The sequence below is a fragment of the Chiloscyllium plagiosum genome, unplaced genomic scaffold (genome assembly GCF_037043375.1).
Source record: "Chiloscyllium plagiosum isolate Xiang-an unplaced genomic scaffold, Cpla_swu_hap1 HiC_scaffold_36, whole genome shotgun sequence".
In the NCBI taxonomy this organism is placed as follows: Eukaryota; Metazoa; Chordata; class Chondrichthyes; order Orectolobiformes; family Hemiscylliidae; genus Chiloscyllium; species Chiloscyllium plagiosum.
The window spans coordinates 41716228-41860406 of record NW_028270174.1 but is presented as its reverse complement, the minus strand read 5'-3'; the positions used below and the strand labels follow the sequence as shown (position 1 = coordinate 41860406).

General features: G+C 42.5%; 2 protein-coding genes across 2 annotated transcripts; one reads left to right on the top strand and one right to left on the bottom strand.

Annotated features, from left to right (window-relative positions):
- The first annotated feature begins 33541 nt into the window (after positions 1-33541).
- exosc9 (exosome component 9) lies at positions 33542-99329 on the top strand. The gene is made up of 12 exons (XM_043674027.2): positions 33542-33663; positions 41376-41470; positions 48154-48273; positions 54600-54702; positions 57996-58133; positions 74687-74769; positions 78159-78291; positions 85902-85990; positions 87984-88130; positions 92370-92545; positions 92627-92705; positions 98632-99329. Exons 1-12 carry the CDS (start codon positions 33598-33600, stop codon positions 98729-98731), a joined length of 1329 nt encoding a protein of 442 aa, XP_043529962.1. The 5' UTR covers positions 33542-33597; the 3' UTR covers positions 98732-99329.
- A 12203-nt stretch (positions 99330-111532) lies between these two features.
- Positions 111533-143110, bottom strand: ccna2 (cyclin A2). Its single transcript, XM_043674028.2, has 8 exons — positions 142645-143110; positions 139225-139459; positions 128097-128209; positions 124498-124721; positions 121710-121914; positions 120878-120991; positions 115605-115738; positions 111533-112052 (listed from the first exon to the last, which is right to left on the bottom strand). Exons 1-8 carry the CDS (start codon positions 142840-142842, stop codon positions 111989-111991), a joined length of 1287 nt encoding a protein of 428 aa, XP_043529963.2. The 5' UTR covers positions 142843-143110; the 3' UTR covers positions 111533-111988.
- Positions 143111-144179: the final 1069 nt, after the last annotated feature.

Sequence of the window (144179 nt, the reverse complement as noted above, 5' to 3'; positions counted from 1 at the left end):
AGGAACGGTACTGGGTCCTCTACTTATTGTTATTTACATAAATGATTTGGATGCGAACATAAGAGGAACAGTTAGTAAGTTTGCAGATGACACCAAAATTGGAGGTGTAGTGGACAGCGAAGAGGGTTACCTCAGATTACAACAGGATCTTGATCAGATGGGCCAATGGGCTGAGAAGTGGTAGATGGAGTTTAATTCAGATAAATGCGAGGTGCTGCATTTTGGGAAAGCAAATCTTAGCAGGACTTACACACTTAATGGTAAGGTCCTAGGGAGTGTTGCTGAACAAAGAGACCTTGGAGTGCAGGTTTATAGCTCCTTGAAAGTGGAGTCACAGGTAGATAGGATAGTGAAGCAGGCGTTTGGTATGCTTTCTTTTATTGGTCAGAGTATTGAGTACAGTAGTTGGGAGGTCATGTTGTGGCTGTACAGGACATTGGTTAGGCCACTGTTGGAATCCTCAAATCCTCCAACCCTGGCAACCCATTCCACAAACGTACCATCATCTGTGTGAAAAAGTTGCCCCTTAGGTCTCTTTTATATCTTTCCCCTCTCACCCTAAACCCATGCCCTCTAATTCTGGACTCCTCCACCCAGGGAAAAGACCTTGTCTATTTACCCTATCCATGCCCATCATGATTTTATAAACCACTATAAGGTCACCCCACAGCCTATAAGACTCCAGAGAAAACAGCCCTGGGCTATTCAGCCTCTCCTTATAGCTCAAATACTCCAACCCTGGCAATATCCTTGGAAATCTTTCTGAACACTTCCAAGTTTCACAACATCCTTCCGATGGGAAGGAGACCAGAATTGCACGCAATATTCCAAATGTGGCCTAACCAATGTCCTGGACAGCCACAACATGACCTCCCAACCACTGTACTCAATACTCTGACCAATTAAGGAAAGCATACCAAACGCCTTCCTCGCTATCCTATCTACCTGCGACTCTACTTTCAAGGAACTATGAACCTGCACTCCAAAGTCTCTTTGTTCAGCAACACTCCCTGGGACCCTACCATTAAGTGCATTAGTCCTGCTCTGATTTGCTTTTCCAAAATGCAGCACCTCGCATTTATCTGAATTAAACTTCATCTGCCACCCCTCAGCCCATTGACCCATCTGATCAAGATCCCATTGTACTCTGAGGTAACCTTCTTTGCTGTCCACTACACCTCCAATTTTGGTGTCATCTGCAAACTTATTAACTATACCTCTTCAGCTCACATCCAAATCATTTGTATCCTGGAACATTAAGCTGCCAGTCCTGTCTAGCCCTGAGCCACGTCTCTGTAATTACTGTGATAGCCCAGTCCCATGTTCCTAACCATGCCCTGAGTTCATCTGCTTTCCCTGTTAGGCCCCTTGCATTGAAATAAATGCAGTTTAATTTATCATTCCTACCTTGTTCTCTGCTTTGTCCCTGCCTGCCCTGAGTGTTTGACTCGCTTCTCTTCTCAACTGTACCAGTCTCAGATTGATCTCTTTCCTCGCTATCTCCCTGGGTCCCACCCCCCACCTTACTAGTTTAAATCCTCCCGAGCAGCTCTAGCAAATTTCCCTGTCAGTATATGGTCCCCTTCCAATTCAGGTGCAATCCGTCCTTCTTGTACAGGTCACTTCCACCCCAAAAGAGATTCTAATGATCCAAAAATTGTGAATCCTTCTCCCACACACCAGCTCCTCAGCCATGCATTCATAGAACATAGAAGAATACAGCGCAGTACAGGCCCTTTGGCCCTCGATGTTGCGCCGATCCAAGCCCACCTAACCTATACTAACCCACTATCCTCCATATACCTATCCAATGCCCGCTTAAATGCCCATAAAGAGGGAGAGTCCACCACTGCTGCTGGCAGAGCATTCCATGAACTTACGACTCGCTGAGTGAAGAACCTACCCCTAACTTCAGTCCTATATCTACCCCCCCTTAATTTAAAGCTATATCTGCTCTATCCTCCTATTCCTACCCTTACTCGCCCATAGCACCAGGAATAATCCAGATATTACTACCCTTGAGGACCTCCTTTTTAAATTCCTGCCTAACTCTCTGTAATCTCCCTTCAGAATCTCAACCTTTTCCTTTCCTATGTCATTGGTTCCAATGCGTACGATGACCTCCTGCTGGCCCCTCTCCCCCGTGAGAACATTCTGCACCCTCTCTGAGGCATCCTTGATCCTGCCACCAGGAAGGCAACACACTTTTCTGATTTTCCACTGCTGTCCACAGAAATGTCTGTCTGTACCTCGGACTAGAGAACACCCTAACAGAATCGATCTCTTGGAACCTGAGATACCCCTCATTGCTTTACAGCCAGTCTCAATACCAGAAACTTGGCTGTTCGTGCTACATTCTCCTGAGAATCCATCACTCCCTACATTTTCCAAAACAAGCATACTTGTTTGAAATGGGGATAGCCACAGAAGACTCCTGCATTACCTGCCTACCTCTCTTACCTTTCCTCGAGTTTACCCATTATTGTGACTTTTCTCCCTTCCTAGAACTGCCATCCATTTCACCCACTTGCTCTTGTAAATTCCTCATTGCTTCTAACTGTCTCTCCAACCGATCCATCCGATCTGATAGGATTCCTAACTAACGGCACTTATTGCAGATATAATCCTTCGTAACACATAAACTCTCTCTTAACTCCCACATCCGACAAGAGGAGCATATCACTCTACTAAAGGTCATTTTTGCTTCTTCCAATCTGCAGACCCAGAAAATGGCCCTGTCTTAACAAAACACTGCTCCAGGCTAACGTAATCCTTATGGTTTATATTTTTAAGTTTAATCAAGAGATATATGTCAATAAAACATATAATCAAGAAAGAACCCACTCTATTCACTACTATAGACTTACAGCTAGGCCCCAAGGCCACACTTAAAACTATTCGCTTATCTGTGTCTGTGCTGTGACCTTTCCCAAACAGGTTCCCCCAAGATTAGTTGTGAATTTCACTGTTTGTTAATTTTCCTAGATACACTCCAATGTCCAGCGATACATGAACTCAAACAGCAAAGGCAGTAACTGTGTAGGTTCACTGCTGTGTCAGGGAGCAGTGTGGGTTGTTTTTGTTTTTTTCTCTCTCTCTCTCTCCAGCACTGACCTCACCATGTGATGCCTTTGTCTGTTCCTCTCCCTTTTAAAAATGCTGTTGTTTTGGCTTTTTTTCCTCCAAAACAATGCAACAGCATATCAAACAGTAAGTGCTGATCCTGGAATTCTAGGAAATCACCTCCAACACCTAAACTACCTCAAAAAAGGAGCAGCCTGTTACAGCCAGAAATTTCTCCCGTCATCCATCTTGGATTACCCAGAATCCTTTAAAGAAATAAAATTTGGAAGCATAAAACTAGTCCTACTTGCATCCTTGGCAATTATTGAAAAAGTACTGGAATCAATTATTAAGGAAGTAATAGCAGAACATTCGGAAAATTATCTCATCGAGCAGAGTCAGCATCGGAAAGGGAACTATGTCTGACTAATTTATTCAAATCTTTCCAGGAAGTCTCAACCAATAGACAATATGTGCAGGAGTAGGCCATTCTGCCCTTTGAGCCAGAAGCACCATTCATTATGATCATGGCTGATCATCCACAATCAATATCCTGTTCCTACCTTTTTCTCATAACCCTTGATTCCACTATCTTTAAGAGCTCTATCCATCTCTTTCTTGAAAGTATCCAGAGACTTGGCCTCTATTTCCCTCTGGGATAGAGCATTCCATATATCCACCACTCTCTGGGTGAAGAAGTTTCTCCTCAACTCTGATCTAAATGGCCTACTCCTTATTTTTAAACTGTGTCCTTTGGTTCTGGACTCATGCATCAGCGAAAACATGCTTCCTGCCTCCAGAGTGTCCAATCCTTTAATAATTTTATACGTCTCAATCAGATCCCCGCTCATCCTTCTAAACTCAAGTGTATACAAACCCAGTCGCTCCAAGCTTTCAACATATGATAGTCCTGCCATTTCAGGAATTGATCTCATGAATCTACACTGCACTCCCTCAATAGCCAGAATGTCCTCCTTCAAATTTGGAGACCAAATCTGCACACAATACTATAGGTGCAGTCTCACCATGGCCCTGTACAGCTGCAGAAGGACCTCTTTGCTCCTATACTCAATTCCCCTTGTTATGAAGGCCAGCATGCCATTAGCTTTCTTCACTGCCTGCTGTACCTGCAGTCTTGCTTTCATTGACTGGTGTACAAGAACACCCAGATCTCTCTGTACTGCCCCTTTACCTAACTTGATTCCATTTAGATAGTATTCTGCCTTCCTGTTCTTACCACCAAAGTGGATAACCATACATTTACCCACATTAAGCTGCATCTGTCATGCACCCATCCACTCACCTAGCCTGTCCAAGTCACCCTGTATTCTCATAACATCCTCCTCACATTTCACCCTGCTACCCAGTTTTGTGTCATCAGCAAATTTGCTAATATTACTTCTAATGCCTTCATCTATATCATTAATGTATATTGTAAACAGCTGCGGTCCCAGCACTGATCCCTGTGGTACCCCACTGGTCACCGTCTGCCATCCCAAAAGGGACCCGTTTATCACTACTCTTTGCCTCCTGTCAGCCAATTTTCAATCCACATCAGTATTTTGCCCCTGATGAGGAAGCCTCAATCAGAGTGATAGAAGGGAATTGGTAAATGTGTTGCTTTCACACTTCCAGAAGGTATTAGCTGCAGTACCTCAGAAAAGGTTAAGTCATAAGATAAGAGCCAATGGTGTTGGAGGTAGCATATTGACAATGATAGAGAATTGGGGCCAATGAAGGGCTTTTGCCCGAAACATCAATGTTCCTGCTCCTCGGTTGCTGCCTGACCTGCTGTGCTTTTCCAGCACCACTCTAATCTAGACTCTGGTTTCCAGCATCTGCAGTCCTTGTTTTTACCTAATGATAGAGAATTAGCTACTGCAGGAAACAACGAGTGGGTAAGGGGTTTGCTTTCTGATTGGCAGTCTGTGACCAGTGGGATTCCATAGTGATCAGTGCTGGGACCACAACTGTTTACAATATATATGAATGACTTGGAGGAAGGAAGTGAATATACTGTATCCAAATTTGCAAACAACACAAAAATGATCCTACTAAGTGGTGGAGCAGACTCAAAGTAATCAACTGCCAATTTCTAATGGTCTTATGACTTTGTGAAAACTCATCTCAATCACCTTTAAGGAGGGAATTTACCTGGCTTGGCCAACATTTGATTCCAAACCTACAGCAGTGTGGTTCACTCTTAACAGCCCTCTGAAATGGGTCACTCTGTCAAGGGCAAATAAAGATGGGTAATAAATACTGGCCATTCCAGAATGCAAGAATCAAGAAAGAGAATGGCATCCTTGCTCAACAGATAATTGCCTTTGCTTCAAACCTTGGTCTTGATTTTATTTTTCTTTTGGCTTCCTAGAAATGTACCATGAAGTTAATGTCTATCTTTGAGCCATATCGACAGCAAAAAGACTTTCTTTAATTTGAGAGTGTAATCTGCAAGACTATTGAGTATTCATTCCTACCAATGTATAGAGAGAGCAATGTGTATCATTTATAAGATGCACCGCAGCAATTCATTCTTATGTCTCATGATAAGTAGATCAGCACTACTGCCACACAGCACCAGGGACAGAGGTTCGATTTCGGCCTCAGGCAACTGTCTGTGTGGAGTTTGCACATTCTCCCTGTGTCTATGTGGGTTTCCTCCGGGTGCTCCGGTTTCCTCCCACAGTCCAAAGGTGTGCAGATCAGATGAATTGGCCATGCAAAATTGCCCATAGTGTAGGTTATTAGTCTGGGGTAAATACAGGTGAATGGGTCTGGGTGGGTTACTCTTTGGAGGGTCAGTGTAGACATGTTGGGCCAAAGGGCCTGTTTCCACACTGTCGGGATTCTAATTCTAATTCTAAATTCTAAAGAGACACAATATATCAGTGTGCCTTTAAGGGTCATGCTCATGATGTCATTGCATTATATCATGTGACCTTAGAGTATAGATTAGATTACTTAGTGTGGAAACAGGCCCTTCGGCACAACAAGTCCACACCGACCCGCCATCCACCCATACATTTACCCCTTCACCTAACACTACGGGCAATTTAGCATGGCCAATTCACCTGACTTGCACATCTTTGGACTGTGGGAGAAAACCGGAGCACCCAGAGGTAACCTACGCAGACACAGGGAGAATGTGCAAACTCCACACAGACAGTCGCCTGAGGCGGGAATTGAACCCAGGTCTCTGGCGCTGTGAGGCAGCAGTGCTAATCACTGAGACACTGTGCCACCCTTATCTGTTTCTGTGCTATGACCTCTCCCAATTGGGTTCCTCCAAGATCAGTTGTAAATTTCACTTTGTTAATTTTTCCCAGAGGTCCAGCGATACAGCAAAGGCAGTAACTGTGCAGGTTCACTGCTGTGTCAGTTAGCTGTGTGGGTTTCTTTCTCTTTCTCGCTGTCTCTCTCCCTTGCACTGACTGTCCATGTGCTGCCTTTGTCTGCTCCTCTCCCTTTTAAAAGTGCTGTTGTTTTGACTTTTTTTTCTCTCAAGTTCCAAAACAATGCAACAGCGTATAAAACAGTATTTGCTGTTCCTCGAATTCGAGCAAATCACCTCCAACACCTAAAATACCTAAAAAATAATGGAACAGCCCTCTTACAGCCAGAAATTCTTCCCATCCTCCATCTTGGATTACCCAGAATCCAAGAACTTTAAAGATCATATACACCATCTTGCCTCAGATCACTGAAGCATCACAATATAAAGATCACATTTTCCATCTTACCTCAGATCACTTGAATCCTCATATAATATTGAAAGTATGCTGCTCTCTTTTCAATGTTGTCATCATTGTCATTGGTGTATTGTGAGGGACATCTTTTAATATGGGAATGCTTTTGCACATCAGCGGACACACAACCCTCGACAGAAAGTAGGTCCAGTTCCAGCAGCAAAGAAACCTCGATGATTGGGGATCTCTCTATTGCTGTGCAGCTGCTGATATCAGATGGATATCCTTCACCTGAATCACTGTTAAGGACATGCTTTGGATTTCTCTTTGTCTGGTCCCTCCCCTCTGACCGTACCATCATAGGTGGCCATGCCAGGAGCTGATCATTTCCGATGGCATTGCTCTCAGACTCAATGGAACACTCAAGCCTTTCCCCCACAGCAAGGTGGCAATCCATGGAATGGTAACCTGTTGTAACCTATTAACTTAATATTAGCCCAGACTCTGATGTGATTGTAATGTCAGGTTTGTACATAATGGTAGCTGTAGCAAATTTTTCAATACCCTGAGATCCACACCTGTTTTTTTTAATGTTACAAAGAATAAAATAAGTATTGCCACATCAGGAAGCAAATCCACATCACTTACCAAGGATTCTGCAACAGCACCTTCCAAATCCAAGGTCTCTATCATCTGAAAGGACAAGGGAATCATTTGAACATCTGCAAGGTTCTCTCCAAGTCACACATATCCTGTTTTGGAACTATAACACCATTCCTTTGCTTTTGCTCAATCAAAATCCTGGAACTTCCTTCTTAACAACACTAAGTGTATCAACCCAAGGACTGCAGTGTTTCAAGGCATTGCTCATTCCTCACCTTAATGAGGGCTGTTAGGAATGGGAAGCAAACGCTGGTTTGACCAGTGACACCCAAAACTGAAAAATAAATAAAATCTCACTTCGGAATTGCTTCCTTTCCCAGCATGCAGTTCTCAGTATAATCTCATTTATAGTCATGCCATAATATTACAGAATCACAGAAGTGTTGCAGCATAGAAGGAGACCATTTAGCTCACGGTAGCTCAATTCCTGCTTCTTTCCCATACCCTTGCACATTATTTTTATCCATATAATCATCCAAGGCCATGTTGAATACCTCAGTTAAACCTGCCTCCACCATTCTTCTAAGCAGAGCATTCCAAACCCCAATTACTTGGAGTCATAGAGATGTACAGCATGGGAACAGACTCATCGGTCCAACTCGTCCATGCTGACCAGATATCTGAAATTAATCTAGTCCCATTTGCCAGCACTTGGTCCATATCCCTCTAAACCCTTCCTATTATATCCCTATCCAGATATCTTTTAAAACTTGTAATTGTACTAGCCTCCACCACTTCCTCTGGTAGTTTATTCTGTACATACACCATCCTCTGCGTGAAAAGATTGCCCCACAGGCCCCTTTTAAATCTTTCCCTGGTCAGTCTAAACCTATGCCCTTTAATTCTAGACTCCCCCACCCCAGGGAAAAGATCTTGCCTATTTTATAAACCAGTGAAAAATGATTTACATCACTTTACCCTTGCTTCTTTTGCCAATCATTTTAAATCTATGCCCTCTCAATCTTGTTCCTTTTACGATACTTTTATGTGTACTGAATATCATTAACTTCAGAATAGGCTATAATACTTAGTTCTATTTAGGGCAACATCATTTAGACACTAATTCGGCTTCCACTGTCGTGAGAAAAACATTTACTTCATTCCAAGCTCCCATTTTAATCTCTTTCAGAAACATTTGTTCCGAATTTAACTAGTCTTTTGTTAGGGTCAAGTTCCCCCTTTTGTTCCCAAGTACATTTTTGGTGCCATTTTCTAGTTACACACCAGGTTAAGTAATTTTGCTCCTGAATATGATATGAACACATAGAGCAATCTTTCAAATTGTTCAAGCTTCCTCAAAATCAAATGTACAATTTCCTTAATGTCACAAATGGTATTAAGAAGAATTCTAGCCTATCCATGTTGTCATCTTTTTGTTGTGTATTGCACTAAGACATAACATGTCTAACTGTGACAGCCATTATTGAACTAATTTTATATATAGCTCCCCAACACAGTGCAACTGAACGGCCAATATAATAAAATACTCAGATCTTGCAATATTCCATGAATAGAAAGACAGATCCATAAATACTGAATGGTCTGCTACTATTCATACATCCGTGTAATTTAATTGTTCATTAAAGTTTAGGTTGGTTCCCACAGATGGGAAGAGAGTCATTTGGTCCCATTATATCGGAGAAAAATAAATAAGCTAATGAGAATTAATTTCTTTATTAGGGAAACTTTTGGAAAATATTTTAACATGTGCTCACTTTGAGAGTTTGGTCGTTACTTTTGGGCAACTTAACATGGCTTTAGAATACAACCTAACCTAACTGAATTTTTGATAAATTGATAAATACAACTGCATCCTGCTTTAAAGAAACAACCAGACTGATAAAGATTGCCTCCTTGATGTTGTGTGCTTTGAATTTGAAAAGTGCCTAATAATGCGCTGTACAATTGGCTATTAAAAAATGTTTCTTAAAGAATTCAAAGAATTTAGAATGGGGTAGTTAGCTGATTGGGATCATTATGCAGCATTGTTGAGGAATAAATCATATGGACCTAACCACAAGCAAAGATCCAGAGGGCTTCCAGCTGCTGTTCATCATTCCTTTTCATGATATGGAGGAGTGTTTAAATAGAACCATTGTTAAATTTGTATCTGATAGAAAATGTGCACAGTGGTTAGTAATTCAGACCAAATCAGTCAGACAGATAAATTGCAGGTTGAACAGATAAAATTAGGTGCATGTGCCAGTTATTACTTATTGTGAGCAAGTGCCATGCCATGAACCTGGGTCCATAGGCATACTGCGCAAGAATACATGTTCGAGATAATATGTGAGGAAAGTGGTCTGCAGGTGATCATGCCTTAAGGATGCAGCAATGTTAGACAGTTACAGGAAAGGATTTAGAGTTTTTGGATTTATGTCCAGGCTTTGACACACACTAACTGTATTATGTTCTATTTTAGAATTGGTAAAAGTGATTGGTGCTTTGGACAGGGCATAATGGCAGGTGACTCAATTGATTTTTGTTTTAATAATTCATGGGCTGAATGTCTAGGTCAGCATTTATTGCCCACGGTAGAGGTGGGTACTGCAGATGCTGGAGATTAGAGTCAAGATTGGAGTGGTGTTAGAAAAGCACAGCAGATCAGGCAGCATCGGAGGAGCAGGAAAATCGACATTTCGGGCAAAAACCCTTCATCATTTATTTCCCATCCCTAATTGCCCAGAAGGCAGTTAAGAATCAACCACATCACTGTGGAGCTGGACCAGGTAAGGACATCAGTTTTCTTCCCTAAGGACCATTAGTGAACCAGACGGGGTTATCCGAAAATCGACAATCATCGTCACTGAACTCTTAATTCCAGATTTTTATTGAATTCAAATTCCACCTCTGCCATGGCATGATTTGACATTGGGTCCCCAGAACATTACCTAGGATCTGGATAATATCACTGGGCTGTCACCTTCACAGATCATGCTCTTGGTTTTGAGGATCTGCCTCATGCACTAAAGTTCTTACCTTTAAAAAAGATAGGCTTACAGTAGATATGTCAGAAGTTTATAAAATGATAAATGGATTACATACAGTCCCATAAGAGAGGTTGTTTGAAATAGCTTTTAAAAGGAAAGCTAGAGATCATGATCCTGATTTTTAAAAATTATTTATTCATTTTTGTGGGATGTGGGTGTCACTGGCTGGCCAGCATTTATCGCCCATCCTTAGCTGTCTTTGACAGGGTGGTGTGAGTTGCCTTCTTGAACTGTTGCAGACCACCTGCTGTGGGATGACCGACAATGCCCTTAGGTAGCGCTGCTGAAGTCATACCACCTGATGAATGAGCAGCGCTCCAAAAGCTAGTGCTTCCAATTAAACCTGTTGGACTATAACCTGGTGTGTGATTTTTAACTCAGATGCCAATGTGATTGTTCCTGCCTGAGATAAAAGCCTAGATTAAATAAGCTGGATACGGGTAAAATTATCACTCCTTAAAATAGGTATTGCCGGACTCTGATAGGAATGATTCCAAGTGCAACGTGGCCGGTGGGAAAACATGCAGCAGTCGTGGGCGCTGGGTAAATGCGATCGACCGACCGAGGATCTGTGAGTATAAATCTATCAGTGTTATGGCAGGATAGGGAGATCTGCGGGGACCCTGGGGTCTCTCATTAATCAGTATATGATAGACAAACATTCACTCATTAGACAGATGAGAAAGAGTGGGTCGGATCTGTGCAGACCTTAGATCAACAGCGAAATTAGCTCATGGGCGAAAAGAAAGATAAAGACCAAGAAAATAGGTGTCCTTTTGGTCCATCAATTGACTGGCCTCATAGGTCAGACTTTGGAATTCACAAAGAAATGGAGCGACTTCAATCCCAACTGAGGGAACTGGAAAAGAAAAATCAGTTCCTAGAGGATAGTCAATGGGGATCATGGTGATCTTATAATGCCCGGGAAGGCCCAGTTGCACGCCTTGGACCATTGGACGACACTCCCGAGGGAATTCACCCGGCCCCAATAACTCGCAGTGGGGAAGGGGCTAACGCAAATGTAAAATATAAGCTGTTTACACCAGGTGAATTGCAGCCAATTGTAGCTTTCCTGGGTCGCTTCCAGCCCTGCAGTAATAATGCAAAGGTTTGGGCTGAATTAGATACCATCTGGGTGGGCGACCAACTACATTTAAGGGATATCCACCAACTGGTCCAGGTTGCATGCTCCCAGGACAAGTGGTGTCTACTATCTGATGGGTCTTACATAGCCGATGCCGCACAGAATGAGGTGAAGATTATAGGAGAGGCAGATGGACCCAGGGCACCCCTATTAAAGGAGATATCGAGGTTTAGCAAGAGCCCTTCAACAGATTTAAGGCCGAAATCCAGTGTGTTATGGGGAAACCGCCCACCAATTGGGCAAAAATAACAAATACCAAACAACAGAAGGGGGAGGGCGCCTCCAAATATGGAGAATGACTTTTTAGGATCTATTCAGAATGCTCAGGGATTCCCCAGACAGTCCACTCTGACCAGGCGTTCATTCAGGCTCTCAAGGACAGGCTGTCTCCCGCACACCAGGCAGTCCTAAAAATGGGGGCCGTCGTTCTCTAAGACTATGACGTCTGGGTAGAATGGGCAACAGGCGTTAAGGAGGACACAAGAGGAAAACCCCTACCGTGCTCATAAAGCAGGAAAACCTAGGTGCTGTCACAAAGACAAAGTCCAGACCCACGTGTCATAATTGCGGCAAGATGGGCCACTTTGTCTGGGATTGCAGGGGGAGGAAACAGAGCAACAGGAAGCCCACTTGTGTCTGTCAGTACTGTGGCAAAAGGGGCCACTCTGAAGGCACTTGTTGGGAAAAGCACGGCAAACACCGAGAGTACATCGGATTGACGTCCGGCAGCCCTCATGGGCACAGGTGACAAGGAGGGAAGGATTTACGTGACTGCACTGGCAGGGGCCAGACAGTGTGAGATGCTAGTGGACACAGGGGCCTCCATATCTACTACTGACCTACCCCTGCCCACAACTAACAAAATGAATTATGTGAAGGGGATTAATGGACAACGAACCCTTGCATACTTGAGTGAGACCACTGTAGCAGAAATCAATAACCTGTATATACCGATGCAATTTTATGTATATAAAAATAATGAAGGAACTATTATGGGAAATGATTTAATGAAGGAGTACAAAGTCCTTATAGACTGTAGGAAAGGTGAATTAATCTGGCCCCGTCCCGATGGGAGAAAGGACAAAATGGGGACTTATGCGAGCTGCTTGAGCACTATCCAAGTCGCCTCCTCTACGGGACGAGATTGGCAGCTCGAGGACAATGGCTTTGTGGCCATTTGTGCCTCCATCCCAGGGGCATGCGCGGAGATTAAATCAGATACAGGTTTGATTAAAATCAACCCCATAATCATGGAGGGACCGGAACACAAGCCACATCGCCAATACCCCATAAAACTAAAGGCCAGAAGGGCCGTTGTGGAAATTGTGGAAGGATTAGTGGCGAGGGGAATTCTCCGAGACACTATGAGCACTACTAATTCCCCACATGGCTGGTCAGTAAACCTGATGGAAGTTATCATCTCATTATCCATTATACAGCCTTAAACAGGGTCACTCCTAAACTACAGTCCATAGTCGTCAGTTCATCCACAATCTTAAATGGGCTCTCCCCTTCCCACAAAATCTTTACCATACTGGATATTGCGAATGGATTCTGGTCCATCCCCCTCCATCGTGACTCGCAAGATAAGTTTGCATTTACTGTCGGGGATAAACAGTACATCTGGACCAGACTTCTCTAGGGATTCCATAATAGTCCAGCCATCTTTCACCATGTAATGTGTGAGGCACTCAGGGAGATCGACCTGCCCCATGGCAGTATGATACTCCAATACGTTGGTGACATCCTCCTGGCTTCTGAATCCAAACTAAAACATCAGGAAGTGCTGTACTTAGTCTTGAAACACTTGCAGGAAGGAGGGTTAAAAGCCAGCCCAAAGAAAGCTCAAATTGGGAAAACTAGCGTTCTTTACTTCGAACATCTAATTTCCCAAGGCACGAAAGAAATGCCTGTAGACAGGAAGACAGCTATACAACAGGTGCCAAGGTCCGTGACAGTCCGTGGTGTGAGAAAGGTCTTGGGTTTATTCAATTACTGCAGGAACTTTATCCCTGAGTTTGCCAAAGTTGTCAAGCCCATACAACGATTGGTAAAAGGGGGTAAACCTGTAACAAACCCCATTGACTGGGGATTGGAGCAAGATGACAAAACTGAAAACCGAGTTAATGTCAGCACCAGGACTGGGATTACCAGATGCTCGTAAAAACTTCCACATTTACTGCAACGAAAAGGGAGGTTTTTACTCGGCAGTAGTCACGAAGCTCCATGGCAATAAACAGTGACCTATAGGGTACTACTCTAGTACTGATGGTCCCGTAGTGAACGGCTTGCCCAGATGTATAGCTGCTTTAGACTGTGCCTCATGGGCTGTCAGGGTCAGTCAGCCTATTGTGATGACAGGGAATATTGCTTTACATACCAAACACACCCTTGTAGAAATGTTAAATATGGGAAAATTACGCTTGGTTTCTAACATGAGAGGGGCAAAATGGGAGGCTGTTCTTTTGCCACCAACCAAATCCATTACCATAGTACGAGATACCCAGGAAAACTCAGCAGAAGGGATATTAGGTGATGGTGAACCACACGTCAACGATGAAGTGGAGGAAAGTGGGATAAAGGATGTACCCATGGAGGCACCAGATGAGACCCTGTTTGTGGATGGCTCATGGAAATATGTAGATGGTTTGGCACGAACGGGATGGGCAGTAGTGAACATGGAACTATGAGTTGTCCAAGTGGGCAGAATAGAGGGAGGCCTCTCAGCCTAGGTTAGTGGCCCTCACCAGGCCTTCACTGAGGCGACAGGGAAGAGGGTTAACATTTACACTGATAGTAGATACGCATTCGGGATTGTCCATGATTACATGACCGTTTGGGGAAGACGGGGATTTGTCACCACAGGGGGCACCCCTGTTAAGCATAGGCAGATAATAGAGGGAGGCCTCTCAGCCTAGGTTAGTGGCCCTCACCAGGCCTTCACTGAGGCAACAGGGAAGAGGGTTAACATTTACACTGATAGTAGATACGCATTCGGGATTGTCCATGATTACATGACCGTTTGGGGAAGACGGGGATTTGTCACCACAGGAGGCACCGCTGTTAAGCATAGGCAGATAATAAAGACCTTACTGGAGGCCAGCGAGTTCCCATCAGAGGCTGCATTGTTAAAGGTCAAGGCCCACCAGAGGAAACCAGGTAAACAGAATCCCAAGTGGCACATTTTTAGGGGAAACCAGGCAGCTGACAAAGCTGCTCAATCAGCCCTAGAGACAGAAGACATCCATCCTTTGTTTGCCATCTTTGCTGAGGATGACCCCACCATAATCATTTCCCAACTGCACGCTGATACCCCTGAGTGTGAATGTGCCAGGTGGAAAGTGCAGGGGGCTATGCCAGACGAGAAAGGTGTCTGGAGATTGAATGACAAAGTCCTGGCCCCTACGTGCATCCAACATACTCTAATGTAATGACACCGACTTCAATCCAAACAGTCCATCACTGAGACTGAGCGATTCTTTATGATCACCTCCTCTGCCTATGGGACTGCTAAGGTTGCTAGGGAACTGATCAATGTGGCCTCAACCTTGGAAAGGCTGGCTAAAGAGACTGCCGATGGCTTTGCAGCTGTTAGTACAGCCATCTCCGAGGTGTCAGCTGAGGTTATTGCCACCCTTACTGTTGTGTTGCAGAACCGTTTGGCCCTTGACTATTTGCTAGCGGCACAATGTGACACCTGTGCTGTTATTGGTCCCGAGTGCTACACATACATTCTGGATGCCTCGGGCAATATATCTAACCTAGAGGATCACACCTGGAGCCTGGAGGCTGATAAGGTCTGGCAGGAAGGAAAACAGTTTCATGATTATAATCCCCCAGGGTGGCTAGGATGGCTGCAAGGTGGATCTCGGGGCTTGTACCTTTTACATGTCTTCATCAAGTTCATTGTTATTGCCATCGCTTGTTGCGTTGTTATAGCTGTCCTTAACTCATGTTGTAAAGTTTTGACAGTGAGAATTATGCCGGGTGCTAGCCTCCACATTGAGTCACCCCATTTCTGACCCCACTGATGATTATTGGATGTAGGTGGTCTGTTCATCATGTCTCCTGCATGTCTCGGACCACAAGGGGGGACTGAAAACAGAAACTAACTAAAAAAGAAATACTTACAGAACTCAACGGCGTGGTATGTCACTCCCAGAATCAGCGATTTCTGTGCACATGCGCAGAACACGAGAAACTATCTTTCGCGGGCTTTTGTTGTACACATCATCCAGACCATAAAAACTGAAGTACCTGTTGTTCAGGGAGAGATGGCGTGGTCAAGTCCATGGTTAGGGTCAGAATTGCGCTGCCCCTCCCAAAAGCTTTTGATTTAATAAATTTGATTGACTTGCTTCTAAAGTTGAGTTTTATAAATATTACTACAGCAGGAAGTCATGGAGCCATAGTACGTTGTGGGCTGATTGCCATCTCACAATGCCTGAGCAATTGACCACACAGTATGGACCTCACTATATGTTGTGACTGCTCAGAAAGAAGTCCAGGGAAGGAAAATGTTGGGCAAATGGCATAGCAAGGCAACATGCAGCAGGTTTGGAAGGTAAATCTCAAAGTACATAAGGACTCTAGACATCAATGGACTGTATTCAGATTTTTTTTTTATATTCCAGATTTTTAGCCATATAATTATTGTGGACACAAAAGCAGGTCAGAGGCTAGGAATCCTGGAGCATGTAACTCACTTCCTGACTTCTCAAAGGCTGTCCATCAACTACGAAGCACAAGTCAGGAGTGTGATGGAATACTCTCTATTTGCCTGGCTGAGTGCAGCTCCAACAACACAAGTTTGACACCAGATAAGCCCATATGATTGGCACCACATCCACTCCCTCCACACTAATGCACAGTAGCAGCATTGTGTACAATCTACAAGATGCACTGCAGAAATTCAGCATCTTCCAAACGCACAACCACTACTACCTAGAAAGGAAGAGCTGCTGACACATCAGAAAAGCACCATATTCAAGTTTCCTCCAAACCACTTACCATCCTGACTTTGAAACAATGAAGTGGCAGCTCTGCGAGTGGCAATTTTAGTGCTAAAGAATAGCTTCTACTTACTGGTGAAGGAGTAACCATCTGAGGCAGCCTTTTGGCAGAGTCAGAAGTTCAGTTAATTGCTACAGGTTTCCTTGCATTTGAAGTGCTCTTGCAACCACAGTATTTATATCATTAATTGGAACAGGCAATCCAATTTGCCATAGGGCTCAAAATCAGTCAGTACTACAAGGAAACATACAGGTATCTTCTCTCATGTTTGGTTTGGAAGGCACCAAGGTGATGTCATCATCCTTATCAAGGACATTGCCGCTTACCCTTGTGGAACACAAGATATCACTCATGCTTTTCCTAACCTGCATCCAGATTCTTGTGTGGGGCTGATGGGCCGAATGTGCAATGCTATGTGCAACCTCAATCAAAGAATGGTTGAGATGGTGGTGGCCTTTCTTTGCTGTGCCAAGGGGAAAAGATCTCCCTTCTTTTCTGGACAAACAGACTAGACCGAATAAAATATGGGCCTTACTGTGAGACATCTCTGGGATTCTGAGAAGGCCAGCACTGGCTCCAACAATGCTCCTGGCTTAGAATGAGTGTAGTGTTGTCTAAATACCCCTCAAATATGATGTCCCAGGTCTTCAATCCAAGGAGGTACTAACGGGGGTGAGAGTTTACTGCCTGCCACTGGCCTATATGATTTGCCATTTAATTCACTCAAATAGCTGAATAATAGAGTTGAAAACTGCAACATTGTGTATGAAAACCTGAAACCATACCCACAACCAAGTGAAGTTACACACACTTTCAGGCCCTCCTTATAGATTTAGAATCTATAATAGAATAGACCCAAGGAAACATATATGTTCACAGAAAGTTGCTGTCTGGAATGTACTAGCAATCATTTGGTGAGTACTGAGTTAACCTAGTCCAATCTTAACTCTCTATAAGTGAATATCTTTTGTGTGAGATAAAATAAGGCCCAAGAATCTGTCAGAAGGGAAACTTCGTAAATTCCTCAGATGACAGAATTGAGTAGCTTGCCAGTCAGCTTGATAATTATGAGCCTTGGGGAAACCATGATGTTCTGGAAATTTCTCAATTGTTTTAGGTAGAGAAAGAGGACTTTTCCTGAATTTGATTACAGATTTTATTTCCTGCTGTTTCCAAAAGGGTTTGTTCTCAGGATGTGCCCAGCAGTCTCAGGTCTGTCCAAGCTGCTATCAGATTATAATCGTGGGCACTTTTTTTGAACTACTACGGTTCTTTGGTATTTATAGTTCCCATGAGAACAATAGTTTGGTGGCTATGTTTCTGGACTATTAATTCAGAAGCCTGGAGAAAGTTTAAATGTCAGTACACAGTTGGAGAATTTAAGTTTAGTTCATAAACCTGAAATAAAAAGTAGTGGTGATTATGAAACTACCAGATTGTTACAAAATAAACATCCGATTCACAAATATCCGTTAGGGAAGGACTAGCCTGTATCTGAAAAATAGTGGACACTTAACTGCTCTCTTGAAATGGCCCAACAATAGTTATATAAAAATTGCTACTACAATTCATAATGCCTCTGATTTTCCAATATCTTCAGAGGCAAAAGATTGGAGTGTATCAGAAGTCCCATTGCATGCACATGCAGAGTACATCATTGGGAATTTAATGGTCTAATTATCAGTTTTACACTGCCCAGACCTGCTGTGTAATTCTCTACAACAGTAGGAGGTTGTGTGATAGATCTGTTTATAATCTCAAACGTCCCAGATAATTGCTTGTTTCTGGGTAAAGGACTTAATTGCAGGCATAGGACCAGGTCAACAGATGGTGATAGTGAAACAGAACTGGAAGTAGCTGGATCACAGAATTCATGAAGGTCTGCTGAAAGAATTTTCATGTTTAAATAGATTTTCAAATGGTCTCTAACTCTCCAGGATGGTTTAAAAGTTAGAATTTGTTTGAACTATCTACTTGTGACTCCACTTTCAAGGAGCTATGAACCTGCACTCCAAGGTCTCTTTGTTCAGCAACACTCCCTAGTGTATAAGTCCTGCTAAGATTTGCTTTCCCAAAATGCAGCACCTCACATTTATCTGAATCAAATTCCATTTGCCACTTCTCAGCCCATTGGCCCATCTAGTCAAGATCCTGTTGTAATCTGAGGTAACCCTCTTCGCTGTCCACTACACCTCCAATTTTGGTGTCATCTGCAAACTTACTAACTCTACCTCTTGTGTTCACATACAAAACATTTATGTAAATGACAAAAAGTAGAGGGCCCAGCACTGATCCTTGTGGCACTCCACTGGTCACAGGCCTCCAGTCTGAAAAACAACCCTCCACCACCACCCTCTGTCTTCTACCTTTGAGCCAGTTCTCCCTGTATTCCATGAGATCTAACCTTGCTAATCAGTCTCCCATGGGAACCTTGTTGAACGCCTTACTGAAGTCCATATAGATCACATCCACTGCTCTGCCCTCATCAATCCTCTTTGTTACTTCCTTAATAAACTCAATCAAGTTTGTGAGACATGATTTCCCACGCACAAAGCCGTGTTGACTATTCCTAATCAGTCCTTGCCTTTCCAAATAAATGTACATCCTGTCCCTCAGGATTCCCTCCAACAACTTGCCCACCACCGACGTCAGGCTCACTGGCTGTTCAGAGCTGCTGGTCAGTTGTTAGCAGAGAATCCAAAAGAAACACTAAATGGAAGAAAATGTTACAGGAGAGAGAGATGTCAGAGAGATTCAGATGGAACACCTTCTTCCATGTGGCTGTTTTTGATTGTACCTTTTTTTGCCAAGGGGTGTTTATGGGGATTATTGTAGGAATTTGAAACAGCATCATTAAGCTGGTGTAATCTGTTGGGTTTTCGGACAGGTTAAGTTTTATTTTCTCTATTGTTTGTGTTTCATTTGAAAATCTTGCAAATAAATTGTTTTAGAACATAGAAAAATACAGCGCAGTACAGGCCCTTTGGCCCTCGATGTTGTGCCGATCCAAGCCCACCTAATCTACACTAGCCCACTATCCTCCATATACCTACCCAATGCCCGTTTAAATGCCCATAAAGAGGGAGAGTCCACCACTGCTACTGGCAGGGCATTCCATGAATCTACCCCTAACATCTGTCCTATACCTACCACCCCTTAATTTAAAGCTATGCCCCCTCGTAATAGCTGACTCCATACGTGGAAAAAGGTTCTCATGGTCAACCCTATCAAAACCCCTAATCATCTTGTACACCTCTATCAAGTCACCCCTAGACTTCTTTTCTCCAATGAAAACAGCCCCAAGTGCCTCAGCCTTTCCTCATACGATCTTCCTACCATACCAGGCAACATCCTGGTAAACCTCCTCTGCACCCGTTCCAGTGCCTCCACATCCTTCCTATAGTATGGCGACCAAAACTGCACACAATACTCCAGATGCGGCCGCACCAGAGTCTTATACAACTGCAACATGACCTCAGGGCTCCGGAACTCAATTCCTCTACCAATAAAAACCAGTACGCCATATGCCTTCTTCACCGCACTATTTACCTGGGTAGCAACTTTCAAAGATCTGTGTACATGGAGACCAAGATCCCTCTGCTCATCCACACTACCAAGTATCCGACCATTAGCCCAGTACCCCTTCTTTTTGTTACTCTTAAAACTAAGTGGTTGGGCTAGCCGCATTGCTCCTAGAATATCCATTTTACACTTGCTTAAAACAACTAGCAAAGTTAGGGTCTGGGCTACTTTCATGAAATATTTTGAGGGGGTCTAACCTGGTCCTTAACGTCTCTCGCAGCAAGTTGGAAATGGCGAGATGCCTGACACTGTCCATGCACCATATTATCAGATAATCAGTTGAGGAAGACCTAACCAAGTTGATCCACACTATCCAGTTTATCCTTGTTATCGAAACGCACCTGATGTTCCTTTACTTGCTGGTGTTGAGCAGAGTTTTTGGTCAGAAGTCACAGGTTCCTCAATGCCCGATATTTCAGAGTATTGTGTGCAGTTTTGGTCTCCCTACCGAAGAAAGAATATGGTTGCCTGCAATGGATTGCAGCAAACGTCCATTCAGCTGCTACCTGGGATGGCAGGACTGTCATATGAGTTGAAGTTGATTCGACAGAACCTGTAGTCACTAAAATTTAGAAGAATGAGAGGGAAGCTGATTAAAATGTACAATATTCTGACAGGGTAGACTGACTAAATTGAAGGAGAATGTTTATCCGGGTTGGAGAATCTGGAACCAGGGTCAATCTCAGGATAATGGGCAGGTCCTGTAGGACTGAAATGAGGAAACATTTCTTCAACGAGAGGGTGGTCAACCCATGGGATTTGCTACCACAGAAAGCTGTAAAGGCCAAGTCACTGAATATATTCAATGAAGAGATGGATAATTTTTTTTAGATATTAAAGGAGTATGGAGAAAAAGCAGGAATTTAGGATTAAGATAGAAGATCAGCCATGAATGGCAGAGCAGGCTGAAAGGACGAATGGTCTACTCTTACTCCTAGTTTCCATATTGCTATCATCAACTTTTATAGGCCTTCCCAGTTGTACGTACATCAGAGGGCATGTAGACCTGCATGATTAGCTTCATTGTCGGCTCACTGATAAGGTTGGGACAGGAAATCTAGTCTTTGGGGATGAGGGCGGGATGGAGTCAGTAATGTGTTGCACAGTTACAATAGCTCACCACTGACTGGCAGATCTGGATCAATGAGACTTTTATTCCTGATGAAGAGCTTTTGCCCGAAACGTCGATTTCGCTGCTCGTTGGATGCTGCCTGAATTGCTGTGCTCTTCCAGCACCACTGATCCAGAATCTGGTTTCCAGCATCTGCAGTTATTGTTTTTACCTCAATGAGAATAAAGCTAAATGAACTACCAGACATAGCAATGGATTCAAACATGACATTGACAAACCCTGCCCGGTCAATCTGACAAGCACAGCTCCCTAAATCATGAACTCTTGCCAAAATTGGGAAAGCTGTCCCACAGATTAATCAAGCATGACACAGTCATTCTCATAGTCAAAGTGTGGTCTCACCAACGCCCCATAGTAAGTTTTAATGAACCTGTTTGGATATGTTATGACATACTTCCTGGACAGGTCGTTCTTGATCCTGGATTTCACCGAGAGACACTGACATTGTGCCACAAGAGCCCTCACCAAGGCTTGATATTATTGCAGCAAGACGTTTTTACTCCTATACTCAAATCCTTTTCTGATAAAAGCAAAATTACTATTTGCCTTCTCAATTGCTCGTTATAACAGCATATTGACTCTCAATGAATCATGCACAAAGACACCCAAGTCCTTTTGAACAAAGAACAAAAAACATTTACAGCCCAGGAACAGGTCCTTCGGCCCTCCAAGTTTGAGACGATCCAAATCTACTGTCTAAATCTGTTGCCCAATTCCAAAGCATCTGCTCCCTACCTATTCATGTATTTGTCCAGACACATCTTAAATGAATCTACCGTGCCTGCCTCTACCACCTCTGCTGGCAACGCGTTCCAAACGCCCACCACCCTCAGTGTGAAGTATATGCCGCGTGTATCTCCCTTAAACTGTGCACCCCTCACATTGAACACGTGACCTCTCGTTATTGAATCCTTCACCCTGGGAAAAAGCTTATCTCTATCCATCCTGGCTATACACTTCATGATTTTGTAAACCTCAATCAGGTCCCCCCTCAATCTCCTGTTTTCTAATGAAAACAAACCTAACCTACTCAACCTCTCTTCATAGCTAGCACCTTCCATACCAGGCAATATCCTCGTAAGACTTCTCCGCAACTTCTCCAAAGCGTCTACATCCTTTTGGTAATGTGGCGACCAGAACTGTGCACAGTATTCTAAATGAGGCTGAACCAATGTCTTGTACAATTTTAACATGACTTGCCATCTCTTATATTCAATATGCCGTCCACTGCTCCATTCCCAACCCACTACCGCACATTGCTCCATCCCCATCCCACTCCCTCTCACTGCTCCATCTCCATCCCACTCCCTCTCACTGCTCCATTCCCATTTCACTCCCTCTCACTGCTCCATCCACATCCCACTCCCTCTCACTGCTCCATTCCCATTCCACTCCCTCTCAATGCTCCATTCCCATCCCACTCCCTCTCACTGCTCCATTCCCATCCCATTCCCCCTCACTGCTCCATTCCCATCCCACTCCCTCTCACTGCTCCATTCCCATCCCATTCCCTCTCACTGCTCCATTCCCAACCCACTCCCTATCACTGCTCCATTCCCAACCCACTCCCTCACTGTCCCATTCCCATCCCATTCCCTCTCACTGCTCCATTCCCATCCCACTCCCTATCACTGCTCCATTCCCATCCAAGTCCCACTCACTGCTCCATTCCCATCCCAGTCCCACTCACTGCCCCATTCCCATCCCACTCCCTCTCACTGCTCCATCCCCATCCCACTCCCTCTCACTGCTCCATTCCCATCCCACTCCCTCTCACTGCTCCATCCCCATCCCACTCCCTCTCACTGCTCCATTCCCATACCACTCCCTCTCACTGCTCCATTCCCATCCCGCTCACTGCTTCATCCCCATCCCACTCCCTCTCGCTGCTCCATTCCCATCCCATCCTTATCACTGGTCCATTCCCAACCCACTCCCTCTCAATGCTCCATTCCCATCCCACTCCCTCTCACTGCACCATCCCCATCCCATCCCTATCACTGCTCCATTCCTATCCCATCCCTATCACTGGTCCATTCCCAACCCACTCCCTCTCACTGGTCCATTCCTAACCCACTCCCTCTCACTGTTCCATTCCCATCACACTCCCTCGCACTGCTCCATTCCCATCCCATCCCTATCACTGCTCCATTCCCATCCCATCCCTATCACTGCTCCATTCCCATCCCACTCCCTCTCACTGCAACATTCCCATCCCACTCCCTCACGCTGCACCATTCCCATCCCACTCCCTCTCACTGCTCCATCCACATCCCAGTCCCTCTCAATGCTCCATTCACATCCCATCCCTCTCACTGTTCCATTCCCATCCCACTCCCTCTAACTGCTCCATTCCCATCCCACCCTCTCGCTGCACCATGTGCATCCCACTCCCTCTCACTGTTCCATTCCCATCCCATCCCTCTCACTGTTCCATTCCCATCGCATCCCTCTCACTGTTCCATTCCTATCCCATACCTCTCACTGTTCCATTCCCATCCCACTCCCTCTCACTGTTCCATTTCCATCCATTCCACTCCCTCTCACTGCTCCATCCCCATCCCACTCCCTCTCACTGTTCCATTCCCATCCCACTCCCTCTCACTGCTCCATTCCCATCCCACTCCTTATCACTGGTCCATTCCCATCCCACTCCCTCCCACTGCACCATTCCCATCCCACTCCCTCGCACTGCTCCATTCCCATCCCACTCCCTCTCACAGCAACATTCCCATCCCACTCCCTCACTGCTCCATTCCCATCCCACTCCCTCTCACTGTTCCATTCCCAACCCATTCCCTCTCGCTGCTCCATTCCCATTCCACTCCCTCTCACTGCTCCATCCCCATCCCACTCCCTCTCACTGTTCCATTCCCATCCCACTCCCTCTCACTGCTCCATTCCCATCCCACTCCTTATCACTGGTCCATTCCCATCCCACTCCCTCCCACTGCACCATTCCCATCCCACTCCCTCGCACTGCTCCATTCCCATCCCACTCCCTCTCACAGCAACATTCCCATCCCACTCCCTCACTGCTCCATTCCCATCCCACTCCCTCTCACTGTTCCATTCCCAACCCATTCCCTCTCGCTGCTCCATTCCCATCCCACTCCCTCTCACTGTTCCATTCCCATCCTACTCCCTCTCACTGCTCCATTCCCATTCCATTCCCTCTCGCTGCTCCATTCCCATCCCACTCCTTATCACTGCTCCATTCCCATCCCATTCCCTCTCGCTGCACCATTCCTATCCCACTCCCTCTCACTGTTCCATTCCCATCCCACTCCCTCTCACTGCTCCATCCACATCCCAGTCCCTCTCAATTCTCCATTTCCATCCCACTCCCTCACACTGCAACATTCCTATCCCATCCCTATCGCTGGTCCATTCCCATCCCACTCCCTCTCACTGTACCATTCCCATCCCACCCCCTCTCACTGCACCATTCCCAGCCTACTCCCTCTCACTGCACCATTCCCATCCCACTCCCTCTCACTGTTTCGATCCCATCCCACTCCCTCTCATTGCTCCATTCCCATCCCATCCCTATCACTGGTCCATTCCCATCCCAGTCCCTCTCACTGTTCCATTCCCATCCCACTCCCTCTCACTGCAATATTCCCATCCCTATCACTGCTCAATTCCCATCCCATCCCTCTCACTGCTCCATTCCCATCCCACTCCCTCTCACTGTTCCATTCCCATCCCACTCCCTCTCACTGCTCCATTCCCATCCCAGTCCCTCTCACTGCTCCATTCCCATCCCACTCCCTCTCACTGCTCCATCCCCATCCCACTCCCTCTCACTGCTCCATTCCCATCCCACTCCCTTCACAGCACCATTCCCATCCTACTCCCTCTCACTGCACCATCCCCTTCCCACTCCCTCTCGCTGCTGCTCCCCATCCCACTCCCTCTCACTGCTCCATTCCCATCCCACTCCCTCTCACTGCTCCATTCCCATCCCACTCCCTCTCACTGTCCCATTCCCATCCCACTCCCTCTCACTGTTCCATTCCCATCCCATTCCCTCTCACTGCACCATTCCCATCCCACACCCTCTCACTGCTCCATTCCCATCCCACTCCCCCTCAATGTCCCATTCCCATCCCACTCCCTCTCACTGTCCCATTCCCATCCCACTCCCTCTCACTGTTCCATTCCCATCCTACTCCCCCTCACTGCTCCATTTCCATTCCATTCCCTCTCGCTGCTCCATTCCCATCCCACTCCCTATCACTGCTCCATTCCCATCCCATTGCCTCTCGCTGCACCATTCCCATCCCACTCCCTCTCACTGTTCCATTCCCATCCCACTCCCTCTCAATGCTCCATCCACATCCCAGTCCCTCTCAATTCTCCATTCCCATCCCACTCCCTCACACTGCAACATTCCTATCCCATCCCGATCGCTGGTCCATTCCCATCCCACTCCCTCTCACTGCACCATTCCCATCCCACTCCCTCTCACTGTTCCATTCCCATCCCACTCCCTCTCACTGCACCATTCCCATCCCACACCCTCTCACTGCTCCATTCCCATCCCATTCCCCCTCAATGTCCCATTCCCATCCCACTCCCTCTCACTGCTCCATTCCCATCCCACTCCCTCTCACTGTTCCATTCCCATCCCACTCCCTCTCACTGCCATATTCCCATCCCCATCACTGCTCAATTCCCATCCCATCACTCTCACTGCTCCATTCCCATCCCACCCCCTCTCACTGTTTCATTCCCATCCCACTCCCTCTCTCTGCTCCATTCCCATCCCACTCCCTCTCACTGCTCCATTCCCATCCCACTCCATCTCACTGCACCATCCCCATCCCACTCCCTCTCACTGCTCCATTCGCATCCCACTGCTCCATTCCCATCCCACTCCCTTCACTGCACCATTCCCATCCTACTCCCTCTCACTGCACCATCCCCATCCCACTCCCTCTCGCTGCTGCTCCCCATCCCACTCCCTCTCACTGCTCCATTCCCATCCCACTCCCTCTCACTGCTCCATTCCCATCCCACTCCCTCTCACTGTCCCATTCCCATCCCACTCCCTCTCACTGTTCCATTCCCATCCCACTCCCTCTCACTGCACCATTCCCATCCCACACCCTCTCACTGCTCCATTCCCATCCCACTCCCCCCCAATGTCCCATTCCCATCCCACTCCCTCTCACTGCTCCATTCCCATCCCACTCCCTCTCACTGCTCCATTCCCATCCCACTCCCTCTCACTGTCCCATTCCCATCCCACTCACTGTTCCATTCCCATCCCACTCCCTCTCACTGCTCCATCCCCATCCCACTTCCTCTCACTGCACCATTCCCATCCCACTCCCTCTCACTGCTCCATTCCCATCCCACTCACTCTCACTGCTCCATCCCCATCCCACTCCCTCTCACTGCACCATTCCCATCCAACTCCCTCTCACTGCTCCATTCCCATCCCAGTCCCTCTCACTGCTCCATCCCCATCCCACTCCCTCTCCCTGCTCCATCCCCATCCCACTTCCTCTCACTGTTCCATTCCCATCCCACTCCCTCTCACTGCTCCATTCCCATCCCACACCCTCTCACTGCTCCATCCCCATCCCACTCCCTCTCACTGCTCCATTCAAATCCCACTCCATTTCACTGCTCCATTCCCATCCCACTCCTTTCACTGCACCATTCCCATCCTACTCCCTCTCACTGCACCATCCCCTTCCCACTCCCTCTCGCTGCTGCTCCCCATCCCACTCCCTCTCACTGCTCCATTCCCATCCCACTCCCTCTCACTGCTCCATTCCCATCCCACTCCCTCTCACTGTCCCATTCCCATCACACTCCCTCTCACTGTTCCATTCCCATCCCACTCCCTCTCACTGCACCATTCCCATCCCACACCCTCTCACTGCTCCATTCCCATCCCACTCCCCCTCAATGTCCCATTCCCATCCCACTCCCTCTCACTGCTCCATTCCCATCCCAGTCCCTCTACCTGCTCCATTCCCATCCCAATCTCTCTCACTGCTATATTCCCATCCCACTCTCTCTCACTGCTCCATCCCCATCCCACTCCCTCTCATTGCCCCATTCCCATCCCACTCCCTCTCACTGCACCATTCCCATCCCACTCCCTCTCACTGGTCCATCCCCATCCCACTCCGTCGCACTGCACCATCTCCATCCCACTCCCTCTCACTGCACTATCCCCATCCCACTCCCTCTCACTGCTCCATCCCCATCCCACGCCCACTCACTGCACCATCCCCAACCCACTCCCTCTCACTGCTCCATCCCCATCCTACTCCCTCTCACTGCACCATCTCCATCCCACTCCCTCTCACTGCACCATCCCACTCCCACTTCCTGTCACTGCACCATCGCCATCCCACTCACTGCTCCATCCCCATCCCTCTCACTGCTCCATGCCCATCCCATTCCCTCTCACTGCACCATCCCCATCCCACTCACTACTCCATTCCCATCCCACTCCTTCTCACTGCACCATCCCCCTCCCTCTCACTGCACCTTCCCTATCCCACTCCCTCTCACTGATCCATTCCCATCCCACTCCCTATCACTGCTCCATTCCCATCCCACTCCCTATCACTGCTCCATTCCCATCCCACTCCCTCTCACTGCTCCATTCCCATCCCACTCCCACTCACTGCACCATCCCCACCCCACTCCCTCTCACTGCTCCAACCCCATCCAACTTCCTCTCACTGCTCCATTCCCATCCCACTCCCTCTCACTGCCCCATTCCCATCCCACTCCCTCTCACTGCTCCATTCCCATCCCATTCCCCCTCACTGCTCCATCCCCATCCCACTCCCTCTCACTGCACCATTCCCATCCCATTCCCTCTCGCTGTCCCATTCCCATCCCACTCCCTCTCACTGCTCCATCCCCATCCCACTCCCTCACTGCTCCATTCCCATCTCACTCCCTCTCACTGTCCCATTCCCATCCCACCCCCTCTCACTGCTCCATTCCCATCCCACTCCCTCTCACTGTTCCATTCCCATCCCACTCCCTCTCACTGCTCAATTCCCATCCCAGTCCCTCTCACTGCTCCATTCCCATCCCACTCCCTCTCACTGCTCCATCCCCATCCCACTCCCTCTCACTGCTCCATTCCCATCCCACTCCCTTCACAGCACCATTCCCATCCTACTCCCTCTCACTACACCATCCCCTTCCCACTCCCTCTCGCTGCTGCTCCCCATCCCACTCCCACTCACTGCTCCATTCCCATCCCACTCCCTCTCACTGCTCCATTCCCATCCCACTCCCTCTCACTGTCCCATTCCCATCCCACTCCCTCTCACTGTTCCATTCCCATCCCACTCCCTCTCACTGCACCATTCCCATCCCACACCCTCTCACTGCTCCATTCCCATCCCACTCCCCCTCAATGTCCCATTCCCATCCCACTCCCTCTCACTGCTCCATTCCCATCCCACTCCCTCTCACTGTCCCATTCCCATCCCACTCCCTCTCACTGTTCCATTCCCATCCTACTCCCCCTCACTGCTCCATTCCCATTCCATTCCCTCTCGCTGCTCCATTCCCATCCCACTCCCTATCACTGCTCCATTCCCATCCCATTGCCTCTCGCTGCACCATTCCCATCCCACTCCCTCTCACTGCACCATTCCCATCCCACTCCCTCTCACTGCTCCATCCACATCCCAGTCCCTCTCAATTCTCCATTCCCATCCCACTCCCTCACACTGCAACATTCCTATCCCATCCCGATCGCTGGTCCATTCCCATCCCACTCCCTCTCACTGCACCATTCCCATCCCACTCCCTCTCACTGTTCCATTCCCATCCCACTCCCTCTCACTGCACCATTCCCATCCCACACCCTCTCACTGCTCCATTCCCATCCCACTCCCCCTCAATGTCCCATTCCCATCCCACTACCTCTCACTGCTCCATTCCCATCCCACTCCCTCTCACTGTTCCATTCCCATCCCACTCCCTCTCACTGCCATATTCCCATCCCCATCACTGCTCAATTCCCATCCCATCACTCTCACTGCTCCATTCCCATCCCACCCCCTCTCACTGTTTCATTCCCATTCCACTCCCTCTCTCTGCTCCATTTCCATCCCACTCCCTCTCACTGCTCCATTCCCATCCCACTCCATCTCACTGCACCATCCCCATCCCACTCCCTCTCACTGCTCCATTCGCATCCCACTGCTCCATTCCCATCCCACTCCCTTCACTGCACCATTCCCATCCTACTCCCTCTCACTGCACCATCCCCATCCCACTCCCTCTCGCTGCTGCTCCCCATCACACTCCCTCTCACTGCTCCATTCCCATCCCACTCCCTCTCACTGCTCCATTCCCATCCCACTCCCTCTCACTGTCCCATTCCCATCCCACTCCCTCTCACTGTTCCATTCCCATCCCACTCCCTCTCACTGCACCATTCCCATCCCACACCCTCTCACTGCTCCATTCCCATCCCACTCCCCCCCAATGTCCCATTCCCATCCCACTCCCTCTCACTGCTCCATTCCCATCCCACTCCCTCTCACTGCTCCATTCCCATCCCACTCCCTCTCACTGTCCCATTCCCATCCCACTCCCACTCACTGTTCCATTCCCATACCACTCCCTCTCACTGCTCCATCCCCATCCCACTTCCTCTCACTGCACCATTCCCATCCCACTCCCTCTCACTGCTCCATTCCCATCCCACTCCCTCTCACTGCTCCATTCCCATCCCACTCCCTCTCACTGTCCCATTCCCATCCCACTCCCTCTCACTGTCCCATTCCCATCCCACTCCCACTCACTGTTCCATTCCCATACCACTCCCTCTCACTGCTCCATCCCCATCCCACTTCCTCTCACTGCACCATTCCCATCCCACTCCCTCTCACTGCTCCATTCCCATCCCACACCCTCTCACTGCTCCATTCCCATCCCACTCCCCCCCAATGTCCCATTCCCATCCCACTCCCTCTCACTGCTCCATTCCCATCCCACTCCCTCTCACTGCTCCATTCCCATCCCACTCCCTCTCACTGTCCCATTCCCATCCCACTCCCTCTCACTGCTCCATTCCCATCCCACTCCCTCTCACTGTCCCATTCCCATCCCACTCCCACTCACTGTTCCATTCCCATACCACTCCCTCTCACTGCTCCATCCCCATCCCACTTCCTCTCACTGCACCATTCCCATCCCACTCACTCTCACTGCTCCATCCCCATCCCACTCCCTCTCACTGCACCATTCCCATCCAACTCCCTCTCACTGCTCCATTCCCATCCCAGTCCCTCTCACTGCTCCATCCCCATCCCACTCCCTCTCACTGCTCCATTCCCATCCCACTCCCTCTCACTGTCCCATTCCCATCCCACTCCCTCTCACTGCTCCATTCCCATCCCACTCCCTCTAACTGCTCCATTCCCATCCCACTCCCTCTCACTGCACCATTCAAATCCCACTCCCTCTCACTGCTCCATTCCCATCCCACTCCTTTCACTGCACCATTCCCATCCTACTCCCTCTCACTGCACCATCCCCTTCCCACTCCCTCTCGCTGCTGCTCCCCATCCCACTCCCTCTCACTGCTCCATTCCCATCCCACTCCCTCTCACTGCTCCATTCCCATCCCACTCCCTCTCACTGTCCCATTCCCATCCCACTCCCTCTCACTGTTCCATTCCCATCCCACTCCCTCTCACTGCACCATTCCCATCCCACACCCTCTCACTGCTCCATTCCCATCCCACTCCCCCTCAATGTCCCATTCCCATCCCACTCCCTCTCACTGCTCCATTCCCATCCCAGTCCCTCTACCTGCTCCATTCCCATCCCAATCTCTCTCACTGCTATATTCCCATCCCACTCTCTCTCACTGCTCCATCCCCATCCCACTCCCTCTCACTGCACCATTCCCATCCCACTCCCTCTCACTGCACCATTCCCATCCCACTCCCTCTCACTGGTCCATCCCCATCCCACTCCGTCGCACTGCACCATCTCCATCCCACTCCCTCTCACTGCACTATCCCCATCCCACTCCCTCTCACTGCTCCATCCCCATCCCACGCCCACTCACTGCACCATCCCCAACCCACTCCCTCTCACTGCTCCATTCCCATCCTACTCCCTCTCACTGCACCATCTCCATCCCACTCCCTCTCACTGCACCATCCCACTCCCACTTCCTGTCACTGCACCATCGCCATCCCACTCACTGCTCCATCCCCATCCCTCTCACTGCTCCATCCCCATCCCATTCCCTCTCACTGCACCATCCCCATCCCACTCACTACTCCATTCCCATCCCACTCCTTCTCACTGCACCATCCCCCTCCCTCTCACTGCACCTTCCCTATCCCACTCCCTCTCACTGATCCATTCCCATCCCACTCCCTATCACTGCTCCATTCCCATCCCACTCCCTCTCACTGATCCATTCCCATCCCACTCCCTATCACTGCTCCATTCCCATCCCACTCCCTCTCACTGCTCCATCCCCATCCAACTTCCTCTCACTGCTCCATTCCCATCCCACTCCCTCTCACTGCCCCATTCCCATCCCACTCCCTCTCACTGCTCCATTCCCATCCCATTCCCCCTCACTGCTCCATCCCCATCCCACTCCCTCTCACTGCACCATTCCCATCCCATTCCCTCTCACTGTCCCATTCCCATCCCACTCCCTCTCACTGCTCCATCCCCATCCCACTCCCTCACTGCTCCATTCCCATCTCACTCCCTCTCACTGTCCCATTCCCATCCTACTCCCTCTCACTGTTCCATCCCCATCCCACTCCCTCACTGCTCCATTCCCATCCCACTCCCTCTCACTGCTCCATTTCCATTCCACTCCCTCTCACTGATTCATCCCCTATCCCACTCCCTGTCACTGCGCCATCTCCATCCCACTCCCTCTCACTGCTCCATTCCCATCCCCCTCGCTCTTACTGCTCCATCCCCATCCCACTCCCTCTCACTGCTCCATTCCCATCCCACTCCCTCTCACTGCTCCATCCCCATCCCACTCCCTCTCACTGCACCATCCCCATCCCACTCCCTTTCACTGCTCCATCCCCAACCCACTCCCTCTCACTGCTCCATTCCCTCTGTCCCAGACTGAACTCCTGATCTCTGTCCAGGACTCAGCTGCTTCTCTATTCCTGTCCATCTCCCGGACACTCCGTGTGTGTGTGTGTGTGTCAGTTGGGGTGGGGTTGGGTGTGTGTGTTGGGGCGGGGGGGAGAGTGGGATGTCTGTGTGTGTGTGGGGAGGGTGTGTGTGTGTGGAGGGCTGTGTGTGGGGGTTGGGTGTGTGTGTCTGTGTGGGTGTGTCTGTGGGGGGTGTGTGTGTGGGGGGGGTGCAGTGTGTGTGTGTGTGGGGGTGTGGCGTGTGTGTGTGTGTGCGGGGGGCTGTGTGTGTGGGGGGGTGGGGTGTGTGTGGGGGGATGGGCTGTGTGTGTGGGGGGGTGTGGGGGTGTGTGTGTGTGCGGGGGGTTGTGTGTGGGGGGGGTGGCATGTGTGTGGGGGGGGTGGTGGGGTGTGTGTGTGTGTGGGGGTGGTGGGGTGTGTGTGGGGGGGTGTGTGTGGGGGTGGGGGTGGTGGGGTGTGTGTGGGGGGGTGTGTGTGGGGGGGTGGGGTGTGTGTGTGTGGGGGTGTGCGTGTGGGGGTGGTGGGGTGTGTGTGGGGGGGTAGGGTGTGTGGGGGGATGGGGGATGAGTTTGTGGGGTGGGGGTGTGTGTGGGGGGGGTGGGGGATGAGTTTGGGGGGTGGGTGTGTGTGTGTGGGGGGGTGGGGGATGAGTTTGGGGGGTGGGTGTGTGTGTGGGGGGGGGTGGGGGATGAGTTTGGGGGGTGGGTGTGTGTGTGTGGGGGGGTGGGGGATGAGTTTGGGGGGTGGGTGTGTGTGTGGGGGGGGTGGGGGATGAGTTTGGGGGGTGGGTGTGTGGGGGGGTGGGGAATGAGTTTGGGGGGTGGGGGAGGAGTTTGGGGGGTGGGTGTGTGTGGGGGGGTGGGGAATGAGTTTGGGGGGTGGGGGTGTGTGTGGGGGGGTGGGGGAGGAGTTTGGGGGGTGGGTGTGTGTGGGGGGGTGGGGAATGAGTTTGGGGGGTGGGGGTGTGTGTGTGGGGGGGGTGGGGGATGAGTTTGGGGGGTGGGGGGGTGTGTGGGGGGGGTGGGGGAGGAGTTTGGGGGGTTGGGGATGAGTTTGGGGGGTGGGTGTGATGGAGGAAGTGACGCGCCCCGGTGTCTGTCGCGTGTTGATGACGCGCAGCGCCGCCCTCCCTGCTGCTGGTCAGTGTTGAGGCCGTTGCCGCTTCACCATGAGGGAGACTCCGCTCTCAAACTGTGAGCGGCAGTTTATTCTTCAGGCTATCGCCGAGAAACAGGTACCACCCGAGTCAGCATCCTGTGTTCAATCTCAGCCCAGTGTGGTGTCCGTTAGTTTTTGTTGACGCTGGCCTTTGATTCTGCCCGAGGTGGGAGGTGAGCGTGGAGGTTGGGGTCGGGGTGAGGGTGTGGACTGCCCTGCCCTACCCTACCCTGCCCTGCCCTACCCTACCCTACCCTACCCTGCCCTACCCTACCCTACCCTGCCCTACCCTACCCTACCCTGCCCTACCCTACCCTGCCCTGTGCCCTACCCTGCCCTGTGCCCTACCCTGCCCTGCCCTGCCCTGCCCTGCCCTACCCTGCCCTACCCTGCCCTACCCTGCCCTACCCTGTGCCCTACCCTGCCCTACCCTGCCCTGCCCTGCCCTGCCCTGCCCTACCCTGCCCTACCCTGCCCTGCCCTACCCTACCCTATCCTGCCCTGCCCTACCCTACCCTACCCTATCCTGCCCTGCCCTGCCCTGCCCTACCCTACCCTACCCGACCCGACCCTGTGCCCCAAGCCCCGGTTGGTGGAGCTGGTCTGCGCTGTCGTGTGCCAATACATAATGAAGGCGTGGAGATGAAATGGGATGCTTTGTTGACATGGTCAGTGGTCTGTGTGTGAGGAGAAGGTGTGCTTTGAATACTGAACAAGTGCTTATTATGTGGCAAGAACTGGTGACCTTTGGTTTGTGTACTGAAAGCTCTGTGTTAGTGTCCAGAGTTAGGGTATGTGTCTTCATGTGAATAAAGGGCTTGGTGTTATTGCAGAGTGTATAGTGGGTGGAGTGCAGAGTGTTCAGTGAGAGTGGGGAAGGACAGGGATATTCCGTGTCAGTGTAGGGGTCCTCTGTTGTGAAAGAGATTTTTGAGGGTAAGAGGTGGCTAATGTTCTTAGTGCTTCAGGACCTTAACCACGAAACTGATGAGAGAGAGCAGGATTGGTTCAAATGCAGCAAGAATTGTGTGGCTTCAGCCCTCCATTTTCCCTGTCAATGTTAAATCCTCCAGTGAGTATCTGTGAATGAGGGATCCCGGTAGACTGCTCACAATCTTGCCAGGGTTTGATGTGTGGGTGACTCATGTGAATTCTCAATCGCCATTAAATTTTGTGAGTAAGTGGCTTGTTAATGAATCTAATTGCCATCCCACTACAAGAGTAGAGTAAGGTCCTCATTTTGACTCCCTCCAATGCATGCAACTAATTTGGGAGCATTTTCCCTGATGTCAGGATATGGGTGCTTCCGTTCTGTTCTCTGGGCTTGTTTAGATCTTGGTCTGTGCTGTGAAGATTTTCATTGTTGATGTGAATTATCCTCAAAAAGTCCAGGAAGTTTCAGAGGTGACATCTTTTCTCAAGTTATTTTTTAAAAATAAACAAAGCATTCGTATCTTTATAATAAACCCTTGGAAGCCCCAAAATGGTTCATATTAATTTTGCAGTGTCGTCACTTGAAGTTTTATAAGTGAATATGGCTGCTAATTTGTTTGTCTGTTCCACGAGACTTCCCTTCCAATCAACTCTGGCCAGCTCCTCCCTCATGTCTTTGTAGATATCTTTACTCAATTGTAATACTGTTACATTTGATTCCAGCTTCTCCCTCTCAAACTACAGGTGAATTCCATCATATTATGGTCATTTCTCACTGCAGCTTCTTTGCCCTTGCTCTTGCTAATCAGTCTGGCTCATTACGCATCACCAAATCTGGAATTGCCTGTTCTCTAATGGGCTATACCAGTACTCGTCTCCAAAACTGTCTTGAAGACATTCCAGAAATTTCATTTCTTGAGATCCAAAATTATTTTTCCAGTCCATCTGCATATTGAAGTCTCACATGATCATTAGAACAATGCCTTTCTTGCCTTTTCTATCTCCTGATTTATTTTTTCTTTCCCATATCCTGACTACTGTGCACAACAACCATCAGGGTCTTTTTCCTTCACAAATCCTCAACTCTACCCACACAGAGTCATTTCTTCCAACTCTGTTACTACCTGGTATGCCACATCCTTGTGAATTTCCTTTGCACCTCCTCCAGTGTAATCACATCCTTCCTGTTGAATGTTGATCAGCACTGCACAAAGTACTCCAGCTTGGCCTAACTAAAGTTCTGTACAGCTTCAACATGACCTCTCTTTGATAATATTTATGCATGACTGACAAAAGCAAGTGTCCTGTATTAACCTGTCCTTCAGGGATCTATGGACAAATCTCTCTATTCCTGTGAGCTCGTCAAGGGGAGGTCATGCCTGATAACTTTGTTAGAATTCTTTGAGGAGGTGACAAGCAAGTTAATCAAAGGAGAACCAGTGGACGTTATCAGTTTGGATTTCCAGAAGGCCTTTGACAAGGTGCTGCACAGGAGGCCGTTAATAAAGGATCGGCTGACTAGCAGAAGGCAGAGAGTAGGAATGAAGTAATCTTTTTCAGTAGCTGGTGGCTAGTGGAGTTCCACAGTAGTCTGTATTGGGGCCCCAACTATTCACATTCTACGTTAATGATCTGGACAAAGGAACAAAGGGCATTGTTGGTAATTTTGCAGATGACACAAAGATAGGTGGAGGGATAGGTAGTGGTGAGGAAACGAGGCTGCAGAAAGACTTGGACAGGATAGGAGAGTGGGCAAAAAAATGGAAATAGAATACAATGTGGAAAGTGAAATTGTGCACTTTGGTAGGAAGAGTAGAGGTGTAGGCACATTTCTAAAAGGGAAAATCGGAAACCTGAAGCACAGTGATTTGGGAGTCCTAGTTCAGGAGTCTCTTAAAGTTAACATGCTAAAAGAACTTAGCTAAAAGAATTACAGATGCTGGAAAACGGATATTACTGGAAAAGTTGGCATCATCTATGGAGATTGCATTTGCCTTCCTAACTGCAATGTTAGCACGTTTCAAAAGGGCTAGAATACAAAAGCAGGCATGTCCTGGTAAGGCTGAGTCAAAAAGTATGGCACTGGAAAAGCAAAGCCAGTCAGGCAGCATCCAAGAAGCAGGAGAATCGACATTTCGAGCTTAAGCTCTTCATCAGGAATGTGGAGGCTTTGGATTTGCTGTAGGTAGTGGTTGTCCTGGTCAGGTCCAAATTGTGGTGGTCTGAATGTGGTCTGGAGTCCATGCAGGATCACTCAGTTGCGTAGGCAGACGCTGAGGAAGGAAATGTGGCTGTGGTAGTATCTGCTTCAGGATGTGGCTGAAGAGCTTCAGGGCAGAGATGATGACCTTGGGGGGGGGGGGGGGGGAGGGAGTGCAGTGAGAGAGAGACTCACTGAGATCCTTGTAGAGGGAGGAGGAGATCTTCTTCAAGGTGGGCATCCTTGGAAGAGGTTTCACAGTAAGGTTATAATCACCTAGGAGAAAGTGAGGACTGCAGATCAGAGTCAAAAACAGCATCGGAGGAGCAGGAGAGTTAATGTTTCGAACATTAGTTCTTTATCAGGAATGAAGAGCCAATGCTTGAAGCATCCACTCTCCTCCTTGGATGCTGCCCGACTGGCTGTGCTTTGCCAGCTCAACACTTTTTGACTCTGACCTACAGCATCTGCAGTCCTCACTTTCTCCCTGTACTGTTGAGACTGTATGGTCAGACCGCATTTAGAATATTGAGAGCAGGTTTGTGCCCTGTATCTAAGGAAAGATGTGTTGACCTTGGATGGAGTCCAGAGGAGGTTTACAAGAATTACCCTGGGGAATGAAGAGCTTGTCATATGAAGACTTTGGGCACATGCACTCAGTGGAGTTTAAAAGTATAAGGGGTGTCTCATTGAAACTTCGAGAATATTGGGAAGCTTAGAGTGGGTATATGAAGTTGTTTTCAGTGGTCAGAGAGTGTAGGACCTGAGTGCACAGCCTCAGTGACCGCATGACTCTTTAGAACAGAGTTGAGGAATTTCTTCAGCTAGAGGGTGATGACTCTGTGGAATGCATTGCCATAGAAGGCTGTGGAGACCAAGTCATTGAGTATTTAAGACAGATCGGTTTTTCATTGGTAAGAGAATCTGGATTATGGGGCGAAGGCAGAAGAATGGGGTTGAGAAACATCTCAGCCGTGACTGAGTTTGCTCCGCCATTCAATGGGCCAAATGGCCTAATCTTGCTCCTTTTTATCTTAGATCTTTTAGGATGGAGCATTTCAGCTATGAAGAAAGGCTTGTTAAGCTTGGGTTGTTTGTTTTGGGTAACAGAAGCTCAAGGGGGAGTCTGATAGAGATGTATAAGATTGAGGGGCATGGAGAAGGTAAATCGAGAACAACTGTTACACTTGGTTGAAAGGTCAATAACATTAGGACAAAATTTTAAAGTGAAAGGCAAAAGGTTCAGAAGTGATTTTAAGGAAAAATGGATGTCTGGAAATGCAGTGTCTGGGAGGTAAGTTGAGGCAGGAAACCTCACAACCCTTTTAAAAGTACTTGGATGACCACTTGAAGTGCCATAGCATGCAAGGCTATTGGTCTAGTGTGGGAAAGTGGGTCTAGTGTAAGTAGTATATGTTTGGCACTACAGACTTGATGGGCTGACTAGCCTCTTCTGTATTCTATAGTTATTGGATTATAATGTGAACTTGTCTGTTTTTGAAAGCAAGAATATGGATTTAGAGTATACTGCATAGAAACAGACCTTTCAATCCAACTCATCCATGCTGACCAGGCTTCCCAAACTAAATTAGTCCCATTTGCCTGTCCTTAGCCCATATCTTTCTAAACCTTTCCTGTTCGTGTACCTGTTGTGACAATACTATGGCTTTTAAGAGGTGTATTTTTTCCTGGCTTTTTTTTAATGAAGAAAGGTTGAGATAGAGGTACAGAGCATTCTGCTCAAAGCCAATAGAGTAAACAGCTTAGGAAAGCCTTGGGTTTGGGGGGGGAAATAAATTAGAACAATTAAAGCAACCTGAATGGGTGGGGGTTACATTCCCACAAAACCAGGATTTTTAGTTTTAGTTTTCTGCGGTTGCTGAGGTTTTGAAGTTAGATGTGGAAGCTCTTATTCCTGTCTTTGTTACAGCTAAAAGCTGGGGGTTCTCTTCCTGCTGCTAGAGTTGCATGTGAGACAATCTGTTTTACTGAATTTTCCATTGCCGAGGGTGTGTTTATGGGATGTTAAGTTAATATGTAGTATTTTGATAACCATTTTGATCCAGTTACAGTTAAGCCAATTATTTTTGTTTTATGGTTGTCTGTGTTTTAACTGTACTGTAAAAATAATGTTTTGCTTAATGTTGAGTAGTTTGAATTGTATCTGGAATGGAATACTTTACACTAACCTTCTCAAAATATGAAAAAAAAGGGCCTGTACTAAATATATTTTGAAAAGGTTTGGTCTGGTCCTTAACACTGTCCAAATGTCTTTTAAATGTTATAACTGTACCTGCATTTTCCACTTCTGCTAGCTTATTTCCATATGTGCACCATTCCCTGTGTGAAAAAGATTGCCCCTCGGGTCCGTTTTTAAAATCCCTTTTTAAAAACTACCTTTGCTATTTATTTTGTGTGTTCCTCATAATTTTAAAAACCTCAACCTCCCTCACTCCAGGGGAAAAATGTATCCGCCTATTCAACCCCTCCTTCGAACACAGTCCCTGAATGTGGAGGAGCGGGTATTGGACAGGAGTGTACAAAGTTAAAAATCTCACAACACCAGGTTATAGTTCAACAAGTTTATTTGGAAACATTAGCTTTCGGAGCGCTGCTCCTTCATCAGGTGGCTCCAAATAAACCTGTTGGACTAAAGCCTGGTGTTGTGATTTTTTTTACTCAATCCCTCAAGTCATATTAACATTCATGTAAGTCTTTTCAGCACCTTTTCCAATTTAGTAATATTCTGCCATAGCAGGGCGACCAGAACAGTATGCAGTTTTCCAAAATTGACTTCACCAATGTCCTGTATAACAAGACTTCCCAACTCCCTGCACTCAATGGTCTGACCAATGAAGGCAAGCATGCCAAATATCTTCTACCTGTGACGCCACTTTCAAGGAATTAGGGTGTCTCTATTTGACCACATTCCCTAGGGCCCAGCCATTAACTGTGTAAGTCCTACGTGGGTTTGTCTTCACCTCACAATTATCTAAATCAAACTCCATTTGCCTCTCCTTGGCTCATTGGTCCACCTCATGAAGCTCCCATTGTAATCTTAGATAACAATCTTAACTCTCCACTATACCACCAATTTTGGTGTCATCTACAAACTTACCAACCCATGCTTTCAATATTCTCATCCAGATTGTTTGTTTATATAAATGATGAACAGCAGTGGACCTGGCACTGATCCCTATGAAACACCACTTGTCACAGGATTCCAGTTTGAACAGCAGCCTACTGCCATCATACACTGTCTCCTACCGTCAAGATAATTTTGTATCCAATTGATTAGCTTTTCCTGAATCCCATGTAATCTAACTTTACTAAACCATCTACCATGCGAAATCTTGTTGAAAGCCTTGCTAAAGTCTATGCCTTATCTATCTTCTTGGTAGCCATGATGTGGAAGCCCCCCCCCACTGCTGACACACGCATGCTCTCGCGCTCTCCTCTCACATGCACGCACATACACCTATAAGTCTATGGGGTGACTTTGCATTGCAGAATTGTAATTGCCAATACGTTCAGTTTTGTTCAAAAGCATACAATATGCAGGCAGTCGATCCATCTAACCTTTTATAACTTTCTATTTTGGAAATAGAACCAGTCTAGCTCCAGATTGGGGCACAGACAGAGTCTAACCTCACACCATTGTCTGAGCCATGATGTCACCTTTCGTTATAAAACCTAAAGTAATCTCTAATGTTACTGGAAAGAAGTTTTGGGATTTACATATTAGTGAACTGAAACCTGCAACCCATTCTGAAAGACTTAATAGCAGTCTAGGTTTGTTCAATATATTGTTTCAGTTGCATGACACTCAGATCTTTGGCTATAAATTCTATGTCTTATGATCCTGCTCCACACCCATCTGATGAAGGAGCAGCGCTCCAAAAGCTGGTACTTCCAAATACACTTGTTGGACTATAACCTGGTGTTGTGTGATTTTTAACTTAGCTTCTTCAAAGAATTCAAACTTGAGATATGATTTGATTCTATGGTAGGATTTGAACTCATGTCTTCAAATTATTACTCCAAGACCAATATCCCACCTTCCTCTTCTAAATAAGGTGCACGTTCTACATGCCGTGGGATCTTATAAGACCTTTTAAAAAATAGGAACAGAAAAAGCCATTTGGCACCTTGTGTCTGCTCTGCCATTCATTAGGATTGTGGCTGATCCAACATTCATCATGTCCACTTTCCTGCCCTTACCTTGTAATCCTTGATTCCCTCACTGGTCAAGAATATATCTGTCAGTTTTAAACATACAGTGGGAGACTGTGTGCCTCCACAGCGGACTGAGGCAAGGAGTTCCAAATACACTCTAACCTCAGGAGAAATTCCTCCTTATCTCCGTTTTAATTAATTCTGAGACTATGCTCTAATGTTGAGAAATACCGTTCTTTTCTATTTTAATCAGCAGCTATCGTAAATTGAGCTTTTTGCCTCAATGGTTTTTTGATTTGTTAAAAAGTTGTAATGGGATGGGGTTGAATTTTGTTTTACCATTAAAGAAGATATAAATGTGTCGACAAATCCAAGCCATAACCCATCATGAATATAGATGGAATTTAGTTACAGAATTGCCGCAGACTATGACTATTTTGTTCAGAATGTGACTGATACCCTGCATTTCTAACCTACAGCGTCTTGATGGAAGACAGACGTATGACTATAGAAATATCAAGATAACATTTGGAACAGAATATGGATGTTGTATTGTGGAACTGGGAAAAACAAGGTAAAATAACTCAATTTTTTTAGATCCCTGTAGTTCTTCATTTTATACAATCTGCAAAAGTGTGTTTGAGTTTTGTGCAGTTTGTCTTTATTTTTGGTGCATTTTAAACTTGTTTGTGGAAGCTGAGATGGACTGTTACACCAGTGCCATGGCATTGGGCAGCCAAGTTTTGATTGTCTTTTTCTTCCATGTGCCTCACCGGTGGCTGTACTACATTTGAGAAGGAACCAAGTGGAGAGACAGAAGGGCAAAGGTGTTGTTTTCATCAGTTGGAGGTGTGCCAGCAGAAGCTCCAGGAAAATCGGTCATCTGTTCTCTTAAAGGAGATTTATAAGCAAGGAAGAATAGAGAATTAGGGGCTGGGTGGCATTTCGAGGAAAGTAAGGCTTGTACTCCATAAATATGGAGTTTGGTGTGGGTCTGAAAACAATGGCTTCAGCCCTCCCTGTATTCAATTGGTGGAAATTTCTAATCCAGTGCTGGAGACAAGCAATTAAAGAAGAGAAACTTGATATGAAACAAATGTACATTTGAGGTACAAAAAAACCTACAAAAAAAGTGTCTGATCGTGGCTAATAAGAGTTAGATGATATTTGATCGCAGAAAAAGACTTAATGTTTGACTTTTCAAAAAAAAGTTGAAAGCCTGAAGGTTGTGTTTTTAAGTTCAACAAAGGAAGCCCAAGAAATAGAAAGAATTAGTGTAGACCAGCAAAGCATGCTCAGTAGATTGTATAAACATTGCCAAAGGTTATAAACAGGGCTAGATTAGTGAAAGTAGGAATAGACACATTAGAGACAAAGGGAGGTGAAAGAAGTGATAGCATACCCAAAGTGCAAACTTCAGCCATGTTGTGTTAACTTGGTGTTATTACAATAACTTAACTCTTCCTTGAGACCTTTCCCTGCTTGGATGATTCTCTGTGACGACACAGCTGATAAATCTTTTTATTAAGAACTTCCTTCGTACTGAGGAGGATTTGGGCCAATGTGAGCATTTATTAGAGATGATGTAACATAGTACTTTGAAAATCATATGATTAAACATAGAATATATGGATTTTAAGAAAGAAAATTTTGTTCGACAAATCTGTTGGAAATGTTTGAGGATGCAGCTAGGATGGATATGGGGAACTAATGGAAGCAATGTTTTTTGAGATGGGTTGAGTGAATGAGTAAGGATGTGGCAGATGGAACACAACGTATTAACATTTAAAATTATTCTCTTTGATAAGCAAATTAATAAAAGCAAATTACATATTTTTGAACAGAAAGATATTGAAACACTTTTGCATTCAGAAGGACTTGTGTTACCATACACATACATCACAAAGTTTACTTGCAGATACAGCAAGCATTAAGCAGGGAATGATATGTTAGCTTTTGTTACAAAGGGTTTGGAATAAAAGCGTAAAAACATCTGAATGCAATTTTAGAGTGCATTGATGAGAACATAGCTGGAGGACTCCTGAAGTCTTGGCTTCCTTGTCCAATTAGGGGGACAATGTCCTTTTGGGGAATTTTACTTCCTCCTGGAATGAGGGAATTGTGTAATACCAAGAGATTGAATGAACTAGGCCTACTTTCCTGGGAGTTTGGAAGAATGAGAGATTATTTAATGGAAATGCACAATCCTCAGAATGCTGAGAAAATATTCCCTCAAATTGGGAAGCTAGAACATGGTGTCACAGTCTGAATCAAAAATTAGTCATTTAGGACTGAAATACGGAGAAATTTCTTCACTCCAAATGTTTGTGAACATTTGGAATTATCTGCTACAGAAAGTGGTGATGCAAAGTTATGAATATATCAGGAGAGAAATTATATATTTTTGAATGTTAAGAGAATTAAGCAAAAAGAGAATGATGGGAAAGTTAAATCTAGTTAGAACATTGGTCATGATCTTATTGAAAAGCAGAACAGGCTCAAAAGACTAATTAGTCCTTAATTTTTAAACCTAATGAGTAGAGACTCATTTAAATGTTCAGTATTTGATGTGGCCCTCCACTCTGGCTCTGCTGACTCTAATCCCTATCCATCTGCTTTTATGGTGTCATAGAGATGTACAGCACGGAAATAGACCCTTCATTCCAACTCGCCCATGCCAACTGGATATTCTAAATTAATTTCCTCCCATTTTCAAACACTTGGCCCATATCACTTGAAAACCCTTCCTATTCAACTACCCATTCGGATGCCTTTTAAATGTTGCAATTGTACCAGCCTCCACCACTTCTGGCAGCTCATTCCGTACACACACCCACCGTCTGCATGAAAATGTTGCCCCTTAGGTCCCTTTTAAATCTTTTCTCTCTCACCCTAAACCTATGCCGTCTAGGTCTGGACTCCCCCCATTCCAAGGAAAAGACCTCTTTTTACCCTATCCATGCCCCTCATGATTTTATAAACCTCTATAAGGTCACTCCTCAGCCTCCAATGCTCCAGGGAAAACAGCCCCAGCCTGTTCAACCTCTCCCTGTAGCTCGAATCCTCCACCTGGTGACATCTTTGTAAATCTTTTCTGAGCTGAAAATGTGTTGCTGGTAAAGCACAGCAGGTCAGGCAGCATCCAAGGAACAGGAGAATCGACGTTTCGGGCATAAGCTCCTGATGAAGGGCTTATGCCCGAAACGTCGATTCTCCTGTTCCTTGGATGCTGCCTAACCTGCTGTGCTTTACCAGCAACACATTTTCAGCTCTGATCTCCAGCATCTGCAGACCTCACTTTCTCCTCAAATCTTTTCTGAACTCTTTCAAGTTTCACAACATCCTTCCAATAGGAGAGAGATCAGAATTTCACACAATATTCCAAAAGTGACCTAACCCAATGTCCTGTACAGCCACAACATGACCTCCCAACTCCTATACTCAATGCTCTGTTCAATAAAGGAAAGCATACCAAACATCGCCTTTACTATCCTATCTACCTGCAACTCCACTTTCAAGGAGCACTCCAAGGTCCCCTTGTTCAGCAACACTCCCTAGGACCTTACCATTAAGTGTATAAGTCCTGCTAAGATTTGCTTTCCCAAAATGCAGCACCTCACGTTTATATAAATGAAACTCCATTTGTTGCTACTTGGCCCATTGGCCCATCTGATCAAGGTCCCCTTGTATTCTGACCTTCGCTGTCCACTACACCTTCAATTTTGGTGTCATCTGCAAACTTACTAACTAAGTCTCCAATGTTCACATCCAACTCATTTATATAAATGATAAAAAGTAGTGGAGCCAACACTGATTCTTCTGGCGCACTGCTGGTCACAGGTCTCCAGTCTGAAAAACAACCCTCCACCACCTTCAAGCCAGTTCTGTATCCAAATGGCTAGATCTAACCTTGCTGAACATATTACTGAAGTCCATATAGATCAGGTCTGCATTATTTCTTCAAAAAATTCAATCCAGTTTGTGAGACATGATTTCCCATGCACAAAGCCATGTTGACTATCCCTAATCAGTTCTTGTCTTTCCAAATCATGTATATCCTGTCCCTCAGGATTCCCTCCAACAACTTGCCCACCACTGATGTCAGGCTCACCGGCCTATAGTTCTCTGGCTTGTCCTTACCACCTTTCTTAAATGGTGGCACCATGTCAGCCAACCTCCAGTCTTCCGACACCTCACCTGTGACTATCGATGATACAAATATCTCAGCAAGGGGCCCAGCAATTACTTTCTAGCTTCCCACAGAGTTCTAGGGTACAACTGATTGGCTCCTAGTGATTTATCTACTTTTGTGTTTTAAGGCATCCAGCACCACCACCTCTGTAATATGGACATTTTTCAAGATGTCACGATCTATTTCCCCTCATTCTATATCTTCCATGTCCTTCTCCAAAGTAAATACTGATGCAAAATACTCGTTTAGTATCTGCCCCATCTCTTGCGGTTCCAGGCTGCCTTGCTAATCCTTGATGGGCCCTATTCTCTCCCTAGTTACCCTTTTGTCCTTGATATATTTATAAAATTGCTTTGGAATCTCCTTAACCCTAGTTGCCAAAACTATCTCGTGTTCCCTTTTTACCCTCCTGATCTCCCTTGTAAATATACTCCTTTTATACTCTTCTAAAGGGTTTGACTCGATCTCTGTCTATACCTGACATATGCTTCCTTCTTTTTCTTAACAAAAACCTCAATTTCTTTAGTTACCTAGCATTCCCTACACCTACCAGCCTTGCCTTTCACACTAACAGGGACTTGCTGTTCTGGAATCTTATCTTTTTTTTTGGAAGGCTTCCCATTTTCCATCTGTTCCTTTGCCTGTGAACATCTGCCCCGAGCAACTTTTGAAAGCTCTCGCTTCATACCACCAAAATTGGCCTTCCTCCAATTTAGAACTGTGACTTTTAGATCTGTTCTATCCTTTTCCATCACTATTTAAAACTAATAGAATTATGATCGCTGGCCCCAAAGTGCTTCCCCACTGACACCTCAGTCACCTGCCCTGCCTTATTTCCCAAGAGTAGGTCAGGTTTTGCACCTTCCCTAGTAGGTACATCCACATACTGAATCAGAATTTTCTTGTACACACTTAACAAATTCCTCTCCATCTAAACCCTTAACACTAGCAGTCCCAATCTATGTTTGGAAAGTTAAAATTCCCTATCATAACCATCCTATTATTCTTACAGATAGCTGAGATCTCAATTTCCTGCTGACTATTGGGGAGTGTATAATACAATCCCAATAAGTGATCATCCCTTTCCTACTTCTCCCTTCCACCCAAATAACTTCCCTGGATGTATTCCCAGTAATATCCTTCCTAAGTACAGTCATAATGCTGTCCTTTTTCAAAAATGCCACTCCCCCTCCTCTCTTGTTTCTTCCCCTCTTTCTATCCTTCCTATAGCATTTGTATCCTGGAACATTAAGCTGCTAGTCCTGTCCGTCCTTGAACCATGTTTCCGTAATTGCTATGATACCCCAGTCCCATGTTTCTAACCATACCCTGAGTTCACCTGCCTTCCCTGTTAGGCCTCTTGCATTGAAATAAATGCAGGTTAATTTATTATCTTGTTGTCTGCTTTGTTCCTGCCTGCCTTGATTGTTTTGACTCGCTCCTTTTCCCAACTGTACCAGTCTCAGATTGATCTCTTTCCTCTCTATTTCCCTGGGTCCCACCCCACCCCAACTTTACTAGTTTAAATCCTCCCGAGCAGCTCTAGCAAATTTCTCTGCCAGTATATTAGTCCCCTTCCAGTTCATGTGCAATCCATCCTTTTTGTACAGGTCACTTCTACCCCAGGAGAGATTCCAATGATCCAAAAATATGAACCCTTTTTGCCCTGCACCAGCTTCTCAGCCACACATTCATCTGCTCTAACCTCCTATTCTTACCCTCATTAGCACATAACACTGGGAGTAATCCAGATATTATAACCCTTGAGGACCTCCTTTTTAAATTCCTGCCTAACTTTCTATATTTTCCCTTCAATATCACATCCTTCCTATGTCATTAGTTCCAATGACCTCCTGCTGGTCCCTGTCCCCTTTCAGAACATTCTGCATCCTGTCTGAGATATCCTTGATCCTGACACCAAGGAGGCAACAAAGCATTCTTATTTTTGACTTCCTGCCACAGCAACATCTATCTCTGCCTCTGACTAGGGGGTCTCCTATCACAATCGATCACTTGGAACTTGATGTAACCCTCATTACATTCAAGGCAATCTTGATACCAGAAACTTGGCTGTTCGTGCTACATTCCCCTGAGAGTCCATCACACTCAACATTTTCCTAAACGGCATACTTGTTTGAGATGGGGATAGCTACAGGAGACTCTTGCACAACCTGTCTACCTCTCCTACCTCTCCTGGAGTTAACCTGATTGTATCTGCGGTTTTTCTCCCTGCTTATAACTGCCATCCATCACAGCTCTAACCAATCCATGCTGTCTAATGGGATTTGCAACCAAAGACACTTCCTGCAGACATAATCATCAATAACATGGAAACTCTTCCCTAAACACACTCATCCTACAGGAAGAGCACATCACTCTACTAAAGGCCATCTTTATCCTTCACAATCTACAGACCCAGAAAATAGCATCATATTATTGCTCTTAAAAAACACTCTTCCAGGCTAATGTAATATATAGGGCTTATATTTTAAAAGTTTAATCAAGAGGTAGATCTCAATAAAACTATAGCCAGGAAAGACCCCACTCTACTCACTGTTGTAGATTTAGTTTTCTGAAGATGTGGGTGTACTGTAGCTTTGAGAGTTAAAGTATCACTTCTTCCTAAGTGCTTGCTTGCAGTTTTCTGCCGGGGTGCCAAGTGCAACCAGGCCTCTGCCAGAGAGCTGCCAGTTCCAAGTTTAGAGCCATTGTTTTGTAGAGTAGTAACAAAAAGATATGCTGGCAAGGAAGACGCCACCAGGAGGTGACTAAATAAAAACTTGTTCTTTGTCTACCTTTTTTTATTCAATTATTTTTGCTATCAGGTAGCAAGAAAGCCCCTTGCTTCTCATTGAATCATGTCAAGATTTTTAACATCCATCTGAATATCTAGGAGGCCTAGGGTTAAAGCATTTTAAATCTAGAATCGGGGATTTTTGATAATGCAGAACTCTGTTGCATTGTAGTATGATTTTTTTATATTGTCCATTATTATGCAGAGATGTTTTTGTTTTCTCTGGAGTTGGAATAAAAGATGTTAAATTTGTCTTTAACTGTTATTTCAGGGTCCTGGCACAAGTATCATGTGAACTTGTTATTCCTAAACTTAGTCGGCCTACAGAAGGCATAATTTTCTTCAATTTGGAGCTCTCTCCAATGGCTTCTCCTACATTTGAAGCTGGCAGGTTAGTTTGGCGTGCAGATAACAATAAAAAATTACAATTATTAATAATTTTGCACCTACCAACCTGTTTTCCTTTTTGACATTTGAATGTTTCTGTTCCCTTTAGTGAAGATAGAAAATGCTTTTGATATTGTGCATTACTGTAACTTTGTGTTTGTACCTTTTTTTTTCTCTTTCCAATGAATGCACTTATAAAAATATTCATTTGAATGCAAGCTGATAGTGCAGTTGTCAAAACTGAATGTTCACTGTTTCCACCCAGTTAAAGTTGGGTGCATGCCTTGGAGATTGGACATTATACATGTGCATGCAATTGTCAGTTTTAAGATTGCTCTTGCCAATACTTTGAGAATGTAATCGCTCTTGCTACCAATTTCTGCCATTCCCTTGCCTTCACATGGACCATCTCTGTCTCTTCTCTTTTCTTGCTCAGCGACCTTAATTATACTCCACTCTCCCACCCCCTCCCCCTCCCCCCACTTATGGAACCTTTCATATTGAGGATTCATTATGGCTGTTAGTCTCCATCCCATTTCTTGTAGTTCTGGTCTCCTTCCTGCTGCTCACTCCTAGAAACATTAATTTGTTCACCTTGTCTTCTCCTTCCACCTCAAAAGATCATCTATGACCATTTTTGCCACCTTCAGCTACCACAAAACATCATGTTCTGAGCAGACTATTTCCTCTGTGATATTCCAGTTTACCTTTTAATTTTTCCTTACCCACCTCCCCACCACACCATCACCAATAACACCTCCCCTTCCACGGCACATGCTTGTACATGCACAGCAGATTCAATGTGTCTCTTCTTTCCTCTGCTACTGAGTACCACCCAAGCACTCTTTCCAGTTAAAAAAGTGACTTATCGATCCTCCTCCCAACTTGGTATACTACATTTAAAGCATGTCTGTGCCACAATTTGCAGTCCAAAGGCAGATTGGGTGAATTCTTTACGAGATACCATTTTATTCTTCAAGTGTCACCCTTAATCTACAGTCACTTGTCATTTTCTGTTTTTATTTTCAGGACTTGCATTAAAGTATATCCTGATTCAGTGATCCTTTTGTAAAAATTGAAATGTACTATAAATGTAACAGAATCTTCAGCATTAGGCAAGGATCTCTCCTCCCGTATAACTGTAAAAGCTACATGAAGTTGGCATCCACAATTTTGAATTCATTAGCTTTGGGCATTGTAGGAAGTGAATTAATGATTATAAAATCACAGAAAATATTACAACTACTCGCAGATCAGGCAACATCTGTGAACTAAATTTATTTCTAATCAATTATCCTTTCTCTCCGGTGGAAAATGTTTGTGGTGTAGCAGATTTTAAGCAAGTATGGCTGCCGGGGATGGGATGAACAAAGATGAATGAAAAATCAAAGAATTGCTGGAAATCAGCAACAAAGACAGCTGGAAGAACTCTGGTCTTGCAGCAACTTGTAGAGAGAAAGCAGAGTTAATGTTTCAGATCCAGTGACGACTCTTCAGAAGAAAGAGGAATGTCTTTGTTGGAAGGAAAGCAAATAAGATTAAATGATAAAAAGATGACATTGCAAGGCAAAAGAAATTGGTAACAGGACAATAAAGAAAATGTTAATAGTGCAATCATTATCAACAGCTCCAACAGTGAAGTTTGAGCAGTAACTAACATTTAAAATCAACTGTAAAGTGCCCAATCTAAAGAATGAATCATTCCTTGAGGTTCGTTGGAATCATGTAGGGCCAGTGAGTTCAAAGTGGGAATGATTATACCTATTTTTGAGTTTTTATTTCAGCTGAGAATTAAATATGGCCACTTTTTCTAGGAAGGCAAGTCTGGACTTGAATCCCTCTTTGTGTCTCTAGTTAGGTCAGACAGTGTTTCAATAATTGATAGATTCAAGGGTATTTCATTAAATGAGAGAGTTTTTGTTCTGTTTTTAATAAACTTTATGGTCAAAGCTGATAATTTTTGACCAGTCAGAACCCAGAGTAAAACCTGGCTTGATAGATGATGAGTTTGCTTTTGTAATTTGGTGCCCATGGTGGTCCATCATTGAATACATTCGCAAGAAGCTCCAATTTACTTTCAACAAAAGAATATCAAAGCTCTTAACGTATGAAAAAAACATTTTACAGAGTACAAGAAATATAGGTTCTATCCTTTTGTAACCTTACTATTTTTTAAGACTCCATGAAATATGACCCGATTTCTACTTTTACAGTTTCTTGTTGGTTGACAAGGCAGAATTTGATTTCTTTCTGGAAAACTTCTGTATTTACAAGATGCAAGCTTCTTTAGTCAAAGTCTCTTCCTGAGACTGCTAATGCTGATGCAGCTCACATAGTTCTTAACACATTCCTTAAACTGCTCTTCCCTAGTGTTCTGCTTCTGAAACTTTCTCTTCTTGACATTAAACCACTTTAGCCTTTTTTTTAGACTAAACTGCTTGGTACTGCTAAGCTAACAGTATCTCTGCTGCCATAGGACTGTCCTCTCTGACAGAAATTTGCATCCTCCCTCACCTGGATGGTTGTCTCTTTCTTAAAAGGAAACTGCTCTGTCTCCTTGTGTCATGTTAGCCTATTTTTGTTCTTTTCTATCATTGTTTTGTTAAAGCACTGAACTATTCACACATTTAGATGAGGCAAGAAGTATTTTGTATATAAACCCATTTTCAAACACTGTCACCACAATCAAAACTCAAAAATGAAACCAAACTCTTCCCTTAACATTCTCTCTCAAATATAGAAAAACGAAGTAAACTTGAGGCTATATGTGATTCTATCCATCTTTTAATGGAACCCAAATTTACACTAATAATTTTGAGACTTGATATATCGCTGTATAATAAGGGAGCATGCTTGGAGAAAGAGGAATAATGGACTCGTTAAAGACAGATCCGGGTCTGGGTTGACAAGTGGCTAGCAATGTATAGACTACACATATATCAGGCAATGACATTCATGAGAGAATCTGATCATTTTCTCTTGACATTCAATCAAATTACCATCGCTAAATCTCCCAGTATTAACATCGTGGGGTTACCATTGACTAGTAACTAAACCTGCGATGCTATATAAATGCTGTGACTATAAGAGAAAGCCAGAGGCCTAGAATCCTGAAGTGAGTAACTCCTCTCCTGAATCCCCAAAGCATATCCACCATCCAAGGTGTAAGTTGTGAATGTGGTGAAATAATCCCCACTTGCCTGGATGAGTACAGTTCCAACAACACTTGAAACTTTACTCCATCCAGGACAAAACAGCTTGCTTGATTTGCATCACATCCACAAACATCAACTTTCTGCACCAGCGACACTCATTAGCTGCAGTGTGTACCATCTACAAGATGCACTGTAGAAAGTCACTCCTTAGACAGCACCTTGCAAGCCTTCCAGCACTTCCATCTAGAAGGACAAGGACATTGTATAATTTAAGAATTACGTTGGACATTACATACATTTCTAAAGATAGTTTTGGGTAAAAACCTTAAAAGAGCCAGGTAAGGAAAATGCAGGTGAATTGCCACAATTTTCAAAGCTTTCTAGGTCAAGATTTGTGCCTTTTTTAGATTCCAAAATTTCAAATGCCACCCCATCACTTATGAAGGGAGGCAGAAATCAAATTATCAATTTAACATTAATTTTGAGAATGTTATAGGAATCTTTTGAAAAATGTTTTAGCCCAGCTGGCATGAAAGCATCTTCTGTCTGCACCAAAGTGAAATTAGTTCATCCTGCAATAAGCAAATTAGCACTCTGGTACAATTGGGAATAAATGTTTGACCTTTGTGCAAAGTAGTGGCAATTTTGCTCTCCAATTTGTTACACAAACTAGGAGCAGGAGTTGCCTGTTTAACCAAATAAGCCTGCTCCACCACTCAATATAGTCATGATTGATCCTCTTTCTCAATGCCATATTCCCAATTTCTCCCAATATCAGTTGCACTTAAAATCTTAAAAGTACATCTTTTATGAACATATTTAATGACTTGACCACCATACCTAATGAATTCCACAGGTTCGCTACCCCATCTCAGTCCTAATTGATCTGTCCTGTATTCTGGTACTGTGGGGAGGCTAGAACCAGAGGACAATCAGGGAAAACTCTCCCCCCCCCCCCCCCCCCCCGCCCCGTGTCTAGTTTGTCCAGCCCTGTTAGAATTTTGTAGATTTCAATCTGATCCTTTCTCATCCTTTTAGTGATTATAGATGCAACCAAACCAATTCCTCCTCATTTAGAGTCCTACCATCCCCACTACCAGCCTAGTGAACCTCCGTTGCTCTCCCACTGTAGCAATTGTATAATTCTTGGGTAGGGAGGTCAAAATTGCCCTCAACACTGCAAATGTGACTTACCAAGGCCCTGTATAACTGTAGTAACACATCCCTATTCAAATCCTCTTGCAATGAAGGCAATACTATTTGCCTTCCCAATTGTATGTTGCCTGTCTACTTTCATGGACTGATATACAAGGGAACACAGATCCTTTTGTGCATCCACACTTGCCAATATATCACATTGAAAGGCAGGGCCCTATTTAAATGGTTCATGCCAACATTTAAGATCACATTTAGTCACGTTGCACTGCATCTGTCATGTGTTTGTTCGCTTACTCAATTTTTCTGAATCACCTTCCAGCCTCTTTGCAGCCTTCTCAGAACACTCAAACCTGTCTAGTTTGTGTTGTCAGCAAACCTAGAAATGTTATATTTCGTTCCCTCATTAAGTCATTTATATATACTGAGAGTAGCTAGGACCCAAACACACACTTTGCAGTACTTCACTTGTCATTGCCTACCACTTATAAAAAGACTGATTTATTCCAATTCCTTTTCTTGCTGCCTGTCAATCAGTTCTTGATCCGTGCAAATATATTATCCTAATGTTCTCTGTGCTTTAATTTTGCCGACTGGCCTTAGCAAAATCCTGCTGAAATTACACCATGTCCACCAATTCTCCCCTATCTAATATACTAGTTATATCCTCAAAAGCCTTCAGTAGATTTGTTAAACATAATTTGCTTTTCATAATCCGACCTCACTTTGTCCAATACCATTAATGGTTTGCAAATGTTCTGGTATCAGGTCTTTTATAACAGACTCCAGCATTTTCCCCAAACTAATATTAGGCTAACTTGTCTGTAATTCTCTCTTTTTTTTCTCTCTTTCCCTACCTTTTTTAAATAGTGGAATTAGTCACCCTCCAATTTTTGGAACTGTCCTAGAGTGCATCCAGTATCTAGAGTGCATCCATGACCACTTCTTTTAGTGCTTAGGGACTTAAACTAACAGACCCCAGTAATTTGTCAGTCTTTAATTCCTTTAATTTTCCCAGTGCCATTTTCTTATTTATGCTGATTTTCTTACATTCTGCCCTCTCACTAGATCCTTGGTTCCCTAATATTTCTAAAAGGTGGTTTGTGCTATTTTTGAGGACATAGTGTATGTTTAATTCTTCTGCCATTTCTTTGCTATAAGTTAAAATTTCCCTGGATTCTAACTAAAAGATGGCTATATTTGTCTTTTTCTCTTCACACATTTACAGAAGCTTTGCACTCAGTTTCTACATTGCCTGCAATTGTACTCTCTTTTCCCCCCACTTGATCAAATTTTTTCCCTTTTTTCTATTGAATTCTAAAATGCTTCCCATCCTCAGGCGAGCTGTTGAGCCACCTTTCTTCTTTTATTTTTATTCAGTCAGGAATGAATAATTGTTATAACTAATTTGTGTGTTTTTTTTCCCTGGAGCGTCAGAGGCTGAGGGGTGACCTTATAGAGGTTTACAAAATTGAGGGGCATGAATAGGGTAAATAGGCAAAGTCTTTTCCCTGGGGTCGGGGAGTCCAGAACTAGAGGGCATAGGTTTAGGGTGAGGGGGGAAAGATATAAAAATGACCTAAGGGGCAACTTTTTCACACAGAGGGTGGTACGTGTATGGAATGAGTTGCCAGAGGAATTGGTGGAGGCGGGTACAATTATATCATTTAAGAGGCATTTGGATGGGTATATGAATAGGGAGGGTTTGGAGGGATATGGGCCGGGTGCTGGCAGGTGGGACTAGATTGGGTTGGGATATCTGGTCGGCTTGGACGGGTTGGACCAAAGGGTCTGTTTCCATGCTGTACATCTGACTCTATAAGGTTTCCCAATTCATTCTTGACAATCTGAGTCCATCACTGTCTTAGTTCCCTGTATTTTGATCAGGACTCTACTTTCTTGGTTGCTGTTGTTAGAATTTAAGATGTTATTGTAATATTCATTTTTCACTTATTTGAAATTTGACTATTTTTGGGAAAATTTATTTTGCAATAATACTGTTTAACTTTCTGATTTCCAGGCAATCTGAGCTATTAGTTAAATTAAACCGACTGCTGGAGCGGTGTCTGAGGAATTCCAAGTGCATAGACACAGAATCCCTATGTGTTGTAGCAGGTGCAAAGGTGAGAAGATGTTCTCATGACAGGTATGGTATGCGTCTGAGAACCTGTCTCCCTACTGCCCACCATCTCGGGCAGACCAGGCGATAGTTGCTGGGCAAGATGAATGGATTTGTACATTCAACAAAAGTACAGTTCACCACACTAATATTTAGATGCATTTAAATTATTTTTATTTATTTGCCTGCAGATTTATGCGCGTACGAAAATCTTTGCTCAAGTGGTATAGTTCAGCCAAAAGACAGTTTACAACAGCAGTCTTGCCTAAAAATAGACGTACTCACCCACAATCGATCTATTAAGAACCTGTTGCAGATTATTGACTTCTAATAGTTCAATTCTTGCGAATAATTTCATTAACTTTTTAAGAGGTTCTTCATCATCTTTTAGGTTTAATTTGGATTCTCTTCTAAACTTGCCTCTGTCCTCTCTCAGTGCAAACATTATCATGTTGTTGCTCAATTTTTTAATCCTAACATCTTTGGAAACAGCCATCCACCTCCAATCCTCCTTTCCTCTCAAGTCCTTGAATGTATCATTGCCTCCCAAATCCACTTTTTGTTTCTCTCTCAGAACTCTAAATTTGAATCCCTTCAATCAGATATCTGCCCTTACCAGAGGAAATAAGTACATACCTACTATTTTATATAGCACCTTTCACAACCACTGGACCTCCCAAAGTCCTTTTGCAGTGATTATGTATTTTTGAATTGTAGTCACCATTGCAATTTAGAAAGTATTAACGACTAATTTGCACTCTGCATTCTTCCACAAACAGCAATGTTATAATGACCAATTAATTTTTTTCTATGTTGACCAGATAAATATTTGGTACGTTGAGATAAATATTGGTTAGGACACTTCTTCTTCAGAGTAATGCCTTGGGATCTTAGACATCAAGTATGAAGAAATGTGGGGCCTTGATTTAATGTCTCCTGTAGGAAGCAAATGTCCAGTGCTTGCTCAGTACTGCACTGGAGTATCAGCCTTGAATGTTCATGCGCAAGACCAGAATAGGCAATGATACATTCAAGGACTTGAGCTTCATCCCTCTCCCTCACAACAATGAGGGCATGAATTATTCTGCAATACTGTTGTAAATGTTCGGTGGAGAGAAGTACCCTCATCAATGTGCAAACTTCTCCTATGGTCCTGAGTAAATGCCTTTGTTTGTAATATATCCCTAGTGAAAGCAGCTGTATGACCGACTGGTCAAATAGACTGTTAACATGGATATCCAGATTCAGGTTTGTAGTACGTTCATTGCCAAAATAGTTACTTTGTATGGGAATACTTTAAGATGGGATCCAAAGTTTTGACCCTATTTACCTGTATTACCTAAATATAAGTGATTGCCTAATTAGAAAATAAAATACATTAAAATTGTGCCAAGGCAAGGAACATAGTCCTAAAGAAATAGTTCAGACATTCTTTGTTTAAAATTTGTATTGTCTGGTAATTTGAATGAAGCGAAGTAGAAATTTAGTGCTGAAAACTGAATTATTAGATCATTTGACTACTGTGGTCTTCTCTGTATTTCCAACTGACAAGATGCGACTTTCTGTTTGGCCTTCTAGCTACAGTCAGAGGTTCACGGCTGCTACACAGAGTACAAGGCTTTTAATAATGGAATAATCCATTTAAAGATGAAGCTGTACCTCAAAGTGGATCATTTATTAGTTGAGAAAGCCATGATTACTTTTAGCATTTGATATTTGCATGTTTTGGTTACGTAGTATAATTCAAAATTGGAGTAACTAATTAATCAATTAAGTATGTAAAAATAATTTTGAATTCTCTAGATCAAAATCACCACAATTTGCTTTAAACTTTGGGCCCGTTTTTTTTTTTAGAATTTTGTCAAAATCTGTTCAGCACAAAGCTTAAAATCTAGCTGAAATTTGTGTCTGCTCACTTGATGGCAGTCCTACCTCTGAATCCAATAGTGTGGATTCCAGCCCCAGTCAATGACTTGAGCCATCGCTTTAGAGCAATACTAATGAAATGAGATTGTTCCAAAGGTCCCCATCACTTGCTCAGTTGGGTGTCAGAAGATCTTTTGAGAAACTGAAAGTTCCTTTAGTATCTTGGCCAATTACTCCTCCCTAAGCTAACACAACCTAAAAACTGATTATTTAGTCATTTATTTATTAACCATTTTGTAGGACCGAGCTGTGCTCAAATTTTCTGCCATATTTGTCTAATTAACAGTAAGTTAACTCTTGGTTAAAGCAGTTAAGGACACAACAGACTCTTAATATGAAGCAGTTCAATGTTGATGGAGTCTCTTTCTTTTCTCCTTTGACCATGACTAAGAAAAGGGGCAGAAAATGAGATTTACATGTAACTGCACTGCAGGTGCTGGAGCATCTGTGAATGTTATTCCAGATGACTTTTCACCTGATTGATTCCTGCTTCAAACATTTTTTAAAAAAAGTTGGTTTCCTCTCAGCATTTCTCAATGCTGAAATAGTTAGAACCAGGGGCACATGATCTTAGTGGCCCCTTGTTGAAAAAAGTTTGTGCTTCATAAAAGTCTGTTGTATGTTGTTGACTTCACCGCTGTCTAGAACATTCTAGAATTCTTGCTACTGCAGTAGCAATGTCAGTGCAACTTTGACAAACCTTCTTCACTATTAACTGCATCTAGCTCAAACAGTATCCACACCAGAGAAATTAAATAAGATGATTTGAAGTTTTGTGTAGATATGATCCTTCTAACATGCTCTGTCTGCTTTAAGACAATTACATTTCATGTTATATTTATTAACTATGAAAATTAAATGTAGGGTGAATATTTTTGTGTATTTTAAGACTATATTGGTGAATAGTAGAGGAGGAGCACTCATGTATGAGAAATTTTGGCAGGGAAAGGATTTAAACTTCTAGAGGGGAAAAATTCCTTACCTTTCAAGCCTAACACAAGGATACTTGTTGATGTTTGATGGCAAAGGTGCCAGAGCAAGCCATGTACCATGCTTTTTTAGCTGTTGTAATGTTGTGCAGCCAGCCAGTGATCTTTCCTGTTGGAAACTGCTTTTTTCCACACTATTTGTGGAGTGACCCAAGAAAATTCAGATATCCTGCAAAATATATTTTTTAAAAAAACATACTGAAATGAGTCTTTGCCCCTAAAGTGTTATCAAAAATGATCATGAGGCATTCATATTATGAAGTTAGCTAAGCTTGCATTTGATCAGCTTATGTTTTAGAAATTTCTAAACACCCTTCTCCCTTTAAATCTAAAATACTCCATGTAAAATAGGTAGATAAATGTTCATATTTATTTTATTAAGGTGTGGCAGATACGTGTAGACTTGCATTTGTTAAACCACGATGGGAACATTATTGATGTTGCAAGCATAGCAGCTATTGTGGCATTGTCTCACTTCAAAAGACCTGATGTTTCTATTCAAGGAGAAGAAGTCACAGTGGTGAGTACTAAGAAAAGTCTTTATTCTTTAAAGTTGGAGAACGTAGTTGGATACAAATGTCTGCAAATAATTTGGTAATCAAACATTTAAAGGTAATTAATTAACACTATTCTGTTAAATATTAGATTTACACAGAATGTACTGTGTACAAACAGGCCATTTGACTCCACGTAATTTGCGCAGCTGTTTCTATCTGAGTCTCCTCCCATTTCATTCCATTTGTATTATCTTTACATTTTAGCCAATTTTCTTTTTGCCTTTTTCTCTTCGTGCACTCTTTCACCTAGCTATTAAAGAAAGTAGAGATAGGAAACCAGGGATTTACAGATCTAACGAGCTAACATGTGTCATTATGTTAGTTATTCTGTAGTTATGGATAGAGTGCAGAACGCGTTGAAAATTTTCAGCGAATGAGAGCCAGCCTTGCATTTTTAAGTGTAAAAACGAGGACTGCAGATGCTGGAAATCAGAGTCTAGATTAGAGTGGTGCTGGAAAAGCAAAGCAGGTCAAGCAGCATCCAAGGAGCAGGAAAATTGATGTTTCGGGCAAAAGCCCTTCATCAGGAATAGAGGCAGGGTGCCTGCACCAATCAACCACACCGCCCTGTGGCCCAACATTTCAACTCCCCCTCCCACTCTGCCGAGGACATGCAGATTCTGGGCCTCCACCCACCACCACTCCCTCACCACCCGACGCCTGGAGGAAGAACGCCTCATCTTCCGCTTCGGAACACTTCAACCCTATGGCATCAATGTGGATTTCACCAGTTTCCTCATTTTCCCTTCCCCCCACCTCACCCCAGCTTCATCCTTCCAGCTCAGCACCGCCCTTATGAACTGTCCTACCTACCTATCTTCCTTTCCACCTATCCACTCCACCCTCCTCTGACCTATCACCTTCATCCCCACCTCCATTCACCCATTGTACTCTTTGCTACCTTCCCCCAACCTCCTCTCTGAACTATCACCAAAGCTGATTGGAGGCAGATGTTTGCAGGTAAAAGGACAGCTGGAAAATGGGAAGCCTTCAGAAATGAGATAACAAGAATCCAGAGAAAGTATATTCCTGTCAGGGTGAAAGGGAAGGCTGGTAGGTATAGGGAATGCTGGATGACTAAAGAAATTGAGGTTTGGTTAAGAAAAAGAAGGAAGCATATATCAGGTATAGACAGGATAGTTCGAGTGAATCCTTAGAAGAGTATAAAGAAAGTAGGAGTATAATTAAGAGGGAAATCAGGAGGGCAAAAAGGGGACACGAGATAGCTTTGGCAAAAAGAATTAAGGAGAATCTTAAAGGGTTTTTACAAATCTATTAAGGACAAAAGGGTAACTAGGGAGAGAATAGGGCCCCTCAAAGATCAGCAAGGCGGCCTTTGTATGGAGCCACAGAAAATGGGGGAGATACTAAATGAATATTTTGCATCAGTATTTACTGTGGAAAAGGATGTGGAAGATATAGACTGTAGGGAAATAGATGGTGACATCTTGCAAAATGTCCAGATTACAGAGGAGGAAGTGCTGGATGTCTTGAAACGGTTAAAAGTGGATAAATCCCCAGGACCTGATCAGGTGTACCCGAGAACTCTGTGGGAAGCTAGAGAAGTGATTGCTGGGCCTCTTGCTGAGATATTTGTATCATAGATAGTCACAGGTGAGGTGCCGGAAGACTGGAGGTTGGTAAACGTGGTGCCACTGTTTAAGAAGGGCGGTAAAGACAAGCCAAGGAATTATAGACCGGTGAGCCTGACCTCGGTGATGGACAAGTTGTTGGAGGGAATCCTGAGGGACAGGATGTACATGTATTTGGAAAGACAAGGACTGATTAGGGATAGTCAACATGGCTTTGTGCGTAAGAAATGATGTCTCACAAACTTGATTGAGTTTTTTGAAGAAGTAACAAAGAAGATTGATGAGGGCAGAGCAGTAGATGTGATCTATATGGACTTCACTGATTAGCGAGGTTCGATCTCATGGAATACAGGGAGAACTAGCCATTTGGATACAGAACTGGCTCAAAGGTAGAAGACAGAGGGTGGTGGTGGAGGGTTTTTTCCAGACTGGAGGCATGTGACCAGTGGAGTGCCACAAGGATCGGTGCTGGGCCCTCTACTTTTTGTCATTTACATAAATGATTTGGATGCGAGCATAAGAGGTACAGTTAGTAAGTTTTCAGATGACCCCAAAATTGGAGGTGTAGTGGATAGTGAAGAAGGTTACCACAGATTACAACAGGATCTGGACCAGATGGGTCAATGGGCTGAGAAGTGGTAGATGGAGTTTAATTCCGATAAATGCGAGGTGCTGCATTTTGGGAAAGCAAATCTTAGCAGGACTTATATACTTAATGGTAAGTTCCTAGGGAGTGTTGCTGAACAAAGAGACCTTGGAGTGCAGGTTCATAGCTCCTTGAAAGTGGAGTTGCAGGTAGATAGGATAGTGAAGAAGGCGCTTGGTATGTTTTCCTTTATTGGTCAGAGTATTGAGTACAGGAGTTGGGAGGTCATGTTGCGGCTGTACAGGACATTGGTTAGGCCACTGTTGGAAAAATGTTGTGAAACTTGAAAGGGTTCAGAAAAGATTTACAAGGATGTTGCCTGTGTTGGAGGATCTGAGCTACAGGGAGAGGCTGAACAGGCTAGGGCTGTTTTCCCTTGAGCGTCGGAGGCTGAGGGGTGACCTTATAGAGGTTTACAAAATTATGTGGGGCATGAATAGGATAAATAGACAAAGTCTTTTTCCTGGGGTTGGGGAGTCCAGAACTAAAGGGCTTAGGGTGAGGGGAAAGATATAAAAGAGACCTAAGGGGCAACTTTTTCATGCAGAGGGTGGTACGTGAATGGAATGAGCTGCCAGAGGAATTGGTGGAGGCTGGTACAATTGCAACATTTAAGAGGCATTTGGATGGGTATATGAATAGGAAGGGTTTGGAGGGATATGGGCCGGGTGCTGGCACGTGGGACTAGATTGGGTTTGGATATCTGGTCGGCATGGACACGTTGGACCGAAGGGTCTGTTTCTATGCTGTACACCTCTATAACTCTATCCCCACCCCCATTCACCTATTGTACTCTTTGCTACCTTCCCCCACCCTCCTCTCTGAACTATCACCTCCATCCCCACCCCCATTCACCTATTGTCCTCTATGCTACTTTCTCCCCACCCCAACCCCCTCTTTATCTCTGCAGGCTCCCCGCCTCTATTCCTGATGAAGGGCTTTTTCCCGAAACGTCGATTTTCCTGCTCCTTAAATGCTGCCTGACCTGCTGTGCTTTTCCAGCACCACTCTAATCTAGATCCCCATTGCATTTCTAAGGGTAGATCTTCCCTCATGTACCGGATTAATTTTTTAAGAGGTGACTGGAATAGAGGAGTGTCTATGGGTGTATTTGGTTTATTTGGACTCCCAGAATGTGTTTAATCAAGTTTTCCATCAGAAACTGTTCGCTAAATTTGACACCCTTGGAACTCAAGGCAAATTATTGACCTGTTTACAAGATTGACAAGCGTTTGGAGAAAGAGGTCAAGAATAATGAGCAGGTATTTTACTTCGAAGGATGTGGTTAGTGTCGCTAAATTTTCATTGGATGCGTAGACTGGGACGGAAGTAAGAGGGCAGGCCTGGATGGTAGTGACTTTAGCAAATTGAAACTTTGAAAAGGAAGTCAAGAAGCAGCAAGTCAACTGAAAATGCAGATGAATAAAGCATCAGCTTTTTGAGTGGAGGTACAAAAAATATGAAGGATCAACAATCAATATGAGGAAGAGATTGCTTTACAGTGAGCAGTTGGTTTTGGTGTTAGTCAGAACAGCACCTAGAGATTCATAACAGCCTTTAAACTATCTCTGTTTCTGCCTCTACAGATGCTGTCAAACCTGAGTTTCTCCAGCATTCTCTGTTTGAATCATCATAACCCACTCCTCCACTGCTGCTGTTTCAATGATGAGTGCCATCTTCTGATCAAAAATTGTCTGAGCTAACATGCCTATGTCCTGTGAATGTATTTTAAACTAATATATTTAATAGAAAATATTCCAGTCAGTCAGGTTGGCAACACTTATGAAGGCATAAATGAATACGTTGGCATGGATTTTACAGCCCACCCAGAGGCAAGTAGGTTGGCAGGCAATTGTGTAAAGTAGGCTGCTTGCACTATCGATGTGTGCCTGCTACTGGCCTGCTAGCCCTTACCCCACAGCAACTGAATGTGCAGCAGGGCAAGTGTTGGATGGGACACTTGCTTGTTGCCCAATTCTAGCCCTTAGTGGTCAGTCAGAGGTAGATTTGCCTCCAAATTCCACAACAGAATGTGGAATACCTACCATTAACATACAATCTAGATTGTTAACTCTGTTCTCCCTCTACTGACCTGCTGAATATTTCCAGCATTTTCTGTTTTTATTTTACATTTCCAGTATCTGAAGTTTGTTTTTGTCTTTTTCCTTATCTCCTTTCTTCATCATTTTGAAAAAGCTTATGCTGGTTTTCAGTATTAGAATTGCCTCATAATTGCAAGTCTACATTTGTCCTTTCTAAATGTGCCAGCTTTACATAATGTCTTTCTTGTCGCAATTAAACTAGAACTTTCTATCCTAGCATGCAGGAACGCATAGGACTGAAAAATGTCATTTCCCTATGATTGATAGGATTGAGAATGTGATGATCCTCTGACCCTGGAGGGCTTGACTATTAGAGTCATACAGCATTGAAACAAACCTTATGCCTCACCTGTCTATGTTGACCAACACCGACCAAACTACACTATCCTATTTAGTGGCACTTGATCCATAGCCAACTATGCCCTGGCATTTGAAGTGCTCGTCCAGAAATATTCTTAAATATTGTGATAGTGTATGCCTCCTCCATCACCCTGCAAGGCGTAATGTGCCATATTCTACCGCTCCTTTGGTGGAAAGCAGATTCTCACATCTCCTCTAACCTACTTATTTCTCACCCTAAACCTGCGCCCTCTGGTTTTAGACGCATCTGCCATGAGAAAACAATTTACACAGTTACCTTGTCTGTGCTTCTCATAACTTTGTATACCTTAATCGGATCTCCCCCACCCCATCCTTAGACTCCTGTGCTTCAACGAAAACAAACCCATTTCCCGACTCAGGCGACTGACTGTGTGGAGTTTGCACGTTCTCCCCGTGTCTGCGTGGGTTTCCTCCGGGGGCTCCGGTTTCCTCCCACAGTCCAAAGATGTGCAAGTCAGGTGAATTGGCCATGCTAAATTGCCCGTAGTGTTAGGTAAAGGGGTAAATGTAGGGGTATGGGTGGGTTACGCTTCGGCGGGTCGGTGTGGACTTGTTGGGCCGAAGGGCCTGTTTCCACACTGTAAGTAATCTAATCTAATCTAATCTAAAACCCAGCCCATCCAGTCAGTCCTCATATCTGATACTTTCCCAGCCAATATTCTGGTGAATTTCATCTGAGGCCTAACCAATATTGCATAAAGTTGTAACAAGACTACCGTGCTCCTATATTCTTTACCCTGGCTAATGAAAGCAAGCATCCCACGTGTCTTTTTCATCACACTGTCTACCTGTGCTGACACCTTCAGGGATATATGGGCTGTGTTCCTCAGTACTTCCCAGGAATCTACCTTTCATTTTATATAACCTTCTTTTATTAGACCTTCCAAAAAGCATCACCTACATTTATCAGAACTAAATTCCATCTGCCATTGCTCAGCCCAATTAAATTCACTTTTTCTGCCCACCTAAAAGGTGCTATATGATGGTAGCAATGGTTTACGAGAGCTGAAGCATCAAAGATTTAGAGTATTAAGACTTTGTATATGACTGTTCCTGAGGAAGACTTCAGTTCGCGACTCTTGGTCTATTAGAAGGGACTGGGGCAGAGTGAATGGAGAGGTTTGGGGAAAATGATAGGATGTGATGGGAAGAATCTAAAACAATAAGGTATCCAAGTCGAAAAAGCACATTCTTAAATTATGGGGGTGAATTATGAATTTTCATATACTGAAAACGTGAGAAGATGATAACGAAGAGTTGCATTTGAGGGGAACATGTGATAGTTTGAGGTTGATGCTAATGCATGTACTGTTCACGACTGTCAGCCTAAAATGGGTCCCCATTGGTATACTGTCCAGAAGGATTAAATAATGGGAAAAGGCCATGATAGGACAAGCAGGGAGGTCTGCAGGAGTGGAACAGTACAAAGATTAGTTACATTTCCAAGAGGAAGGACAAGAGGTGAGGTCTATGTATTTGCAAAAGGAGTGCAAGGAACCAGAACAAGAAAACATAGGTAGAGTTCAAGTGATGATTCGGAGGATATATTTAGGGAGAAGAAAAGATCAAAGATAGTGGTTTAGGAAATTTAGTAGGCAATCTGACTGGAGTAATCCAGAAAGACCACAATAGGAGAGGTCACAGCCTGATGAGGTGACAGAAAAGCAAGAGAAGTGCCAAACTCTTTTGGCAATAGGCATAAGCAGAAGTCACTGTAATTACGAGTGCTTATAACTGCCAATAGATTTGAAGATAAAGCCAAAAGAGCAGCTAAAGAGCAAGAGTTATACAACTAGAAAGGATTAATAGTATATTTGGAGGTTGCTGATTAAAGGTGTTCAGTATCTTCTCTATCACAGAGATGTATCTGTTTAGAAACAGTTTTACTAATTAGGACGCATAACGTCAGTGCTAGTTTCATAACCAGAGGTTTGAGGAATGCCTGAACAATAAGGCATAATGCCTGAACCATTTACAGCAGGAAAAGTGATTTTTATTTTAATCGTTTTTGGCTGTTTTCACTACTCATTAATAGAGGTATCAGTCCATAGTTATAAAAGCAGCTTTCCCACAGAATAAGCTGTTTTGGAGATGTTTACTCTAGCTTCTGAAGGAAGCATGCATCATCAAAGGTAAACTCTCAAAGTTGAATAATTTGTAGATTGAAAAGCAGTTCCTGAATATGATACTTTTTAATAAGGGCAGTTCTGTTTAAAATTAGGCTTTGCATAGGAGGAGCGTTCTACAAAGGTTTATTATTCTCATGGCAGAAAAGATTTTAGGGCGTCTTTATGATGTGTGTCGACAATATTTTTATGGCTTGTCACTAATGCATTTAAAGAATGTTATTGATCAAATTGGGTAGGAATTTAAATTGGGCTCCTGCTTTTGAATACAAAGATTTGGAGATAAAGCAAATGTGCCACATGTGATTTAACATCAACATCATTACTTGGAGAGTGTCAATTGCACCATTATAGTTTGTGCTAAGTCCAAAAAGACATTGATGCCTTCAAAGATGAAATGGAGCAGCTTCAAAGCCTTGTTGAATACCTCAATTGGTTAGGCTTGGAGACGAGACTGGATCCGTGCTTGAATATGTTGGAGCATAATCTTATGATGAGAAATCTGAAGATTGAAGACATCTTGAGGGTGGACCAAACGTTTTCTTAAATTAAAAGACAAATATATAGTGAAATTCTCAGGTTTCAGAAATACCATAACTAAAAAGAACAAATCAATTTTAAAGGCTAATTTCAATGATTTGAGTTTTCCAGTGCAGTTATTTCATATGGAATATTATGAAAGAGAATGGATAAAGTTGAATTTTGTCTTTGGAAGCCAAAACTGCTAGCAGTGCAATGAAGAACACTGGTTGCTGAAACTCTTGTACTCATTAATATAGTGAACATTGTGTTGTATTTATCCAAGATCTTGGTATATGAAGGGCTCCAAAGGCATCATATGTATAGAATGTTACATATATCATTCCAAGAGGATTGATGATCTATATTCCACAAAGTGTGCAATTGAGTAAAAGTTTGAGAGTAGTATAGCAATTCTGGAGCAAATATTGGAGAGGAAAAAAGTATCCAGACTGAGATTGATTAAAAACAACTGGTCAATCATTGAACTGTTTTTTTACCAAAGTGAAAGCCTCTGGTGAAAACCTGTTGAAGGTTCTGAAAGAAAGAACCTCCTAACGTAAACCTTGGGATGTGAATTTTAGTTTGTGGGCATCTAACTGTTTTCATTTGGCCATTTTCTTTCGAAAAAGTGAATCTGACACTGATGTGAATATTGGCTTCTTGAAATAAATCAGACATGCTCCCAAGATGAGAGATGTTGATGTTTTGGGTATATATTTAAGGGCTGGTTTTCCCCAATGAAGGGAGTGAGTTAGGAAGGAGAGAAAGCAATCGAGGCTTTGTATTGAGCTATGAGGTTCAGATAAACGGTTTTGGAAGATGGACCAACTCCTGCTTCATTAAAGTTGAGTGCTTTTTTTTATGAATATTTTTATTGAAACAAAAAGATTTTAGGTTTTTTTACAAAATTAAAGAACTAGTACAAAATAGTATGACAACTTTTATAATAGCAACAATAGTTAAAAAAAACCCAAACTACTACTGTACTCCACAGACTACCAAAACATAGAAAAGAACAGAGAATAAAACCTCTATAAAAACTTAATAAATAACCAAGGAGAAAGGGGAAAAAATGTAATTTTATTTTGTCTGTTTATTCAAGTTGTCATAACAAGGTAGCTTAAATTACATTCAATTAATTTACTACACTAAGGGCAATCTCATCACAGCCCCCCAACACTGGGAGCAGTAGTGAGTAGACCTGTATTTGTACGGGATTCTTCTTCCCAGGGGCCCCCAAACTGACGGGCACAGTCCTCACGGCTGGACAAAGGCCCTGGATAATATAGCCGATATGTCTACATCGATATAATTTTAAAAGGGCTGCCATGTCCTGTGAAGCAATTCCGTTTCCTGGTGCACCGTACTTGTAAGGAAGTCCAGTGGGATGTGTTCTTTGACTATCCTATGCCAACTCTAGCGTCCTGGGGGATTTTCTGACATCCAGCTCATTAAAATGTTCTTCCTCGCACCAAAAGAAAGGATATTAAACAATCTTTTTCCATGTGCATCCAGGGAGGTAAAATTTGGAAGATCCAGAAGGAGGGACGCCAGATCCAACCCAATCTCAGTTCCCAAAACCTTTGCCAAAGCACTCTGTCATCTCAATATCTGTGAATCTTGTGGCATGACCACAAGCAATGAGTAGGAGTACCAACCTCCATTTTGCACTTGGGACACATTGTGGACACTCCTGTCTTGAACTTCGCAAGCCGTTCTGGTGCCAGGTGGGCCATATGAAGTACCTTCAGTTGAGCAGCCTGAGTCGTGTTACAAATAGAGATCTTTCTAACATTTTCCCAGATGTCCTCCCACATCTCTAAGGAGATTTCCACCCCTAATTCTTGAATCCAGGTTTTACATAGCCACTCCATGTCCTTTGCCAAATTTCTGCCAAGCACGTGATAAAGAGTACTAACCGAGGGGGCTGAGTTGAAACTTTATTGCTGGAACAGCACAGCAGGTCAGGCAGCATCCAGGGAACAGGTGATTCGACGTTCCGGGCACAGGCCCTTCTTCAGGAATCCTGAAGAAGGACCTGTGCCCGAAACGTCGAAACTCCTGTTCCCTGGATGCTGCCTGACCTGCTGTGCTGTTCCAGCAATAAAGTTTCAACTTTGATCTCCAGCATCTGCAGACCTCACTTTCTCCTAACCGAGGGGGCACCCGCTGACCAGAGCACTTTCCTCTCCATGTCTGACTTGTAAGGATTGACCATCAATGTGGTCTTTTTTTTGTATGAATTCTCTAACTTGGAAGTAACAAAAGAGATCCTTTCTAGGTAGCTTGAACTTCCGACTCAGCTGTTCGAAGGGCATCATGATCTCCCCATCAAATAGATCTCCCAAACAGGAGATTCCACTGGACTCCCAAAGCTTAAAGCCAGAGTTTGTCAAACCCAGCTGAAATCCCAACGTTCCCACTATAGGAGTGAAGGGGGAGGTTTTTGGTAAATTATCCTCGCCCTGCCGCATCATTCTCCATGCTTTAACTGTGTTTAGGACAATCGGGTTTTTACAATGATCCATGAAAGTTTTCATCTTGTCCATAAACAACAAGTTAATGAGGGGAATTTTGTCTGGGGGGGCCCTCAATGTCTAACCAAATGGATCGCGGATCGCAACAGGCCCATTCAGCCATATAGGATAATGAGGAACTCGGTTGGTACTTCCTAAAGTCTGGAAAATCTAACCCCCCCCCCTTTCTTGTGAAAGCTGCAATTTATCTAGCTTAATAAGAGGCTGTCAATGATGCCAAATAAAAGATCCAAGCCAGCTGTAAAGTGTTTGCCTTGGCAGCATCAAAGGGAGCATTCTCATGGGATATACTAAGCAAGGAAGATCATTCATCTTCACCAAAGCTATTCTGCCCAACCAAGATTATCAGAGGATCCTCCCAGCGTCGAAAGTCCTGCCTAATTGTCTCTCATAGCTGCATGTAATTGGCTTTATATAATTGATCGAATACAGGGGTAATAAAAATGCCTAAGTACAGAAAACCTCCCTGTGACCACCAAAAGGGGAAACTGGTTCCATCCCCAAAGTTGGACGTACTGGTAAGACTCCCCACAGGCATGGCCTCTGATTTCATAAAATTGATTTTTTATCCTGAAAACAAACCAAATAGATTGATCACTTGTATTAAGCAGGGCACAGATGTCACTGGATCAGTTAAAAAGAGGACACCATCCACATAAAGAGTAATTTTATGCCAGCCTGACCCTACCTCTGGGGCAGTTATATTGGGATCCGTCTGAATGGCTTCAGCCAGTGGCTCGATCACCAATGTAAGTAATAGTGGCGAAAGAGGGCACCCTTGACAGCTGTCACTGCTGACACTAAAACTGTCTGACCTTGTGTCATTAGTTAGCACCATTGCTTTCAGGTTACTATACAGCACTGCCACCCATTTGGTAAAAACCTGTCCAAGACCAAACCATGTAAAAGAGGTACGGCTCTCCACCCGATCAAATGCTTTCTCTGCATCTAGGGAGACTACCAAACCCGGTATTGCTTTTTGCTGACATACTTGAACCATATTTAATACTCTTCTATATTGTTGGTAGGCCTACGACCTTTAACAAAATCCCTCTGGTCCTCCTTTACAATAAAAAGCAATACCCTTTCCAGCCTTATGGCCAGCATTTTCGGCAGGATTTTAAAATCACATTCAGTAATGATACAGGCCTGTACGAAGCGTAATCCTCTGGTGCTTTCCCTTTCTTGAGGATAAGAGAGATGTTTGCTTCTCTGAGAGGATGGAAGGCAGCCCTGACTGAACGAGTAATTATACATATCCAAGGGTGGGCCGGCCAGCTTGTCTATAAACTCTTTATAAAACTCACTTTGAAATCCATGTGGCCCGGGCACTTTACCACTCCTGGAGCAGCCTCACTGCCTTCTGTACTTTCTGCATTGTCAAAAAGGACACCTGCTCTGAGGTTACACGTGAAAGGTCCAGGGCCCTAAAAAAAGGCCTCCATCTTCCTCATTCTATCTTCACAGCCCTCTGACTGATACAGCTCAAAATAAAACTTCCTAAATGCTGCATTAATCTTTTTAGCAATACAAGTCAGAGTACCAGCACTCTCTCTAATGGATGTAATAGATTGGGGAGATTTCTTTCTGGTCAAGTACCTGGCTTATCACCGTACTCAAATAATCTCTCTTTTGCAAGAGATTTCACTGCTTGGGTAAGTGCAGCATTCAAAGTGGCCCTAAGGGCTGTAATCCACTGTAATTTAGTTATGGACAGCCTGTCAAAGTATGCTACTTCAGCCACCTTGAGGCGAGCCTTGAGCAGACATTGCTGTTCTCCCCTCTGTCTTTTCCGGGTCACAGAGTAAGAAATAATCTGATCCTGGGAGTGGGCCTTGGCAGTCTCCCATATCACCGATGGGTTGCTGGCTGTACCTGAAATGATATCCCAAAAAATTTTAAACTCCTGCAAAAAATATTCTATAAACTTACTATCTTTCAGGAGGAAAGGGTCCATACACCAATGTCAGGAATCCCCTTCACTACCTCTGGTCTTAACCTCCATATGCATGATCAGAAATGGCTTGATCCCTATTCTGCAGGACAGTGCCGAGTTCAAGAAGGCAGCGGGGACAAAAACCATGTCAGTTCTGGTATGGCACTTACATGGATTAGAATAAAAGGTGAAATCCCTACCTTCGGGGTGAAGACATCTCCATACATCCACCAACCCCAACTCCCTGTTCAAGTCCACCAACTGCCTAGATTGTGGAGATATACCCAGAAGACCCCAACGCATCCTGTCCACCTCTGGGTCTATAAAATGGTTGAAGTGACCCCCTATAATTGTATGGCGTGCCCCAAGGGCCATCAATCTGGAGAACTCATCCGTTACAAATTTAAAGGGATGTGCCGGGGGGCAGTATACATCCAGAATCCCTTGCTCCTCTCCATGTATTAACGCTTTAAGTATTGTGATTCGCATGCACTTATCCTTTATTTGGCCTAGCATTTGAAATGGGAGGTTCTTCAGGATGAGAATAGTCACTTTTTGAGTTAAAAGATGAGAAAAACACCTTGCCGAATCCTCCCTGTTGCAACTTCAAATGCTCCTTATCAGTTAAGTGTGTCCCTTGTATTAAGGCTACATCGATCTTCTCTTTTTCAAGGCTTGACAGTATCTTCTTTCTCTTGATTGGTGTGTGACTTCCCTTAACATTCCAGGTACACCATTTAAATGAATGGCTAGCCATGATCGTCCGAAACAATCCAAGATCCCCCAGGAGGAAGAACCCCACTCAGCGTGCCAAATGAGAACCATAAACAGTTCGCACAGGTTTAAAAAAGCAACTTCTAAAACTACTAAATCAAAACTACTAACAACTACTTCTACAACATAACAACATAAAAACATAACTGAAAGGAAACTTTTCCCCCTTGTTCGGGCGGGCTCATACCACCCATTAATCCCACCACGACTCCTTCTAGCTGGAACCATGCCCCCACCCCAGACACCACCAAGTAAGAAAAACAAACACCAGTATCTTATGACTAAAAAGTGCATACCCAACCCGTCCCTTCCATACTGTAACCCTAGGCACACCTGGCAGAACGACAACATAAAAAACAAATTATATAAAATTGTAATCCTGACATATATTAAAAGGGAAACCAAGATCACCCCCCCCCCCCCCCCCCCCCCCCCCAACAACCAGGTAAACCAGGCAAGTTACAGACAAAAGGGGCAGAATAAAATAATTGTCCGTATAATTCAGGCCAGTCAGTCTATTTTGGAACATCCAAGAAGTCCTTTGCCTTTTCCAGCGAATCAAAGTTGAACACCGACCCTCTGTGGCTGAAATGCAGTATCGCCAGATATCTCACGGAATACTGAATATTCGGGTCCCTCAGCCGTTTGTTTACCTCCCCAAAGGCATTCTGCTTGTGAATCACTACCGTGGAGAAGTCCTGAAAATGCATAATTTTTTATCCTTTATACACCATAGCCTGGGGATCTTTCCCCGTTGCTTTAGAGGCTTTGAGCATTATTTGCTTGTCTCTGTAATATTGGAGTCACACTAGAACTGGGCAGGGGCGCTGGTCTGATGCGAGCTCTGTGATCCTTTCCCCTTTGTCATTTCTAAACTGCACCAAACTGTTCAGAACTGATGCAAAATCGGCCTAAGGGTCAGGAAAAAAACTGCTTTCTGAAATGGACCAGACCAAACCCCATCAACATAGGAGAGAGCCTAAAATCTAACTTTTATCAAATTTAAAGGCAAGTGTGAGGCACTGTGTTCCTGATGGAATTTGATTGGTCAAACTACTAGGGTTTAAACATAACGCACTTTAATCCTACAACACAGTTAAAACACAAACAAAAAAAATTGGCATAACTTTAACTCTATTGAAATACTAAACAACATATAGTATTTAACTACTAATTATCAACTGTTCCTTTATAGCAGCATCCCATAGGCAAAGGCAAATTCAGCAAAACGGATTTTTGTTTCACATGCTATCTCCAGTCCAAGAGAAAGGGACACCAAAAGAAACAATCTAGCAATAGGGAACTTTCAGCTGCAGCAGAGTTAGCTCTATTAGCAGTTTCAAAAAGCCAACTCCCAAACTCCACGACGCCAATTGAAAACAAAATTAAAATGCTGATCTGTGTGAGCCTGACTCCACCCACTCATGCTGCTTTTATCTAATTTAAGAAAAAACATTCAGGGAGCTCAAAGTTATGTTCCGGTATCACTGGAACATCTTTCAACAAGAGAAACAGCTCAAAACAAATCCTTCTGAAAGGCACATCAGCATCACTGTTCATAATATTTTTAGAATAGCATGTCAAGCAGCCAACTAGGAAAATGACAATATTTTAAATCTGATATAATCCAGTGGAACAGGGGTAATTAATAACCAGAAATAAAAGACTCTGGAGAAGAATATTGGTTAATATGATAGTTTGATATTTAATTGGAGTAATTTAATTAATTCTGAAACACCGGTTCAGTAAACTATATAGATATGTAGGGTGTGATGGCTAAAGTAGATTAGGGGAAATAACTGCAAGACTAGGCTTGGGTGCAGTGGCAATTGACAATACTTTAGGAAATGATTGATTAGAAGATAGCAAATACAGTCTTGTTATTCATGAATGGGGGAGAGAGAAAATGGGAATGACTGGCGAGTTGGTCTGATATTGGTAGTTGGAAAAACTCTAAATCGTTTACGATAACAACAGGACACTTGGCAAGGTGTAGTATGAAAGGATAGAGTGAACACAGATTTATGGAAGGGAGATCACATTTGACAAGTTTTTGAGAGATACTTGAGGTTGTAACTAGTAGGATGATAAAGGGGAAGCATTGGTAGTATTAAACTTGGTTAATTGGTCTGCGATTTTGGTCCAGGTGTTAGTGGCACACAATAAGTTGGATACTATTCCACTGAATTGTGCTTACGGAGAGACCCATGGGTCAGTGTCCCTCTTAAGGTGGGCAATCTGTCGACAAACTCCAAGAATCCCTTTGGAACAGCTCACCAAACCATTCTGCCCATTGTACCCACAGGTAGGTTTTTTTTTTGAGGGATTATTTATACCTCTTCTTTACTGTGCACCATACCTGTTTTTCACCCATTTTCATTTGTTTTTTATTATTTCACTATTCTGTCCAAAGCTCTACTTGATATACACTGCCTCTGGGACTCAATCCCAACGCTACAATTAAACAAAACATTGACTTCTCTGGCGTATTATTTCCAACACCTTTATTAATTTTGGTTTCTGGAGTAGAGAGGCATTTTTGTGATCTTGATAAGCATACAAGTGTCAGACTCTGAAGGACAGTCACATTGGCATAATTTCTGTCTCAGGAGGTGCTGCCAGATCTGCTGACTTTCTCCAGCATTCTCTGAGGTTTTTCTCAGTGCTTCAGGACATGATTTTGAACTTGGGGAACCTTTGGCTTGCATGCTCCTGCCAAATCATTTTTTACACAGGGTCACACAGCAATGTTGTGCACTTAGCCTGGCTGCATCTTATGGCCCTTAGCTTCATTTCTTGGTGCTCACTTAACTTGAAATTAAGTGGTGACTGCCAGCCTTGCATAGATTTTTGGCCAGAGGGCAGGAAGGGTTAGTAATCGTGGAGGATGATGTTGGTGCAATTAATCGAGTGGAGATGCTGGCTGCAATATTGATGTTGGTGGGACCGGTATCGTCGGTAAAATGTCGTGACAGAGATAATATGAGTTAATGGAAGAAGATGCAGAGTGTAGAAGATCATTTGATCTCTTTCCTGCATTGTTTTGCATTCTGTCTGAACTTGGAAACCACACTTATCTAGTCTGTGTCTAGACTGGCTGTGTTTGGTGTTTTGACCTTCTCTGGTGATCTGTTTCAAAAAAATGGTGATCCTCTTGACCATCCTGTCTACCAGAACTTCCAGTTCCCTATTTCGAATGTGGACTGACAGCTTCTTTTACTGAGACATTTTGGTTTCTTTTGAGGATAGTGTGCGATATAGTTCCTGACCCCCAATATTCAAATTGGGCTTTAACCGTGCCACCAGTAGCCTGTATGTCCCAGAAGATTCTGTCAGCAGTGGGAATTTAACTGCTCCTGGAACATGAGAAGAATTGAATGAGGCAGGTTGCATAATTACTAAGGCAAGGAACTGGAGATGGCCTGAGAAAAGTCATGCTAGTAGATCTACCATGAAGCTCATTGAAAATACAGCCTTAAAATAGGAATCAGCCCATGGTTTTGGTTTCCAAGACTGACTACCATTCAAATTAACTGGTTTGGGAGGAAGGGAAATTTTTATTTTTGCCCTTTCAAGAAACTGACTGTGTTGATATGGCTGCCCACTGGTACCTACAAACACAGTCTAAAATTTTCCTAAAACTCACCCAGACCTGCTGAATTTCTTCAACACTTCAAGTTCCAGTTTTTATCTCTCTTTAAACAGATTGAAATTGTATCTCTGTATGTGAAAGACGTTACCTAGTGATGTAGCACAAATAAAGAAACCCGAATCATTTCATTGAGAGTCTGAGTATTTCTTGTTGTTTGTTGTGAGAACCTGTTGTATTAACTCATTATTTTGGATTTGAATAATTTTCAGCATCAAAGAATATGCTTCTAACAGTGTTTTTATCTCTAGTACAGCCCAGAGGAACGTGATCCAATTCCATTGAGCATACATCACATGCCCATTGCGGTCAGCTTTGCCTTCTTCCAGCAAGGGTATGTACAATATTGCTGCTTTTTTGTGCTGCTTTATCTCACGTGTGAAAAATTTATAACATTTTTTCTCCTTGTGGATCAAAATATATTTATTTTAATCTTTAGTGTCATAGAGATGCTTCGGTCCAACCTGTCCATGCTAACCAGATATTCCCAACCCAATCTAGTCCCATCTGCCAGCACCCGGCCCATATCCCTCCAAACCCTTCCTGTTCATATACCCATTCAAATGCCTTTTTAAATGTTGCAATTGTATCAGCCTTCACCACTTCCTCTGGCAGCTCATTCCATTCACATACCACCCTCTGCGTGAAAAAGTTGCCCCTGAGGTCTCTTTTATATCTTTCCCCTCTCGCCCTAAACCTATGCCCTCTAGTTCTGGACTCCCCGACCCCAGGAAAAAGACTCTGTCTATTTATCCTATCCATGCCCTTCATAATTTTGCAAACCTCTATAAGGTCACCCCTCAGCCTCCAACACTCCATGAAAAACAGCCCCAGCCTGTTCAGCCTCTCCCTATAGCTCAAATCCTCAACCCTGGCAACATTCTTGTAAATCTTTTCTGAACCCTTTCAAGTTTCACAATGTCTTTCTGATAGGAAGGAGACAGAATTGCACACAATATTCCAACAGTGGCCTAACCTATGTCCTGTACAGCTGCAACATGACCTCCCAACGCCTGTACTCAATACTCTGACCAATAAAGGAAAGCATACCAAACGCCGCCTTCACTATCCTATCTACTTGCGACTCCACTTTCAAGGAGCTATGAACCTGCACTCCAAAGTCTCTTTGTTCAACAACACTCCCTAGGAACTTACCATTAAGTGTACGTCCTGCTAAGATTTGCCTTCCCCAAAATGCAGCACCTCACATTTATCTGAATTAAAGTCCATTTGCCACTTCTCAGCCCGTTGGCCCATCTGATCAAGATCCTGTTGTAATCTGAGGCAACCTTCTTTGCTGTCCACTACACCTCCAATTTTGGTGTCATCTGCAAATGTACTAACTATACTTCTTATGCTCACATCCAAATCATTTTATTAAAATGACAAAAAGTAGAGGACCCAGCACCGATCCTTGTGGCACTCCACTGGTCACAGGCCTCCAGTCTGAAAAACAACCCTCCACCACCACCCTCTGTCTTCTACCTTTTGAGCCAGTTCTCCCTGTATTCCATGAGCTCTAACCTTGCTAATCAGTCTCCCATGGGGAATCTTGTCGAACGCCTTACTGAAGTCCGTATAAATTACATCTACCACTGCCCTCATCCATCCTCTTTGTGACTTCTTCAAAAACTCAATCAAGTTTAATATAAATTAATAGCTGTACACCAGCTTTTGCAGTAAAATGTTATTGTAACTTCAATAGGGGAGCAGCAAATAGCCTTAATTTTTAGAAAAATGCTAACTCTTGAATAGGATTTCTGCTGACTTCACAGGATGTGAGTTAGTTTTGTTCTTTCAACCATTTGTAGAAAGCGTGGCAGCAGCTACAGAACCAATTAGATGAGGGTTCCACCTATTAGTGCTAACGTTTGTACACTAGGAACAAGAGCAGGTCATTTAGCCCTTTGATTCTGCTCCATCTTTCAAAGCGACCATGGCTGATCAGCGACCAAACTCCACATATCTCCTTTTGTTACATAGTTGTGGTTAACAACATCGAACAATCTTGGACTTAATTAGCAATTGATTAAGCATGAGGCCTTTTGTGGAAGATAATTGCAAACTTTACCACCCTTTCCATAGAAATTCTTTCCTAATTTCATTTTTGAAAAATCTGGCTATAATATTTAGACTGCCCCCCCCCCCCCCATATCACTCCTCAGCCAGCGTAATTGTTTTCTCAGAATCTATCCTATCTGTTTCCCTTAGTGTCTTGAAAACTTCAAACAAATGCCCCTTTAATCTTCTAAATCCTAGGGAAACATAATCCTACTTTGTATAACCTCCTTAAAATTTAACGTTTGAAATCTGGGTATCCTTCAGGTAAGCATACACTGCACTTTTTCCCCCAGGATTAGTTATTCTTCCTAAGGCACACGGCACAGAATAAACACAGGTTTGATCTAGCCAGGGCTGAAACATAACTTCTGCCACCTTGTATTCAGGTCCTTTCGTCATAAAGGCCAACATTCCATCAGTTTTATTTTCTGTGCCTGTTAAGGACATTTTTATTGATCTTTGGAATGTTTCTTAGGATAGCCACTGTTTCTAACTTTTTCGCAGTTTATAAAGTAGCCTGTCTGTCCATTTTTTAAGTGGATGATTTCATGTTTGATGTTGAAATCTGTTCATTGTTCACTTGATCAATTAATATCACTTCATAATTTTATGCTTCCGTTTCCATGACTTGGATAAGAAAATTTGGATAATGGCTTTCTATCAAATCATCTTGGTCATTAAAATATACAGTGAATAATTGAAGCCTCAACATACCTACATCTAACATGTTAGAAGTCACATTCTGTTTATTAGAATGTCTGTTCTGTTTCCTACTGCTTAACCAATTAACCAAGTAAATAAAAAGCTTGTCCTCTGTCTGTGAGCTACATTTGGAGCTAAGTTTTTTTTTTGATGGACCTTCTGGAATTTCTGTAATTAACATATGTAGAAATTCCTCTATCCACAACTTTAGTCACCTTTTCGAAAAAATCAGGTCAATTGTAAACCAGTTGTTATTGCAAGCTGCAATCTTTGGCTTTGCTACTTTGCCACAATCAAAAATGTATAAAAGTAATAGGAATCTCTGCGTTTTGTAGCATTGCTTGCTTTGATTTACCTTGAATGATGAACTTGTGAAAATCCAATTTCTTTCTTTGTTTAAAGAAGGTAATTGTAACCTGAGATACAATGAGAATAGATAATTTGTCGCAGATTTTTCTCTTTCATGCTTGAACATAAATTGTGACCAAGTGATGATTGAATGAACTCAAGCAGGGAGGATCTGGTTTGTATACCACAGCTGTTCCATGTCTCTCCTGTTGATTTTAAATGGGTAGAAAATCTGGTGCTTCAGGCATGATTCTTATGGTCAAACTACATTTTAGATTTAAATGCTTAAGAGGAAATTTGTTCCTTTTTTATATCCTAAAAACTCTTCCATCCAAAACTATTGGATATTTGAGATAAAGTATTAAACTAAAGATCTAAGGGATTCTGTAGACATGAAAATGATGATAAAATAGCCAGAAAGTCTCACGTTTTCTTTGTTTGTGTCATTAAAAACTGATATAAATATTTAAGTCAATGCAGGAGGTACTTTTTTTACACAAGACTTTGGAATATACTTCTGTAGGAAAGAAATCAAAAGGACATGAGAACATGCTAAGTATGGGATTAGGACCCTTCCTTCTGTATCTTGTAAGTAGTTTTTATTTTATATAGAACCTACCTATTGGTAGATCCAATCGAACATGAGGAACGAGTCATGGATGGACTTCTAGTAATTGCCATGAACAAACACCGTGAGCTATGCACTATTCAGTCCAGTGGTGGTATAATGCTTCTAAAAGATCAGGTCAGTAGTCAGCACATGTGTGCACTTTTATTTTCTTAAACTGACATGCTGGCATTGTACAGCGGACAATCAGCACCTGAAATGGAAAAGATCAGATTAACATTATTTATCTTCAGATTTTAAAAATTTGATCTGTAAAGTTAATAATCTCCTTTCTTTTGTGATGTTAAAGATTTCTGTTCTTTCTCAAATGTTGAAGTGCTGTATGTTTTGAGCATATTATTTACCTTTCAATTATTAAAGAGATGCTGCGTTATTAGAGGAGTTTAGGAATAGGTGGAGGTCACTTAGCCTACCAAGCCTGCCTTACTAATCTAGATCATGGCTGGTCATCTCCACAATGCACATTTTCTGTGCCATCGCCATATTCCTTAAAGTTATTAGTCTCCAGAAATCTTAGGATATCTTGAACCAGATCAAGGATTGAATTTCCAAGGCTTGTGGGCTATATTTATAATCCAGTGGAGATAGTGAGGTCTGCAGATGCTGGAGATCAGAGTTGAGAGTGTGCTGCTGGAAAAGCACAGTAGGTCAGGCAGCATCCGAGGAGCAGGAAAATCGACGTTTTGGGCCGGAGCCCTTCATGAAAAATTCCGAATTGCTAATCCAACTGCCATATTCTGGCCCATTCACTTAGTCTGTCCAAGTCTATGTGAAACGTCCGTGGACCCTCCTCACAATCTACATTCCCTCCCAGCGTGGTGTCAGCAGCAAATTTAGAACTATTATACTTGGTCCTCAAATCTAGATTGCTTATCTAGATTGTGAACAGTTATAGACTTAGCCCTTGTACCCCACAAGTAACAGTCTGCAGTCCTGAGAATGATGCTGCCTTTGGGATGTTAGGCTGTTCAGATGAGTCTAAAGAATCCTAGTTGACATTCTTTACTCAGCCAAACTCAATGGAAATAAATTAAATGACCATTTGTTTGAAGAACCTTACACAGTTGACTGCATTTTTAAAACTAATCCAACTATTATTAACTGTTTTGGGAGTCCTGAGGTTTTGGAAGATGCTTCATAGATGTAAACTGTTACTACGTTAGAAGCAATTTCATGCGAAAATTGTTTCCAATTGCCTTAAAATTGTTAAAAATCTGGGAGTGCAATTCCCAAAATTGGTTATACTTGTTTTGCATTGAGTTTACGCTGTCACATTATTACTATTGTATTCTCTTTATTTTTTTTTTAAGACTTATAAAGATCCATTTCTCCCCTCTCTTTGCATAGGATTATTTTGTTTAGATACAAATTTGTCAGAAATACTGTCCCATTGTCTAACATAACTTCCATTTATGTTAACATAACAATAATGGAATGGACATCCTAATATTGAAGACTAGAATCATAGAATCCTTACAACGTGGAAAGAGACCATTCGAATGTGTGTTGAACCTCTGAAGAGCATCCCACACAAACTCAACACCCCCACCCATTCCTGTAACCGCATATATACCATGCCCAATCCACCTCTTTTGGACTGTTGGAGGAAACCACAGCACCTGGCAGAAACCTGCCCAGACATGGGCAGACTGTGCAAACTCCATACACCGTTTCCCAAGATTGGAATCAAACTGCTAACTACTGTGCTGCCCATTTCCATTTGAACGATTATAGACAGCTTTTTAATTGAAAGGTTGTTGTCTATTAGGCAAAAAGGGATAAGTTACAGGCTATTTCTAAAAGCTATGCACCAAACTGCATCATCCAGGCTTCTCCTGTAGATTGATTTGATGTTTAGATACAAATTTATACAAAATAGTAGGACCTATGATTATGTGATGCAGTTTGGTTTTTCCATTAATTTTAGTTAAAGATAGCATGTACTTATTGATTCATTGCTTTCAGTAGGACCCTAACGTACATGAAAGCACGACAAGACATTACGACCTTGAATTGGCAATCAAAAACAATATTTAAAGGTGCATGCTCCTGCAAACACTGATTTATATATATATCTACTTTGCATTCCAGTGGAGAAATGTGTAACAATGATTTTTCACTCTTTTTCTTTTGATATTCAAACCATTGAGAAAGTTGCACTCACATTTGGATTCAGCCTAGAATGGGGAAAGTGGGGAAGACTTTGCAAGCTACAAATGCGTGACATTAGTCAGTCTACAATCTTTATTCCTATCAAGAAGTAATATATCATCCTTTCTTAACCAGCCCAATGGTTTTAAAATACATTTCATAAATGTCAACAGGCAAGATCTTATCTATGCCTATATAGTAGTAAGGATATTTCTCAATAACCCAGCTGTCTTCAGGAATAGCTGGTGAGTGCTTGCCTACATACTCTGTCAATCCATCATCCTCCCATTCTGTGACCCTGCTCCGGTAATGAGGATTAGGCTGTCCGTGGAACAAAGGCCCTTTACACCAGGTTATTGACACCTTGACTGTAACTATGGAAAAGATTTGCAACTAAAAGGTGCATATACCCTTGGAACTATTAACTTTTCAAGACCAGTCAATAAGTATCAAAATGTGTCTCTGTGAATGACTATGCTTTTGTCAATGAAGTTTAGCCTGCAATATATAAATGAGTAGTAGAACTATATTTGCTGCATGAAAGAGTGCAGGTGGGTACTCAATGAGTTAGCATGGTAGGTGAAGGAGGAAGGGTGGGTGACCGTCAGAACTAAGTTGTAGTATGACGTGCAGTGGAGGATAGGTAGAGGGCATTAGGTTGCATGATGAGAACTGCTGGAATTTTTTGAAGAACTTGTGTAATGGATTCTTGGTTTAAGAGCAATTCTAGTTTCCAGAATAATTTCTATTACTTTCACACATTCACTGGTACTTGTAAAGTGTTTATGCTTTGCAACAGAATGCCATAAAAGTTGAAAATAGACTCGGCTCAAAACACATTGGCAGTCCCTTGCCACATGTTAAAGTTCTTGGATTCTGGGTAATCCAAGATGGAGGATGGGAAGAATTTCTGGCTGTAAGAGGGCTGTTCCCTTTTTTTTTGAGATATTTTAGGTGTTGGAGGTGATTTCCTCGAATTCGAGGAACAGCAAATACTGTTTTATATGCTGTTGCATTGTTTTGGAACTTGAGAGAAAAAAAAAGTCAAAACAACAGCACTTTTAAAAGGGAGAGGAGCAGACAAAGGCAGCACATGGACAGTCAGTGCAAGGGAGAGAGACAGCGAGAAAGAGAAAGAAACTCACACAGCTAACTGACACAGCAGTGAACCTGCACAGTTACTGCCTTTGCTGTATCGCTGGACCTCTGGAGTGGGTCTGGGAAAAATTAACAAAGTGAAATTTACAACTGATCTTGGAGGAACCCAATTGGGAGAGCTCACAGCACAGAAACAGATAAGGGCGGCACGGTGGCTCAGTGGTTAGCACTGCTGCCTCATAGCACCAGAGACCTGGGTTCAATTCCCGCCTCAGGCGACTCTCTGTGTGGAGTTTGCACATTCTCCCTGTGTCTGCGTGGGTTTCCTCCTGGTGCTCCGGTTTCCTCCCACAGTCCAAAGATGTGCAAGTCAGGTGAATTGGCCATGCTAAATTGTCCGTAGTGTTATTGCAGAGAAGTTATTTGGGTTGAACTGAGAAATGAGAGAGGAATGATCACCTTATTAGGATTGTATTATAGTCTCCCTAATAGTCAGCGGGAAATTGAGAAACAAATTTGTAAGGAATCTGTTATTTGTAAGAATAATAGGGTGGTTATGTTAGGGGATTTTAACTTTCCAAACATAGACTGGGACTGCCAGTTAGGGCAGGCAGAAGGTTAGATGGAGTTTAAAGGTTTAGATGGAGAGGAATTTAAGTGTGTACAAGATTTTTTTCTGATTCAGTATGTGGATGTACTGACTACAGAAGGTGTAAAACTTGACCTACTCTTGGGAAATAAGGCAGGGCAGGTGACTGAGGTGTCAGTGGGGAAGCACCTTGGAACCAGTGATTATAATTCTATTAGTTTTAAACTAGTGATGGAAAAGGATAGACCAGATCTACAAGTTGAAGTTCTAAATTGAAGAAAGGCTAATTTTGATGGCGTTAGGCAAGAACTTTCAAAAGCTGATTGGAGGCAGATGTTTTCAGGTAAAGGGACAGCTGGAAAATGGGAAGCCTTCAGAAATGAGATAACAAGAATCCAGAGAAAGTATATTCCTGTCAGGGTGCAAGGGAAGGCTGGTAGGTATAGGGAATGGTGGATGACTAAAGAAATTGAGGGTTTGGTTAAGAAAAATAAGGAAGCATATGTAAGGTATAGACAGGAGAGATTGAGTGAATCCTTAGTGTATAAAGGCAGTAGGAGTATACTTAAGAGGGAAATCAGGATGGCAAAAAGGAGACATGAGGTAGCTTTGGCAAATAGCGTTAAGGAGAATCAAGAGGGTTTTTTACAAATACATTAAAGACAAAAGGGTAACTAGGAGAGAATAGGGCCCCTCAAAGATCAGCAAGGCAGTCTTTGTGTGGAGCCATAGGAGATGGGGGAGATACTAAATGTGTGTTTTGCATCAGTGTTTACTGTGGAAAAGGACATGGAAGATATAGAATGTAGGGAAATAGATAGTGACACCTTAAAACATGTCCATATTATAGAGGAGGAAGTAATGGATGTCTTGAAATGCATAAAGGTGGATAAATCCCCAGGACCTGATCAGGTGTACCCTAGAATTCTGTGGGAAGTGATTGCTGGGCCCCTTGCTGAGATATTTGTATCATCGATAGTCACAGGTGAGGTGCCGGAAACACTGGAGATTGGCTAATGTGGTGCCACTGTTTAAGAAAGGTGGTAAGGACAAGCCGGGGAACTATAGACCGGTGAGCCTGATGTCGGGGGTGGGCAAGTTGTTGGAGGGATTCCTCTGGGACAGGATGTACATGTATTTGGAAAGTCAAGGACTGACTAGGAATAGTCAACATGGCTTTGTGTGTGGCAAATCATGTCTCAAACTTGATTGAGTTTTTTGAAGTAGTAACCAAGAGGATTGATGAGGACAGAGCAATGGACATGATCTATATGGATTTCAGTAAGGCGTTCGACAAGGTTCCCCATGGGAGACTGGTTGGCAAGGTTAGATCTCATGGAATACAGGGAGAACTAGCCGTTTGGATACAGAACTGGCTCAAAGGTAGAAGACAGAGGGTGATGGTGGAGGGTTGTTTTCAGACTGGAGGCCTGTGACCAGTGGAGTGCTACAGGGATCGGTGCTGGGTCCACTACATTTCATCATTTACATTAATGATTTGGATGTGAGCATAAGAAGTATAGTTAGTAAATTTGCAGATGACACCAAAATTGGAGGTTACCTCAGATTACAATGGGATCTTGACCAAATGGGCCAATGGGTTGAGGAGTGACAGATGGAGTTTAATTCAGATAAATGTGAGGTGCTGCATTTTGGGAAAGCAAATCTTAGCAGGACTTATACACTTAATGGGAAGGTTCTAGGGAGTGTTGCTGAACAAAGTGACCTTGGAGTGCAGGTTCATAGCTCCTTGAAAGTAGAGTTGCAGGTAGATAGGATAGTGAAGAAGGCATTTGGTATGCTTTCCTTTATTCATCAGAGTATGGAGGGCAGGATTTGAGAGATCATGTTGCGGCTGTTCAGGACATTGGTTAGGCCACTGTTGGAATATTGTGTACAATTCTGGTCTCCTTCCTATGGAAAGGGTGTTGTGAAACCTGAAAGGGTTCAGAAAAGATTTACAAGGATGTTGCCAGGGTTGGAGGATTTGAGCTATAGGGAGAGGCTGAATAGACTAGGGTTGTTTGCCCTGGAGCATTGGAGGCTGTGGGGTGACCTTATAGAGGTTTATAAAATCATGAGGGAATTACTAGACAAAGTCTTTTCCTTGGGGTAGGAGAGTCCAAAACTAGAGGGCATAGGTTTAGGGTGAGAGGGGAAAGATATAAAAGAGACCTAAGGGGCAACATTTTCACAAAGGGTGGTGCGAGTATGGAATGAGTTGCCAGAGGAAATGTTGGTCGTTAGTACAATTGCAACATTTAAAAAGCATCTGGATGGGTATATTAATAGGAAGGGTTTGGAAGATTATGGGCCAAGTGCTGGCAGGTGGGACTAGATTTGTTTGGGATATTTAGTCGGCATGGACGAGTTGGACCGAAGGGTCTGTTTCCATGCTGTACATCTCTGACTTTGACAGTTGCTGATGCTTAGTAAGGTTTTTTTTGTGGAAGGTTGGGCCTCCAGAATTGCCTTTTCTGCCCTCCCTACCCGAGTTTGCAGCCAGGCTTGTCTCCTGGTGAGCCATTTTGTGGACAGTCCTTTCAACTTCATCTCCTATCACTTGTGTTCTGTGATTCACCCCTCTCAACTTGCCAGCCCTTCCACTGGGTGGTAAAGTATAGGTGTTAATTCAATATTACTGTCCTTGTTCAAATCTGATTAACAAAGTCCAAAATGTCAGATATGCCTAGAGAGAAGACAATTATCTGCATAGCATGAAAATCCTAGGAAATAGCTGATTGACAACATTGTAATACACCATTACTGCATTCCGTCAAATGCAGATAAATGTAAATGTAGCTGAAATAGACAGTGACTTTAATTTTTGAATCCATTGCTAACCCCAACCCCGCCCCCCCTCCCGCAAGGTTCTTCCTTGCATTGTGATTTGTACAGAATCATGTAGTGGGAGGAGGGAAGTGTTTGTAATAGAGGTGTGGAATGAAGTGCATGTGGTGATGAGGCTTAATGCAAAGTGGAGCCAAGACCATCATTTGATCTTTGATGAGAAAGTGAGGTCTGCAGATGCTGGAGATCAAAGTTTAAACTTTATTGCTGGAACAGCACAGCAGGTCAGGCAGCATCCAGGGAACAGGAGATTCGACGTTTCGGGCACAGGCCCTTCCTGAAGAAGGGCCTGTGCCCGAAACGTCGAATCTCCTGTTCCCTGGATGCTGCCTGACCTGCTGTGCTGTTCCAGCAATAAAGTTTCAACTTTGATCTTTGATGGTCAGTCAGTTGAAATATTATGGTTCTGAACCCATTTCTAAGAATGATACTGAGGTGTTGTTGTCTGTCACCTTGCTTGAGCAATGCGTCCATTTTGAAAATGTTAGCCCTATTTTTCAGATTCTTCCAAGGCCTTGCATGGTCCCCATGTCTAGAAAGCCTTTAAGCCCTACAACCTCTTGAGATCTCCATATTTGTTTACTAGTCCTTTTATAAATTCCCTCTTTTTAACTGCTCCATCACTCAGAGTTTTGCTTTCCTGAGCTATGGAATGAATTCCCCAAACCCCTTGGCTTCACAACCTCTTTCCTGGTTCAGAAGCTTCTTAGGGCAAATGATTAAAAGCTTGATCTTGATATCAAATGCGTAAGACATTTACCACTTTGAAGGTACTACAGATTATTGTAGGGTCTACTTGTATTTATAACACTTTTTTTTCTATTGATATAAATTAGCCATTTATAATGGCTATATACATATGAATGATAGGACAAGATCAAGCTCAGCTTTGATGCCCTTTATAGTGATGTGTGCTATCTAGGATATCATGAAAAGAATAATTAATTGGATGAGGTAATGCTTTGAACTCCTACAAAAATCAACATTTCCAGGAGAAATGGGAACAAGGAAGAGCAATAATTGTATCATTTTATTTTAGGTTCTTCGTTGTACTAAAATAGCCGGTGTTAAGGTGGCAGAAATCACAGAGTTGATGCAAAAAGCTCTGGAAAATGATAAGAAAGTCAGGCAAGTTGATGTTAAACTCCTAATAATTTTTTGTGTAAAATGCTGTTTTGAAAATAAATTAATTTTTTGGGTTGGAGTTCCAATGAAATGTGAATAGGCAGAGTCAGGATGAGATTTTTATCCTCAGGGAGTTGAAATATTTCCCAGCTCAGTCTCCCCGCTTCAGAAGAATGTGCTCACCAGGATGGAGTGCTCATTGCTGAGGGTGGATGACAGCAGTATTCAGACAAACTGATCCTGGATAATGTTTGGATGCAGACTGAAAGAGCTACCAGCTGCTGAGCAGGATGTTTAAATTGCCTCGTTTTGTGTTTTTGATTGAGCCCAGAAAACCATCAGACTCTGAAAATACCTGAGCCCCTACTTGATTGACAGCTCTGGCTCATTGCTCGCTGTCAGGTTCACAATTTATTAATTCAGTATTGGGTGGGTTCAGGTGCTTCGCAGTTTTTGCTTTTAAATTTTCAAAGGGTCTGGATGATAGACCTTTTAATGACAAGGAGTTTTTGTAAACATAGCAGAAACTTATGAAAGTTTCAAATATCTTTTTTTCACTTATCCAACATGCACTGTAGGATTCAATTGGTTTTATAGAGTGAATGGGGAATGAAGTGGATTGGTGGGAGGAGGGGCATATCTTGACTTGCTTATGGGTGGGGTTGGGGAAGAGAACCTTTTAAAAGATTCCATTATGCAGAACTATACCTCATCACAACTCTGAGGTGCCATTAATCTCAACTTTTAAAAGCTGGCCTGACTTCATGAAAATTGAGGAGGGCTCGATCATGCCAGGTGTGGGATTTCAACTTGAAGAGTCCTGAAGAGTAGAAACTTCCAGCATAAAAGGTCTCTGACACAAGTGCACTAGAGTCTGTTGTTTTATATAAGATAATTCTCCTGGAGATGATTAGCTCAGGTTCTCTGCTGTTTTCTGATGGATTCTGAAGTCATATGATACCAGGTTATAGTCCAACCGGGTTTATTTGAAATCACAAGTGTTTGGAGCGCTGTTCCTTTGTCATGTGGAGTGAAGAGAAGTGCACAAGCATACATTTATAGGCAAAGAAATCAAAAGATCATACAAATGGTGAGAGTGGAGTGTTGACAGATTGAATAATAAGTCTCTGCAATTGATCGAAAGTGTCAGACGGTGTGAGTAAAGTGTCAAATGAAGGGATGACCTATAACTCGATTAATTGAGGCAGAGAGATAATTACAAAAGATTAAAAATAAGATGGTGCGGGAACCAGACCAAATGGCTGGAATAATATGATCGGTGTAGGGGTAGCATGCCAAGGGTCTAACCAAAGAAATAAGTAATCCAAAACTGTACAAACTAATTAGAGAGATCATAACAAGTTATCATGGTGATGGTGTCAAAACAGGACAGTAAAGATTTTACAGATACAGAACAGTATAGTGGGGTTACATGTAGCGCGACATGAACCTAAGTTCACGAATCAGGCTGTCTTTATGGGTATGGAACCTGGCTATAAGTTTCTGTTCAGTGATTCTACACTGTTGTGTATCTCGAAGGCCGCGTTGGATATCACTTATCCGAAGATTGGAGGCTGAATGTCCTTGAGTGCTGAAGTGTTCCCTGACTGGGAGGGAACGCTCCTACCTGGCTTGTCGACACTCCACTCTCACCTTCTGTACAATCTTTTGATCTCTGCCTATAAATTCTGTGCCTGTGTGCTTCTCTTCACTCCACCTGACAAAGAGCAGTACTCACAAAGCTTGTGATTTCAAATAAACCTGTTGGACTATATCCTGGTGTTGTGTGGCTTCTCCACCTCAGTCCAACACCAGCACCTCCACATCATGGAATTTCTCATAGTGTACTGCAGGGTCCTGGCTCCCTTCCAGTAAATGGTGAATATTAAGTTGTAAAACGAAGCTCAAGCAAATTTATTTATAACAGTTGTAAACCCAACTGCTAAGATTTTATGCAGAAGCTTAATAAATTATCTGTAAATTTTGCATTGGGCAGGAAGGAAGGTGGAAAGTTTGGTTTTGCAGAATCCATCCCAAATAAACGAATCACTGCCTTTAAGCTGAATGAAGCTCCAGTGGATACAGATGGTGTTGAAGAACAAGTTGAAGAAATTGTATCAAAGGCTGAACCATCCACACGACAGTATCTTTTACTTAATGATCTAGTTACTTGTATTAACTTAAAGCTGAAGATTCATTTGCTTTAAAAATTTATACCTGTACTGGAATGAGCATTATATTTACATTTTTAATGGTTCAAGTTAATCATTTGTTGCCATCATGTTAAACTCTCAATCAAATCCTTGTTTAAACTTTTAATTTGATTTCTAACATAGGTCTGCGTGCAGAGTCAAGATTAGAGTGTTGCTGGAAAAGCACAGCAGATCAGGCAGGTTCTGAGGAGCAGGAAAATCGATGTTTCAGGCAGGAGCCCTTCATCGGTTCATGATGAAGGGCTCCTGCCTGAAATGTCGATTTCTCCTGCTCCTCGGATGCTGCCTGACCTGCTGTGCTTTTCCAGCACCACTCTAATCTTGACTCTGATCTCCAGCATCTGCAGTCCTCACTTTCAGCACATAAGTCCGTGTGCATCAAACATGATAGGATGTTGCATATAATGTTCTGGAGCAACAAAAAGAAAAATTGCAAAGTCCACCACGTGTTTGAACGAGGGAAAAAAGGGAAGTCAAACGTGCATTTATATAGCCTGTTTCACAACCTTGATTCATCCCAAAGGGCTATACAAAAGTATAGTCAATGTTGTAATGCAGCAAACAAAGCCAATTTGCACACAGCACCATCCCAAAAAAGCAATGTAGTAATTACTAGATGATGTTTCTTTAAATCAGGTTAACTGAAAGATAAATATTAGCCAGGATAATAACTAGCATTTTTTCAAGTGAGTTCAGTAGTTTCTTTTACATTCCTTGGTTTAACATTTCATCTGAAAGGCCACACCTGAAGAAGTGTAAGACCTCCCTCAGTACTGCACTTTAATGTCAACATAGCGTTTTACAAAATCCACAAGCTTCTGATTCCATCACGGAATTGGTACGAAGTGAACATCCGCTAATAATTTTGTCATATCTAACTGTTCTACGGCTGACAAGTAATTTGTAGTTGTGACCGATGAGTGAGGTTAAATCAGATGAAATGATGCTCTTGTAGAGCATCCACGCTGATATAGACTCGTTGAATGGAATGGCCTGATTGGATACTATAAAACAGTGTTACTTGCATTAGAGTAAATTCTTAAAGATATTATGACATCTCAGGTGACTTGCTGTCAGTTAAGCTTTGAGTGTAGTCCCTGATGTAAAGCAGGGTAATTCAAACAACCAATGTGGAATGTCTCTCAATGATCAGATAAATCTATTTTTGTGATGCTGATTGAGGGACAAATAAAAATCAGGGCGTCAAGAGAACTGTGCTCTTCAAATAGTGCTGTGGGAACTTGTCCTCCTCAGAGGTAGACTAGGCTTTTGTTTGCTACTATATCTAATAGAAAATACTTCTAAAAGCATAGTACACTCAGTAGTTCCACCATTTGGCAACTCAAGCGAAATACCAGGAAAAAGAAACCACTTTACGTGATCTTCATTGATCTAACCAAGAGTTTTAATTCAGTCAATGGGAAGGTGCTGTGGAAGACTCTGTCAAAGGTTGGCTGTCCAGAGAAATTCATCACCATCCTCTGTTTCCCCTCGACTGGTGCTCACCAATAATAGTATGACAGAATCCTTCTTAGATCAAGCTAGAGGTCAAGCCGGTCGCTGTCATCACCCTCCCCTGTTTCTTCACCACCATTCTCAAGAGCAAGCTTTGCAATGGTGTGGACATTGTTTACTGGATGGATGGAAAGTTTTTCACCATTGACCAGTTGAAATCCAAAAAGAAAACAGGATTGATCTTGCTTGGGGAACTTCAGTATGCAGCTGACATACTCTGGAGATCTTGAAGACTCTCTGAACACTTACAGGAGAGCATACCGAAGAATTGGTCTCAGCCTCAACTTCAGGCAGATTCAAATTCTCTATCAAGCTGTTCAAGGTCAAGTTCCAGTCCATCCCTCCACTTAAGGTCAGCAAAGAAATCCTCCCAAAACCTGGGACACTCTCCCCTACCTGGGAAGCTACTCCTCATCTAAGGCTGACATTGGAACAAAGATTCAAACTTGAATTGAATCTGCAAGTACTGCCTTCAGATACCCAATGATAAGAGTCTTCAACAGTGACATCCTTAGTCTAAGGCAAGCATTCTCTGATTCTTGTGTATGGCTTTGTGATTTGAGAGAAGATTTGTAGCTCAGCTTGTGGATCAGGTTGTAAGTTTGCTTGCTGAGCTGGTAGATTTGTTTACAGATGTTTCATCACGCTAGGTAGCATCAACAGTTAGTCTCTGAAGTGCTGGTGTTCTGTCCCGCTTGCTACTTATGTGTTTTGGTCAGTTGTAGTGGGTGATATCACTTCCGGCTCTTTTTCCGAGGGGTTGGCAAATGGGGTCCAAATCCCATGTTAATGGAGTTCCTGATTGAATGCCAGGCCTCTAGGGATTCATGTACATGTCATTGTTTAGTCTATCCCAGTCAAACTGGTGTCCCTCTTTGTCTGTGTGTATAGATACTAGTGATAGTTGGTCATGTCTTTTGGTGGCTAGTTTCCTGCCTGACTGTCCAATGTAATGTTTGTTGCAGTCCTAGCAGGGTATTTTGTATATGATGGTCATTCTGCTGGTTGTTGCTACAGGGTCCTTTAAATTCATCAGGAGTTATTTCAGTGTGGTGGAAGGTTTGTGGGCTACCATGATGCTTAGGGGCTGGAGTAGTCTGGTTGTCATCTCCAAGATGTCTTTAATGTATGGTAGGGCAGCTAGAGTCTCTGAGCATGTTGTGCCTTCTTGTTTCGGTCTGTTGTGTACATTGCCATACATTAAAGATATCTCAGAGATGACTACCAGGATATTCTGGCCCCTAGGCATCATGACCGCCCACAAAACTTCCACCAACAACCAGCAAAATGAATGTCACGTGCAAAATACCCTACAAAGACTGCAGCAAACATTACATTGGATAGACGGGCAGGAAACTAGCCACCAGGGTTTATGAGCACCAACTAGCCAGCAAAAGACATGATCAACTATCACTAGTATCTATACACAGAGACGAAGAGGGATACCAGTTCGACTGGGACAATATATCCATCCTGGGTCAGGCTAAACAAAGACACACACAGGAATTCCTAGAGGCCTGGCTTTCAAACCAGATCTCCGTAAACAAACGTATCGATTTGGACCCATTTACTAACCTCTCAGAAAATGAACTGGAAGTGATATCACCCACCATAACAGATCAAGACACACAAATAGCAAGTGGGACAGAACACCAGTGCTTCATCGTAGGCTCACTGATGATGTTAACTGAGCATGGCGATGAAGTGTCTGAGAACAAATCTACCAGTTCAGCGAGCAAACTTACAACCTGATCATCTTTATGGCTCCAAAACTTGGACTATGCATAGACACCACCTCGAAGCCATTGAAGTACCATTAACACTGTTGACAAGGGTTCTTGGCATCAGCTAGGGTGACTGGTGTACTAACATCGGTGTCCTCAAAGCAGCCGTTAGCCTAGCATCCGGACCTTGGTCATCCAAAACCAACTCCACTGGGCTGGTCATATGCCTACAATGCCTGACTTCTGACACCAAAACAAATCACCTAGCCCAAGGAAGGCTTTTAACTGAGAGTAGGACAAAGGAAGTATTTCAGACTACCTGAAGGCTTCCCTCGAGAAATGTAGCAATTAGATATCAGCAAGTGGAAGATCCTCATTTGAAAGAAAAATGTACTGACTTTAAGAGTATAGATAGATGGGCAACATTAACAACGTAATTAAACACCTTTTTGTACAAGGCATAAGATCTCCAAGTTGTGGAGTGAGTCTGGCAGCATCTATGGAGAAAGAAATGGAATTAACGTTTTAAGTCCAATGTGACTTTTTGGAAATTGGTGCAGGTATAGGGAATAATGATGGATGTCTCAGATTTTGATATTTTACTTCTGGATGTTATGTAAATGTATTATATTTATAAGCACTAGGCGTATTCGATATATAGGTACATACCACTACCAAAGAGGGGTAACATGGCAGAAGGCTATGGAAGTAATACAGGAAACGAGGGCACCATCTCATTATTTGTGGAGTACAAAACAACAAAAATGGTGAACCAAGACTACATTTGTAAACTGCTGTATCAAAACTTCAATGTACTAAAACCTTGGGTACCCATCAGTAGTTAATATAGTTTTGAGAAAATATAGTATGCATTGTTTTTTGATTAAGGTTTTATGTTGCTCGGGTAATGCTTTTCTTAACTAGAAACAGTATTCCAAAACCAATTGTGCGTGCTCCTGGAACAGGTCAAATTGGGGAAGGGATCCAAAATGAATGGATGATTGATGAGTTGGAGGAAGAGGAAGAAGACGAAGAGGATATTGTTCCCGAACCAGGTGCCCAGAGTTTGGGCACTGATAATGAAAGAGCAAACCAACGTACAGATGGTAAATATGGCACACTTGCATGGTCTAATGTTCGGTTTAGAATTGAAGACTTGCTAACTACTTGTCTTTTTTTTGTCTAAGCTGAGGTTATCCAACTGTCAGACAGTGAAGAAGAAGAGGTTGTAATACTGGAACCACAAGAAACAGAAAAGAAAGGAAGGTGGGTTGCAAAACCTGTTAAGTGAATTATTTGAACTTTTATTTAAAACTTAAAACCCAGCTGGCGGTTAAGTAAGGCAAATTGTTTCTGTGCCACCTGGGAGTTTTGGCTGGCAGTGCTGGCAATGGTTAGCTTAAGGTTGGGAGTGAAGTGGAAGGTTCCATAACTGCGATCGATCACATATTCAAACTCCACAACCCATCATTTTCTGCCTGGTTACAGTAGCTGCAGCTGGCTCTCTCCTGGACAATTGATACAAGAAGGTCATGGCCAAGTAGTTGTAGTTGCATGAAATTTTAAAACCCACCTGATCTCCATTGTACCTCCATGTTGGTGTGTGCGTTCTGTTTCTCCATCGTGAGTCAGCAACTCGCAGTGCTGGAGGACCTCTCATTGACCCTTCAGCATCCGTCACCCTGGCCCTTTGAACAATCTTCTTCATCTTTTGATGCACAACTTCGATGTGCCTGTGGTTTATTTTCAGCTGCATAACAGGGAAATAGTTTTTAGTTGTAATAATGTTAATATTTTTATTGAATCAGAATTTTAATTATGCCCCCAGTACCTCCATTCCATCAATGTTGGAAACAACGCCTGAGAGATTTTTCCCTGATGCTTGCACCATCATTTGGACTTCAGTTTGGGGCAGGAAGATGGTAGTTGTAATGGAGCTGTTGGGGACATGTGGGAGGGGAAGGGGACTGCTCGAAGAACCTCCCATTGAATTTAAAGGACTATGCAATGGGCGGCACGGTGGCACAGTGGTTAGCACTGCTGCCTCACAGCGCCAGAGACCCGGGTTCAATTCCCGCCTCAGGCGACTGACTGTGTGGAGTTTGCACATTCTCCCCGTGTCTGCGTGGGTTTCCTCTGGGTGCTCCGGTTTCCTCCCACAGTCCAAAAGATGTGCAGGTCAGGTGAATTGGCCATGCTAAATTGCCTGTTGTGTTAGGTAAGGGGTAAATTAGAGGTATGGGTGGGTTGCGCTTCGGTGGGACGGTGTGGACTTGTTGGGCCAAAGGGCCTGTTTCCACACTGTAATGTAATCTGTAAAGCCCTAAATAAGTCATCGCACAGCAGTAATACCAGTATTTTTAATCAGCTCACGTTAGATTAGATTAGATTCCCCTACAGTGTGGAAACAGGCCCTTCGGCCCAACCAGTCTACACCGACCCTCCGAAGAGTAACCCACCCAGACCCATTTCCCTCTGACTAATGCACCTAACACAATGGGCAATTTAGCATGGCCAATCCAGCCGACCTGCACATCTTTGGACTGTGGGAGGAAACCGGAGCATCTGAAGCAAACCCACACAGACACGGGGAGAATGTGTAAACTCCACACAGACAGTTGCCCGAGGCAGGAATCGAACCTGGGTTCTTGGTGCTGTAAGGCAGCAGTGCTAGCCACTGTGCCACCTTTCTAGCATGATAATGTCTAATGGACTCATTAAACATGAACTCCTATGGAGCCTGCTTGGATATGCTGCAGAGTCCAGATTTGAGCATCAATCGGATCTGTGGAGGTCAGGTGCTGTTGTAGTCCTCTGGCGGTGAATTTCTCAGAATTTCACAATGTTAGCACTACAAGATCTGTGCACAATGTAATTTTAATATTGATGAGCACAAATGGTACAGTCTATTGGATTCTGGGACTGGAAGAAACTGTACTTCTGAGATGGCTTCACCTGATTCAGAATGGAATCAAGATCCCAGTGGCAGGTAAAAAAACATTATGAAGATGTGAGGGTGGAAGTGGGGAACGTAAACTGAAGAAAAATATTGGTATATAAAGAGAACAATGATAGGAAATGTTTAAAAATAGTGATTAGTAGAGTTCAGATAAATATATTTAACTTTGAAATAGAACAAGGTCAAACCTAGCCGATAATGAGACACCATAAGTGAGTAAAAATAGTGTAACATTGAAGTTAAAGGAACAGGCATATACAGACCGTGCACATTCTAAGATTGCCTGTTGTAGCGTTGTTTTGCTTTCCCATCACTCGGTTATTGGGACTAGAATTCTTGTTGCAGATACCAAGATTTGTATTACCTTAACTGACTTGATTGTTGCCATAGAAAACCATTTAGAAACTGAAAAGGTAATAAGGAATATTTAGCATGGATTTCAGAAAGGTAGATTATGCTTGCCCGATCTTATTGAGTTATTTGAAAGAACAAATAGACATGGATGATGCATTGGATATTCAACGACATCCACAGGCCTTTGATAGATTCATGACTGGTAGAAGACAAGTAAAAGGTTGAGTATCTCAAAACTACCAAGAATAAATCAGAAACATTTAGGTGTTAAATTACATCTTGTGGTGTTAGGTGGCACAAGGTCTTCCATGAGGATTGGGAAGAGAAAAGGAAGGCAGACTTCATTGTCTCGTTCTATGGTTGTGACTGTCACTTTGACCGTGACTGCCACTGCCACTGTGACTGCCAGGACCTCAAGGCATTGATAAGTACTTTTAAGATGTAGTCATTCTTGCAATGAATGAAACCTGTTAGCATATTTCCATACAGCCATCGCTCTGAATCACTAATGTGATGATAATCCAATTTGTCCATGTGGTATTGATGAAAGGATAAATATTGGCCCCTGTTCAAAATCAGGAAGCACTTGGGCAGAGTAGGTAAGAAAAAGGCTGTGCTTGTTAGGAGAGAAATAGAGCAGCATGAGACACCAAATTAATACGATGGGCCACAGAAGGAACGGTGACATGCAGGATAGCTTTTCCAGCGGGGTTAGAATCTGGAATATACAACTCAGGTGTTTGGGGCAAGATTTAATATAGAGGTCTTTTATTTTTTTAAAAAAGAGAATTGAATGATTATTTGAAGAAAATGAATTTCGGAGCTACAGGGTAAAGACTGGTGATTCGAACTATGTGACATGCTGTTGCAAAGAGCTAGTGCAGTGTAAAGACTGGCTCCTGTGCTGTAAAAGCATTCTATAATTCTAGGATGCATAGTGGCTCAGTGGTTAGCACTGCTGCCTCACAGCGCCAGGGACCGGGGTTCGATTCCAGCCTCAGGCGACTGTCTGTGTGGAGTTTGCATGTTCATCCTATGTCTGCATGTCTTTCGACTGGGTGCTATGGGAAAGATGTGTAGATTTGGATGGATTGGTCATTGCTCTGTAGTGTTTAGGGATGTGCAGCCTAGGTGGTTAGTAAATGTGGGGTTATGGGGATGGGGGTGTGGTGAGATGCTCTTCAGTGGGTCAGTGCAAACTTATGGGCCAAGCAGCCTCCATCTGCAGTCTAATCCTATGAGTCTTTAACATTGGGAACATCTCCACAGCTGCTGTTCAAAATAGTGCTACAGCATGTTTACCTTTGAAAGAAGACTGGACCTTGATTTAATATCACACACAAAAGGTGACATCAACCAACCACCTCAATAATGCACTGGAGTGTCAACCTTAATTTTATGCTTGGATCTCTGGAAGGCTTTTCAGATTCAAATCTTGTAAATTGAGAGGAGTGCCTTCAACTGAGCCACAGCTGGTGCTGAAGTTGGAACTGCTATTGATCTCTACTTAACAATTTGGATTCTAGAATCGGGTACACGCTATCAAAGTTTGAGACTGATGACAAATTGAGGATTCTTGTTAATACTAAGAAAGAATGTTCCGAAATAGATATCAGTAATGAATCTTGCCGAATGGCTATATAAGTAGCAATGTAATTCAAAACCCAAGTATGAAGTTGTATATTTTAATGAGGAGCCACCCAGTTCTCGGAAGATGAGTCTAAATGTGTTAGCACAAAGGAATATTTCTGAAAACGATGTGTCTTGTCAAAGTTTTTCATCTTGCACTTATAGGGACAACTTGTAACGAAATACTACTGTCAGGGGAAACCACTTGTTTTTTTTGTTTTTTTTTGCTCAGGGGCCCCCGGGCCAGGTGGGAAACCACATTTATACTGTATGAGGAAGCATGCTGATTGGTTGACATGAGAAATTCACCAATTAATAATAACTGACAGTTAAGGAAGAAAGATCTTAAACTTGAAAGGGTTCAGAAAAGATTTACAAGGATGTTGCCAGGCTGGGAGGGTTTGAGCTATAGGGAGAGGCTGACAGGCTGGGGCTATTTTCTCTGGAGCGTCTGAGGCTGAGGGGTGACCTTATAGAGGTTTATAAAATCATAGCGGTACGGATAGGATAAATAGACAAGGTTTTTTCCCCAGAGTAGGCGAGTCCATCACTAGAGTCATAGGTTTAAGACGAGAGGGAAAGATTTTAAAAGGGAGCTAAGGGGCAACTTTTTCACGCAGATGGTGGTGCATGTATGGAATGAACTGCCAGAGGAAGTGGTGGAGGCTGGTACAATTACAACATTTAAAAGGCATCTGGATGGGTTTATAAATAGGAAGGGTCTGGGGGGATATGGAATAAATGCTGGCAAATGAGACTAGATTAATTTAGGATATCTGGTCAGCATGGATGAGTTGAACTGAAGAGTCTGTTTCTGTGACTCTCTATGACTCTGTAACTATGGAGCTTTGTTTAAATCAGGTAGGTTGACTGATTTTGGTCATGTCATCGTTGAGAAATGAACCATAAAGTGAATGATACCCGCTTTGTTGAATTGAAACAGCCGCATGTTCTTTCTGTCTGCAAAAAGCAGGCCTCTGTATATTACATGTAGCTTCCAGTATGCACAAGTGTGTCACACTGCAAGCTTCACTGATAATAAATTAATTGCAAATGCAATTCCAGGCTTATTCAGGGTTACTTCATAAATATGATTCCATAACTGGACAACGTCACGGGCTGGTTGGAAACAGTCAGTACCTACTTTGTCTGAAAGAGCCGAAGGGATATGTCATCTCATAAAAGTGACCAGTCATTTGGATGTAGGGTCTGTGATACTGGCATTACACAGACATTCAAAATCATATTCCCGATCATTCATTTGTATGATGTGCAGAGCAGTATCAACACTTGTCTTGATAGCAGCGTCCTAGAAGTCCCGTAGCTTCTGCTGTTAGTGTTTGGGATACCTTCAACTTTCCACGGTAATCTTGGGTAGACTGGGTACTTTACAGCTCCAAAAGTGATGGTTAGGCCTATTTGTGAGTTTGCACAATACAGTGAGAAATGATCTGATCAGGCCAGCCGTTATCCTGCAGGATGACATTGGGCCCTATTTCAACATCAAGCTTACACAGTAAACAAATGGCTCCTGTTTACAAGGTCACCCATAAGGCCAACTAATAACACGTGGACCCTGCAGGAATTCTAATGTGTGCAGGCTTGTGGCAGACTGTAATACAAAACCTGTCCCTTTTTCTCAATCAAAATGCCAAAGAAATGCCATTTGACTGCCCCATTTCAGAGGCTATTTCAGTGCAGACTGGAGTCTGTTAAGCCATGTAAGGAATTCCTTGCGTAGAGCCATGAATTCAAATGTTAAAGGAATCTGAGGGTACAGATCCAGAAATGATGAAAAATAGTTATGTGGGTTAACAAACCTATAAAATATAAAAACAAAACATTAGGGTTCATAAATAGAAGAACAGAATTCCGAAGCAGAAATGTTGAATGTTAAGCTTGTATAGAACCTTGATTTAGACCATGAATGTAGTATTTTACTTGTTTAAGATTTGCACGTTTTTAAAACATAAAGACGTTAAAAAGTGTGCAAAAGACCATTTACAAAGATGTGACCAAAACTGATGAACAAAACTTACCAGGGCTGACCAATTGGGGTTCCTGTTCTCTATAAAAGGCAACATTGAGAGTGATCTTAGCGAGGTTTTTAAAATTATGAAAGGGTTCAGTAGGGTAGATGTAGATGAAATGTTCCAGTTTTCATTCACTTGATGAATTTTCTGTAAATCAGTAATGCATTTGACCTAATAACTAAGGTTGATGATCAATTGTTTTTGTTTTATACTTTAGAAAAATAAATTCTGAAGACACCCAGCAAACATCAACAAATAAAATGGTGCCAAACAATAAAAACAAGAAAAAACAGAAGAAAAAAGGAGCCCAGCTGTGATTATCTGTGAAATAATTTGACGATGGAACCTTTTGAAGCTATGCAGAAGTGCATTACTTTGTTATTCATGTTAATGTTTTATCCTTGGAGGAGACATATAAAATTGCACCGTTGCAAATGTCAAGAAATGGGTTTGAATTGATATTCTTTACGTTTGCTTATTTGTAATAAGTGACTATTTCAAGTATGTAAAATTTTGTTTGGATAAATTCATTTAAATATTCTTTTGGGTCTTTGCTAACCATTTATCGATACCTGGTGGCTACTTCTCAGGGATTTTAAGTTTTAATTCATTATGTCTGTGGTTATTTTAGCAGTTCCACCTTTGTTGCTAATTAATGGTTCAATGGAACTACTGCCATTTGTACAGATATTGCCCATGAGAGCCTATGTGAAGTAAATTTTATCTTTATTCCTCAACTTTTTAAACTTGCCTTTTTAATCCTCTGTTCAATCAAGTCTGTTAATATGCCTAAATGTTGGCCTGTTTAAATTGTTTTCTTGAATAAAGTCCTGTGGAGAAATTTTGAAATTGACTGAACAGCTCTGAAGCACCCATTCTTACAATTAAAGGCTTGTGTGACCATTCAGAATCTGACCATTATGTTTCACTGTACTTTCCATTTTGAGTTTCTGTTTTGTATGCAGAGTAATGAACAATTAGCATTTCTGAAATCCCTTTTTCATCATCATGTACCTATAGGCACTTCAGCGGCATAAGGAAAAATGGATACTGAGCCAAGGAAGAAGATAAAGGGCTATTAATTGATCCTTAAGGGCCAGCATTGGTAGTGAGGTGCTGGTTACCCATGAACCTTTCTGCTCGGAACATATTGCTCTGATGATCTTGGTTGTGTCAACCCATTGACTTATTTGTCCTGCCCACCTCTGGAGGGAAAGTTAGATGGAATTTCAAGGAAGTGGGGCTAGGTAGGAGATCTGAAAGGTTGCTATCAGGTCAGTGAGATGATTTTTCATGCCGCGATGTGATCTTGCCAGATGTGAGTGAGCGGTAGAATGATGGTGGGTAACAAATTAGTGGCAAATAGGTAGCAGCAGCACAGGTAGATACTGGCAAGTCCTTGGAGGACAGTATTTTTCAGTGAGACCCCCTTTGTTTCCTTGCATGCCACCACCCTGTAGCCATCTGCTGTAGTTACAGGGTGGGAATCCTGCTCCAGAATGAGAACCTTGCAGCTGAGGCCCCAAATAATTCTTAATGATTTCATCTGCCATTTACAGGTGTCTCCAGATTCTGCCTGTTGCTGCAATGCCTACTACTTCCATTGGAGCTGCTGACCAAACGTTTGGGGATCTGACCAACCTTCTGTCTTTAACTGGACAGCACTGAGAGAGCCTTTTTCATTGGTCTCCAGTGAGGTTGAGAATGTAGGCAATTGGCGTTTGCTCCCAATCCCTCTAACTCTCTTCATAGCTGGTAAGATTCATCAGTAAAGTTGCCATAATCCTAACCAACCATCGATCTGCGCTCATTAGAGGTGAGACAACTGGTGGTGATTTAACCTGGAGGGCACCACCTCAGACAAGGGGAGAGGTTGGAAAGATGGGAGCTTCATAGTGGCCTCAGCCAGTGTTGGAATTGAATCTGAATTTTTGGAATCACTGGATCTCAAACCAGCCATTTCACCAACTAAGCTAACAGATCCTCCCCCACCCCCATAACTAGATAAATGAATGAGTATCTTGTATCACTAAAGCTGAGCAAATTGTTTTATTTCAATATTCTCACCTTGCAGACTTTTATTCAATAAACTTGATTTTTTTTCAAGTTGAAATGTTCCTGTATTGTGGTAAATGTTTATTTTTGTGCGCTTTTCCTGCATCATACAGCTTTGTGGTTGACCTTTTTATTTAAGTGAATGTCAAATGTTAATTTTGATTTGTTCATCAACATTATATAATAAACTCCGGCCTGCCCAGGAAATCAGGTGCCAGTTAGCTGCAGGGGCAGCACAGTGCCTCAGTAGTTAGCACTGCTGCCTCACAGCGCCAGGGACCCGGGTTGGATTCTAGCCTTGGGTGACTGTGCAACTCCACACAAACATTCTCCCCGTGTCTACGTGGGTTTCCTCCGGGTGCTCCGGTTTCCTCCCACAGTCCAAAGATGTGCAGGTCAGGTGAATTGGCCATGCTAAATTGCCCGTACATGGTAGGGAAATGGGTCTGGTTGGGTTACTCTTCAAAGGGCCGGTGTGGACTTGTTGGGCCGAAGGGCCTGTTTCCATGCTGTGGGGAATCTAATCTAAAAAAATACTAGAAATGGCTGAGAGACCTTGACTCTTTGTTGCTACAAGGTGAGTGTGCATTTTAAAACTGTAGGATCAAGACTGCTCATAAATACTGGTATACCTGGCTGCAATACAGGATTTCACCTTTTAAGGTAACTCTTTAGAACTATTCACTATTCCCTTCCAATGGCCAATACCATCAAAGTCCCCAATATCCACATCCCCAGGGGATTCCCTGAATCTAGACAATGGTGATTTTACCAGGTTATACATGTTGGGATTTTGTTTTTATTGTTTGAAGTTTGGAAAAACAATTTAAACAGCATCTTTAACATACTAAAATGTCCCAAAGTATGTAATTTAGCACCAGAAAGTAAAATAATAGAGTATTAGAAAAATAAAACAATACTATCACAGCTGGTCAAAAGGCAAGTCAAAGAGAAAGCTTTTAAGGAGTATTTTAAAGCAAGAGTTTTAAAAAGAATTCACGGGCTGTGGATGTCACTGGAAGGGCCATTATTTATTAACTATCTTTAATGGCAAGTAGTGCTGGTGCTGCTAAGTGTCTTTTAACTTTTGCTGTCTTTGGGGTAATGATATACCCAAGGCCATTATGGAGTTCCAAAGTTTTCCCAGCAACATTGAAGAAATGGTGGTTATATTTCAATGTCGAGATGCTGTGTGGCTTGGAAGGAACTTGCAGGTGGTGGTGTTCCCATTGATCTGCTGCCTTGTAAGTGGTGCAAGTCATGGATTAGAAAGAGTTGCTGCAGTGCATCTTGTAGATGATTGATGCACAGTGACAGCAGTGTCAATGGTGAAGGGAGTGAATGTTGAAGGTGGTGGGCTGGGTGCCCAAAAAGTGGACTAATTTTTCTTGGATGGTGTTAAACTTCTTAACTGCACCACTCATCCAGGTCAGCAGAGTAGATATGACAGTGAGTTGCTTACTGCATAAGTCCTAGTGTGTAATGTGTTCTTGTAGCTGTAGTACTTTTATAGTTTGTCGCATTTCTGTTTCTCATCAATGGTGATCCCTCAGAATGTTGATCGTGGGCATTGCGTGATGGCAATACCTTTGAATATCGAGGAGCAATTGTTAGATTCATTCTAATGCCTTGAAACACTCAAGATTGCCTCTTAACTCAGGCAATATATAATTGCCATGCAGTTCAGTGACTCATATGTTACTTGCCACTTGGCTCACCCAGCCCAGGATGCTAACTCCACCACAAGATCCTTCCTAAAGGCTTCTGACTTCCGGCAACTCAAACTGAGAGTGAGTGTGTGGGTTATTGCTTTGTAAGTGCCATTTGATAAAATGGATTGTCAACACTTGAAGGATTTTAAACAAAAGGCATAGAATAGTGTATTGAAAAAAGAATCAATCTCCAGATTCAGATTTAGATCAGATGAACAACCACTGTTTCAGTATTTCAGAAGTCACAAATGATGCTGAATATTATGAAATCAGCAAACATCCCACTTCTGACCTCTTGATCGTCATGCAACACAGAAATTTACTTATTGGTAGAAACATGCCAACCCTAATCCCAAACTACACTAGTCCCATGTATCTGTGCTTGGCCCATGTCCCTTCAAATCTATATCCAAAATGTCTTTTACACAGGGGTTAGTGTGTGGGTTGAACTTCCAGAGGAAGTGATGGACGTGGGTAGTTATGCTTACAAGTTTCCCCTCATTCTATGCCTCCTAGTCTTGAAATTCCCCACCATTGCAAAAAGACACCTGCCATTCACCTTATCCATGCCCCTCATGATTTTATAAACCGCTATAACCTCCTAAACTACAGTGATAGAAGTCCCAGCCTATCCAGTCCTATGACTCATTCCAGAACCTTTTCCAGCTTGATAACCTTCCACTCCTAAGCAGCTAAAAATTGTTGGACAGTAGAGTGACAGAGCTGGAAACAGACCCTTTGGTCCAACTTGTCCATGCTGGCCAGATAGATTATCTTGAGAAACTGGAGCTCCTCTGGCACAGAGTGCCCCTATTTCTGAGCCAGGAGGCCTGGGTTCAAGCACTACAAGCCCCAGAGCAGGAAAAGGGCCACATACAGCAAATACTGCCACAGACTACAACAATGATTAAAAATTGAAGGTTCTATAATTGAATAGATTGAATATATTGAATTATAACAGGACATAAACTGACATCTCAGGTAAAGGTATGATCTGAAAGTTATCAGATCAGTACTGCAAGATGACAAAGGCCACAACCTGAATATTCAAGGATACATGGCATTTCAGACAGACGAAAAGCTGGGAAAGATGGAGGGATAGCTCAGCTAACTATGGGGGAATGGCACGGTGGTTCAGTGGTTAATATTGCTGCCTCATCATACTAGGGACCCGGTTCAATTCCAGCCTTGAGTGACTTGTCTGTGTTGTTATGGACTAGGCCAGACTGCTCAAAACGTTCTTAAGCAGGCAGCCCCAGACCACAACTTTGTAATTCGTTTTGGTAAGTGTAAAGTGAAAACTACCCAGAGTAAGTTAGCTAGATTGACTACTGGATTTCAAAACAGGCAAAAATTTATTGACACAATTACACAATGAAACACAAAGAACAGAATAAAGAACCCCGACAGAATTCAGTCTGTCCAAATTAGACTTAATTATGCTGTTCCGAATATACACAACAGTCCCAATAAGCAAACTCCCTTTAAAACCCAGTATAAATGGAACACATGCTTATAGGTTGAAGTTGAAGGGCAGAAACAGCTCACTGTTGAACTCCTCACCAGTTCATACTGAACTAAAACTGCTCAGCTCAGCTAGAGAGCTAACCACTCCCCTTTCATTATACAGGTCACCTCTAAAACATGACCACTTTGGCTTAAAGTCTCATCTGTTTACATACAAAAAAGGATCCTTTTCATCTCTGTACCAAACCAGACTGATCGGAGCCCGGCCCGGTTTATTACCCCTCTGAGAAAAAAAGGAGAGTCTCCTTGAGCCAAGGAACAGCTTTTAGTAAAAAAAAAAGGGACTAGCTTTGCGACAGTGTGGAATTTGTATATTCTCCCTGTGTCTGTGTAGATTTCCTCTGGGTGATCCAGTTACCTCCCACAATCCAAAGATGTGAAGGTTTGGTTGAATGGCCATGCTAAATTACCCATAGTGTTCAGGGATGTGTAGGTTAGGTGCATTAGTCTGGGGTAAATATAGGAGAATAGGGTAGGGGAATGGTTCTTGGTGGGTCACTGTTCAGAGGGTTGGTGTGGATTTGTTGGGCTGAAGGGCCTGTTTCCACACTGTAGGGATTCTAATTCTAATTCTAGGAATGGTATAGAGAGATGCCCTTAGTTCTGGACTCCTCCACTAGAGAGAAAAGACCTTGTCAATTTACACCATCCATACCCCTCATTTTATAAACCTCTATAAGGTCACCCCTCAGCCTCCAGTGCTTCAGATAAAAACAGCCCAACCTATCTACTTGCAACTCCACTTTCAAGGAACTATGAACCTGTACTCCAAGGTCTCTTTGTTCAACAAAACTCCCCAGGACCTTACCCCATTAAATGTATAAATCCTGCTAAGATTTGCTTTTCTAAAATGCAGCACCTCACATTTATCTAAATTAAATTCCATCTGCCACTCCTTGACTCATCTGATCAAGATCCCATTTTTGCTGTCCACTACACTTCCAATTTTGGTGTCATCTGCAAACTTACTAACTATATCTCCTATGTTCACTCCACATCATTTATATAAATGACAAAAAGCACTGGACCCATTACCAATCCTTGTGGCCTCCAGTCTGAAAAGCAACCCTCCACCATTCCCCTCTTGCTCCCCTATCTTTGAGCCAGTTTTGTAACCAAATGGCTAGTTGGCCCTGTATTCCATGTGGTCTTGCTGATCAGTCTACCATTTGTCCAACATTTTACTGAAATCTATGTAGATCAATACACCGCTCTGCCCTCAGTCTTCTTTGTTACTTCTTCGAAAAAAAACAATAAAGTTAGTGAAATATGGTTTCTGATGCACTAAACCATGTTCACTATCCCTAATCAGTCGATGTCTTTCCAAATGCATATAAATCCTGTTCATCAGGATTCCCTCCAACAAGTGGCCTACCACCCATGTCAGGCTCACCAGTATATAGTCTCTGTTTTTTCCTTACCACCTTTCCTAAATAGTGGCACCACATTAGCCAACCTCCAGTCTTCCGGCACCTCACCTGTGGTTATAAGGAGGTATTTCATAAAGATTCATTCCAATTAGAAAAAGACAGTAGAAAAGAACACATTCACCAGTGGCTTAACGAGTTTTAAGGAAAAGTATACATTTCAGAAACGATTCGTGGTTTATCAGAAAATTGGTCAGAATATAAAAGAGCAAAGATTGACAAAGAATAATGGAGACTGAGTCCAAGAGAAGGTTACCTGGAAACATAAAAACAGATTACCTAGTGAGTTTTGAAAAGATTTGTAGCTCGGGTTGAGGTTTTGGATATAGGTTTGCTCGCCCTACTAGGTAACATCTTCAGTGGGCCTCAGGCGAAGCAACGCTGAAAATGCCTGCTTTCTATTTATATGCTTGGGTTTCCTTGGGTTGGTGATGTCATTTTCTGTGGTGATGACAGGAAATGAGATCACCACCAGAAATGACATCGCCAATGCAAAGAAACCCAAATATATAAATAGAAAGCAGGAATTTTCAGCATTGCTTCACCTGAGGCCCACTGAAGATGTTACCTCGCAGTGCAATGAAACATCTGGAAATGAACCTTGCAGTTCAGGGAGCAAATCTACATCCAAAACAGATAACACTTAATATTTCTGCAAATACTTAAAAAGGTTAAAGTAAGCAACAGTCCTCTAAAAGAAGAGTTGGAATTTATAATGGAAAAATGAGAAAATGGCAGTTGTGCATCCTCTATTCAAGCAAATACGACAGAAAGCAAGAAATTATAATCCACTTAATTAGATTAGATTAGATTACTTACAGTGTGGAAACAGGCCCTTCGGCCCAACAAGTCCACACCAACACACAGATTATCCTACCGAGACCTATCCCCCTACCCTACCCTACCCTACCCCTGTAACCCCACATTTCCCATTGCTAATCCACCTAACCTACACATCCCTGAACACTGTGGGCAATTTAGCACGGCCAATCCACTTAAGCTGCACATCGTTGGGCTATGGGAGGAAACCAGAGCACCCAGTGGAAATCCACACAGACACAGGGAGAATGTGCAAACTCCACACAGGGCCCAGTCACCTGAGGCTGGAATCAAACCCTGTTGATTAACAGATGCTGGTACTTTCCTCAAGAGGTTGTAGCTGAGCATTTCAAAAATCAACAATGGTTTTGAGAAAAATAAATTGTTTACCATTTAAGAATTATTTGAGAAAGCAACAAGCAACATAGATAAAAGGAAACTCATGTATGTGGTATATTACCAGAAAGCATTTGATGAGGTTCACAAAGGTTAGTGAATAGAACAAGAATGAAGAATAGAGGAAGGTGTAAGTAGGATGTATGTGCAGGGATGTAACCTGTTAGGCAACCAATGCTATGTTAATAGGAAAAAAGTAGAAATGGATCATTTTTGGGTCAGCAAGATATAATGAGTATGATTCCACAGATCAGTACAATCACAATCTTACAGTGACTTGAATGATGGTTGCCAAATTTGATTATGATGCCAAGATGGGTGTGTAAGTTATGAAAAGGGCATATCGACAGAGGAACCTTGATTATCCGAATGACACAGGCGGGGAATATTTTGTTCAGATAATTGAATGCCAGATAACACAGTTTAGCCAAGCACCGGGACTTTGCGATCTTGTCCGGATAATCCAAAATTTATATAATAGAATGCCGGGTAATCGAGGTCCCTCTGTATATCCCTTTGCAGATTCCTTAAGTGAGGGGATTGAAAAAAAAAACCAAAAGGAATAAAATATGGGAAAATGTGAATATTTCCACAGAAAAGCAACATATTTAAATAGAAATATTGCTCAATCTGTGGCATGGAAGGATCTAGGTGCATGAATCAAAGTTAGTGTACAGGTACAGCAAGTGATTAGGAAGATAATTGGAATGGTGTATTTTGTTGCTAGAGTAATGGAATATAAAAGGTTGAAATATTTTGCTACAGCTATATAGTGCATTGTTGAAAACACATCAAGAATGTTGTGTATCGTGTTAGACTCTAATAAAGGACATAATTGCATTAAAATACAAGCAATGTACTGTAAATGCTGGTGATTTGTAATAAAAGTGCTACAGAAACTCAGCAGGTCTGACAACAACAACTGTGGGGTGAGAAAAAGTTAAGTGAACATCCATTCTACTTTGTTTTTGCGTTTCATTCACTGCCACATCTCTTCCAGTTTTATCCATCGTGGAGTAGTTCTGCACTTCGGTTCCATTGAAGTCCCATTGGATTCAAAACAACTGTTTTTCTCTCCAAAGACCAGAGTTTCTCCAGCACTTTGCTTCTGGTACAATCATTGGAGTCAAGAACAAAAGACAATCTTACTGAAATATAAAAGATGCTGAGGGGAACACTCTAGGGTTGAAGGGAGGAGAGAAGGTTTGCTGGCAGCATGCTGGAATGGAAAAAGGTCAAGTGGTGTATCCTCTAGTTGGATGGTAGAAGACGGGTAATTGATGTGGTAACCATGTCAGAGGCTATGGCCAGGTAATGATGGAAAGGGAACATTACCTTTTCCAAATTCACATGGGCTATATTTGCCCCTTTTAGTTCAAGTGTTTTGATACTATGATAACCGTGGAAACCTGACAAGAAAATTCAAATATGGAGCACTAGGAAAGATGGACACAGATTTGAAAGACAATTGAACATATTGAGGAACAGGATGTTGGAGACAGGGCAGTAGTTTGCAAAGATGGTGTAGGAGTGTTTTTGAGGAGGGGGTGAAGATGGCAAATTTAGAAAAGGAGAGATAATTGTTCCCTATAAGAGTAAACAGGATCAGTTAGCATGAGCAGCAGGATGGGCGACTGGATAGTCAGCTATTTGGTGGGAGTAAGTTTGAGGAAGCACAACGTTAATTTTGTGAACAAAGCAGAGGGAAGCTTGAAGGAGGTTTGCTTAGTAGGCTGGTAGAGGTGTGGGAAGCAGTAGGTAGATTTCTCCATCTTGGTGATAAATCAATGATCATAATTATCCTCAACTCCAATAATAAGCAAGACGTTAAAATAGTTAGCGTTTGCACATCTCAATTTTAATAAAGAACAGAACAGATTTAAATGGTCTAGCAGGATGACTAAACAGTTGCCCACTACACTTTATCAAGTCTGTGTTGTGAGGCTTGAGGGATTGTGCACAAGGGGCATGCGAGGCCAAGCATGTGAAGGTTTTATTTGAAACTCAGGCTTCAAGTGGTGTGGATACAGTTGGATAAGTCAGTTGTGATTAAAAAAAAAGAGCTGAAGGCTACATATTTGATAAGTTCCAAGTGACTTTGTAGCATTCTGTATCCAGCCCCAAGAGGGAAGAGAAAGAAACAGACCCTGGGGATATGAATGGGTAAAGTGAATGCAAAGAAGTGAATGATAAAAATAGCTTATCAGGTGATACAAATGGTGAAGATAGCAAGACCAAAAAGATGTGAACGTCAGTGAGGCAGCTATGAATATACATGCCATAAACATGTGGAAGGGACTAATTATGGATGCAAAGCAGAAACAAAAGTTGGGTGTGAAGAAAATCAAACTGACTTCAAAATGGTTTGATCACACCTTTCAGTATGTTGGTATTTGATGCATGGGTTTTCTGAAAAAAGTGATCTGCACATTTACAAAATATTTGAAATCTGAATGGAAACCATTATTCAGTAAAACCCTGAAAGTTGTGTTGCGAACTTTTAAATGCTGAGTCAGAGACAACCTGATAAAGTAAATTTTTTTGAATATTGGCTTGTCAGTAAAAAGGTGTTGATGAATGACATTGTTCAGAAATGTTGGAGATCTTAACTTCCCTGATTTTTTTTTGTTGAAGAGTTTGCATGGGAGAGCCGACTAATACAACTTTATGACCAAACGCTAATAAGTGATTGGAAAAACTCAATACATTAAAGAAAAGAGTCAACAACAGTCCTGGTCATGTGGATTAGTAGATGACGCTTTTGAAGATGATTGTGGTCACACTGTATTAAAGTATGCATACAGGTCAAGAAATATTATAGTTTAACACAGTCAGTTGCACAGGATTTTTTTTATTAGAAGTTTGAGATGACAGATATAACCTGATTGAAGAGATTAAAATTTAAGCTGAAGGTGGACATGATTTGGAAGATGATATTGTCAAAGACTTGAGGTCAGGGGTAAGTCGAAGATAGAGTGGTCATTTGCGAGGATGAATGCAGGTTATGGGTTAGGATAGCAGCTTTAAAATTAAAGTAAAGTAGAGGCAAAAGAACTGTTGACTCAGTTTATCATAAGAACCAGGAAAGCATGTCAGGTGGTTAGAACGTTTAATGGGAATTACAAAATACAGCAACTATAGAAAGAAATTTGGAAATGAATCTCAGCAGATTTTAGGGAGTTTTGCACTTAAGGATTTGGAGAAGAGACTGGCAATGCAGAGGCAGCCAACCAGATTAGATTCCCTACAGTGTGGAAACGGGCCCTTCGGCCCAACAAGTCCACACCGACCCTCCGAAGAGTAACCCACCCAGACCCATTCCCTCTGACTAACGTACCTAACACTATGGGCAATATAGCATGGCCAATTCACCTGACCTGCACATCTTTGGATGGTGTAGGAAACCCGGGGGGGAAACCAACACAGACATGGGATAGTTTTGATCTTAGTTATCAAATTGGCTCTGCACATTTTCTGGGTATGAAGCTGGGAAAGATGGTAGTTAGAGATTTCAGGTGACAGTTTGTAGTGAAAATAAGCCAGGGGCTATCTTGAAATAGTGAACAGTTGTGACCAAGAACAGCAAGACAGTTATTGTGCTTCACCTAATATAGCCAGATCTAGCTAAGAGTGGCTGATCCCAAAAGAAATGAGGAATCAGCACCTGAGACAGCGTGGGAAGAGGTGTAAAAGTTTACTAATATGAAAATAGGGAGACCTAATGGTAGTGGAAGGCTGGTAGAATGCTTAGGTATTGCAAGGGGACAGCTTGTGGCAGGGACTGAAGATAATGGCAATTATTTATGACCTGTAGTTACTGAACCATTTGAAATAGATCCATTTAGTACTTCCTGCTTTAAATAACAATCCCAATCCTTTTTCATTTACTCTACAAAATTGAACAGCATCCTTGTGAACTTCCTCAGAATCCTCTGGAGGACCTCAATAATCTTCCCAATGTGTTGTTCAGACTTTTACTTTTGATTAATTTCAGGTGAAACATAAATCAGCATCTTGGGGGCGGAGCATGACTTGGTTTTGTAAATAATGATATTACATACAAAAACCAAATATTCCAAACATTACTTGTCCAATCAAATTCATGGTTACATTTAACAACTCCCTCTGCCCTTGCACTACACCCCAAAGAGTGTCATTATTATAGTGTCTCCCCAAAGGAGTTGCTTCTAACTTAAAATTAAATTGCATCTCCCTTTTTGCACCAAAGTGTTCTGCTGTTATAATCCTGCTCACTAGTTACTGCATTGCTACACTATTATCCATAAATTTAGACACTACTTATTTACCAACAGTCAGGTCATTTGTATTCCAGAAAAGTACAATGTATTTGGCCTCAAAAAAGTACCAAAATATAAAAACGAAGTGCAGTTTTGAAGCAGTTACAAAGTTTAAGAACCTAAATGAAAATGCAAGTAATACTTAAAAAAACTGAATCCAACATTCACACACAAGCACAAGTGGACTGAATGCATGTTTATTTGTGAATTTGTTACATATTCCATAATTTACATTGGAAGCCATTCAAATAGGCATGGTAACAAGGGCTTGATTTTTCCCTGCCTAGTTATGCCATGGTTTTCAGGCACAAAGAAAGATGTTTTATAAAGATTAGTGCAACCAAAAAGGTCGAGTATACACCTTAAAACACAAATCAGTGTTCATGTATTGATTGTCCAACTATAATGGCAACTCCTCTTCCCATCACATATCTCAATCCAAAAGGCCAAAGTTTTGAAAGAGAGTGAAGAAGAAGAAAGCTCAAAAGTTGATGTTAAAGCATGTTTGCTTATTAAAAAGAGGACAGATTTCTGGTAAAGGCATATTTTAATCAAAAACAGGGTCAAATTAAATCTCCTTATGATCTACAAAACATATGCCTATTCACTTATGATAGTTCAAGAATTTTAACCTCAACTGACAAGCAGTAGGGAAATGGCATCAATGGAATTGGGCATCATAAGCAAAAGTAATTAATCCTCAACAAGTGAATGCCAAATGCTTGTTTAGCTAAATTGGAGGATTGTGTTTAGACATAATATTGAGCATACCCCAACAGGCCTATATTGCAGTCATTATAATCCACATTCGAAAGATTTTCCCCCTGAAATCGTGGAAGCACCATTAGATCTTACTAAATTAGTACACCGGGCAAGACTGGCCATACTTTACCCACTTGGCATGTTTAATTGACATTTTTGTTCAACTGACATTGGTTGAAAGAAGCCAGTCAGGATCATTATAAAATAATACATCGGCATTCTTTAAGAGATACCTAATACTCTACTTGCGATAAAAAAATTGTACGCACATAGTTTTACCAAGTGAATTAACAAAACATATCCTATTAGTTCGTTTGGGCTTGGTTAATTTAGCTCTAAAATATAAAAGTTGTATACAATGGGATTGCACGAGTTCATAATTCAGAAATGTACAAGTATAAAACATATTTCACCTGTTGTATTATCCCACAAGAGTTAGCAAATTACTACTGGTGTAGATTGCAGTGGCAGGTTGGTCAAAGTCCACATTACGTTTAAAATACTGAGCTGTACAAAAATACTCTTCAGATTCTACAAATGTATGCAATATATACACACACTAAACAAGGCTGATAGCATCACTGTTTTAAAAGCAGCAGGTCCAAGGAAAGTGGTGGGTCAATGTTTGACACGCCATGATACCTGCAAGAGAAAATTCATCATCAAATGAGACAAGTGACTTTTGTGGTTCAGCATTTATCACACAAAGCTCAAATCAACATGGCAGAAGTTGTGCACTACCAATCTTTTTATCCAGTTCAATGGCAGCGTTATTTGCCTCATGTATTAGTTAGATTTTTGGATCAACAATATCACATACAGACCAAATCAAAAAACAGAAATTCAGCAGCTAACTTGCAGTAACTGGACTTGGCAGATTCAAGTTCTTACAAAAGGATCCCAGCTAAAACTGTGTATTTCATGCAAAGTGCTTCACAAAGCACAGTAAAAATCTAGATGTAGCCCCAAATGATGAAGATGAATAAACTCAACAAGGGAGCTTGGATAGAGAGTGTTTAAAATGGAACTGAATGTATTCCTCTCAATAGAAGTCACTTAAACACGAAAGTAATGTAATGTAATGTATAAATTAACTGTCTCTACTATGGACTAGTTTATAAACTGCATCAGCTTTGATGGCAAGATGAGCAATCCAAAAATGGAAATTGTTGAAACTGTTCCTTTTAACTGAGAGGAGAGCATTAAAAATGACTCTTCAGAATGTCCCAAGCAGCTTCAGCATTTTTTTATAGATTAGATTCCCTACTGTGCAGAAACAGGCCCTTCGGCCCACCAAGTCCACACTGACCCTCTGAAGAGTAATACACCTAGACCCATTCCCCTACTCCCTATTAATGCACCTATCACGATAGGCAATTTAGCCTGGCCAATTCACCTGACCTGCACATCTTTGGACTGTGGGAGGAAACCAGAGCACCCAGAGGAAAGCGACACAGACACAGGGAGAATGTCTGTGTGGAGTTTGCACAGTCACCTGAGGTTAGAATCAAACCCGGGTCCCTGGTGCTGCGAGGGAGCAGTACTAACCACTGAGCCACAATGGTTTCAAAACATTCGCTGAAACTCTTATCCTTTCCTGTATTAACTCTAGACTTAACTATCCAAACACACCCACTCAGCCTCCCACATTCAACCGCTCTATAATCTCAAGAATATCTAAAATTTCTGCCACCCACATGTTCACTTGTACCAAAACTTGTTCACCCATCACCCCTGTGCTCCCTAATGCATAAAGGCTCCTATTTATAGGCAGCAACAATTTAAAGTTAGATTAGATTAGATTACAGTGTGGAAACAGGCCCTTCGGCCCAACAAGTGCACACCGACCCGCCGAAGCTAAACCCACCCATACCCCTACATTTACCCCTTACCTAACGCTATGGGCAATTTAGCATGGCCAATTCACCTGACCCTGCACATCTTTGGACTGTGGGAGGAAACCGGAGCACCCGGAGGAAACCCACGCAGACACGGGGAGAACGTGCAAACTCCACACAGTCAGTCGCCTCAGGCGGGAATTGAACCCGGATCTCTGGCGCTGTGAGGCAGCAGTGCTAACCACTGTGCCACCGTGCCGCCCAAAAGTTCTCACCCTTGATTTAGTTCCTGTACCACATAACCTTCGAGACCTCGACAACTCATTTAGTTTCAGAGTCCAGCAATACGTTTATTCATTGCTTCACTATCGGTGGCTGTTTCGACAGTTGCCAAAGTAACAGTCTGAAATTCCCATCATAAACCTCTCAGCTTTGCTTTCCTCCTTTAAGATATTCCTGAAAACCTGCTTATTTGGTAATGCTTTTGGTCACCTGACCTAATATTTACATCTGTGGCCTTATGTCAAAAGTCCATTGATAATATTTCTGTGAAACTACAAACACGATAGAAATACAAATTGTTTGTTGATTTGGACATACACCATCAATTCTCCACTATCACTGGTGAATGATCGGTAACTCCTTACTTAACTGCATTGTGGGAGCACCTTCACCACATGAACTGTAGCAGTACAAGCTAAATCAAACATCACCTTCTCCACAGGCAACACGACTTTGATAATGATCACTAGTATCTCATTTGAAATATGAAATAATGAATAATGGGGACAACCTCCAAAAAAAAAAGGGTGGATTTCCACTCCTAATTGGATGAAAGTTGAAAAGTAGATGTTCTAGTCTATTTTATGTTTTACGTAGAACAATACGGTACATTGACAGGCAGGACTACATTGACAGGCAGGACATTCCACACCCTTACCATTCTGAGTGAAGTACCTGCCTTTGACATCGGTCTTAAATCTATCACCCCTCAATTTGCAGCTATGCTCCCTCGTACAAACAGACATTATTATCTAAGGATAAAGACTCTCATTTTCCACTCTATTTAATCCTCTGATCATCTTGTAGGTCTCTATTAAATCCCCTCTTTAGTCTTCGCTCCAATGAGAACAGACCCAAGTCCCTCAGCCTTTCCTTAAGACATTCCCTCCAGACCAGGTAACATCCTGGTAAATCTCCTCGGCACCTTTTCCAATGCTTCCACATCCTTCCTGTAACGGGGCGAACAGAACTGCACGCAACTTTCCAAGTGAGGCCACACTAGGGTTTTCTACAGTTGCAGCATGACATCATGGCTCCGGAACTCAATCCCTCTACCAATAAAACCGAACACACCATAAACCTTCTTAACAGCACTATCAACCTGGGTGGCAACTTTCATGGATCTATGTACATGGACACTAAGATCCCTCTGCACAGGGACACTACTAAGACTCTTTCCATTGATGAAGTATTCTGCCTTCCTGTTATCCTTCCCAAAGTGAATCACCTCACATTTATCTACATTGAACTCAGTTTGCAACTTCTCAGCCCAATTCTGCAGTTTATCCAAGTCCCCCTGCAACCTGCAACTTTCTTCCACACTGTCCACCACTCCGACTTTAGTGTCATCTGCAGACTGACTAACCCATCCACCTACTCCTCCGTCCAAGGCATTTACAAAAATGACTAACAGCAATGGTCCGAAATCAGATCCTTGTGGCACACCACCAGTAACTGGACTCCAGGCTGAATATTTTCCATCAACCACCACTCGTCTTCTTACAGAAAGCCAGTTTCTAATCCAAACTGCTAAATCACCCTCAATCCCATGCCTCTGCATTTTCTCCATCAGCCTACCATGTGGAACCTTATCAAAGGCTTTACTGAAGTCCATGGACACCACATCAACTTCCCTATCCTCATCCACATGCTTGGTCACCTTCTCAAAAAAAAACTCAATGAGGTTTGCCCTTGACAAAACCATGTTGACTATCTCCAATCAAATTGTTGGTTGCTAGTCGAATATAAATCCTCTCTCATAATCCTTTCCAAAAAAAACTTGTCCAACTACAGACGTAAGGCCGACTGGTCTTTATTGAAAATATAGTTCCCTTTATGATGCAATTTGTTACACTGTATTTTCTTTTACCCATCTCAAATATCACTGCTTTAAAAATAAATTCTGGCCAAGGAAACAAAAACATAATTGTTATCCAACAAGCTTTTCTAAAAACAAAAGTTTTAAAACTTATGGATGAGAAGTAACATATGTAAGTATAACAAACCAACCAGAATTTAATTTCAAATCCTCCTCTTTGCTCATTGACAAGTTGCCAGCTAGTATTGTACTTACTTAGAGCTCTTATATTTCTCCCGCACTGCTTGCTGCGCATGCTCGGGTGCTTTGAGGTAGTTTTGGTGAAGGTCTGTCACACAAGGCATTAAGCTTTCTAAGACGTATCCTGTCAATTGAGCTAATGATCTAGGCTAGAAAGAAAATAGAATTGAAATTATTGCAAACAATACTTTGTCTTCATTAAACCTAAACACAATAGCATCTGGCAAACGGCACATCTAAAGCAAAAGTCTAAAATTACAGGTGATCATAGATGGGGAAAACAAAGTTGCCCGGCTACATAATATTTGAAACAAAACGAGAAGGGGGTACCCAGATGGTAAATGACAAGAAAAGCATTAATATGAAGTGATCTGGCCTCAGAAGTTCATTAAGTAGAATCAGGAGAAGCAAGAAACTGGATAAGTTTAAGCTTATTATAATGTTGGACAGAGTATAAAACAAATGATTGGAGCTTGAAATAAAAGTAGCGTGATAATTGTGGGAAACTTTAATCTTCATATAGGCCTGGACGATTAAATTGGCAATAGTACTGTAGAAGAGCTTGTAGAATATTCAATAAACTGGTGGAACTCACCAAGGATAAAATATGTATCTACTGTGGATCTACTAACAAAGCAGGGTTATGGTTTAGAATCACTACAGTCTGGAAACAGGCCCTTCGGCCCAACAGGTCCACACGGACCCTCCGAAGAGTAACCCACCCAGATCCATTACCCCTCCACTATATTTATCCCTGACTAATTGCACTACAGGCAATTTAGCATGGCCAATTCACCTGACCTGGACATCTTTGGACTGTGGGAGGAAATCGGAGCACTCGGTGGAACTCACTGTACAGACAGTCGCTCGAGGTGGGAATCGAACCCGGGTCCCTGGTGCTGTGAGGCAGCAGTCCTAACCACTGAACCACTATGCCATTATTGTAGTAAAACGATCCTCAAGTAGTGACAGCTCCACCACTGAAACAGGCCATTTGGCCCAACAAGTCCATACTGATCCTCTGAAGAGTAACCCACCCAGACCCATTCCCCCTACCCTATATTTACTAATGCACCTAACACTATGAGCAATTTAGCACGGCACTTCACTTGTCACATCTTTGGACTGTGGGAGGAAACCCATGCAGACACAGGGAAAATGTGCAAATTCCACACAGACGGTCCCCACCATACAACCTTGTCATGGTCGACGCTGCGAGACTTGTCAGTGTTGACACAGATACCACCATTACACGTGACAACACCTCCCACCATGTATGCTGCAGGTACACATGTGACTCCACCAACATTGTCTAATTCATATGCTGCCCGGAGGCATGGTAAATTGGCGAAAGCGGAGCAGAGGCTACGGCAACGGATGAATGGATACCTCAAATCAGTCAAGATAGGAGTGTTCCTCCCAGTCAGAGAACACTTCAGCAGCCTGGGACGTTCAGGTGACCATCCAAGGTGGACTTCGGGACAGGCAACAACACAAAGTGGCCGAGCAGAGACTAATAGCCAAGTTCGGTCCCCATTGGGACGGCCTCAACCGGGACACACACTTCTACACGTACTCTCGCTCAGACTCATACCCACTTCTCCACCCCCTCCACATGAACACAAGTTTGTGGGGCGAATTTGTACTTGCAGAATTACATTTTATTTTGCTCAAAACTGCATCAATCCATGCAAGATTCTGTAAATCCTGTTTTTTTTTTTTAAAAAAGACTAGAATCAGTGAACACTGGGGCACAGACAGCCTCACACCATCAATGCATTATCTAGAACAGCATGGCACCTATTGTTAAAGTTCACTTGAGAATGCAACTTTAAAAGAGTTCTGGAATTGACATATGAAAGAACTGAAACTAACGTTCATTCTAAAAGATGAGAGACTTAACAATCCAGGTCTTTTTCAATATATAATTTCAGTTACATCACACTGTAAACTTTTGTTATAAATTCTGTGTCTTATGAACTTATACACCACAACCATCTGAAGGAGCAGCGTTCTGAAAGCTAGTGCTTCCAAATAAACCTGTTAGACTACAAGCTGGGGTTGAGCTTTTTTAATTTTGTACACCCCATTCCAACACCGACACATCCAAATCATTCCAGCAAACAGCATGATCCCAGAGGGCTGTGTTGTCTGCAGGAGAGAAGCTCGCTGTTCTGGTTGAAGAACTTGCCGTGAGAGAGGAAGGATTCAATAGTTATAGTCCATGTCAATGCTAATGACGTGCAGGATAAGGAAAGAGGTCCTGCTAAAGTAATGAAACAGGTACTAATTAAAGAGCGGAACTGCAAAATAGTAATCTCTGGATTGATCACCATCCTAACTTGGAAACATCTTTGTTCCTTTACTGACACAGGGTCAAAATCTTGGAATTCTCTCCCAAACAAAGGTTGCTTCCACTGCAGTTTTAGAAAGACTACAGGTGATTTGTTTGAATTTTACAAGATCCTGAATGGTAATGATAAGGTGGACATGGAAAAGATACTTACACTTTGGGCAAGTTCAGAAATACAGCACCGTCCTTTCTAGGACAGGACCGGTTTTCTCGAAGGATGGGGTCATTGAATTGTTTTTTTTAAAAAAAAGGAGGCGGCAGATAGACTCAAAGCTAGGAAACGAAGATCATCAAAGGTACATGTGAACGTGAAATTTGGAACACAAATTAGCCATAATTTTATTGAAGAGGATCAAGCTGAAAATTCTACTTCTGCTCCTAAACGAGTACTTTGCCTCAGTGTTTACTGTGGAGGAGGACTTGGAAATAAAGAACGGAGGGAAATAGATGGTGACATCTTGAAAAATGTCCATGTCACAGAGGAGGACGCGCTGGATGTCCTGAAATGCATAAAGATGGGATAAATCCCCAGGACCTGATCAAGTGTACTCCAGAACTCTGTGGGAAGCTAGGGAAGTGATTGCTGGGTCCCTTGTTGAGATAATTGCATCAATAGTCGCAGGTGAGGTTCTGGAAGACTAAAGGTTGGCTAATGTGGTGCCACTGTTTAAGGTGATAAGGCAGTGCCAGGGAACTATAGACCAGTGAGCCTGACATCAGTGGTGGGAAGTTTTGGAGGAAATCTGAGGGACAGGATTTACACGTATTTGAAAAGGCAAGGACTGATTAGGGATAGTCAACACTGCTTTGTGCGTGGGAAATCATGTCTCATAAACGCAAGTTTTTTTGTAGTAGTAACAAAGAGGATTGATGAGGGCAGAGTGGTGGATGTGATCCATATGGACTTCAGTAAGGCGTTTGACAAGGTTCTCCATGGGACACTGGTTAGCAAGGTTAGATCTCATGAAATACAGGGAGATCTAGCCATTTAGATACAGAACTGGCAAGACTTATACAGGTCCTCAGGAGTGTTGCTGAACAAAAAGACCCTGGAGTGCAGGCTCCTATTCCTTGACAGTAGAGTTGCAGGTAGCTAGGATAGTGAAGGCGGCAGTTGATATGCTCTTCTTTATTGGTCAGAGTATTGAGTACAGGAGTTGGGAGGTCACGTTGTGGTTGTACAGGAGGTTGGTTAGCCACTTTTAGAATATTGTGTGCAATTCTGGTCTCACTCTTATCAGGATGTTGTTAAACCTGAAAGGGTTCAGAGAAGATTTACAAGGATGTTGCCAGGGTTGGGGAATTTGAGCTACAGGGAGAGGCTGAATAGGCTGGGGCTGTTTTCCCTGGAGTGTCAGAGGCTGAGCAGTGACCTTATAGAGGCTTATAAAATCATGAGGGGCATGGATAGGATAAATAGAAAAAGATATTTTCCCTTGGGTAGGGGAGTCCAGAACTAGAGAGATTAGTTTTAGGCTGAGATGGGAAAAACATAAAATGGACCCAAGGGGCAACTTTTTCACACAGAAGGTGGTGCATGTATGGAATCTGTGCCAGAAGAAGTGGAGGGGGCTACTACAATTACAACATATAAAATGCATCTGGATGAGTGTATGAATAGGAAGGATTTAGAGGGATATATGCCAAATGCTGGCAAATGGGACGAGATTGGATTGGGATATCTGGTCGGCATGAACGAGTCGGACCAAAGGGTCTGTTTCCATGCTGTACATCTCGATGATTATGTGCATTTAATTCATCTTCCAAATAAGTGAATGCAGAGCCCCATGATATTCTAACATCACGAGAACTTTCCTAGTGTCACAAATATCACTGTTTGAAAGAAAGTATACCACCAACACCAATTGAAAACCCAGAGGCATCATCTTAAAACTTGTCACAAAAATCTTGAGTCAGGTCACCCTTGAAAGACTGTGCACATTGGAAACAAAAACAATGTACCGAAAAACATGTAAAAAGGATTTACAAGGAGAAGACATACCCCTGAAAGCCCAACAGGCTGGAACTTGACTAGAGAAGGATGATCTAGAATTCTTTAAAAAGGGCTTTTTAAAACAAAAATTGCAATTGAGAAACTACTTCCCCTTGTAGGAGACTCAAATTTTTGAAGCCATAAATTCCAAATAGTGAAAAGATGGGAATTTACAATAATTTCTTTACTCAAAGAGACAGTTAATAAGCGCAAAACCTGCTGCTACGAGCCATAATTAGGTGAATAAATGTAGACACATAAGGGGAAAACACATTAAGACAAGGGATGAAAAGGAAGAGAGGATATGCTAATGGGTTTAAACGAAAGGCAGGAGTCATTTTCTACAACATAAATATCAGGTTAGACTAGTTGGACTTGTCCTGTGGACTAACTTCATGGATAACTCTGCATTTCCTGGGTTAATTGTCAAAGAGTGCGGCAATGGTCAGGCCATAATGTTACAAATTATGGTTCTGTTTACGGTATAACTAAGTGGTTGTCATAACTGTTTAAAATCTGTCCCATGTTGGATGTTTGCACATTAAAGATGGTAGCTTGTTTCATATTTGTACAATGGTCACACCTACCATGGTCACAGAGGGTTGAAGCATGCTCAGCAACCTACTTGCTGCACCTTAAGTCGCTTCCTTAGTGGCTGTAAACTGCTAGACTGAACCAAATTTATAGATTATACAAAACCCTTTTCTGTACATTTGCTTTCTTCGAGGATGTCTAAGGTGTCACTGAATAGTATTGTCAGCAATGACTTGCTAACAAGTAGGATTGTTCACTTAAGAAATTCCACATTTTAGCCATGACTTTTAATCGGTCCACACATGGCCAATGAGCCAGTTCCTAAAGCCACACTTTTGGCCAGAAGTGTTTGCTTTGTTGGAAAAGTTCAGAGAATTTGCAAATAAAAAGAAGTAATTCATAGCTTACCCAGCTAGTTCGTGATATTGTATAGTTGGCCAAACAAAAGGCAGATGCGGCAAGAACCGAAGGCAGGTATTTTAGGAATGGTTCACAATCAATCAAACTGAGCTCTGCTAGGTACTGTCAAAAGGGCACAAAGAAATATTCTGGTTAAAAACAAAGTAGGAATAGGAGATAGGCATACACAGCCTCATGTCTATTTCATCTTTTATTAAAATCATAATTGAAATTCAAACAAACAAAACCCCATTTCCCAATCTATTTTCTAACCACTTTTTAAAAATGCCAATATATACGATCAGTCTTGAAGATCTGGGATTACAAAATTCACAGCCCACTAGGGTTTAAAATTTCAAAACCTTAAATCATGAAAAAAAATTCTCCAGCAGCTTATATTAGCTAAAATCACTCCAATCCAGTTAAAGCAGGCAGAGGCAGAGTTTAAGTGCAAGCAGTTTAGAGAGATTTGAAGAAACAAAAATCCATCCACAGGGTTGTGCGCATCTCCAACTCTGCCTAAAAAGCAAAAAAAGGGCAATAGAGGCAGGAATTCACGACATTTGAAAATGTAGTTGAACAGTTGAAATGTCATTGCATACAAAGCTATAGGCCAAATGCTGGAAAATGGAATTAGAATCTATGTTTGCCGATTAGTGTGGACACAATCTGTACGGTAAAAGAAACTGACTATTCAATGACCCCATTTAATGGAAACAAGGCCAAAAGAAATGTCCTTCAGAACCCAAGGTAGTTTTAGTCCACATTTTAAAAATGATTTAGCCTGATTTAGTGGAACTTGGATGCATAACGTTTACAACAGAACCTGCACAATACTTACCATAGACAAGCTCTCAACTTTACTGCTGGCTTTCTCACGTCCAATATACTGATTAAGGAATTGGTTTATTGTTGGTGCTGCCAAGTCAAATGCCAAAACTTTAAGGATAAGATGTTCCATCCGTAGAACCTGCTTCTTTGTGTAGGTATCGTCTGTAATGTACACAAATTCGGCAACCTCCGGTGGATATATTTCTTCAAATTTTCTACAGGAAGTAAAACCCATCAGCAAGCTTTTCAAAGTAATAACATTGGCAGTATAAATCAAGACAAATAGCTTGTCAGAATAGGATTGCAAGTAAGAAATAACTTCAGTGCAACATTAATTCTATTCCCCACCTTTGCACCAAAAAGATGTAGTTAGAAAGATGCATGTTACAGAGCAGATAGACGTATAAGAGGTCATTTGGTGCATTTTGACTATGTCAATCAAACAGCTGTCAAATTTAATTCCCCCAACGCATTCTTCTCAAAAACCTGAATTGTCCAAATAACATCCAATTAGATTTGAAGTTTCTACGCAATATAATTACATTATCCCCCTATCAGATAATGCACTCTAAAGACATTATGGGCTGTAAAAAGGTCAAAATCATCATTTTCTTCACTTCTGAAGAATTTGGTCCTTAATCCTTTCCCTCCCCATGTTAACCAGTTCCAACACGCACCATAACTTCTGGCTGATGTTCCTTCCTCTTGCAGGATGCACTGCACCCAGAATCTCAAGTGTTACAGTGCAAGGAAGGCCATTCCAGCCTATCCTGAATGCACCAGCTTGTAAATGAGCATCACCCAATGTCAGTCTCCTGCTTTTCCCTCCCACCACATCTCTGCATATTACCATTATCCAAATTATTAATGCCTCTTGAATGCCTTAAATGAACCTGCTCCCACATTTCCAGACAGTGAACTCATATCCTAACTGCTCAGTGAAAAGGGATTTTCGTCACTTCACCCTTACTTTTTTGGATTTGCAGATAACTTTACATCCATATCCTGATCCTCTTGAGCAGGAACAGTTTCTTCCCATCTACTCTATACAGCCTGCTCATGATTTTGAAAGCCACAAAACAGATCCCCTCAACCTTATTCTCACCAAGAGTCCTAACTTCAATCTATCCTCATTAGGTGAAGTTCCTCATCCCTGGAACCATTCTTGTAAACCACTTCTGTACACTCTTCCAATGCATTCACATCCTTGCTATAATGTGGCACCCAGAATCATACACAAGTCTAGCAAGTATCTTTTACAAGTTCAACAACTCCTTACTTTCTTACCATGGCTCTATTAATAAAACTGAGAATACTGTATATTTTGCTTTCTCTACTGGCCTTCTCACTGTTATGACCTGTGCACATACACATGCAGGTCCCCTTGCTCCTGCATTCATCTTATATAGAATTATATTCCCCATGCTGTGTCTGTTGTTGCGGCAAAAATATACCACCACACACTTCAGCATTGAAACTCATTCCCCACATACCTGCCCACTCCAACTTGTCTACGTTCTTCTAAGATTCTGTGCTGTCCTCACTTTACAATTCTTCAAAGTTTGTCTTATGCAAACTTTGAAATTGTCCCCTTCACAACTAAAATCCAAATAATGAGTATGTATAGATCTCAATACCCACCCCTACAAACCCACATCCAGCTAGACAACTTGCTGACTATTACTCTGTTGTTTGCTATCATTTAGCCAATCTGTACACATTTGCTACGGACCCTTTTATTCCATGAGCTATAACCTTCCTCAAGTCTGAGGCACTATATCAAAGGCCACTGAAAGTCCATGTTTACTGCAGTGATATCCCCATTGAACTTTGTTATTTCTTCCAAAAACTCCAGCAAGTTGATTGAACTGGACTTTCCCCTTTAGAAATCCATACTGACTTTAACCACCCCACCCTTTTCCATGCAACTAATTTGATTCCAAATAATTGTTTCCAGAAGCTTCCCCACCACTGAAATTAAACTGACTGGTTTGTACTTACTGGGCTTATCATTACAACCCTTCTTAAACAAGGCCATAATATTTGCAATTCTCCAGTTTGACCCTTCAGACCCACTGCGGTTTCCACACACGTCCTTCAAAATCCTTGGATGCATCTCATCCAGTCCCAGTCCAAGAGCCTTTTCAACTTTAAATACAAGAGAGTCTGTCCAACACTTCTACCCAATCGACGATGAACCATTCCAACCAGCAATATTGCTCAAAGTTCTGACGGTCAACTCCAAATATATGCAGATTTGCTGAGTTCACTCACAGGCATAGCTTGGTAATAGCATTAACTTCAATGTTCTCATTAAATTGCAAATTAGGTCAATTTATAATTTTAGTACTGTGCCTTGTTGACCAAAAACTTTCAAATTTAGAACCTTCAATTCATATTGGATTAACACCAAAAAAGAAAATTAGGAAATAAGTGAAAATGATGGTCTTCAAAGTTTCAAAGATATAAAGTATTCAAGATTAGGGAACTGAAAATGGGTCACAACTGGATACCCAATGACAAATGAAAAACTAAAAGGCCAAAACTAAATTAAGATCAAAAACAGAAGCCTGGAAAATTCAGAGAAGTAAACTAGTTTGAAGTTTAAACTAACCCATTACAGAGGAACCTCAATTATCCAGCATTTGACTATCCGATATTCGGATAGTCCGGCAAAATCGCAAGGTCCTGATACTTGGCTAAACTATGTTATCCGGCATTCAATTAACTGAACGAAATATGCCCCACCCGTGTTCTTCGGATAATCAAGGTTCCTCTTTAGCGAAGTTTATACTTACGATGCCAACAGCATGGCAGCAGTTCCTACAAGCTGGAGCTTCCCTCGGAGGACAGACATAGATGACAAGAATCTGTCAATGTAGTTTACAGCAAGATATAATGTTTCATTCTGCAATTTGTATTCTTCACCAACTTCCACAAGCCAATCAACAAGGATAGCCCTCATACTACTGGTTATATCAGGCTGCTTCTTCATATACCCTGCTTTGGGTCTGCATTTCAGCTAAACAGTAAGGGAGAAAAATTGTAAGATATCAGCTTTGATCAGAAATCATCTTTTCATGAAGACCATGCTTTTTTTCCCCCCAAAAATCCTCCTTTACACACAAACTTAAAGCAACAGATAAAATACAAGATAGGCCCAGATATAAAATTAACCTATTGTCAATGTAGTTATTCTTGTTACGTAGCAAAGATCACAGCTATTCTGATTAGCATATAATGTTACAAAATCTGGTTGTTAACAATTTCCATGTTACCCTTGTTCCTTTTAGTCCATGGGCTTCAAATTTGCTGGAAAGCCTCAATATACTTTTGGGTATTCCATGTACACCACATCAATTCAATTATCCTCAATCCTCATAACATTTAGATTAGTTATAACAATTCACTTTTCTTAAAAAAAAAAAAGACTCCATTGTAACTTTCGCCATAAGAGGTGAGAGCAGAATTTGGCCCATTGAGGCTGCTCTAACATTCGATCACAGTTAATGTTTTTCAACCCCTATTTAGAACATAGAACAATACAGCACAGAACAGGCCCTTCGGCCCACGATGTTGTGCCGAACTTCTAACCTAGATTAAGTACCCATCCATGTACCTATCCAAATGCTGCTTAAAGGTCGCCAATGATTCCAACTCTACCACTCCCACGGGCAGCGCATTCCATGCCCCCACCACTCTCTGGGTAAAGAACCCACCCCTGACATCTCCCCTATACCTTCCACCCTTCACCTTAAATTTGCCTGCCTTCTTCCCATAACACTCAATTCCCTTATCATTCAAGTAGGTAACTGTCTTAAATACAATGACTTGGCCTATACAGTACTCTGTGAATGCGAATGCCACCAACCTCCGACTGAAAAAATTCCTCCTCACCTCAGTTCTAAAGAGTCAACCCTTATGAGGCTGTGCCTTTGGGCCCTAGTCTTTCACAGTGAAAAGATCTTCCCCATAAGCAAATCTAGGGCCTCAGTATTCTGTAAATTTCAATGAGATTCCACCCTCACCCTTCCAAGTGTGATCGAATACAGAACCAGAGTCCCCAGCCTCTCCTCACAAGACAAGTCCTTCATCCCCAGGATCATTCTTACAAATCTCCTCTGGTCTGCAAATAATTCCTTTGACATGGTGCACAAAATTGCTCACAATATTCCAAATGTGGTCTAACCAGAGCTTTATACAACCTCAGCAATATGTTTCTGCTCTTATAATCTAGCCATGTTGAAATGCTAACACCGCATTTGCCTTCCTAACATGTTAATCTGAAGGAATCATAGTTCAGAATTCTTCAAGTCCCTGCTGTGCTTCAAATTTCTGAAGCCTTTCCACATTCATAAAATATTCTAAAATGTTTATTCTTCCTACCAGAATGCATACCTCACACTTGCCCACTCTCCTAGCCTGCCCAAGTTTTTCTACAGCCTCTTCATATGTATAATATGATCTATACCTCCACCTACCTTTGTTGCTAAGCTTACAGGTGACAACTCCCAGTTTTTGTTCAGATTGCTAATATATAATGAGATAGTTGTGGTCCCTGAAGAACTCTGCTAGATACCAGCTGCCATTCTGAAAAAGACCCATTTGTGCTGACTCTCTGCCAAAATCAGCCACCCTCTAATCACTGCCCAGTTCCTTGTCCCAATAACCACCTGTGCGGTAACGTAAAGGCCTTTTGGAAATCTAAATAGATCAGGTATACTGGCTCTCCATAGTCTAAAATTTGCTCATCATCTTCTCAAAGAATTCTAAGATTTGTTAGGCATGACCTTCTCTTCACAGAACAAGCAAACACGGCCCTATTTTACCATGCACTTCCAAATACTCCACAATCTCACCCTTAATAATAGACTCCAAAATCTTACTAATGGAGGTCAGTCTAACTGGCCTAAAATTTCCTGGTTTCTGCCTCCCACCCTTCTTAAATAGGTGTGTTACTTTAGCCATTTTCCACTGATCCCTTTAAAATCACTACCAATGCCTCCACAATATTCTCAGCTTCAGAATACGAGGGAACTGTTGACAATATTTAAGTATGCCTCAGGCAATTGTTTGTAAAAGATTTTCTGCCAAAGTTAAACTGATTGGGCTGCAGTTTTAGAGTATGTCCCTACATTATTTTTTTGAAGGGTGCAATATTTGCAATTCCAGACTTTTTGGCACTTCTGCATTGAAAGAGAACTAAAGATCCTCGTCACTGTCTCTGCAATTTCCTCAGTATGGTCAGCCACATCTGATCCTGTTCTGATGAATCAGAAACTTTAAACAGAAGCACCTTAACACCTCTTTGCATCTCAGGCCCGTCACTCGTCTTTGATTATGATTTTAATAGTATCTGCATTCGTCTTTGTTAAGGAAGTACTAATATAGCACCTTAGCTATGTCCACTACCTTCATGTGGAAACTTCCATATTGATCTAAGCCCAATGCCTCTTCTCACTTGCCTTTTATTATTTATCTACCAATAGAGGTGTTTGGATTCTGTGATGTTGGCTGATGTCTCAAACACTGCTTCAGTTCTTTTTTGAATTCAACCTGGTTCTCACTTGTTAGCAACCAGACATTGACTGAACAAACAAGAATTTTTAAAAAAGTCAGGAAATGCCTGTATGGCTTTCCTTGGTCACAATCTCAACAGTGGGTGGAGGGGTCCTCTAAATAATCAAAGTCTGAGATTTGGTTGCAGTTTTATGAATTAGCAGATCTCAATTTAAGTATCATAGAATCCCGACCATGTGGAAACAAGCCATTTGATCCAATAAATTCACACAGACTTTCTGAAGAGCATCCCACCCAGACTCAGCCCCCATACCCCATCGCCGTAGCCCTACATTTCCCATAGCTAATCTACCTTATCTACACATCCCTGAACACTGTAGACAATTTAGCATGGCTGATCCTCCTAACCTGCATATCTTTGGATGTGGAAGGAAGCTGGAGCATCTGGAGGAAACCCACACAGGCACTGGGAGAAGGTGCAAACACCACACAAACAAAACGCCTAAGGCTGTAATTGAACCTGGGTCCCTAGCGCTGTGAGGCAGCAGTGCTAACCATGGGGCCACGTGTCGCCCCAATTAAGGCCATCCTCAGAGCCTCCAAATGCTGTTTCGACATTCCAGGACTAAAGGCTATAATCCAAAGACTCAATTATTAGAAGACACTCTGAAGACTTGGTGAAAATTTGTCAGTTTCATGACACACCAATAGAGAGTCATATAAAAGAATCATTTGGGTCAAAAAGTATCAGTCACAAGTCTAGCATCAACAAAAGGAAGAAAAAACTTCATGCATATATTTACAAGTGTACAGTGGGCTCAAAACGTCCAAACGTGAATCCAAGTATAGATATGCCCAGAATGGGCTGCTTTTTTACCTCCATTTCTCTTAGGTATTTGTGTATGTCATCTGCGTATTCAGGTAACACATTAGCATGTACTCGTTTTTCTTCAACTGAAGATACTGACATGTCCAACACCATTGGGGAATCTTAAAACACAGACAAAGCTGATTAGGTTCCTACTCTAACAAAAGTCATTTTACAATTGTACAGCAAGTTAATATGATCAACATCCATTCTGCTGTTAAATGTCTTTATGTGAATGCATAAAGACATGTGCAGATTTTTGTAAATAATTGCAAACATTTTCAACCAATGCATCTTTAACATTAGATGCAAAACAACAGGAAACTTCCAGTAAAATGTAGGAATATCACAGAACATGAGCAGTCACTTTGCATCAATGTGATTAATAATTGCTTTCAATCAGATCAGCGTTACACATCATTTCTTTGGTCAACTTTAGGGTAAAAATGTTTGGTTAAAAAGTGGACCAAAGTGAACAGTTGTGTGTCTTTACTGATAGGGATAACTTTCTCCATAGGAATGAATCCCTGCACTATGTAGGTTGTTACTATCATTTGCACAGTATTAGCAGCAGAATTGAAAGTCAGTGTCACTCTAGCACAAGACAAGCTGCCCTTTCCACTCCTGTTCATGTGTAGAGTTTGCTCACTTATCCAACAAAAAAAAAGTAATGACAAAAATTTGATTCTCCACATTGTTTTGCTTTTGATTACATGAGTTGTTTCTGTTACACTTAGTCATTAGATTAAGACAGTGACCACGATTTTTCAAGCTCCTTAAATTCAGTTTGACGTATGGAATGCCTGTCTAATTCAGCTGAACAAAATCCAATGCAACTATTAATGAGTGCTGTTAGACATATTTTCATAATATAAAACAAACTGTACAATACAGGTAACCCAATGGCTTGATTTAAGTGTTTCTCTCTCAACTTCAGCGTGGTTAGAGTGGCTTGAGCTGACAATTAAGAAAATTAAAATGGAAATCAGTTACGAGGGATAGGAAGAAAAATTTTTAAGAAAGAAAATCCACTACCTTAGGTGAGTAAATAATCACTATTTCTCTTGGATACAACAGTGTCAATAAGATAGCATGCTGCTGCAAAGCTTTGCATTTTTTGACAAGGCAAGCTCAGTACTGTGACTAGGTGGACACCGGATCAGATGAACAGTAACAAAGGAAATGGCAAGCTTGAAACAAAAGGGTGGCTCTACCTCACCAGTTCTCCTTACGTTCATTTATCAGGTTAGAATGTTTATTTTCTCCCTCCAACATTCCAGTGACAGACACCCCAACAGTCCCTATTGGTTTGTTGCTTTTTCAAAAAAAAACCCATTTTCTAATCAAGTTAGTTATTCAGAGATGCTATAACACACCTCTGGAGCAACTGGGACTTGAACTACACCACAAGTGAGTCCCAAGCTTTGTTTCTTCGCCACTAACTCCACCCCATATGCTGGAAACAGTCCAAGGACAAGCTATACCATGCCAAATTTAGTGATGGCATGAATGCATGCTTCAGGACAGTCTATTTTCCACCTTTAACTCCACTGCTCCCTTAACTCATCAGTTCCTAACCTTACATCTGAACTTCTGTTGTTGCAAGAGTGACTATCCCAAACTCCTGGCAGGTGTCTCATTTGATTTTCCATAAACTCAAAGTAATTGAAAAATCTGTTGCAGATACCTCAACTCCTGCTCACCCAGCAGTAATCTACATGTTGTTCAACAGAGGCACTTCCTTAAAAGAACAGATTTAAAAGTTCTCACTTATGCTATTGTCTAATTACATCTAATTCCACAAACCTCCAAGGTATCTTGCTTTAATTTGCAGGCATCTTGTGCAACCTCTATTTTAATTGCCCAAAAATGGGAGGGTCAGTGCAGACTCTGGCTGATAGAATCCCTACAGTGCAGGTAGAGTCAATGATTTTTTGACTTTAGACTGCATTGTCCTGGATTGTGCCAAATCTCTTGTTTTATCGGTGTCCTACCCATCCAGGCCAGCAGAAAACACGCCATCATGCAACAATCCAAAGTGATTCTACAAATACATCAAGAGCAAGAGGGTAACTAGAGAGCAGGTAGGGCCTGTTAAAAATCAAGGAGGTCACCTTTGTGTTGAACCTCAGGAGATAGGAGGGGTCCTAAATGAATATTTTGCATCATCTTTTACTGTGGAGAAAGAAATGGAGTCTAGAGAATGCAGAGAAATAAACTTTGATGTTTTAAAAACAGTTCACATTACAGACGAGGAAGTCGTGAGGTCTTAAAGTATATAAAAGGTGGACCTAGTGTATCCCAGAACATTGTGGGAAGTAACAGAGGAAGTTGAGACCCTTTGCAGAAATATTTGCATCATCTATAACTACAGGTGAAGTGCCTGATCACTGAAAAGTGGCTAATGTTGTACACCTGTTTAAGGAAGGTTGCAAGGAGAAATGTGGGAACTGTAGACAAGATGATTAGATGATGATTACTTACAGTGTGGAAACAGGTCCTTCGGCCCAACAAGTCCACACCGACCCTCTGAAGAGCAACCCACCTAGACCATTCCCCTATATTTACCCCTTCGCCTAACACTACAGGCAATTTAGCATGGCCAATTCACCTAACCTGCACATTTTTGGATTGTGGGAGGAAACTGGAGCACCCGGAGGAAACCCACGCAGACACGGGGAGAATGTGCAAACTCCACACAGACAGTTGCCTGAGGGGGGAATTGAACCCGGGTCTCTGGCGCTGTGAGGCAACAGTGTTAACCACTGTGCCACCGTGCCGCTCACAGACCTGAGAGTCTGACTTGGGTAGTGGGTAAATTGTTGTAAGTGATTATAAAAGATAGGATTAATGGACATTTAAGAGGGGCAAAAATTGATTAGGAATAATCATCATGATTTTGTGCAAGGAAAATCATGTCGCAAACTTGTTTGAGTTATTTGAGAAAGTTACCAAAAAGGTTGATGATGGCAGTGCATGGTGGACTAATTAACAAAGTTAGGTCACATGGGATTCAGGGTGGGCTTGCCAATTGAATACATAATTGGCTTAATGGCAGGAGATAGTAATATTGAAGGATTACTTTTCCGACTGGACATCTGTGATCAGCGATATTCCACAGGGATTATTCTGGGTCCCCTTTTGTTTGTCATTTATATAAATGATTTGGATGAGAGTATAGAAAGCATGGTTAGATTGCAGAAGACACCAAAGTTGGTGGCAAAGTGAACAGTGTAGAAGGTTTTCTAAGATTACAAAGGGATCTTGATCAAATGGGTCAAAGGGTTGAAAAATGACAGATGGAGTTCAATCTGGATAAATGCGAGGTATTCGATTTTGGTGCAACAAACAAGGAGTAGGGCTTACACAATTAGTGGTAGGGCCTTGTGTGGTATTGTAGAACAGAGGGACCTCGGAGTGCAGGTACATAATTCTTTGAAGTTTGTGTCACATTTAGACAAGGTTGTTAAAAAGGTGTTTGGCACCCTTGCCTTCATTGCTCAGTCCTTTGAGAATAGGAATTGGGAAATCACATTGAGGTTGTACAGGACATTGGTGAGACCTCTACTAGAATACTGTGTCCAGTTCTGGTCGCTCAGTTATAGGAAGGACATTATCAAGCTGGAAAGGGTGCAGAGGTACGAGGATATTGCCTGGTTTGGAAGGTTTGAGTTATGAAGACAGACCTGATAGACTGGAACTATTTTCACTGGAGTGTAGGAGGTTGAAGGCAACTTGATAGAAGTTTATAAATTAATGAGAGGTATAGATAGAGTTAATGTTAGTTGTCTATTCCCTAGTTTGGGGGATTTTAAGATTAGGGAACATATTTTTGAGGTGAGAGGAGAGAGATTTAAAAAGACGCAAGGGAAAATTATAGAGAGGGTGGTTCGTATGTTGAATGAACCTCCTGAGGAAGTGGCAGATGTTGGTACAATTACAATATCTAAAAGACATTTGGATAGATACATGTACAGGAAATATTTGGAGGGATATGGGCAAGGAGCAGGCAGGTGGGACTAGTTTAGTTTGGGATTATGTTCGGCATGGACTGGTTGGACTACAAGATCTGTTTCCATGCTGTAGGGCTCTATGATTCTAAATCAGTCAGGGCATCGAGTATAAAATTTGGCAAGTAGAGTTGCAGCTGTATGAGATTTTAGGCCACATTTGGAGAACTCTGAAGTTCTGCATCCTCACATTATAGGAAGGACATGAAGTCTTTGGAGAGAGTGCGCAAAAGGATATTGCCTGGATTGGAAGGTATTAACTATAATGAGGGGCTAGATATGCTAAGATTGATTTTGTTAGAGTGTCTAGGTTGAGGGCAACTTGATCGAAATACATAAAACTTGAGGTGTGGATAGTCAGTCTTCTTCCCCGGCATGGACGTGTCAAATACTAAGGAACATAGATTGGAGTTGATTGCGGGGTGGGGGTGGGTGGAGTTCAATGGAGATGTGCAAATAGGAAGCACAGCCTTCCTTGGATACAGGGCCCAAAACTACTCTTTTTTTGTAATGTGGTCTCACCAGAGCCTTCTCAAACCTCAGCAGTACATGTTTGCTTTGTTATTCTAGTCATTTTGATATGAATGCTAATAAGTTGATGGGACGCATTCTAGGATGTTAAAAAGAAAGCAGCTAGAGGGATAGTTGATGTACTGGTAGTAATCTTCTTCGAATCCTCGAATTCTGGAAAAGTCCCAGAGGATTGTAAAGTGCCAATGTAACATTTATTTAGAAAAGGGAGGGAGACCAAAAACAAACTAGAGGCCAGTTTGTCTTATATCTGTTGTTGAGAAAATGTTAAGAGTCTATTATAAAAGGAGGTAATACCAGAACACTTGATTATACATAATATGATCAAGCAGAGTCAGTATGGCTTCATGAAGGGTAAAATCATGCCTGACAAATTTAGTAGAACTTTAATGTGATCACAAGCAAGAGAAAAAGGGAAAGCAACTGAACAAATATATTTAGATTTTCAGAAGACAATTGAGAAGGTACCAAACTTGGCCACTTAACAAAATAAGGGCCCTTGTTAGAGGCATATATTAGTAGAGAGAGAATTTGCTAACTAACAGAAGATGCAGTAGGAATAAGAAGGGCGTTTTCATGGCAAATTGTAACTAATGGTATGTCACGAAGATCAATGCTGGACCACAATTACTTTTCTTATTGACTTAGACAAGGGAATAGATATACTATGGCCAAGCTTTCAAATAAAAATAGTGACCAGGCAAGTGTTGAAGGCATCACAAAGTCTGGTGGGTAACAACTGAACAGATGGAATATAATATGAGGAAATGCAATGGTATGTACTTTGCCATGAAGAAAAAAGGAGCTGAATTATAACTGAAATGAAGACAGACAGCAAAAAAAACCCTACAAATTAGGGGGTCCTCACCCATGAATTCAAAGCTAGCATCCAAGTTGGGCAGAATCAAGATCCCTGCAGCATGGAAACAGGCCATTCAGCCCAGCAAGTCCATACGGATCTTCCGAAGAGCATCCTAACACCCACCCACCTACCTACCCTATCCCTGTAACCCCATTGTTCCCCATAGCTAATCCATCTAACTGACACATCCCCAGATCAATGGACAATTTACCAATGGACAATTTACCATGGCCAACCCATCTAACCAGCACATAATTAGATTGGCAATAATGAAGGCAAAGAAAATAACTGGCCTTTATTTCAAAAGAAATTTGAGTATAACAATAGGAAGGTTTTACTAAAATTATACAAGACACTAATCAGACCATACCGAGGATACTGTGAATAATTTTGGGCTGAATGCCTGTCAGAATACGGGGCTGATTTAAGACAGAGGAGGAGAAAATTCTTCTAAGTGAGGCAATTCTGTGGAATTCTTTATCACAGAGGGCTGTTGCGGCTGGGTCGTTAACTATCATTAACGCAGACAGTGGAGAAGAAGGGAAGAGACACCAATAGGGGGATGGCCTTGCCTACCTTGTCATTCATCTTTCTTCCGCCGAGAGCTCTACTCATCTCACATACCCCTACCCAAATTTCTGGGCCCTCTACCCTCCTAACTCCAGGAGTCCCTCACCCCAAGCCCAACAACTGTTTAGAGGATTTTGAATGCAGTATTCCAAAATGGCCTCACCAATTCTGATCTCTGCTGTAAAGAAGTTGTTGTTAAACTTGAAACAGTTCAGAAAACATTTAAGGATGTTGCCAGGATTGGAGGATTTAAGCGATAGGAGAGGCTGAATAGGCTGGGGCTATTTTCCCTGGAGCAGAGGCTGAGGGGTGACCTTATAGAGGTTTATAAAATCACAAGGGCAACACGGTGACTCTGGTTATTATTACTACCTCACAGCACCGGGGACCCAGGTTCAATTCCATCCTTGTATCTGTGTGGAGTTTGCACAGGCAATTTAGCATGGCCAATTCATCTAACCTGCACATTTTTGGATTGTGGGAGGAAACCGGAGCACCCGGAGGAAACCCACGCAGACACAGGGAGAATGTGCAAACTCCACACAGAGTCGCCTGAGGCGGGAATTGAACCCGGATCTCTGGTGCTGTGAGGCAGCAGTGCTAACCACTGTGCCACCCATATGAGGGACATAATAGGGTGAATAGCCAAGAGTGGGGTAGGGGAAATCAAAACTAGATGGCTTAGGTTTAAGATGAGAAGGGAAAGATTTTTTTTTTTTAAAAAAAAAGGACTTTAGGGTTAACTTTTTCATGCAAAGGAATGGTGCTAGAGGAGCTGGTGCAGGCAGCTACAATTACAACATTTAAACATCTGGATTGGTACATGTATAGGAAGGGTTAAGAGCAATATGGGCCAAATGCTAACAAATGGGACTAGATCAGGTTAGGACATCTGGTTGGCATGGATGAGTTGGACCAAAGGGTTTGTTTCTGTGCCTACAACTCTGACTTTGATTGGACCCTAGTTCCCAGTTAAAGTCTACATGATGATATCAATGCCTGAAACCATGTGACTTGCTCACTGGTGCCATTTTTAAAGCAGTGACCCTTAGTTCTATACTTAGTCTTGACAGGTGGGTGTAGGAATGTTTCCTACCTTCAATGATGTGCCCCTTCACCCATCCTAACTCCATATAATAGATGAATAAACTCCTAGCACATACAGTCTATTTTCATGAGAAAAAGTGTCCATTGTGGGTGTTAGTTTTGTAAATGCAGTCCAGTCTGTGATACCCTGCCCCTTTTTGTGCCTACTGTTTTCTGTTAATCAGACAACCTTCTATTCATCCCAGTAAATCTTAAGCCTTCATTTCCTACAATAACGATTTTTAGTGGCATGTATCAAACACCTTCTGAAAATCTCAATACATCACCAATGCCCCTACATCCAATGCACAAGTTGCTTCTTCAAAAAGCTCCAACATATATATTTGTTAAAAATACTTCTTTCACAAAACCATGTCAAAGCTACCCAATTACTTTGATCCTTTGTCTATGTGCCCCGCTTTGTCTTTATTAACTAACACCTATTTGAGACGATTATTTCAAATGCTGTATGCAGTTATTAGTCTTATCTTCGATTACTTTTACAATCTCTAGCCTTACTAGCTCTTGGATTTACCTGTCAGTTTGTTCATCATATTCTATATACTTATCTTTTTCTTGCCTCAATTCTTTGACTGACCTCATCTACCTAAATTTGATCCCAATATTGAGTTCAAAACTTCTCTAATTATGCAGCTGTCTAAAACACTGAAGCCCCAAGCACTGTTGAAGTGGAATCCCAATGGTCCAGTACCCCTTTTCCCAGTATTGATGACAGTGGGCCACAAATGAAATCCACTTGGTCCACACCAGACTGAGTCACATTCATTTCTCTAACTTGATTTGCCCTCTGCTAATTTGCACAAGACTCAGGAAATAATCACGAGATTAGCATTTTGAGGTCCTGTTTCTTAATCTGGTACCAAGCTCATCACACCAACTATGCAGAACCTCTTTCCTTGTCCTGCCTATGCTGTTGGTAGCCAATGGATCATGAAAATTGGATCCTCCCTCTCTGGTCCCTAAAACCAGATAGGCAACAAAATTCTAGATTCATGCTCTTTGCTGCAGGGAACTACCTATCACTATACTGTTACCTACTATTACTTTCTTTTTGCTCCAGAGACTTGAATTGGTTCCTGTACCGCAGTGGCATGGTCAGAAAGCTCATTATCCTGCAGCCTCACACTCAAACAAATTGAATGAATCTCAAACTGGTTGGACAGTTGTTGCAGTCGTTAAGTACAATCACACAAATATCCTTGTCCAGTGATCAAATTGGAACATCTTATCTCAAGGGATATCACCGTCTCCTGGTACAATGCAACCAGATACCGCTCCACACCCTCCCCGCAGTACTTGCAGCTGTGGATACTTATCTCCTGGATTACACCACTGTTCAGATCTTCAATTTTCTGCATTTCCAACACATCAACTGCCTATCCTTATATATTGTATCAAAGTCACAAAATGCTTGGTGAACTAAACTAATGCATCTTCTCACATTATTGCAATAGTTTAGTAATGTAATAAGCTTACAACAAGAATAAAAGTAATGGAATCATGAGGTGTTCTCAAATAAAAAACTTCCCTTGACTAGTGTCTTAGTTAATTATAAGGTATACTTAAATCTTACCTTTCGGTCCCCAATAGTCTCCACAGTTCTTAATAATTACTCACCAACCAGGAGGTACTCTCAGTTCACCATTTGGATTTTATTTCATTAACCTGGTCCTCTCTCAAAGCTGCAGTTATCAGACCCTACATCCTATTTTGCTGCCATCTTGAATATAAGCGCATTTGCTGCTTATCCCTAGCTGCCCTTGAGTTGCTTACTAGATTTTTTTTTTTAAGAAAGGCAATGAATAATCAATTATATTGCTATGGATCTGGAGTCACATCTAGGCCAGACCAATTATGGATGACAGATTTCCTTCAACAAGAATAAATAAAAAAGGATTTTTATGACAGTTAGTTTCACGGATTACTAGCTTTATATTTCAAATTTGTTAATTGTATTTAAATCCTCCAGCAAGCAAGCGAGATTTATAACTCCAGTGATATTGTACTGCTATGCCATGATCTTCCACACAAGTTTACCAAAGTTAGAAATAAAATAGAAGATAGTTCAAGGAATAAGCTTGATTGACTACGTCTGGGAAAAACATGAAGCAGTGGTAAATTAAAGGCTCCAAGGATCACTGCCAGAGCTCAAGTCTTAATTTAGAAGAAACTGAATTCATGTTTCAATTTTAATGAAGTTACAAACTAGACAAAGCAATCAATTCGGAGGAAAGTTAATGGTCTAAAAACAAAAATGTGAAAGTTATATTTACTTAGCACAGAAGGAATTTTACATAAACCAAAGCTGGCAAAAAATTCCGGTGTAACATGGATCTTGCATCTGCTCCTGAGATTCAGGCTTATTTTTAGATTTACTTCTAGATTTCTTAGTTATTACATTTCAGTAGTATTCATTCAGACAAGTACATTAAGGAGGAATGTTAGAGGGACATGGGCTAAGCAGATGTGCTGTATGACCATGAATACAGAGACGCTGGGCCAAAATAAAACAGAACCACAAACTAAATTGATAAAGTAAGAGTCAGAAGAGTGCTTGCTTGCTTTTAGCTTTGGTATGTAGATTCAAGGGAACCTTTTGTCTTTATCTACCACAACCACCTCAAATAACTATAGGATTGCATATTGTTAAAAAGTCAAAAACCACGGCAATTTGAGCTCTTCAGACTACAAAACTCTATCTTCAGATTGGCTGCTAAAGCAGAGAAACATACCCACATCCAATGTTCAGATACAGTTTACAAAACACAGGAGTACGGTCAAAAAACTACATTAGATTGGAATCTGTTAGATTAAACAGAAAACCAGCAGTTACTTTCTATCTTTTACATAAAGGACTACAAGCTCATTGGACATCTACCTCAATAAGTTTGCCACAAAAGGGGAAAACACAATTGAAAAGTTGTAATTAAAAAGGCAAAAAGAAAAAAGCTGAATATTTTAGAGCAAGTGCATCAACCTCCAAAAAAAATCTAAACATCTCCACCTGATGCCCTTGCCCCAGGGTTCATCATGCTGCAAACAGCAACTTATTGAAGACTTTTTTCATGGGATGAGTAAGTCACTGGCAAGGCCAGCACTTGCTCTCTGTTCCTCATCGCCAATAGAAGATGGTGGAGGAGAGGTGCTCTGCTGCAGATAAACTCAAATTGCTATTAGGGAATTCCAGGATTTTGGTCCAGCAACAGCATAGGATTGGCAACATCACTCAATGTCAGGATGATCTGTAGCTTGCAGAAAGAAGTTAGTCCTCGCATTGCTCTTTTAGATGGTAGTAGCTACAAATTTGAAAGACACTGTCAAAAAAAAAGGGTTTGACTAAATGTCCCATGACATCTTGTGGTGCGCATTGCTGTCAGTGATGAAGGGAATAAAGGTTCAAAAGGATGAACGAAGTGCTGTTCCACTCATTGCCATAGACAGAGTGAATTTTGGTGGTACCAAACACACTAAGCAGACAGTATTTAATCAAACTATATTCCTGACTTGTACCCTCAAGGTGAGAGAAATGACTTGGAGGTCAGCAATTACATGCCACAAATTCCAGCTTCTGACCAGCATTTGTATGCATAAGTTAACTGGCTGGCTCCTGGTAATCCTCAAAATGTAGATAGTGGGGAAATTGTGGGATCAATGGCATGTTATTCAAGCTGTAAACTGCTACAGTACCCAAGGAGTTGCAGACTGTATTTAACGGCTGAACATCCTCACTTCTGACCTTATGATGGAAGGAGGATAATTGATTATGAAGTAATTAAAGACATTTGGGCCTAATTCACTACCCCAAGGAACTGCTGCAATAATATCACCTGCCCTACCATTCCCAATGAGTTCAACTTTGCAAGTGCTCCTTGATGTCACTCTCAGTCAACCACCACTTTATCGTCAGACAGTTATATGCATCTCAATATTCAAAGCGATATTCAGCAACAGAACGGGTGGATAGAGATGTATGGTAATATTGGACTAAAAGAAAGTTGCAAAGAAAATGAACAAGTAAAATTCAGATCAACCACATAATATAATAAAAAAAACTTACCAAAGCTAACATCTGCAGCACACTCAATGGAAGCCAAAGGTTTGCAATTTCCAAGTGATAGTACAGTTGAATTTAGTGTCAGGTTTGCAGCATTTCCTGCATTACGACTTGTACTTCGACATGGAGCACCATCAGGTTCATCTTCATGGATAGTGAATGATGGTTTTGTTGGTGCTTTTCCTGCTGGTAGATGGCCAGAGTTCTCATTGTTGCAGTTAAATCCTGATGTTGAAACCTGCAAGTTCAATTTAGAAATATGAAATGGGAGTACAGATTTTGGGATATTATTATAAAACTTCAGTATTGCTAGAAAAAAAAAGAAACCATTAAGTTTTTTAAAATCTTGCAATCAGCAGGACAGGTGCAAGAATGTCATATTTCAGAGACGGTAACAATTTATACTGAAGAAAAGGATGCCAATGGGTTGGTCAAGGTGTTGCCATAAGAATATACCATTTTTATGGCACGATCATCTTCTTGGCTTGAACACTTCATCCAGTTAGTGAACAATACCACTAATGTTGCCACTGTATAGTAACCACAAATTAGCCTGCTTCATCTATTGTTCAAAATGTCAAGACACTTTACCCTTCCAAGATAGTTTGAAGTAGACTAGACATTTTCCAGTCAAACAGGTGATGGTCTTAGGTCCAGTTGAGTATATAGACAATACACAGAACACCACCAAACAGGATAAACATTTATCCTGCAGGATAACTGCCATGCACCCTATTTCTGAAACAAAAGAGAACAATGAGCAAATGGGTCAGATCCTATTTACAAAAATGCTAATAAGACGAAATTTGCAAGTATATGAAACTGTAGGAATCCTGAGGCATTTATCGACTCGTGATGGTTGGCTTAGCATATTGAGGAAAAAGGAGCTCACGACACTGCTTAGTCTCAAAGTTGAATTTGAGCAAGAGATGGAGCACATTTAGGTAAGGAAGTTCATATACATGGCTGCAGATTCAAATATTGCAAATATATTCCATATCAGAAATATGCAGAGGTTGGGGGTCATTCAGTGCATTTTGCAAGAAAACCAAAGATATCAATGAGATGGGCCTTCAGGGTATCCATGACAACACCATCTAATTGGGTATAGTGGTCATTAAAGCTGAAATTAACTGTCAGTTGCACAGTGCCTGAGAGCAGAGAAGAGTTTCAGAAAATGGCAGCATGTCTGGACGCCATAAAGAACAATGATCCCCTGGTATTTTCCATGACAAAGACTTGACCAGACTGATGTGCAAACTAATCAGCACGTTTTCTTTTATAAAAATACAGCATACATTGTTGCTCCCTCTGAAATTTGATGTTCTTTTTGTTTGTCCTGCAGAATGTAAGGCAAGAAAACTTCAATAGCATGTCTCTTTTTCAGCAAAGCTTAATTCCTTACTTAATATTTAATTATCAAATTTCTTAAACAACATTTGTGATTGCTTTAAAACTGTCAGCTTTTCTTGAAGCCAACTTAAAGTTATTTTAAGGACAGACATTTTCAAATGTGGTAGCATAATCTTACTTCAATCTTTAAAAGTATGTTTTTAAAAGCATTTGCAGTAGCTCTAGAATTGAAGGATGGACTCAGAAGCAGGAGGGGCAAATATTTGCAACTTTCTGCTTTTTACAAAGAAGCACATGACTGAAAACCAAATGGAGACAAATTCAGTTCAATTGCGATATCTACCTCACCAACATATTTCTAACACCTCTGTCTGGGTTCATTTGGATGAAATACAAAGTGCTGATTGTGACAAATTTTCAGCTTCCTGAGGTGAAACGCAGAATCACCTATGACTCATAGGATCTTATTGATCCATAGCACGGAAACAGACCCTTTAGTCCAACTCGCCCATGCCGATCAGATATCATAAACTAATTTAGTCCCATTTGCCAGCAGTTGGCCCATATCCCTCTAAACCCTACCTATTCATATACCCATCCAGATGTCTTTTCAATGTTGTAATTGTACCAGCCTCCACCACTTCCTCTGGCAGCTCATTCTATACACGCACCACCCTGTGTGAAAAACCTGCCCCTTACGTCCCTTTTAAATTTTTCCCCTCTTATCCTAAACCTATTGGTTTCACAGGTCGGAGCAGCAGAGGGCCGACGGGTCTGTACTGCGCTGTAACGTTCTATGCCCTCTAACTCTGGGCTTCCGTACCCCAGGGAAAAGGCATTGTCTATTTCCCTTATCTATGCCCCTCATGATTATAAGCCTCTAAAATATCACACCTCAGTCTCTGAGGCTCCAGGAAAATCAGTCCCAGGTTAATCAGCCTCTCACTATAGCTCAAACCTTCCAACCCTGACATTATCTTTTAAATCTCTTCTGAACCCTTTCAAGTTTCACAACATCCTTCTTACGATACAAGACTGCAGAAACATGCAAAAAATTTAGCTTAGTGCAGATGAGAGAACAAGAGTGTGGCTTCCAAATCTCAGCTCTTAGTTATTTGCTGACTATGTTTGCTGGAATTTTGCAGGTGCAACACCTCGATTTACCACAATTATTACATTGATTGATAAACTTGAAGCGTTTGACTCCCAAGGATTCCAGTCATAGAAGGCAAAGGCCTACACTGCTCCACGAAAGGCAATAGAAAGCCTTTTCTGTTGGCAACCAAAATCAGTCAAATGTTCCTGAACTTTACACATGCACGATAAATTCCCCCCCCCCCCCCCCATTTGAACAAAGATTATTTAAAATACTATTCAATCTACATAGAATAATAGAGTACTTGACTTCCCCATATTTACCTATTTTATCATGAGCATGCCCATTCCAGTAGCATCACTGACAAATTAGACAGTGTGGTTCGGATTCACAAATTCACTCCTTCCGGAGCCACGGAATCTCAGCAATCACGCTAACATTCAGTAACGATTTCCCAACATCTTGATGGCCCGGCGGGCAGAGATGAGCATTTAATGTACAAAAAAAACACACCTACACGCTTTAATGTGAAGTTCTTTCGCTACACCAATTATGAGAAATCATTGGAACGCCAAGCAACTTGGCTCGTGAGCTGATGGAAAATTGAAGTGCGGAGCATTTTTTTTTAATGCTCAAGTATAATTTAATAAAATCGCAGACAAGGAACTACTGCTGTGAATACACGGCCAGCACTTTACTTTTCGAACATGGACCAACGTACAGGCTCCAATTTGCAACGCGAGAGGACAGTCAAGGTGGTTGTGAGCCGTTGCAAAACGGAAACTGAATGGTGCTGGGGCAATGTGAACTTTATGCCATTCAATAACACATCCCAGAAACTGTCGGATGATATATCTCACTGGTCTCGGCCTTCGCCTAATTGTAATTGATACCGTAGACCACCACCGCCAACAACAACAACAAGCTGGTGTCTGCATCGCCCACCCAGTGACAGCACCTGCCTCTTTACTTACAGACTTGTGATGGGGCTGTAAAGCCTGGTTACTGTGCAACACCCCGAGCACCTTCCTGCCCCCGACAGGGGTAGGGGTGGCCATTCTGCCCGCATTCCGCTCCCGGCCTCTCGGCTCCTGATCCTGCCAGCTGGCGACTTTCACGCCTGGGGGCAGCACGTTTTCCCTGGAGGAAGCGTCGCGAGAAGCCCGGTACATTCTCGAGCCCGGGGATTTTAAAAAGGGGACAGTACAAAAAATCGGATTGATTTTTTTTTAAAAAAAACTGTACGATATTCTCCTTTAAAACAAAAACACGGGTAAAATACACCGTCGGATTAAAATCGGACTCAGGCCGGGCTGGCGGGCTCGCATCTGTATCCTCTCCCCTCTGGCTGAGTCCAGGAGACAGGCCAACTCCAGCGGCCAGGTCCCGCTCTATAATCCGTCCCCCACCTGAAGCCAGACTGCGTGGGATGGCTGGGGCAATTGTTTCCCCTCCCCCAACCCGACCCCGCGAGCGGCCTGGGACAGTTTGCTCGATTACTGTTTCCAATACCCCTCCCCTCCCCCACACACTGGTCGGACGTCACCACCGGCAACCGATAAAAACCCATTCAGTTCAAGTGTCCCGCGTCAATTGAAACCAGCCAATGGGTGCTCGGCGCGCGGGTCACGTCGGTTCCGTTTCAGATTTGAATTTTTCCCCCTCCCCTGCCCTACTTATTATTCGCGCGGTCCCGGTTGTCAATCAAAAGAAGAAGAAAACGGCTGCAGGGAAGGAAAGAGTTGCTTGACGTGAAAACAGCGAGTGAGTGCCTTCATGGAGATAGAGAAATATAAGTGCAATATGTCAACATCAGGGTAAACATACCACTAGCAAAACGAAAACAGTTCACATTTACATTGTCACTTGCACCCACTCCCATTTATTTTACTATTTTCTTCAAAGTGTTCGTTCATAATGTAGTAGAGTTAGAAAAGGGCGTTTTGTGCATATCCTCATTCTTCACTTTTGAGCCTATATAGGAAATAGGAGCACTTAACATGCTCTGCCATTTAAAAAGATCATTGTTAATGTTTGTTTTAAATTCCACATTCTCATCTGTCCCTAAAAACCTCTGATTTTATTGCTTAATAAAAAATTATCTATCTTTGTCTTAAAGATGTTCAATGACTCCACCTCCACTGCCTTGAGGCAAGATTCCAACAATTTGAACCAACATGTGTCTGAAAAGGGTGACCTTTCATTTAAAAAACTTTTTTATCGCAAGTATTAGCAATTTTGCTTTACCACAAATCATATCACAGGCAGACTCAACAGTTCACAACCAGTGTCAGGATTGTCCAGTAATTACCAGATATAATGATAAGGAGGTGCCAGTGTTGGACTGAGTGGATAAAGTCAGAAGTCACATGACACTAAGTTATAGTACAACAGGTTTATTTGAAATCACAAGCATTTGCAGCCCAATACTTTCAGGTGAGGGGCTACACTTCAAAAGCTTGTGATTTCAAATAAACATATTGGACTGTAATTTGGTATCACGTGACTT

Bases quoted from the DNA above. Each gene is read 5' to 3' on its own strand.
- exosc9 (XM_043674027.2), top strand. From the start codon at position 33,598: ATGAGGGAGACTCCGCTCTCAAACTGTGAGCGGCAGTTTATTCTTCAG. The intron at 54,703-57,995 runs GTGAGAAGATGT...TATTTTATTAAG, and splicing joins GTGTTGTAGCAGGTGCAAAG to GTGTGGCAGATACGTGTAGA. The intron at 92,706-98,631 runs GTGGGTTGCAAA...TTTATACTTTAG, and splicing joins GAAACAGAAAAGAAAGGAAG to AAAAATAAATTCTGAAGACA.
- ccna2 (XM_043674028.2), bottom strand. From the start codon at position 142,842: ATGTACCGGGCTTCTCGCGACGCTTCCTCCAGGGAAAACGTGCTGCCC. The intron at 128,210-139,224 runs GTAAGTTTTTTT...CTGTGTTTTAAG, and splicing joins TGCTGCAGATGTTAGCTTTG to ATTCCCCAATGGTGTTGGAC. The intron at 112,053-115,604 runs GTAAGTACAATA...TTTCTCTTGCAG, and splicing joins GAGAAATATAAGAGCTCTAA to GTATCATGGCGTGTCAAACA.